This window comes from Prunus avium, chromosome 2, assembly GCF_965620075.1.
Source record: "Prunus avium chromosome 2, drPruAviu1.hap1.1, whole genome shotgun sequence".
Taxonomy (NCBI): domain Eukaryota; kingdom Viridiplantae; phylum Streptophyta; class Magnoliopsida; order Rosales; family Rosaceae; genus Prunus; species Prunus avium.
Genome location: NC_142285.1, coordinates 260,185 through 379,501, shown reverse-complemented (window position 1 = coordinate 379,501; position 119,317 = coordinate 260,185). Strand labels below are relative to the sequence as shown.

Here is a 119,317-nt window from a genome sequence, read left to right as displayed (position 1 = left end):
AAGGCTCAACCCAACAACTATGGGGCCAACCTAGAGGATCCATTTGTGAAAGTCAAGCCCCACAAGAGAAGCTCAAGGCCTAGCCCGTCGGACGGATCATGCTAGGCCTCTTAGCCCACATGTCTAGATTCAATGTACAGTAGTAGGTAGACTACGATTGGTGACAGTAGTAGGTAGATCCCGGTTGGTGACAATGTATCTTAGCCCTCTATTGTGGTGGTAGGTGGGATAAGATCTCTATACAAGGAGGATGTCTCATTGTATATCCTCACTTCACAACTTGTAAAGCATTGAGTAGCAATATGTTAAGCTCATAATTTCATACATATACATGCCCTATTTACTTACTTCTTTTGCTTAGTTTCCTATAATTCTGAGTTATTTGCCTCCCTTTGTGTGTTTTGTAGGCAAATAGAGCAAGAGAGCATAATTCATGCAATTCAACCATGTTAAGGCCTAATTTGGATGAATGGATGAAGAGCTTAAAGACAAACTCATTTTGGCTACAGCCCCTTGCCAGTCCAGTTCCGTAGGTCACATTGCAATATTTGTTTCAGCAACCTACACAGCTCGGATGAGGCCGCATTCTTCATGAAAGTTGTTCCAATGGGTGTGTACTATAACATATCCAAAATTCAGCCCCATTGGATAAATATGGAGTCTGTTACCTAGCAAACACAGAGCCATGCTCAGGATGGATTTTATCAGCGCGCAAAATGAGTTAGCAATTTGTTTTGGCCTTAACTTCCTCCTCCGACCTTGGATTGGCCCAAATGATATATGGCTGGAAAGAAGACATTCTGAACTTCAAGTTTGAGTGCTTAAAGTCTTAATTTGCTTAAGGGAAGCCCAATTCGTAAGCCCTTGAAGTTGCTGGTCATGTGATCGGTTCATAATTGTATATCATTTTGTACCCTTCTAGCTTATGATTTGGTTATGTTTTTGAGTTAAACTTGTGCTTTTAATCCTTTTTGTGTTTATCTTTCAGCTTTAGGTAACAATGATGGCTTTGGATAGGAAATGATGCAATCCATGCATGTTAAAGCCTGATTTGGATAAAGGGAAGAAGTGCTTAAAGACAAACTCATTTTGGCTACAGCCCCCTGCCAGTCCAGTTTCGTAGGTCATATTGCAAGCTTTGTTTCAGCAACCTACATAGCTAGGATGAGGCAACATTCTTCATGAAAGTTGTTCCAATGGGTGTGTACTATAACATATCCAAAATTCAGCCCCATTGGATAAATCTGGAGTCTGTTACCTAGCAAACACAGAGCGATGCTCAGGATGGATTTTATCAGCGCGCAAAATGAGTTAGCAATTTGTTTTGGCCTTAACTTCTTCCTTCGACCTTGGATTGGCCCAAATAATATATGGCTGGAAAGAAGACATTCTGAACTTCAATTTCAAGTGCTTAAAGTCCTAATTTGATTAAGAGAAGCCCAAGTTGTAAGCCCTTGAAGTTGCTGGTCATGCTGACCTCAGCATGTGCTGGTTGGATGCTTGGTCATGGTGAGCTAGGTATGAGCTATCATTTCTGGTTGGAAGCTTGGTCATGGTGACATGAAGATGAGCTAGGGCTGCTGGTGGGATCTATTGGTGAAGTGCATCAACCAATTCAAGATTTTCTAATACAAGTGCATCACCCAATTTAGATTTTCTAATACAAGTGCATCAACCATTTCAGATTTTATAAAACAAGTGTTGTATGCATTAGCCATATTGAATTCAGATTTTCACTTCCCCTAGGCCTATAAATAGAGAAGTTCTCTAAGCTTGTAATCACACCCCAAGGGGGGGAGCTCTCAAACACTTCTCTAGAGCTCCCTTCCCTTCTCTCCCTCAAATTCTCTTAGTTTCTCTTTCTAGTTTTCAATTGTTGTAATGAAATCTTTTGTGTGAAATTTTCCTTAAGTTTTTCTTAGTTCCACTTTACTTTTCATTATGTAAATTCTTTTCTTTAGTCTCAAGTTTGATTAGTTTCCAAGTTTCAATTATGGTTCATGTTCTTATTCATTATGCTTATAAGTTAATATGCTAGTTTGAATGATTGATCACCATTAAGGCTTGCATGTTAGCTATCTTGGTTTGAATTAAGAGTATACACCATGCTTTAATTCGAATTGAACTATGAATAGGAAGAGTATGTATGGACATTCGACAACAGGGATTAGATACATGCTTGGTTGTTTAAATTGTTCTTCTATGCTTAATGGGTTCCTAATGCTTAATTTTAGGTTAGACAACAAATGATCAAATTAGGGAATTAGGAACACAAGGTTATGACCACACACCATGGCTTAATCATACATTAGCTAGAATCAATCCGTTAATCTAATTGAACTTGGGAACTTATCTGCTTGAGTTAGTTATTTTCTTTCTTCCTTGTTTTATTTATTTCCTTTCTTTTTCATTTCTGTTTTGTGTAGGAAAAATGAATTGGATCATTCAATCACCAATCCTCGTGGGATCGACCTCGCACTTACATATGCTATACTACCAAACGGCTCGTGCACTTGCGAGTATCACAAGTTGAGGATGCAGCTGAATCCATTTTGGTGCAGCTGTATCGACACAACAAGTTTTTGGCGCCGTTCCGGGGATCGGTAACATTGTTTGATTCTATTTGGCTTTCCTTCTTTATTTTTTTTTCTTAACTGAACAATTTCAAGTTTTAAAGTTAATGACGTTAATGGACAAGTTGTGTTTGTAGTCCAACAGAAAAGGACAATTGCCCAACAAGCAAGAGAACTGGGTTTAAATCCCAGCTTACACAACCCATTGGTGCTTGTTGCTTTGAAGCATGGAATTGGATTTTGTGTGTTTATTTTAGCAATGTAAATAGCTCAATAAAAATGGAGAGAGATGGCAACTTCAATCATAAAGATAGGAAGTGTGGAGCAGTAGGAGAAGTCGCGACCTCCAAGTGCATCACGCTCGACCTAATCGCTTCAAGGGGAGCATTTCAATCCTTTCTCTTCTTTGAATTCTGTTTATTTCCGTAGTTGTTTTTGCCTTTTGGTCCGCGCTGAGTTCTTTGTTTTTCTATGCTGAATCCAACCATATAAAGAACGTAAAATTTGGACTTATAGTTGGAAAGTTATAGCCTAAAAACTGAACAGAGGTCGAAGCTGAAAAACATAGAAACGAATCTGTCCAAATGGTGATAAAAGGGTGATAGAAAGTGCTGTTTGTTTTTTTTTTTCTTCTTTGGTTTCTTGGTTTGTTTCTTTTAGTACAACAATTTATGTTGTTTGTTTGAATTTGTTTACAGTACTTAGTTCATTTTCGTTTACGGTTTGTTGTTTCATTTTATCTTAATTTGTTTTTATTTCTTATCTTAAAAATTTTAAAAAAAAAGATTTTTCATATGAGCCGACTTATGGTAACCCCAGTGAGCACTTCCGTTAATACAGTGTCTAGGAGTTCTTTAGGCGACACCTTCGGTGTCTAAGAAGTTTGGGTTTTAAGCGGGACCATTGTGACCCCTCCAACCTTCCCGGATCCCCTGGCTGTGTTTTCTGAGGCCCTTAACTGGTCATCCGTGAGTTGCTTGTATATTCGTGTGTTTTTAAATTAAGTTTTCTTTATTTTCTTTGTTTTCTTTTCTGTTGAGTCTTTGTTTTTGTTTTGTTTCTGTTTTTATTTTTTTATGTTAGTTTATTTATTTATTTACGTGGTATGGTTAGTTAGTTTATTTCTGAGTGTTAAAACACTTTTTTTATTTTATTTCAAACATTGCATAAAAACAAAAAAACAAAAAAAAACAAAAAAAAAACAAAACAAAAATAAAAACAATAAAAATAAAAAAACAACATCATCATCATCTTCTTCATCTCCATCATCATCATGGCTTGCCTCTATTTTCTCGCACTTGTAGAATCTGCAGCAGCTCCACATGGTCCTCATTTTTTCTCTGCAGTGCTTCCACGTGCTGATTGGCACAGTAGAGCCGCTTCTGCAAGTCCGCCACCATAGCCTTCAAGGAAGCTATTTCCTCGCTCATCGCGGCACACTCCCTTGTCCTCGCCAGTAATCGCATGCCCAAATTGGTAGCGGAGACCGCGTGGAGCACAGTTAAATTGTGGGACTCCTCTACCGCTGCCTTATCAGACCTCTGTGCCACATGCAGATGATCTGTCGGAGTGAGCTTGCTGCTAATCATGCCTCCTACCAGCACTGCTCTGTTCGACAGTGCCTCAGAAAAGTTCGGTATTGCCTCAGCAAAGTTTGAGGCCGTGCCGTGATGATATGAAGAGTTTGGAAAGACAGTGTTTGGAGGAGCCCTTGTCTGGGCATTCGGTGGTGCAAGTGAGAGCTCAAGGTTGAGATCATCAAGGTGAGTGCATGAGGATGCCATTTGTTTTGCTTCTGAATTTTTTGATGTTTTTCCTTGAGTTTGCAGGAAGAAATGCTGGGTATCATCCGCTTGCAGAGGTGTGGTTTAAATAGACATATGCTGATGAGAGAGAGCCAACACCATTTCGGATTTCCCGGGCATGCTCGACCTAATCGCTTCAAGGGGGAGCACCTTTACTTTTACTTTACTTTTCTTTTTTCCGTGTTTTCTGGTGTTTAATGTTTTTGCCCGTTACTTTCATTTTCTAGAGCTTTGTGTTTTTGCTTTTCCCTTTCGGCTATCATCTTTATCTTATTTTAGTTAGGGAAATGTGTTTTCTTTTCCGTTTGTCGTCTTTGTTTTCTTTTTCTTTTTCGTTTTCTTTCTGCAACCTTACTCTTTTATTTCCGAAACAAAATAACGAAAATACAAAAACAACAAAATAAAATAAAAACAACAATAATGCAGTAGGAAATCATTTCTTCTCGGTGCTTGGTGTCTCGACCATTGGAACTTTGAGTTTGGCTCTCTGGCTGTCCTCTTCCGGGGCTTCACGCACAGCTTCTTGGGGCTCATCACTTGAGCTCCCAAAGATCGCAATCTTAGCTTGAGCGTAACTACTCTCGCGATCTGCTTGTTTGCGTTTACCCGGTCTGTCTAGGTCTTCCAGCTGTTTTCGCATGTCGCGAGAGTACAACTCTACCATCTTTGATAGGTTTCTATTCTCGTCCCGCAATACTTCTAGCTGGTGTCGATTCACCTCCACTATCCTTGACCTCTCCCTTTTCAAGCTTTTTATAGCAGTCTGACACTCCTCAACCATACTTCGCTCCGCCGCCAACTGACCTTTCAGCACCTCTACCTCATGGGACTTCGCAAGTAGGCGATGACCCAAACTTGCGACTATTGCTGTACTCTGCACGCTCAGTGCCAGGGCATCGCTCACGACCCGGTTGTCATCCCTTGTCCCCAGAACACGTATATCTTTAGGAGTCACTAAATTTCTAGCCACTCCAATGGCAACATCGTTGTCCAGGAGTATTGAGTCAGTTACTGTCACAGGCCCCCGTGCGGAAGCAAAGTAGGGCATCCATACTGGTGCCGCTGCTTGGCCTCGTGTCTGAGTCGGTGGAGCTAGGTTGAGATCCAACGAAAATGGGTAGTTAGAGGCCATTTGATTTCTCACTCTCTTTTCTTCTTTCTTTCTTTCCTCTTTTGTGTGTTTCTGAGTTTGCGTTTTTTTCACCCTTTCTTATAGACTTAGTCTTTGACATACCCTAGCCATTACAGCATCTGAGCATTTTCTGAATCTCCAGCATTCCTTGAGTCCCACAACCTTCTCGCCTTCCAACCATACCCAACTCATTTATCACGACGTGTCTTTTCTGAACGAACGCGTTCAGTAAAGTCTTCACGCCTTTCCATGAGCCCGTAATTTTTGCTTGTGGAGTCTGCGGCGCCTCTATGCGTCGACACGTGTCTCGCCCTGTCTGTTGGTCCCTTACACTGAACCGAGACATCATGACCCATGTTAAAATCCCGCTCTTTGTGTTGCTAATCACGGTTCGATAGTTTGTTTTTACAAAATTAAATAATAATAAAAAGCCGAAAATGAAAACAAATTGTGGGTCGGGTTTCACTTTAGTTTTGGTTTCAAAGTGGGTTAAATTCACCGTGGTTTGTGTTTCGAAATTGTGGGCTTTGGGCTTCAAATTTTTTTTGGGTTTCAGAATTGTGTGATTAGGGTTTACTGTTTCATTTTTGTTTGTTTGTTTGTTTGTGTTGTAATTTTTATTTTATAATTATTTTGTTTTTGTTTTCTTTTGTGATTTTGTGATTTTTTTATTATTTATTTGCTTTAATACCTTTCATTTGTTGTTATGACATTGTTTGTGGCTAATTTTTAAACATTGAGGACAATACTCATTTCTAGGTTTGGGGGTATTGGAGTTTAGCAAGTAAACTTGGTTTTTCTTAAAATTTAAAAAAAAAAAAAAAAATTAAATTTCTTTCTTGTTTTGAATCTTGTTTTGTTTAGTCACTTTCCGAACACATTTGATGAGATTGTGATAAATGTTTGCATGACTTAAATAAAAAATTGAATTTTTTTTTTTTTTTATTTTTTTTCCTTGTAAATTTTTATTGTAAAAAAATAATAATTAATTAATTAATTAATTTGGCATCGTTTTAGCATGACATGTTTGAAACCTTCTTTGCACTTGCCATTTGTTTCATAATTTTCCAATTAAAGGATTTGCATGATCTAAAGAATTGTATGAATCATAAATTAGACTTATTTAACCAACTATATAAAGTGAGCTTTTGAGCCTTGTACTTCAATTCATGAGTGTTATATACATACTCTTATTTTCTTGTCATCAAAGTTGTTGTTTGATCTCATTATTCATTGATTTGGTTGAACACTTAAAAGTCATTCATTCTTATGCAATTTGATTTCATGACATTAAGAAGTGATATTAAGGCCCTCTTTGGATCGTTTGTGCCTTTCAAGCTAACCTTATGCATGCTTAAGCATGATTTTCCATTGTTAACCATTTTGAGCCTACATGTAAACCTTTTCTTTCATTTTACCAATTATATTTCCTCGCCTTAGCCCGAAAAACAAGAATTTACCTTTCTAAGGAACTCATGAGCTCTAATTCGGATGTGTTTTTCATGCTAAGTTTGGGAAGGGATATTACATAAAAAAATTTTAAAAAAAAAAAAATTCACTCAATTGGTGAAAGAAAAGAAAAGAAAAGAGAAAAATTGTGATTAAGTGGTGGTTGAATGAAATTTCATTTTTGGGTTTCATTTTTGGGCCTTCTAAATAAATTGGTGTTTGTTCAATTCAAGGAAAGGAGTATGAATAATTGTAAATGAAGGTATAAGGAGTTTTGATCGTGTAAAAGAAAAAAATCTAATCGTGATGATTCGAAGTCTTGTAAACAATTGTTTTATGCTCTTATATTTTGAGTTTCTTGGACTTTGTTTTATCCATACCCTTCATTTCTTACTCACCTTACACCCTTGGCCCCATTACAACCTATGCTAAAGACCTAAATTGATCTTAAATGTCATGTGGTTGAATTGCATTTATTTTTCTACTTTAAGTGTTTGGCATCCTTCTTGAGATCATATTAATGCAAGTTCTTCATCTTTCTATTGCGAGTTAAGTCCCTTATGGTTTAACTCTAATCTCATGTTTATAACTGAGTGTTGCATTGTAGCCCTCTTCCGAGTGATTCATTTGTGAGAGGACAATTTTGGTGAGATTTGAAGTTGAATTTGTGCTTTGTATGATTTTTGAAATTGTGTGAAAACTAAGATTGGGGAATTTGTTGCATTTGGCTATCACACTACCACACTTTGAGCATATTATGTTTTGAACTTTGCCGCTTTGTGAATAATGTCCAAAATTGAGCTTTTATTGTTAAAACTTTTGAGTCATGTGCATGAGTCATTTCTCTTCAGAAAATGTTCGGAAAGATTGTTTTGAGTTCTTTTTATTTTTGTAATTTTTTTTGTTTTGTTTTGTTTTGTTTTGTTTTGTTTTTGTTAATGTAATTTTTTTTGTTTTTTTTTGTTTTTTATTTTGCTTAAGGACTAACAATCTTTTAAGTTTTCTAATTACCTTGTTTTACAGAGTCAGTAAAACGTTTGTGGGTATCGTATCTGTTAAACCCTCAGGAGACACAACTCCTCCTACTAGGGATGCCTACAGGTTTAAAGGCTTGTTGCATACGCTCAATGCAATCGAGTTACCTACGAAAGTGGTCTAGTTAACTTATTGTTTTGTTTTTAACTTTGTTTTGTGTTGTTTTGCTTGAGGACTAGCAAAATCTAGGTTTGGGGGTATTTGATCGGTTCATAATTGTATATCATTTTGTACCCTTCTAGCTTATGATTTGGTTATGTTTTTGAGTTAAACTTGTGCTTTTAATCCTTTTTGTGTTTATCTTTCAGCTTTAGGTAACAATGATGGCTTTGGATAGGAAATGATGCAATCCATGCATGTTAAAGCCTGATTTGGATAAAGGGAAGAAGTGCTTAAAGACAAACTCATTTTGGCTACAGCCCCCTGCCAGTCCAGTTTCGTAAGTCATATTGCAAGCTTTGTTTCAGCAACCTACATAGCTAGGATGAGGCAACATTCTTCATGAAAGTTGTTCCAATGGGTGTGTACTATAACATATCCAAAATTCAGCCCCATTGGATAAATCTGGAGTCTGTTACCTAGCAAACACAGAGCCATGCTCAGGATGGATTTTATCAGCGCGCAAAATGAGTTAGCAATTTGTTTTGGCCTTAACTTCTTCCTTCGACCTTGGATTGGCCCAAATAATATATGGCTGGAAAGAAGACATTCTGAACTTCAATTTCAAGTGCTTAAAGTCCTAATTTGATTAAGAGAAGCCCAAGTTGTAAGCCCTTGAAGTTGCTGGTCATGCTGACCTCAGCATGTGCTGGTTGGATGCTTGGTCATGGTGAGCTAGGTATGAGCTATCATTTCTGGTTGGAAGCTTGGTCATGGTGACATGAAGATGAGCTAGGGCTGCTGGTGGGATCTATTGGTGAAGTGCATCAACCAATTCAAGATTTTCTAATACAAGTGCATCACCCAATTTAGATTTTCTAATACAAGTGCATCAACCATTTCAGATTTTATAAAACAAGTGTTGTATGCATTAGCCATATTGAATTCAGATTTTCACTTCCCCTAGGCCTATAAATAGAGAAGTTCTCTAAGCTTGTAATCACACCCCAAGGGGGGGAGCTCTCAAACACTTCTCTAGAGCTCCCTTCCCTTCTCTCCCTCAAATTCTCTTAGTTTCTCTTTCTAGTTTTCAATTGTTGTAATGAAATCTTTTGTGTGAAATTTTCCTTAAGTTTTTCTTAGTTCCACTTTACTTTTCATTATGTAAATTCTTTTCTTTAGTCTCAAGTTTGATTAGTTTCCAAGTTTCAATTATGGTTCATGTTCTTATTCATTATGCTTATAAGTTAATATGCTAGTTTGAATGATTGATCACCATTAAGGCTTGCATGTTAGCTATCTTGGTTTGAATTAAGAGTATACACCATGCTTTAATTCGAATTGAACTATGAATAGGAAGAGTATGTATGGACATTCGACAACAGGGATTAGATACATGCTTGGTTGTTTAAATTGTTCTTCTATGCTTAATGGGTTCCTAATGCTTAATTTTAGGTTAGACAACAAATGATCAAATTAGGGAATTAGGAACACAAGGTTATGACCACACACCATGGCTTAATCATACATTAGCTAGAATCAATCCGTTAATCTAATTGAACTTGGGAACTTATCTGCTTGAGTTAGTTATTTTCTTTCTTCCTTGTTTTATTTATTTCCTTTCTTTTTCATTTCTGTTTTGTGTAGGAAAAATGAATTGGATCATTCAATCACCAATCCTCGTGGGATCGACCTCGCACTTACATATGCTATACTACCAAACAGCTCGTGCACTTGCGAGTATCACAAGTTGAGGATGCAGCTGAATCCATTTTGGTGCAGCTGTATCGACACAACATCATGCTGACCTCAGGATGAGCTATTGTTTCTGGTTGGAAGCTTGGTCATGGTGAGCTAGGCATGAGCTATTGAGCTGGTTGGAAGCTTGGTCATGGTGACATGAAGATGAGCTAGGGCTGCTGGTGGGATTTATTGGTGAAGTGCATCAACCAATTCAAATTTTCTAATACAAGTGCATCAACCATTTCAGATTTTATAAAACAAGTGTTGTATGCATTAGCCATATTGAATTCAGATTTTCATCTTCCTTAGGCCTATAAATAGTGAGGTTTCCCAAGCTTGTAAACACACCCCAAGGGGGGGAGCTCTCAAACACTTCTCTAGAGCTCCCTTCCCTTCTCTCCCTCAAATTCTCTTAGTTTCTCTTTCTAGTTTTCAATTGTTGTAATGAAATCTTTGTGCTGAAATTCTCCTTAAGTTTTTCTTAGTTCCACTTTACTTTTCATTATGTAAATTCTTTTCTTTAGTTTCAAGTTGAATTAGTTTCCAAGTTTCAATTATGGTTTTTGTTCTTATTCATTATGCTTATAAGTTAATATGCTAGTTTGAATGATTGATCACCATTTAGGCTTGCATGTTAGCTATCTTGGTTTGAATTAAGAGTATACACCATGCTTTAATTCGAATTGAACTATGAATAGGAAGAGTATGTATGGACATTCGACAACAGGGATTAGATACATGCTTGGTTGTTTAAATTGTTCTTCTATGCTTAATGGGTTCCTAATGCTTAATTTTAGGTTAGACAACAAATGATCAAATTAGGGAATTAGGAACACAAGGTTATGACCACACACCATGGCTTAATCATACTTTAGCTAGAATCAACCCATTAATCTAATTGAACTTGGGAACTTATTTGCTTGAGGTATTTCCTTTTTCTTGTTTTATTTATTTTCTTTTTTCATTTCTGTTTTGTGTAGGAGAAATGAATTGGATCATTCAATCACCAATCCTCGTGGGATCGACCTCGCACTTACATATGCTATACTACCAAACGGCTCGTGCACTTGCGAGTATCACAAGTTGAGGATGCAATTGAATCCATTTTGGTGAAGCTGTATCTACACAACACAATACAAGCATATATTCTCCCAAACACTCTTGTACGTTCTTATCGTTCTTGCTCTTGCTTTTGTATTCTTGCTTGGTTCGATCTTATTTTGTAGGAAGGAGGCTGACTTAGCTTGTTCGAGAGGCGATCAAGCCTAAAGCCCCACGGAAGGAAGACTCTGAAAAAGTCATCCTGTGACATTAGGCTCAAATGGCTATCGGTGTTTGATGCGCATTACTCAAATCAAACCAGTCATGTTAAATATGGGTTCAGACTCATAAAGATGATATTGTGCCTGTTTTATTAATCCCAACAAGGAGATGACATTCCTCTTGCCACGAATTTCAAAGTGAAAATTAATCAACTAGAATATCAACCTGTAATGAAAAATAATTTATAATGAATATATCAGGTTTTACGTTACATCTCCATTCACTCGTCTCTACAAAAGGAGGGAAAAAAGGTAAGGAAACAAAAATTTGTGATCCAATACTCATGTTCATTGTTCATAAATATAGAGATGAGTACATGCTTCTTTAACATAAACAGCAAAATTGATGAAAATATTTTCTTATTTAGGAGGAGGAAATCTAACAACTAGACCAATCAACCACATTAGAATTGACCCCAAAATCCAAAATAAGAGAAAAAATACAACAAATCCAGTCACAATGGTAAGCAAAGGAGGGCCTTGTGCAGCATAATTGGTTTTAACCCCACCTGATTTATCTTCAACGGAATCTCCACTTGAAGGGTTAGAGTTTGATGCAGACACAGCGTGCCAGCTTTCCCTTATTTTCAATCTCAAAACATTCCTCTCCAACCTGATTAAAAGAAAGAAACTAAATTTAGGATATTTCACATCGTCTTGACATTAACTTAACTTGCAGTAAAGCAAGCATTACAATATACAATGAACAACCATCGTATTTTCTACTTGTTCAGCCAACTAATCAAGAAAACAAGTAACGGAAATAGACAGAATGAAGTTCCCACAAAGATTCTCATATCTATTGTTCAGATAGGACAAATAAAGCTAGTTGTCGACGGAGTATAAGCTTAGAACTTGCAATAATGACCGGAAAAGTTAGGGAACATTTTCCTTCAACCTTGAAGGGCCTTAACCATATTGATATATTAATTTAGCGATTGTTCATTAATAAGATCAAAACAGTCCATCCGCATTGGATGTGACCCTCCAAATACATAACTAAGAAAATGACTAATCCATATTCGTAGAAATACACTCTAGTAGAGTCTAGACATGGGCTTAGGGATATATGAGAATTCGAAGCTTAATGTGGGTAAGGTGCTAGCTTAGTTAACTAAAACATGAACGTTTACAATTAGTATATCAACACAACGAAGAACGAGAGATGGAGATTTCAGCCACAGAAAAATACATTAAATTCAGAAGTGAGAAGAAGATGGTAAAAAATTGGCTCCAAGGCTATGAGTTTCATCATATTCCACCATGTACCTTCTTCTTTTTATTCTTTTATCTATATTTGTGACAACAAAATTTGGATAATAAATTTGGATTTTTTTGGTTAGAGAGGAAGGAAAAGAACCCTTGACCTATCTTAATCCTAACCCATTACCCCAACCTAGCTCAACCTACCTCACCGCTAGATAAATAGCCAAAATTTTGAATTATACGAGGAGCTTTTCTGAGTCATATTAATTCTGCGTTTAAAGTTGGGGTTTTAGAGGCAAAGGAACTGCATTTTCTTCTTTAGGACAAAAGCGTATCTCACCCAACTCCATAATAGCAAATTTCTCTTCCACAAGGTTCACTCACAGCAGACTAATGCTAGACGACCATTTTCAGAGAGGAAACACTCAACTAATTAAATTGCTCAAAGTTTCGCAAAGGAATAAGCACCAAATAATGCAATTACTCCAACGGTAATTGGCTTAAGGGTTTGGAAACCCATTCGAAATAAGAAACGAACATCAAATCGTTACAATAGAAATGAAATGGGTATGAAGACTGAGGAGGTAAGAAGAAACTGAAAGTACCTGAAATCGACAGGCGCTGCTTTAACGGCGCTGCGTTTGAGGGAGTGAGTGATGGGAATCTGATTCCGAGGTATTGGACGAAGCAGCTGGGATGAAACTCGTGCTTGTGCTGCAGCCAAGACGGATGCCATTTTCATCCAATTTCAATCAATTTGTGAGTGAGACGCAAACAAATGTAATGTAAGCGGCTCTAACATTTTAAGACTTTTTTCATATAAAAATAGAAACATTTGTTTTGGATTCATTCCAATTTTCTCATACACACGTGCGGTTTCATATGGATTTGTTTAGCAGAAATTATTTTAATTATTTTCATAAATCCGCAATTCATACGGAATGGAGCTCCTTTTTCTTCTAAATTTTTTAAAGATCAAATTTAGAAAATTAAGTCAGAGTCGCTGGCTTCCACGTTTATATTATATGGTTCATTGTGGAGCATACAAGAAAAGAGAGGTAAAAGTAAAAACACCCATTTTACTGTTTACCAGTTAACTTCCCAAGTATCCTCAGAAAAATATGACAAGAAGAAAAAGAAAAACCAAGCATAGCAGAAGAAAATACATTGTGCAAAATGAATATTTTGTAACTTTTTCTACACTCACAAACATATTAGTGCACAAGGCGAAAAAAATGTGTGTTAAAATTATTGCCCAATGCATTTACAAATGTGACTACATCGGCTTTACAGTAAACATCTCCAAATCAGAAAGAAAAGCCTAAAATGCAAGGGCCATCTTCGACTATACTTTTTATTCCAAATATCTTCTTCTGTGTGTTTATTAAAATCAAACAGAGCAGTAAAACACCCTGCGCCTAATTAACTTCAAAATTTCTTCGAAGTACGTAAAAATGCTCTAGTGTTGAGGTTTTCCTGTAACAACTCAACTAAAAACAGTAGAACCTGAAATTTTTACACCCCTCAGTAAATCCTTCACAATGCCATGAATTCATCAGAGCAATTATTAGTGAAAGAGAATGATGCAGCCCTCCAGTTCTCAGGACGAAGCTGCTTTCTTGCAGTAATTTTCAAGTGATTCCATCGTAACACTTTTTGGCCTTTCAAGAGGCAAACCAAGAGCCCGGTCCCATATCAGCTGAACCAAACAAAGAAACAACGAAAAGTTAACAATTAGCATTAAATTAGAGAAACGTTGGTGGACAGGTAGAGAGAGAGAGAGAGAGAGAACCTGAGAACCAATCCCTATACTCCTTGATACGCCAAAAAGAACAGTAAAAAATCTGCCCACAATTGAATTTGAAGAACATTATCATCTCAAAACGGTTAACAGCTTCAGAATATCAAGGAACAACATAATAAATATCATGAAATATCATACCTTGCCTCGGTCAAACCAAAATGGTTCAACAGAACTCCACTGTGAGCATCTACATTGGGCCAGGGGTTTTTAACCTACAAGCATGGCAGATTTTCAGGTAAGTCCAGCATCAGATTGCTCCTTTGGTTGATAAGAAAAGGCAGATATAATAATTGATTGAAAATCATCAATTTCTCACTCAGCTTTAGTGTCAAAGATCCTAATTCCAGCCACCATAAAAAGATTTTACATGCGTTGTAAATGAAACTATTAATTTTTCAATGCAATATAAAAGATAGAAGCATATTTCAGTGGGGAAAAGATAAAGATTAGGTAATTCACAGAAATGACAACTCTAGTGAAATATTTTACATTCATAAAATAAAGTTATTAAATTACCTTGCCTAGTTCGGTAAGAATGGGAGGCACGACTTCATAAAGCTTGGAGACCTGTTAAGGTAATGACTAAGTCAGCTCATAAAGGATGCACTTACAATTATGATTCAAGTGTGCATGAAAAAGGCACACCCTCATGTGATCAGGGTTATTCATACCAGCTGAAACAGTGGATCATCAGGCAAGTGCTTTAATGCAAACTCCCTTTGACATGAGTATCGTGGATCTGTTTTACGCAAGACTCCATGTCCAAAACCAGGAACAACCTGCAATATGAGCAAAAGAGGGGATAATTAAAGACAAGACTATTAGCAGCTCATCAGTCTAGAGCATAGAATCTAGTTTTGAAAATAATTTGAAATAGCCAAGATTCAATAAAATGAAAGCCCATTTTTCTTAGGGAATAATACACAAGCTAAATGAATAAATCAAGTCCCATGAGGTAACTTCCTTGGCAAGTTTAGGACTTCTACAAGAATCATAGGGCAAAATACTCAGACTACCTATTAGTTGTGAACACCTATTTTATTTATTTATTCAATGACAGGACGGAGTTCAGTAGACAAGTTCTGACAGGATTGTGCAATTTAGCCATTTTCTGCTAGAACATGGCAACGAGCAAAGAAGCCTATTGCCCAATGGATAATAAATCCAGACAGAAATGAACAATCAAATTCATGAGCAAAGAGTCAACCGTGCATGTTAAATTCAATAACAAGAGAATTAACAGTTATCAAGAATAAACTAATCATAGCACAAATTTAAGTTGATTATTTAGGTAAAACTGATGGCATTACCTTCCCACTGTTTAATGTTTTCCAGACATAATCTTTCAACTGCTCTGTAGTTACGTTCTCTCCAACTTCATCTACCACAGATTTTATCCAGAGCAAAACTTCCTGCAATCAAAGTAGTGTGGCCTTAGAAAGGAGAAAGCTATGAAGACATCATTAAGCCAACGAAGTTAGGGAAAACACAACTTTGAACTCCGAAGTTCCTAAATTAACAGTCTACCTAATGTCAAATAGAAATTTGAACAACCAAAACTAGCAGAAGAGGGATGAATCTTTTTTATTTTAAAGTAGGTCATGTAAATCGTAGATTTGTGATAACGATAGCAAGAGAACTACAAGATGATTGATTAACCAAAAAAAGTCCATCAGCACAAGATTCATTAACAAAACTCCAGTGATTATTCACATTGGCTGCTAATCAATCAATATATCATACAAAGTCCACCCTTAAACTGAAAATGCATCTATTCTGACATTCGCCAACTAGCTGTATGGTAAAACAGAAAACAGACAAAATGCCATTCTTCCGGACATTTAAAGAAGGCTTATTATCACAAAACATCCCTGACGTTTGCGAAATTATCACATTGCATCCCTAATGTTTTTTTGTATCATTAATGGTCCCTAACGTTAATACATGTACTCTTAAATAGTCCCTCTGTCAAAAAAACCGTTAAATTCAAGGGTATAATCGTCAAATCAATCCAAAACTATATAATAAAAAATTTCTTCCCTTCTCTCTTCTTTTCTTTCTTCTTTCTTCTTTCTCTCCGCCTGGCCCTGCTCACTCTTCTTCTTTCTTTCTTTTTTCCTTCCCTTCTCTCTCTCTCTCTCTCTCTCTTTTTGTCTCCTCTAGCCACCCAAACCACCACCCCGACCACTCTAGCCACCCAAACCACCACCCCGACCACCAAAGCCACCACTCTATCTGCAACTCTCTCCCTGCCCCCTCCCACAGCCCACCAACCCATCCACTCTAGCCACCCAAACCACCACCTCGACCTCCATAACCACCCCCTCTATGTACTTTCTCTGCAACTCTCTCCCTGCCCCATTCCATAGCCCACCAACCCAGCACTCTAGCCACCCAAATCACCACCCCGAGAGAAGGAAAGAGGAAGAAAAAAGAGAAAAAAGAAAAGAAAAAAAAAAGAGAATGAAGGAAAGAAGAAAAATGAGGAACAAAGAAGGAAAGAAGAAAAAAAAAGGGAGAGAAAAGAAGAAACAGCGAAGGAAAAGAAGAAGAAAAGAGGAGGAAAGAGAGGAGAAAAAAAAAAGAGAAACAGAGAGAGAGAAGGGAAGAAAAAAAAAAAAGAGAAAGAAGTAAAGAAGAAAAATGAGGAACAAAGAAGGAAAGAAGAAAAAAAAAAAGGGAGAGAAAAGAAGAAGAAAAGAGGAGGAAAGAGAGGAGAAAAAAAAAGAGAAACAGAGAGAGAGAAGGGAAGAAATTTTTTTTTTATAATTTTGGATTGATTTGACGATTATACCCCTAGATTTAACGGTTCTTTTGACAGAAGGACTATTTAAGAGTACATGTATTAACGTTAGGGACCATTAATGATACAAAAAAACATTAGGGATGCAATGTGATAATTTCGCAAACGTCAGGGACGTTTTATGATAATAAGCCTTTAAAGAATATGCATCGCACAACTTCAAGTCACATCCAAATCCAATACTACTGCAAGTGAATATTCCACGCATTTTTTTAAGAGATCCAAATATTATTGATCTCCTCTAAAAGGTACAATAGTCGTGGACAAGAAGTTCACATTAGAACTACAAAAACAGCTCTACAGTCAAAAGATTCAACATCCCCGGCCAAAGCTAAAACAAAAATGTAACTCTCCAGCCGCTGCCTTCCAATCTATTTAGGCATGATGCGTAAACATACACGTGCAGTTCTTTTACAATTATCACTGCCGCACCAAGCTGAGTGCAATGCAAAATCCAAACAAGTGCGCCTCACATAACAACAGGCGAGGTTTGGTAAAGCTTACAGTTTACATCAATACCAACAGTGACTAAAAGCACAAAAAATATTTTGGATACCATACTGTGAATGAAATCTTCCTCAGTATTGAATGATGTTTTTTTTTTCAAAAAAAAAATTATGAGAAGTATTGAATGCTGTAATTTTAACCTTTAGAAGCATGCATCATTTCTTTACATCAATCAAATTTTTTAGATAAACAAATAATCGCTAATGCTTTCAAAAGAATAGACAGATGGAAACAACAGGACAACAACAAATGTAATACCTGATTAGCCAAACCATGGAGTGGGCCAGCCAACCCATTTAATGCAGCTGCAAATGAAAGATAAGGATCTGAAAGTGCACTAGCAACCTGTATTCAGAAGTTAATCAATTAGTGAACATAGACATCAACATTTAAAGGTAAGAAATATCAAGTTATGGATCAAATAATCACATCTTTCAAGATTAAATGAGGGTTAACAGAGTTCTCATAATCGAAGTTTAAATTAATTATATGAGATTTAAATCTTAGAACAAAAATAGGGTAGCTTACAAGGTGGCCGGTGTGAGCACTGACATTCCCACCTTCATGATCACTGTAATGAATAATTACTTAAAAGTCATATAGCTTCGATTTGTAGTAACATATCATGCATGGTCCTAGGAAGAGAAATTTATACAAACCTATGAATGGTGACATAAAGCCTCATAAGCTCGTGCATCTTGGGATCGTCAAAGCCCAGCAAGTGTGAAAAATTTGCACCATAATCCAGGGAGTCATCAACAGGTATTACTTTTCCATCCTTAAAAATTCTTCAGGAAAAAAAAAGCAATGAATTAATTCCAATGCTATTTAAGACAAATCAAATATAAATATTACAAAGGGACCAGAAAAGACAGATATAATATCCATTGGTGTCAAAAGACTGGTGTCTGCAGATCACATGGAGAAAAGCATGCCATCACTCATCAGTCAGTGGACAATGTTGTACATAAGAAACAACTTTTTAACACTTTTAGAAAAAGTTTTACACGTTAAGATTAAGTGCTGTTCTTAAACATGTATAAATCAGTCGGTTAAACATTATTTTTCGTGGAAAGAACACAAGGTCAAACATTTAACTATTAGTAAAGTGAAATATGCTTTACCAACCTCCGGTAAACATAAGAAGCTACTACTGGCAGTTGTGCAATCAAGCTAAGTGAATCCTCAAAAGTTGGCTCCCAGTACCTAAAAATAACTCATGTTAGGAAGCTTTAAGGAACCTAAAAACTAATGGAAGACTGAGTATCAAGATCACAAAAGTACAAACATATTTACTTTGATTTATGTATCCCCTCATCGTATGCCTTCTGGAATTCACTCCGAACCTGAAAACAGAATTAAATGATTAGAAACTGTTAGTTGCATTGCATCTACTGGATATACCCAGAAAAGCTGGTAAATGAGTCCAGCCACCCTTTTAATGCACTATTCAGGTATGTTATTTATGTGGACTAGATTTCATTTTCCTAGAGAGAAATATAATTAATAAAAGTTTTATTATAAAACCCAAAAGAAACACTGAATCTGACTAATGCTCCAACAAAGAATATTCAATTGAAAAATTTAGCCTCCTTAACTCTAGATCAACAAGAATGAAACTGAATGACGATACACGTCTTTGTACCACATAAGAAGTGGCGTGTATCAACCTTTGCCTTTCTGGTAATTTATTGTGCTAGAAAAACTTACAAAGTATACTCAGGTCAATTAAGTCTTTATCTAAAAAATAAATTGGGAAAAACTTACAACTTAAACAAACTCACATTAAACATATTAGGGATGCTGATAATCATAATTTGTAATATAAAATAAGACAGGCTAAAGAGGGTAATAATAAGAAACATATGTCTACATGATAACCAATGATGTATTATGGATAAAAATATCATTCAAGTTATTCTCTTGTATAAATGCATCCTTAGCTATGGATAATGTTAAAAGATTATGTCCCACTGTCTTCCATTGCATATTTACCGTGAAGCCTAAGAGTTCTGGTAAAGAAAATTTGGGTAGCCAACCAAAAAGTGCAAATCTAAATGCATAAACACAACACACCAAATGATTTCGACCAGACAATGATTATGCCAAAAAGAAAATGTAAAATAACTAATATATGAGTATGAAAAGCAATGATAAGCAGCCCATTTACCAACCTGGAGGGCCATAACACCGGTGGTAAACTGAGTCATTGGATGTGCTGTGATAGGCAGAGCATCAATGGCCTTATACACATAATCTGCAACCATGAATGACAGCTATTTGATGAGCAATCTTGTATTAATGACCATAAGAGTGTAAAACTTGAGTGACTGCTAACAGAAGCACTTCAATCAAACCTTATGCGCTTAAAAACTTTCTAGATACAAATGTTTAAGTGAAACAAACATCTGCAGTTGGTAGCATTCTCACATATGACAACTTTTTAAGTACCCGGTTTAAGCCATCATAACTATTTAGTCTTTCTTAACAAAAATATATAATATAATCCTGACTATTATTCAGTTAATCAAATACGGGCAGTGAAATTGATAAATAAAAGCTACAGCACCTGGAACTATGGCACGGCTCCTCAATTCCTCCGATAATGCATCAACTTGCTCTTTGCTTGGTACCTATTGCGCATAGGCAAGGCAAAAGGTGTGTTTAATATTAGAATAAACCAAAAACACCGCATACAAAGCCAAAAAAAAAGAATAGATAAATAAATACAAGTAATATGTTGGTCAAAAGATCTTGTAATGAAATATGACTAAAGAGCCATACCTTTCCTGTTAAAAGTAGCCACAGAAGACCCTCAGGCAAAGGTTCCCCACCAGGCTTTGCACCTGGTAATACTTTCTGGCATTCTGGAATTGACAAACCCCTGAAGCGAATCCCCTGCAAAAAAAGAGCCAAGATATCATATTATATGACTGTATGTTTGTCAACTAATTGTTAGAATTATGAAAGAAACTAGTTCATAATAATTCACAAAGTTTCAAGACTGCATAATTAAAATGTATACCTCATCTGGGTCAAGTAAGGAAGTTTCCCACAGCAACCCTGTCATTCCTCTCATTCCACCAAGAACCTATGCAGTAAAAAGTGAATCCAAAATGAATTACGCACTATGATCACATATTTAGTTCAAAGTTGCAGTTTCACTCTTTCTAGAAAGATGAAGAACAAATATCAGATGAAGGTTTGCTATTTTTCCAGTACTACAAACATTAACTTCTTCCATTGATAACAAAGAGGCACATCTTACAAGAATAACTTATAAAGAGAAAAGAGAAAGATACTTTACCATATCAACAGTGATATTGCCCAGTTGAACTTTTCCATATTCTGCCTTGATTTTCTTCAGACGTTCCTGTAACCAAAAAATATAGGTGTGATAATACACTAAACAAACTTATTAACATATTCAATGTTTAAATATAAGACTTCTTTATACACAAAACGAACTGATTCACCCATCCATTATACCCAGTCATCTCAACAAACAAAGAATGCACTAAAAGGAAGTAGCTCAACTTATATAGACATGGTTGAATTATGTTGCACTACTAATAGAACACCAAAGCAACACTCAATATCAAGAATACAACCTATCGATCTTCGAGCATGAGTAACAAAATATGAAAAAATTAAGTTAATGGTGTAAGTGAATGCTATCATGACTAATAGAAGAAACCTGTTTTTCTGGAATCAATTCCTTCAACTGAGAACGAAGGTCCTGCATGGCAACAATGATGGTCATGAGGAAGCATTACTGTAGAGTAAACTGTAATTTACATAAAATGACCCTCATAATATGAGAATTTACTGGCCCCGACTTGCACGTAGTAATAAAATTGCATTGATCAATAAAATAATTCTTGATTTGTATGCCAAAACGACTCTTGTCATTTCCCCAAGGGCATAACAAATTTAATCAGAAATAATGGTATGAACTATGAACTATGAGGAGAGGGAGAGAGAGAAGAAGAAGAAGAAGAAGAAGAAGACGAACTCACAAGATCTGTGGAGGTCTGCGTTTGAAGCCATCTGACGGAATCTCTAAGATTCGACTGTTGGCCCTGCAGAAAATAATGAATCGAAATAATCAGAGTCGGTTCCAAAGAAAGAAAGAAGCAATTTTCCGGTGAATCTGAGAATAATATAAAAGCAAAACGATATCAATCTCTTTCGCTCTGGGTTTCGGAAAAACAACTTACAAGACGAGAACGGAGCTTGGAAAGCGCAGTGACACTCCTGAATAACACCATCGGTGACAGCAGCCGCTATCAGATATCTGCACCGCACCGCACCCACCCAATTTACGTATGAAAATTATTACACAAAATACAAAGAAAGCAATTTAAATGGCAGAAAAGCCAAAGGCAAGGAGGTGTTGGGTGAGAATGAAGAAGATGGATTCACAGTTCCAATTAAATGGGGGGGCAGAAAAGGAACTTACAGAGTCAAAGTCAGAGAAATGGGCCGTGAATAAGTGTTTGGAATTTTCGAGTGCCAAACGTGATTTGGCTCCAACCACCACCAAAATCAAACCGAACAATAAAAATATAAAAACGCAAAGGGCGCAGTCAGTCAGTCGTTTACCTTTCAAAGCCGATTTTATTTCATCCTATTTTACATATCTATTTTATTTATTTATATTTTATACTTAAATTTATTCATACCTATAGCATGAGAGAGATTCAGTTGAGGGCAATCGCACATTGTATTTCAATGATCGAAACTGTTTAATTTTTAGATATTTTCTCTAATATTATTTTTGCAAAAAATCACTTGAATGAGAAGCTATTTGACTACTTAATTAGATGATTGTTATTGTAGTCTTTTATTCAAGCACCGTATTTGTTTATTTTATTAAACCCAACTAGATGCCTTAATGTTTTTCGATTTGCTTAATTTTAGCAATAATGATTTATGAATGAAGACTTAAAAAATCAAACGGTTTGGATTGTTGAAAATAAAATAAAATTATAAAGGACCTTAAAGAGTGAGGGATCCCCCGCAAAACCTAACTTGACATTTTTGGGTTTGGTTACCTTTCGCACTAAATAAAGTTGTAATGGCATTTGTATAAAAATAGAATGGAGGGCTGGCTTCCGCTTACTTTTCATTTTTCAATCTTCCAACCCAACTACTGAAAACATGCATGGCATTTTGGCAATGCCATTTCGAGTGCTTATCTATCTATCAACATCACCACTTCCACCTTCCAACCGTATCTGATGCCGCCTGCTGCTGTTCTTGTTGGCACCATTCAAACCCATCAGCCACCCTATGTGATTTTATACTTCCAATTGTTTTATGATAAATACTTTTAAATACCTCTTCTATTCTTATTGACCGTCAAAAGCTTAAGCCCATATTGATCCCTGTGATTTTTATTGTCTTTTTTTTTTCTTTGCTAAAATTCCCCACATGTTCTTGTCTGTTTGGAAGAAAATTAAACAAGGGGAGCTTTAGATTCAGGCCCAATAGAGGGGCTGAAATAGTAGAAAACCCAACCCTATAGATTCAAGCCCATTTGCTGCAATGAAGTTCCTTCAAGCTGCTTCAGTTAAGAGTTCCGTTGTAGTACGAGTACTACTGCACTGCACGTCAAAATCAAATTTGTACTACGACTCAGAAGATGTGTACTTATGTACTCTGCATCAGAAATATATATTTTATATTATGTATATACTGTGTATATAAAACACAACAGAAATGAGGTTGCAGCAGCACTCTACCTCCCTCTACTGCTAAACTAGTTAGTTTTAGTTTAATGGTGTTATTGAACTGTCAAACACAGCCTCCTCTGTCTCTCTATCTATGTTATATGTTAAGAGTAAGCTTTGCAGTCTCTGTGTGTTTGTTATATGATATCTTTCATATGTTACTTTAATCTGTTTTTCCTTTGTTAATTTATAAGTAGGGCCTATGCATATACAAAAATGGGGTGGCCATTTTTCATATCTTGGCACCAAAGTCACCACCCGACTGTTGTTACCACCTTCAATTCGTCCTCCAACAAGTCCGTTATCTTTATATGCAGGCTATAACTCTAAGAACATGTGACAAAATGAACTACAATAAGATATAGTGCATATAGAGATAACAGACTTGTTTGGGGACGAGTTGAAGATGTCAATAGTCTGGTGCTGACTTTGGTGCCAAGGTATAAACAATGCTCACCTGAATTTTGTTTTCTTTGTGTATAGACTGCATATAATTAACAAAAGAAAGCAGATTATTAGACGTTGAATTCCAATCCAAAAGTGGCAGACTGGTTTGCAATCTGAGATGAGATGGTATATAATCCAATCCAACTGCATTTTGGAGTCGGTAGAAATTAAATCAAAAGCTCTGATGTGACACAGCAGATGATGTTGTTGATTGTGATCCACACCGGATGTCGAACTGGTCAATTGCTATATGTGGTGGTGTTGGTGCTCTCGGCAATCCACGTGTGTTCTTCTAATTAGCATTCATTTTCCAATTGTAACTTTGTTCCTCCTGTGTATTGGGAAAATAATAATAATAAATCTTTTTAGTGAAAAAGTAAATTCCAATCACAAAAACAACTCTCTTCGAATATTTTTTTGGTCGAACAACTCTGTTCTAATTAGCAGCGCAATATTGTAGAAACATTAACTTAATACACTCAAAAATGATTTAGGCATTTTACCTCTCACGCTCCTCTAAGCACCGACTTACAAACAGGCAAGAGTCCGATGATCAGGGACTACAAGCAAAGCAAAGCAATAAAACACTAAGCATAGATTTGATACAGATTGGAAAGCAAACAAAGACACTGCTGCTTCAACAAACCAAGATACGTCACAGCCAACCCAAATCTGTCAAGAGACACGCTGCGGAGGGCAAGAGAGACCATCCTTGTTTAGAATGCCAATCAAAGAGGATGGGGGCCTGTCGACCCAAACAAAAGAGCGTGATTATAACATTGGACACACTTTATCTTCTTCTGTGTCTGTTTTTGTTTTGTTGGGGTTTTCAGACTTTGAGAGAGGAGAAAGTTATGTGGGATTTCCAAGGATGCATGGGTAAGTCTCTCTCTTGGAATTATTTCATATACTTCTTAATTGGATAAGAGCATGTCTAATGCAAGGGAAGGGGGAACTAGGGTTAAAACTCAAAACTTGTTATTTTAATTTATTATTATTTTATTGATGATAAAAATCAAAGCCTAAGTAAAGCAACACATTAATTTATTTTTGGAAATGTAAACAACTAGAGAAGAGGAATGAACCAATCATAGAGTTATGAGGAAAAAAATAAAGGGACAGCAACTAAGAGCATGTCCACCCCAAAAGGCTAAGGCAAGGCAAGGGCTGCCACTATTCATGTGAATAGTGGCAACCTTGCTTTTTTTGGCTCCACCCCAAAAGGCTAGGGCAAGGGCAAAAAAAAAAAAGATTATGCAACAAAATAAAAAAAAAAAATTGGTATTTCTTTAAAAAAAGAATCCACCCCAATTTGGAATTTTTTTTCGATTTTTTAATAATTTTTTTCACTCACTGACGTCAATGTGACATCAGCGCTAACGTCAGCGCCTTCAGGCTAGAGCCTAGGCAGAAATTGCCGTGGGCTTGCCTAAGTTGGTGGGACCCAAGGCTTGCCCGGGCTTCTTTTCTCGCGCTGGAGTCGTGCTGGGCTTGACTGGGCGGCCTCCTGCCCGGTTTGATGCAAGCGCTGGACATGCTCTAACTGTTAGACTGTTGCATTTGATAGCACCACATAGCAGCTCCTCAATGGTTGCTGAAGTCAGCTTTTGCTGCTCCTTTTTTTTATATATAAAAAAGACAGTTGGACCCTTATCTTGCCTGAGTTAGCAAGTGGGCAAAACCAGCCCCTCATCTTCCCTTAGGTCAAACACATGCATTAGAAAGTGTTTTTTTTCCCATTTGAGGCCAAATTTGGACCTAGCCCAGGCCAGATAAATCCCATTAGACATGCTCTAATGTTCCATCTTTTTCGTTAACAGAATTAGGGATTTATTGCATCAACATTTTAAGGGATTTTTGTAGAAATGTCACCTGAACTTATACATCAATTTCAATTTGTCACCTTAAAGAAAAATTTAAGAGAAATGTCATCTTAATTTTTCAAAATCCATGATTTTTCGTCTGACTTTAACACCATCCAATTTTCCATCCATTTTTAAGGGCATTTTAGTTTTTCCATTCTCAGGGGAAAAAAAAAAATAGAGAAAAAAGAGACCTCTCTCTCCCTTTCTCCCCCACCCCAATCCCACCTGCCCCTAAAACACATTGTGCAAGACCCCCTCCCCCTCTTCTCTGAGCATGATAAGGTACCCATACTCCCACAGATATTAGCCCACCCGTTGCAAATTTTATAAGCTACGTAACCCATATACTCCTAAAAATAAAGTTGCAGCAATTGATTGTATTTTAGTCAACAAAGCCAAGGATGAACTTGTTTGGTTTCTAATTTCTCTAGACGAATTGAAGAATCTATTATAATATAAAGGAAGTTAGAGAAAAAAAAAAATTAGCCAATTCCAATATAAATTCCAAGTTCCGCTCTTGTTTGGTTGGGCTGAGGGGATTTGTGTGTGGAGGGTAGGTATTTCATGGTAGAGAGAGAAAGAGGAAGGGGTTGTGAAGAGGAAAGGGGGAATGTATTTATTGAGGCCCAAAGAGCCACGAGAAGCCCAAAGACATTTAAAGCCCAATATAACATATAATGTTGGTCATGCGTTAATCCAAGTTGTATTTTGAGAATTAATTCATTAAATAAATATACAAATAGTGTGCATGCCATGCCGAGCCAATAATACATTTTTCATATGTCAATCACCTACCAAGCTCACATGAACCCAAATTATGTGGTTTACGGGGCTTGCACAATGGATTGTGGTGTGGAAGGTTACAGAGGTCCACAAGGCCCACGGAAGCTCTTGGATAATGGAGACTTTGGGCTAGCTACTTGGGAGCACCAAAGTCCAAGCCCATTGCTTGGAGTTCTCCAATGTAAGTGAGCAAATGAGATATCCTTCAAGCACTCCCTATTACCCTATGGAAACAAGCTAATTTCGACACTTCACTTTATCCATAGGAAATAGTCATTTTCCAATGCCTTGCTTTGCCTATTAGAAATAATAATGTCCCAATGCTTCCTTTTACACGTTGAAAATAGAATGGTTTCATCACCTCCTTTTACCCATTGGAAATAAAGGAAAGCCATTGCCTTCTATAAATTAGAAGCCATGACACAAGTAGAGAACAACATCTCTTGGTTGCTCAAGCACCACAGCAACCATCAAACCACCTTCCTTCCTCCCTTCGGCTGCTGCAAGCATTCCAGCAGCCATTTCAGCCGTTCCTCAGCTATCACAACCATTTCTTCTACTTTCTTAGCTTTGAAATCCTCCATCTTCCCTATAAAGCCTCACTAAGCATAACTTCAAGCTTTTCCTTCCGCCTCATACCGTTCCAAGCTATAAACACCATAGCCTTCAAGCCTTAAGCTTTTCCTTCCATCATCCTTCTCTTAAAACTCTTAAATCACCATAGCCAAAGCCACCAACAACAAGTTCTCAACAACCAAACTCAAGCCTATCCACATCAAGCCACATGCATTCTCATTTGCTAAACTTGCGGGTCCTTAACTCCCACACTCCAAGCTCTCATGCCAAGCTCACACAATCTCTCATGCCAAGCTCACACAATCTCAGTTCAACATCATCAAGTCATCTTCAACTATGCAAAAGCATGACTAAGCAATCGTCAAGCTGCTAGAAATCTACTCAAGCCACCCATCCTTTATCTCTCTCTCTCTCTCTCTCTCTCTCAAAAAGCTCCATCCCAAATCTGAAACACCCATCCTCTCAAGCTAAGTTGAAACCATAGTCATTACCTTTTTTGTAAGAAAACACAGACATCACAAGCTCTTCGTCTAGCTACCGAAAACACCCAAAATCTCAAGCCTTAATCCTTTCTTCATGCTCATTTTCTCTTAGCTCCAACGCCACAAGCCTCTCATGCCAATCCTAGTAGTATCTTGATTCACCAAAGCAAACTCTCATGCCAAGCCTGTGCAACATCAATGCACCATCTCCAACTCTTCATCTAGTTGCTGGAAACATCAACACAAAACACGCAGCCACTGGAAGAAGAACAAAGTACTCCCTTGAGACTTGCTTTTCCCTCGGGATGCTTTGAGCATAATTCTCCCTAACTCAGAAAAAAGGGCAACAAAGGCTTGATTCACCACTCTATGGTGTCCAAGAATCAACAAGCCCGGACGAGCCCTCCGACAGAAAAAGGCCCCAACAGTATTTCAAGGTGGGCGGGGTTGGTTGGAGCCGTCGGTGGTGCGTAGGGGATGGGGGAAGGTAATAATTTTTTTTTTTCAATTTTAATTGTTTAAAAGATATAATTTTTTTTTGAATAATGATTCTTTCCATTTTTAAAATACCCTTGAAAATGGAAAGACTAAAATACCTTTAAAAATGGATGGAAAATTGGATGGTGTTAAAGTCAGATGACAAATCATGGAATTTGAAAAATTAAGGTAACATTTTTCTTAAATTTTTTTTTTTAAGATGACAAATTGAAACTGAGGTATAAGTTCATGTGGCATTTTTACAAAAATCTCACACTTTTACTTTGGCTTTTAGACATAGAAAATAGTTGTCTTCAGTGTCTGTCCAAGGACATAGAAAAATTTGTGGGAAACATGAAACAAAGAGTTTAAACCAAGGAATATGCCCATGCCCTTGCATCCGAATTCAAATTTCCCTCCAAGTATATATTAGGGATATCTTGTGTTAGCTTGCACTATAGTACGAGTATTGCCTTGCACTGTAAATCAATTTGTACTACATCTTAAAATATGTGTGTACTAATTATGTACTATGTTGATATCAAATATCAATTAGGCCCTCCCAGAAGAGCCCAAGAGACTCAGGCCCATACCGTACTTGAGGAAGTGACTGGACCCAAATGATTGGTAGGACATAATCAACCTTCCCTTAGAGCATGTCCAGCGCATGCCACTAACCCGAGCAAAAGGCCCCCTGCCAGCCCAAAAGACCCTCCAGCGCGCCACATGCAGCCCGGGCAAGCCCTAGGTCCCACCAACCTGGGCAAGCCCACGGGCAATTTTTGCTTGGGCTCAAGCAGCGCTGATGTCACGCTGACGTCAGCGAGCGAAAAAAATCCAAAAAAAAATCGAAAAAATTATGGATGTTTTCCCTATAAATACATAACAATTTTATTCACTTTCCACACCAAGTCCTCATACAAACTCTTCTCCTTCCAATATTTGTAAATTGTAATCTTTTTTTTTTCTTGCATTTGTAAATTTTTTATATTTTCTTCCATATTTATTTTTTTCTTGCATAATCATTTTATTTCTTACATTTCTAAATTGTTTATATTTTGTTGCATAATCTTTTTTTTTTCTTGCCCTTACCCTAGCCTTTTGGGGCGGAACCGAAAAAGGCAAGGCTACCACTATTCATGTGAATAGTGGCAGCCCTTGCCTTGCCTTTGCCTTGCCTTAGCCTTTTGGGGTGGACTTGCTCTTAAACCGCCCAAGTCTGAACAAAGAGAAGGAAGGTCACAAACAAAATAAAGAAAGGATTGTGGCCTAGTACGCCATCCCAGGCGTCTCACCCTCGGAGACCCCAAAAGCGTCAAAAGCAAGGCCCACAATTCAGGGAGCACATTTGCTCTAACCAACTTGGCTAAGTTCATGTTTGCAAAACTTAAACGATGTTCTCAAGTTTGAAACAAATATTCTTCTTATTGGATTAGAATTAAAACTAAGGAGGACCCTCCCCAAAAATCTCAATTTACCCTCCAGTTTTAAAAGAAATTAAAAAATGTAATTCCCAATTTACCCCATCCTAGTTCCTCCACAGGGGAAAAAAACCTACACGCAAATATACATGGGAACAATATAATCACATGATCATCGCATTGGTCTTGAAATGGAGCTGATCTAAAGAAAAATAAACTAGAAGAATACATGCAGAAAGTTTGCAAATTAAGTACTATATATAATTAATTGCAATTGCCCAACACAAAAAAGAAAGTAAGAAATAAACAATGAGCATATAGCTACATAGTCTCCTTGCTTATCTAACATGAAGCAGGCAACTAAAAGAGAGATTTTCTCAGAAAAAGAAAAAAAGAAGAGAGAGAGAGAGAGATCCTGAGCAAGAATATTCTTAACCAGAATATATGAATAGTTTTTTATGGAGATAATTAAATTTGTACTACTACTTAATCATTCGTAAATTAAGAAAACTCTCTAGAGATATAGCACTACTGATCATGCATGTCCAAATACATCCAAGGGGATGGAGCGGAAGACCTTGATGAATGAAGAGAAGGAGATTCAGTACTTAAATCTTCAATAAAGCCATCCAAATCTGAGAAACCATCCAAGAAACTATTTATCTTCTCTGGCTGATGATCACCTGATGATGATGATCTCCACGTGTAGTTTTGTATTTCCTCCTTTACTCTCTGATCTCCATCATTTTGCAATTCCAATATTTTCTTGCTTGGTGATGAATAAGTAGAACATCTTATTGTTTTCTTCCTACTACCATTTACCACTTCCGGTGCTGTCGCAGGTTTTCCAGTGAGATTCTGCACCAGTTCCCGAAAGTTGGCCACATCTGTCTTTATGATTTCAGGTGCAAATACGTGGATTATGCGAATCTTTGGCTTGGACGCCGTCTTCCACATTTTATGTGATTCTTTGTGCATGCCCAGTTTAGAAGAAGCTGAACTTGGATTACATGATGAGTACTGTGGCTTCTTCATCATCTTCTCCATGGAGTCAACTATAAGAGATCTGATGTTTACGTTTGTGTGGGGAAGTGGTTAGCTAGATAGCTATTTTGTGTGGGAACAAAGCCAGATAGTATGGGGGTTTTGTAGATAGAAGAAATATATTGATACGAGGGAAGGGAAGTACTGTTCAAGAAAATGCAGGTTTAATTGAAGGCAAACCATAGCAAAGTTGTCCTTTGGAAGCAAAGATTAAATATAAGCTAAATATTTCCCAAGTCAATGGACTACCATAAGACCAATTTATTAGGCCCTGCCAGCATATATAATCACTTTTTAAATTTTTTTCAACATTACACGCATACATTCAAGCATATATAATTACTTTTTAATTAGCTTAGTCTATTGGTTACTTATTTTTCTAATGTTAAAAGATATCCAAATTTCAAATTCCGCCTGTACTTCATTGATAAAAAAAATAAAAAAGTTCATTGGGCCTTCATTTGGTTATTATGTCAACATAATGGCCAAACTAAGCCGATCCTTGATTTCCACACATATATATATATATATATATATATATATATATATATATATATATATTATGTATATTTGATTTTGTACAAGAAGTCACGTCTTTCTTAAAGATAAAACCCGTTTAGAAAACCTCATTTTTACTCAATTTCCTTCAATTTTGATCCAATCTATTGTAGCATGGTTAATTGTTTTAGGGTGTAGAATCATCATTAGTTTAGAGCTTATACTTAAGGTTTCTAGTCTCGGATTAAAATTCAAAATTTCAAAGTTCTTTATCCATTGCCCATCCCTCCTCAATGCCATTTGATTTAAAGGCTTTGTTCATGACAGGAGAAAATAAAAGGGCATGCAGTGTACCAGATGCAGGGTACAATGATGGTCTGGCGTGCAAAATTGTTGATATGCATAATGCACGTGACCTGAGTGCAAACGTTCAAATTGTTGCAGATTGCAGTTGGGTGAACTTATTACAACTGTGTTGTATTACTACTACTACTACTACTACGTACTAGTTCTGCTGCAACAATATTCAACTTTGTGCAGTGCAGTGCAGCAACTTGGAGTTGGTGATCACGTGGTCATGGCATTGGCAAGATGGCCCCCTCCCCGTGAAAGATATGTAGCCGATCATCATTTGCCTCAACTTCACTTGCGGTTTTGTTTGTCCCCACCACCACCACCACCAGTGCCCAAAATGTGCTTCCAAACCAATTTATCTTGGGTGTACTACCTCCTTGTCTAGTTCATTGTGGTTAATCAATTGTCATCATACACATAGACTCGAGCGAACAAATGTGGCCTCATCAAAATCTTGGCTCAGAAAACCCAATGGAAAAAATATGAGACGAAGAAAAGAGAGTGTCACACGCTCCATAAAGGCTACAAATAAAACTCAAAACAAAACCAAAATAACAAGTCAACTAGTAGAGACACGTTAACCGCTAAACCCTGAAAGATATTATTAAATAGCCACTCTTAAATTTCTTACATTTGAAAAATATGAAGTATTTACAATATCAGGATATGTATGATTATGTATCAATTAGAATCATTATTATGTGTGTGTATTGATGTGTAATAAAAATAAATATAGATAATACAGAGTGTTACAATTATTGGAATACATTCTCTATATACTATACAGGAAAAGTATTATTGGACCGCCTTATATAGGAAAGTGTTACATTATTCGAATCACCTAGCTATATATATATATAGGGGGGGAGCAGTTGTCGCGCACCAACCCAGAATAATTGGATTAATCCAGTTAGCAAATAGAACGTCTATTCTTCTTTTCTTTTCTTTTTTAAATCTGACCTTTGGAAGAGAAAAAAAAAATACATCTTTAATGACACAATATTTTAATCTTTTTTTTCTTCTTCTAAAATTGCTCAATCAATTTATCACTTAAACAAGGCCTATGCTTTTCAATTTTGTTGAAACTGATATGTATTTGTTAAACAAATCAGATGCACGCTTGGCAGAAATTGACATTCCATTTTAAAATTGATTTTTTCATTCGGGCTAGTTTTGGATCACCATATTCTTTAAGTCGATAACATCAACTACCTTATGTTGAAGAATATAAGTCCCACATCGGAAACTTGACTAAATAAAATATAATATATAATAAATGATTCCACTATTAATATCACCGAGGCCTTTTGTGATAAAACCCCACGCCTACTGGGTTTGTGTAGGTTGTTAAATTGGGGACAATATCGGTGTTGTTAGTAGTGCGCCGCTGACCTGTCTCTCTGAATTTAACATCTTAACCTTATGAGGTTTGACATTCTTTTAAAATTAATGTCCAAAAATTGATGATCCTAGCTTGGCCTGGGTTAGATGATTTTAAGTTGTATGAAACAACAATATTGTGTTTGTTTGAGATAAAAAGCCAAAGCTGAGCAAGCAAAATATAGGGCTGCCTGCCTTGTGTCAATCAGAATACACTTTTGGCAAACAGAGGTGGCGTCAATCCATTACTGTTAGAATACACTTTCTGCATCATGTTGATTTTTTTTTTCACTCCATTATTGCTTTTAGTAAAAACTCACCAAATTACTCTCTACCTTACTTTCGTATTGCATTTTAAGACCCTTGACTATTTCCTGCAGATAAATCCCAGCCATACACGTAGCAAGCTCACGGGATTTCTGAGACGTCCGATCCCTATCAAGCCTTTGACTATTTCCTGCAGATAATTCCCAGCCATATACTCCTTGTTGGCATAACACGTGTGATGATCAAACAGAGGGCCTCTTTGTCAGCAATTCCTTGGAAACTAGCTACTGCTGCTCAAGGAGTGTACTTTGCCTCCCTAAACATCTCCTCCAATTGAAGATCCTATAATTTTTTAATTAAAGATAGTTTACATTGTTAACCATGAAAATTTGTTTGGTCATTTGGAAATTGGAACATATATATGTAATCAAACTGGTTTACTGGGGCTACAACTAGAAGCCTTTGACTATTGCCTGCAGATAAATCCCAGCCATACACTGTGAGGAAGAAGGTTGTAGAAAGATCTGGAATTTAAATGTGAAACAGGGATGGCACTATCTTCAACCAATCACAACATGTTATGTGTGACAACTTTTTCATGTGGTAGTTTGTGATTGGTTGAGGATAGCAAAATAATGTTATCCCCATTTCACACAAGTTTTTCTGTGATTTTAGGATCATGAACGCCTGCTAGAAGATGTTTGTAATGCAGTTTGAGTTTAACGATATTCGTTTTTGTTAATTAAAAAAATAATAATAATCTCAAGCCTCTTCACTTCACTTATTTCCAATTGTTTTTGAGTTGGATGTTGACTTCACATGATATCAGAATCAAGTTATTCATATATTGATCCTATCCTAACAGAGAACTCTCCGCATTGTGAGCCCAAACCTAAAAAGCGGTAAGAAGTTGAAGAGAGTGAAAAATTACTAAGGTAAGGTATTTTCTGAATCAATTTCGAGAGTTTTTGTTTTCGGGCAGGTGATTTTCAAAGTATTGCTTTTGGGGCTATTAGGTAGGTCTCACACGTCAAGGAGGTTGTTACAACTTTTGGATTAAACAATCCTCAAGCCTAATTTATTTTGTATAAAAATATCAATTTCGTTCACCCCACAACCACTAAGCAAACTGTTAACAGTTTAGAAGAGGAAGCTTAAGAATTGAGAAAGCTAAGAAAGAAGAAGAAGAATCAAGAAAATGATATGCTCTGTATATTGATTTCACAGAATGTTTACAATCGTTGTGTCATCAGTGTTATATATCTCAACACTGAATACATATTTAATCAAAGAACAAATGAATCTCTCAAACTCACAAACATATTTAAGCAAACATATTAACAATCTTGTACAAAAATCCAAATGGAATATGCATGCTGATCAGTAGTATTTAGGCGATGCATTTTCCGGGCTACGAGGAGACTGCGAATTATCCCTTGAGTAATTTGTTGAAGGAGAGAGCTCACCGCCGGCGGGTAAGTCGGCAAGAACAGCAAGCATCCGACGGATGCTTACAGAGCGAGCTGGTTTAAAGCTATGTGATCTCCTGGTGGTTTTGGAGAAGATGTTTGATGAGTTGGAAAGGATGAGATATACCAAACCCTGAATCAGTATGAACATGGCTACCTTCACCAACACATCTGCTATGCTGCTTTCCATAATCATCATCATCATCCTGAATTATTTGTGTCCTTGCTAACCTGTTATCTGTTTCAGACAACCTTGTTTTGATTTGGCTGGTGGAGGAATTTGGCAAGTGATGAATGAATTTGGATTTAAAACTATGTACGACAGATGGTATTTATAGAATTTCCATGAGAAGAGAAGCATGCGAATTTGATTATGGAGCATGTAAAATATGAAAGACGCCAACCTCTTTGACTTGCCCTTACAGTCTAGAACTTGTGCTGACGTGGTTATTATCATGTTGACCATGTTGGAGTAGTTGAAAAGTAAAGCAGCAAATCTCGACGGTCAAAGAAGGAGCAGAGAGACTGGATCAGTTTTTGCATCATCCTAATCTAGATGACGTGTCACGATAAATAAAATAAATCACATAACAGACAGAATAAGTTACGTGATAAGTGATGTAGATACAGTGAATGAAAGACAAGCGAAAGTAACCATGAGATGTGGTGTGGTGGTAGCTCACTTCATTCCTTAACCATGTGGTTGGGGGTTCGATCCCCGCCCATGGGAATGGAGCGCATTTTGTGGCCAGCTGTTTACCTCTTTTGGAGAGCTCCCGGGACGAAAGGGATTAGTCACTACTGTCGGCGGTGGACACCCTTGGATCTCATCCAGAAAGACAAGCGAAAGTAGCTAAGAAGGTAGATAGTGCTTGATTTGATTATCCAATAGTTTGCATGTTAGACGAAGCAAGCACTCAATCATCACCTAATTCGCGTCAATAAAATAACACTTGAATGGATTGTCTGCGAGTGTTTGTTAGTTTGATTAGGATGTGTTTGTTTGATAATAGTTATAATAAGAGGTCAAAAGCAGCACGTGATTAAAGAATCTGTATATATTATTACTTTACGCGTCTTTTGATGATTTGTTTTCTACCATCTACCATGATATGAGAACAGACGTATGGCGGTGATGGAGATGATGATGACCCTCCACCTGCTATTGCCTGTTTCCAGAATAATAATTGAAGTGTGGAGAATTGGCTAATTGCTTCCACGGCTCTCAGAAAGTCGTAACTCACAAGTTAGAGACAGCTTAGCAGCAGTTCTCTCTTTCACGCACTTGACAAGTTCACATTTCGCATTGCAAACGGTTCTTCTCAACAAATGGTCAATCCGAATATTCATGTTAAACTTTTCAACAATCCTTTTATTGACCTAAAACATACTAGGACAGGCTGCCTCACTTTGTTCAAACGCCATCCCTTCCCACCCCAAAAATACAGATTTACAAAGAAAAAATAATAAAAGAGCTGAGAGCGTGATCAGTTACAGTACATAACGGTCGATGCGATAATCTTTCAATTAAAACCTAATCATGGCAGAACTGGCACAAAACCTGTTATTTGGATTACAAAACGAAGCTGCGTTCCTGGGTGGATAAGCCGGTGGGGAATGTGAACTGCTACTTTTCAGATCCAGAACACACATACATCACCACAGGTAACAAACTCCCCTTGTTAAAAGAGATAATGATGGAAAGAAGCGACATCACAGAACAGTAGTCAGATCAAAGGTTGACCGATTCAAGGAACAAACGAGGTTAAAACAACTTTGCGGCATCACAAACCAAAGAGGCAGACAAGCCTTCCATTTATTAACTGAAATTGAAGACGAAAAAGGTATACACATACTTTAACCCCAGCTCTGTAAAGGAGAGAAGGGAGGGGATAATGCACGATTATCACATATGATCAGGGTGCTGACTAGTTGACCTAGACCAAGGAAAAGGTAAGCAGGAAAAAGTGGCATAACCATCCTCTGCAGATTTACACTTCAATTTTATGGTGACACTCAAGTTTCCTCAAAACAGATCTAACTACAAATTTCCTGCAATCAAATATTGAAAGAGATATATTAGTAAAATCTATAAAGCCTTGCTCTTGGATATTTGGCATTTAAAAATTGATTACAAGGTAAGAATTAGCCAGGTGACATGACATTGTGAACTTCACTCTGGCCATCATGGTTTAAGCATAGGCCATGCAGAAGCTAGAACAGACATTTTGCAACTTTGGCCCCAAAGATTGCCTAGGAAGATGATTTCATTGTCATGTTTTAGTCTTAAGTAACTACTACAAAAAACAAAGAAAACAAAGAGAAGAGTTTGCCCCAACTTAAGGCTGCAGTGCTAGGAACCTTCAAATTGGTACACAAGGCAATTTATGTTATCTCGAATAATCCCTGTATGTCCAGTTAGAAAATACTAATCCCAGTACAACTTCAATATAAATAAACCCATGAACCATAATGATGGGTATGAAATTGTTGGATGCAAAGAGAATAGCTAGATGAGTTAGAGGAAAAATGGAAAAGACAGGCATATTTTAAAGTGAAATAAGATTTAGCTATCCAGCACTTATGGTTTGAATTTATACCATAACATGGATTTAGTAAACCCTTGAAGCAAGACCTTTATAAATGCCAAATGGATAAGTGCCAACTTCTTAGTTGATCAAGCCTCCTAGCAAAGTAATAGGAGCCTTTAACTAATGTTCGGCCTCAGCAAGAATTGAGAGGTGTATGAAGTGGGGGATGCTACAAGCCACTTATGGCCGACAGGCACAGGACAGGCCCTGAGTGAGGAACCAGCAGGCCCTGGGCCTCCACATTGATGAACCATTTAAGCTAATGCTCGCAGGTTTGAACCATGATCAATTGGGTATGAAATTGCTGTCAAAGATAAAGATGGGGCATCTGGGAAACACCTAGAAGGAGAAACAACCTCCAAGCCACCCCCATTAAACACTGACAATGCACAAAAATGGGAACTCGCAAAAAGTTGATATCACTGAAGCATAATCTCTGGTATGATTTAAAGGACAGAACCCGTAAAAATGTTATCCATACCACAGCAAAATTGAAGTAGGCTACCTATACTCTCATGTAGAAAGAGGATCATGGACTTCTTTCAACCCACATATGTAACTGTTTACTGTTGGACTTTAAGCTACAACTCGGTAGATCCAGCATCAAAATCAACTCTTGTCTAGTTTGACTCATAGCTTTACATACACCAGTGAATGTTAATTATTTAAAGGCCAGAGTTTCTTGCTAATTTTATGCAAGAGTTTCAAAATTGTATAGAAAATTTTGGAGGAAACTCTTTGAAACTACCTAAAACATGAATAATGTTTGTAACTAAAATTTCTTCATTTGGGATATCATTCCTAGTGAAAACCAGGAAGAGTTCTATTTAAACAGGATAGCATACAGCATATAGCTGTAGAAGACACAAATCAAGTTTTATTGTGAAAACCAAGAAGAAAATAACAGGAATTCCTGTTTATTTTGGATAAAAAAAAACGCAAAACTCCGGAGGCTAAGACTTCTCTGAAGTGTTAATTACAACTACAAGATAAGCTCATGTTTGGCAAAAGCTTCAATACCAAAGATTTGTTTGGTTAGTGAACTCCTAATAGCATTCAAATAAACACAGAATTTCAACCTAACTAAGAAGACATGCGAGGGGTTGTTAATATGAGCAGCACACAAAAATGCAATCCAAACAAGGCAATGCAATTGATAGAAATTACGACAATGGGAATGAAAAGAAAACGAACCGTTGAAAGATGAGTCGGCATTGGCATTGGTATTGACATTGGGGGAGGCAGCGGGAGCCATTTCTCCTGGGTTGGCCATTTGCCTTCCACTGGCAGCAATGTAGCTGAGGCGGAGACTGCCCCCATGGGATCCATATTCCATGAACCAATCGTACTGATCATCGTCGTCGTCGTCGAAGGGCAAGGGGGTGTTTTGGTTTTGGTGTCGTAGGTGTGGTTGGTGAGTGTCGGTGGGGAGCTGGAAACGGCAGAGGGGGCAAGAGCTGTGGGAAGAGAGCCAGGGGAGAATGCAGTGGGGATGGTAGAGATGGTTGCAAGGGAGCTGCTTGGCGTCGACGGAGTGAAGGAATGGGTCCTTACAAACGGCGCAGAGGAGAAGGGGGTCGAGATCGAGCATGGAGGAGGTGATCTTGAGAGTGGGGATGGCGTCGACGGAGGCCTTGGAGGCAGGCAGAGAAGAAGGGGGGACGGCGGCGGTGGGTGAAGGGAGGCGGTCGTCGTGGTTGATGGGGTGGGTGGAGAGGTGGTGGATGAGGCGGTGGAGGAATGGGCTGTTGAGCAAGAAGTTGTCTTGTGAGTTGTGCTGATGGTCAGAAAAAGAAGAAGAAGAAGAAGACGAAGAATCCATGAGCTCCAAGAGATCGCTGAAGCAGTGAGGGCAGAGCAGAGTCTCCTGGGCAGAACAAGGCACCAGGCTCACGCTCATGTCGCATTCGTGGCACCAGAACGTCTGATGATCACCCATTTCTTTATTTTTTTTTAATTTAGGAGATTATTGATGGCAGTGCAGAGGGGAAGGGGAAAGGGAGAAGGAGAGGCGGCCAGTCCCAGTCACCAGTAGGACTACTCAGGAGGAGGGAAGACTGGCATCTTGTTTTGGATTTGGGGATTAATGCCATCGAGGGCATTCTGGTCATTCTGCTTTTTCAATCTCTGTCTCTATCTGAGATGAGATGAGATGAGATGAGCAAGCAGCAATGAGACTCATGACTGAGTTGGTGGATGATGGGTAAATAGTGTGAGTGATCCTCCCACCCCACTCTCTCTCTCTCTCTGTTTCTCTGTTTCTCTGTCCTTGAAGTGAAGGAGGCCTCAAGTTCAACCACAAGTACTTTCTGGAAACACGTTGATGTGTTGTCACTCGCACCTCTGGCAAGTCAGATCTCCCCCTTTCACTCCTTACTTGCCTTCCATTGCATATTTCTTAATTATTAAGCTATTACAATATACAAATATTTGTTTACTTCTTTTTGGAGGTTACATCTCATGTTGGTGGACGACGTGTTCTGTACCCCATCATCAAACTACCCAAACTACTCATTTCTACTTGGGCTAATGTCTACATTTTTACTTTTTACCAAAAAAAAACAAAGTCTACATTTTTACATTTTAAATACATATAGTCAATTAGTTATGGACTTAAAAAGCATTCAATATTGACTTATGGCAGACATTTCGGAAATTTGTCCTTTAAAAAAAATTTAATTCCTAAAAAAAATAAAATATGAGAATGGTTATTAGCAATCATCTAATTCACAAACATGATTTGATGGGAAATAATTTTCCTTGTATTTTCTTTTTCTTAAGGGACGAGAATGCTTATTTGCTAGGGTATATGCTGTTAAACACTTGAACTACAAGTCTCTTGTGTTTTCTCATATTTGGTAAAGCAAATAAAGTAACCAGAAAATACCACTTTATTTCATTTCTCATGTTTTAATTGTGTAGAAATAAAGTTTTCCAATTGTACCATGTTAGACATATGAAAAAAAAAAAAATACCAACAATCTTTGTTGTTGGATAACATTGTAATCTATATGATAATAGGGACAAATTGGTCATAAAAAATGCATTTAATGTTGGCCTTGGTTTCCCATGGGAAGGAAAGTGCGTTTATCCCTTCTCTCTCTCTCTCTCTCTCTCTCTCTCTCTCTCTCGTTCCTCTTTTTTTTTTTTTTTCCTTTCTTTCTCTGCGCTATAAGCGGAGCGATCGAAATGCTTGGGATATTGACAAAGAGAGAAGCAACTTGGAGTTCCTCCCAATGTAGTTGATCGGAATTCAGAGGCTTTCTCTCATAACTCGAAGGCCATGTACCACTAAGAAAATTGGTGCATAGAAAGAAGAAGAAGATAAAAAAGGAAAGAGAGAGAGGAGAAAAATCCAAGAAAGAAAAACCAAGAGAGGAGATAAGGAAATAAAGAGGAAGAAAAAAAAAAAGGGAAGAGAGATATTAGAAATTATTTATGTTATTTGTAATTCAATAATGGTTGGTTCCTATGTTTTAGGAAATTAGTTGGGTTTTACCTATTCAATAGGTGTGTACTAGTTGTGGGAGAAGTCTGTTAGTATTGGTAGTAGTGAGATGTTTAGTTGTTCCTTAACTTTATTATGTGTTATTTAAGTTGTGTTTCAGTCAATTAAAATTCGCTTCAGTTCAACATAGCTTTTTATCTCTTATTATTTGAGTTCTCTAAATTTTCCAACATCTGGTATCAGAGGCCCCACTGGGCCTGACTTAAATTCACCAAAAAGAGCAGCTTTCTTGACTTGCAGCAGCAAGGACTGATGGCATTCGACAAGTTTCAAGAGAACTACGTGCAGCTAGCCATACCTCATTTTGATGGTCATTATGATCATTAGAGCATGTGAATGGAGAATTTTCTAAGATCCAAAGAGTATTGGAGTCTCATTGAAACTGGAATTGCAAAACCAGCAATGGGAGCATTGTTGACGAAAGTGCATGGTCGAGGTAGAGGTCGAGCAAGAGGAAGAGGGAGAGGTCCTCATGATTCTGGCGGCAAAGGAAATCTTGATTCCGACAGCAGAGGAAATTCTGATTCTAGAGGTAGAGACAGAGGTCAATACAAACAACAAAGACATCATGAGTCAAAACTCGACAAATCACAGATTGAGTGCTATAGGTGTGGTAGGTACTGTCACTATCGTTCTAAATGCTACGCTAACATGTCTAAAGAAAGGGGTGAGACATCAAAATTTGAACAAAGAGATGAAGAAATTCTTCTTATGGCTTGCGATACAAAGGAGGAATCCCATTCCAATTGGCGGTATATTGACTCAGGATGTAGCAATCGTATGTATGGGAGTAAGTTTGATTTTCATCATTTAGATGAATCCTTGCATACTACTGTGAAGTTTGGTGATGATTCTGTGATTTCAGTGATGGGAAAAGTGATATCCAAATCAAAGCAAAGGATAACTCCCTTCAAACAATTTCTAATGTGTATTATGCTCTTGCCTTAAAAACCAATTTGCTTCGCATTGGCCAGCTGCAAAAGAAGGGCTATGTGATCACCATCAAAGAAGGCACTTGTGAGATCAGTGATCCAAGAAGAGGAACGATTGCTCAAGTGAAGATGACAAAGAATCGATTGTTTCCTTTGTAAATCCAAAAATATGTTCAAACTTGCCTTATTACCAAGGTTGAAAATATGACGTGGCTTTGGCATATTTTTGATATGTTCATCTCAATTTCAATGGTTTGAAGACGTTGCACAAGAAGAATATGGTGATTGGTCTCCCAGAAATTGATTCTCCTTCTCAAATTTTGTGAAGAATGTATGATCGGAAAGCAGCATCGTCAGTCCTTTCCAAAAGGAAAAGCTTGGAGAGCTCATCAACCTTTAGAGCTGGTTCATTCCGACATATGTGGACCCATAAATCCTACATCGAATGGAAAAAAAGAGGTATTTCATAACATTTGTTAATGACTATAGGTGAAAGACGTGGGTATATTTCTTGCAAGAAAAATCAGAAACATTTTCAACATTCAAAAGCTTCAAAGCTCTTGTTGAGCATGATGTGGGCAAACTTATTAAAATGCTTCGAACAGATGGTGGTGGAGAGTTCAGCTCACAAGAGTTTGCTGACTTTTGTGATATCAATGGCATTCAAAGATAGCTCACAAAATGGTATATGTGAGAGAAAGAACACAAAAGTCCATTGGTGTCAAGTGGGTCTACAAAACAAAGTTCAATGAAAATGGAGAAGTTGATAAGTACAAAGCACGCCTAGTTGCATAAGGCTACAAGTAAGAATATGGTGTTGACTATAAGGAAGTCTTTGCTCCAGTTGTGAAACTTGAAACCATTCGTTTGGTCTTTTCACTTGCTACACAAAATGCTTGGCCTATCTTTCAGTTAGATGTGAAGTCTGCCTTTCTACTTGGAGATTTGCAGGAGCAGGTATATGTAGACCAACCCCTTGGTTATGTGAAGCAAGGGCATGTGAAAATAAGGTATATAAGTTTAAAAAGGTATTGTATGGACTGAAACAAGCACTCGAGAATTTTTTGAGAAAAGGCTTTCAAAAATGCCCATATGAGCATACACTATTTATAAAGATTGGAGATAGGGGAAGATACTTATTGTATGCTTATATGTAGATGATTTGATATACACAGGAAACCATGAGGCCATGTTTGATGATTTTAAACATTCTATGATGAGTGAATTTGACATGTCACATTTAGGACCGATGCACTACTTTCTTGGCATTAAAGTGGTACAATTTACTAGTGGAATTTTTATTTCACAGAAAAAATATGTCCTGGGTGTTTTAGACAGGTTTGAAATGCAGAATTGCAACTCTGTTGGTACTCCAACTGAGCTGGGATTAAAGCTGACTAAGAATCCTAGAGGAAAGAAAGTTGATGGTACGTTTTTCAAGCAAATTGTTGGCAGCCTCATGTATCTTATATCAAACAGACCTAACATAATGCATGTTGTAAGTCTTATTAGTCGGTATATGGAAAATCCAATCGAGTCTCACCTTATGGCTGCAAAAAGGATATTCAAATATTTACAAGGGACTAAGGAGTATGGTGTTTTTTTACAAAAAAGGGAAGAGTTGTAATTTTTTGGGTTACATTGATAGTAATTATGCAGGTGATCCAAATGACAGTAAAAGTACATCATGCTATGTGTTTATGATGGGGACATGAGCAGTGTCATGGTCTTCCAAGAAGCAGCAAATTGTTAGTTTAGCAATAAAGTTGGGAAGAATCTTGTTCTACATGGAAGAACTAAGCATATCCATGTGAGATTTCATTTTTTGCGTGATCTTTGCAAAGATTGAATCATTGACTTGAATTATTGCAAGAGTGAAGATCAGATTGCATACATTATGACCAAGCCTCTCAAGTTACCTGTGTTTGAGAAGTTGAGGAAATTGTTAGGAGTGTGTTCCAGGCTGGATCTTCCTTAATGGTGAAGCAGCAGCAACCAAGTTACTTGGAGACTCTTTCTAAACTGAAGTTTGAAGAACATTCAGTTTAAGGGAGAGTGCTAATTAGAAATTATTTATGTTATTTGTTATTCAATAATTGTTGGTTCCTATGTTTTAGGAAATCAGTTAGGTTTTACCTATTCAATAGGGTTGTTCTAGTTGTGGGAGAACTCTGTTAATTTTGGTAGTAGTGGGATGTTTAGTTGTTCCTTTATTATATGAGTCAATTGCTTTGTATGTGTTATTTAAGCTGTGTTTCAGTCAATGAAAATTCACTTCAGTTCAACATAGCTTTCTATCTCTTGTTATTCGACTTCTCTAAATTTTCCAACAAGAGAGAAGGCATAAATGCACAAAAAAAAAAAAAAAAAAAAGAGAGAGAAGAAAGAAGGAAATGAAAGAAAGAGTAGAGAGAGAGAGAGAAAAAGGGAGAATAGTGAACTCGGAGAGAGTAAGAAAGAAAGTTTAATTACTTTTTAATAACTAGTACCAAGTTTTTGAGTGTTTTTATTTTTTTTAAGATTCAACCCATTGGATGAATCCAACGACTACAATAAATTTGTGTCTTAGGGGTCCTCAAAAAGAGGACCTCAGGTGAGTAGCACTGCCCAAAAGGGGATGCTGGGTTTCATTTTCCCCTTATGTTCCTTTGTGCCAGTAAAAATTATGTTTAATTATTTGGAGGTTATTTTTATTTATTGGAATTGTTATAAAAAAAAATATTTAGAAGGGTGTGGGGGTCTTTTTCTGCCGGAAGGCTTAGCTGGGCCGGATGGTCGCTAGTCTTGAATGAAGCCTTCAAGTCCCCGTTTCTGAGTTAGCGAGAACTAGGCCCAAAGCATCCCGAAGGGAAGGCAAGCCCTAGGGGGTACTCTGTTATTCTTACAGCTAGCTCCATATTTTGACTGGCTTCTGATGCTAATACGTGGAATAGATGGACGGCAGCTCTAGACGGTGTACACTGCTGCTGGATGGTGTATGGTACTGCTGGATAATGTATGGCACTGTTGGATGGTGTGTCTAGATGGTCTTGTAAAATGGGGTCACATCGCGTGTGGCATTTCTGGAGATAGTTGAGAATGATGTGTTTTGGTTGTACAGAGATAGGCTTGGCATGAGAGTTTCCTCTGATGAGTAAGGTAATGAGCTTGGCATGAGAGGCATGTGGTGTGGGAGCTAAGAATCCATAAGTTTAGCAGGAGAGAGCAACTTGCTTGAGAAATGAATGATTACTGCAGTATATTGTGGAATGATTGGATGGTGTTCAAGGCTTAAGGTGATATTATAGAAGAAAATGAGAACGGGGAGGTTAAGGCCTTGGTTTTATCTAGAGCATGACAATGCATGGTTTGTTGGGTTGTTTACTGTGGCTAGAGCACGGCAGCGAAAGAAAGGTTACGGCAGCAAAGTGAAGGTTACGGTAGCAAAAGAATGGTTTGCTAATTTGCTAGAGTACGGCAGCAAAATGCCCATACAGCAGAACAAAGGCCCTGCGGCAAAACAAGGGTCCTGCAGCAAACCAAAGGTCCTGCAGCAAAACAAAGGTCCTGCGGCAAAAGGGTCCTGCAGCAAAACAAGAGGTCCTGCAGCAAACCAAAGGTCCTGCAGCAAAACAAGAGGTCCTGCAGCAAACCAAAGGTCCTGCAGCAAAACAAGGGTCCTGCAGCAAAATGAAAGCATAGTTTGCTAGAGTACGGCAGCAAAATGGTTATTGTTTCTGGGTTTGGAATGGCTAAAGCTTGAAGTGTTTTTGGGTGAGCACGCAGCAAGAGTATGGCAGCAAGAATGGTTGTTGTTTCTGGGTTTGGAATGGCTGAAGCTTGAAGTGTTTTTGGGTGTTCCCCTGTTGTGTCCTCCGCTGTGGATCCCCCCCCCCCCCCCACCTCCGGTTGTGTTTCCTCTCCCTTTTATAGGCTTTGGGAGTTCACTTCTCTATGCACGCATGCTACTCCGACATCGAGGTGGTCGCGCATGCTATTCCGGCTATGCACCCTTGTCTCCCAATTGAGACGACAAGGCTTCTTTATTCTATGTAGGTGCCGGGTGGTTGGTTTTTGGTGTCGTATGGGAGAGGTGCTGCACATATGGGTAGGTGTTGGGGGAAGCGACCGGTCGCAAGGGATGAGCGACCGGTCGTTTTGAAGCAGATTAGAAGAAGCTGGAAATCGAGACCAGCGACCGGTCGCTGCAGCTGTGTTGTTTTGGAATTTCGATTATGTGCAAAAGCGACCGGTCGCCAAATCCTAGAGACCGGTCGCACAGAACGTGCTGGTGCTGGGCTTTTCTTTCTCTTTGCTTACCCATTTAGTGGGCTCAAGAAAATGTGCTTGGATTTTGGGGCTCCCAAGCAGCCCAAAACCTACATTCTTTTGAACCTTTAATGGGCCTCATGGATCCTTGTAACCATCCACACCACAACCCGCTCAGCAAGCCCCAGGCACGTATGTGGCTTGGGCCCACTTAAGTTTGTTGTGTAATTTTGACACTAAAAGGGCATCGCGTGTTATTGCGTGCTTATGCTTGGGCTGTGTTGTATTGCAGTGGCTTGGGCTTTGCATTTAGATAATGCTTGACAGTGCAGTGGGCTAAGTGGGCTTGGGCCTACGAAACCTTGTAGTTCTTACAAGTTTGCATGTGAAAGTGGTAGACTCACACCACTGCCTCCCCACGTGCCAAATTGTAGCCTTGCTTGGCATGGCATGTGTGCATCAGCTAGGCCATTTTTATAGCATGATAGCGATTGGGCTTTAAAATATGCATGGGCCTGTCCTATGATTTTTTGGGCCTCAACAAAGGGTCATTTGGAGAAGATGATGTGATAGAAAAATAGTAGAGGTAAAACAAGTTCGTAGAATTTTTCATGTTGACAAAGCACCAAAATGGCATTATATTGACACCTAAAGCTCACACTACAAGACTCGCTCTTGGACCCCGGATGCACGCGTCAACCCACGAAGTTGTCTAACCCTACACATTACCCTTATGCCCTCATCTGTTGATTTGACGCTATCAACAAATTTGGACTAGCAACCCTACATGACATTTCGTTTTTCACCAAAGAGCAGGGCATTCTTCAAAAAATTTCTCCGACATTTGATGCAATTTTTTATTTTATAGAGAAAGGCATTGGATTGCATTAATAATTCAGACAAAAAGGCTGTCAACCACAAAGACCAATACAAATACAAATAACTAAAGTAATTAACTTCTAATTACTCTATCAAGTTAGCGAGTTGAATATTACATGATGCACGAGAGGTAAGTAAACAATCTCATTAGTCCACGTTTAAATATGAATATAGATAAGCTAATAGTAATTTTTGGTCAGAAGGAAAATCTATTAAAAGATGAAAAATACACTACGTCAATTACACAAAAAACTCAAAACATGAGCTTAGTCAAGTTAGCTAGAGCGCATGTGCTCCCCATTCCGCACCCGAGTCCGGATCCCTCTCCTTATAGTTTAGATTATATTAAAGTAGAATATCGCTTATTTAAAATAAATATATAAAAAAAACCTCAAAACAAGAAGCCCAACAAAGCAACACAAATAGGCCAAAGGCCCACCCCAAAGCCAATTAAATGCCCCAAGCAAACATGAAGTCCAATCCAAACCTAAAGCATGGATTTTCTCAAACTCTTGCATAAGTCAGAGTCATTCTATAATGAGGGCTTATATATGGCCCTTATATGAGGTCTTATATTTTAACCGTTAAATTAGGTTAATCAATTTGATCCAACACAATTTGATCCTACGCCTAATTACTTTGTCTATATTAGTTACAATGACCCACATAAACAAGAAATTATAGAACACTACGATTGGACAGGTTGACACAGTTAGTATTACCATTCATCGAGATATATAGCAGAGCAGTGGAGGAACCAGGATTATGTGTGTAGGGGTTTTTTCGTTTCGGCAGCTACTACGGGCCTAGGCTGCCGTAAGGAGAAAACTAAAGAAAATATCCCCCTTGTGTCTGAGTTCGAAGATCAGACCCCAAAATATTTCGAAAGGGTTGTAAAGCCTTAGGAAACACCTTGGTTACCTTCACCAACGAAAATAATGGCTGCTTACAGATAAATTCTTGGCTTGGCATGAGAAGCTTGTGGCATGGGAGCAAAATCGACATGAGTTTAGCACCGAAGAGAAAATTATGCGTACTTGGGGGAAAAGGGGAGTGTTAAGGTGAGAAATGGAAAGTTTGCAAGAAGATTTGGCTGAGAAAGGAGGGAGAGAAAGGGATGGGTGGCTTGATTGTTTCTTCCGGCAGTTTGATAGAGACTCTGTCAAGTGTTGGAACAATCTGCCAGAAGAAGAAAAATGGGGGAGATGGGCAAGCAAAGCACGAAATTACTGAGTTTTGCATGTGAGAGAGGAAGCTTGCTCTCCAGATGTGTGTTGTGATGATGGGTAGGAAATGCCTCTTTTTATAGGCGTTGGAAGGTACCCTTTTCAAGAAACCCTAATGGCTTCTATCCAATTTGGCCAAGTCTTTCCCTTCCTTTCTCCCCTCATCCCTTCAATCATCCTATTTTAGTGAAATCCACTCTGCCCATTTGCACAAAATCAGGGATTTTTGGGAGCTCAAGACCCTTTCCCGCAGCTGCCTCAGAACTCCCATTTTCAACAATCTCCTTCCTTTCCTTTCTTCCTTTTTTTATGGCCAAGTCTGATGAGGGAAAGAGAATGGGTATGCATGCTGGTTCAAATGGTGATCTGCGCTCCAATATCCCTTGGTCCTTTGGAAGTTTTTACTTGAAACTTGTTCCTCCCATGTGCTGGAACTTCCCAGCAACTCTGCATAGTGAACCTCCAGACTTTCCTTCGTGGCTTTGTTCTTCAGCCAGGTGTTGGAGCTTTGCAGCTCTTCCATTGTAATTGTATAGGCCAAGTTGGTTTATTGAGTAAGTGGGCTATCTTTATCAAGCATTGGGCTTTTTTGGTTGAGTCAATAGGCTATTTTGGTTTGGATATTTTGGTTAGGATATTTTCTCTTTTGTGCTCACCCACATGTTTGGGCCTAAGAAATGGGCCTGAGTTCCGAGGCTCCCAAGCAACCCCGGGACTTCCATTTCTTAGCCCATCAATGGGTCTCGTCAACTTATTACCATCCATACCACAACCCACTCAAGCAAGCCCCATGCATCTTGCGTGGCTTGGGCCCACTTAAGCTTGTAGCGTGGCGTGTTGCTTATTTGCTTGGCGTGGCACGTGTGCAAGCGCATATGACGAACTTTCTCGTGCCCAAATCGAGTTTCTTCTCGGTAAGGTATTGCATTGGGCCGAGAATTTATTTGGGCCGAACTGTGGATTTTTTGGGCCTCAACAATGTGCCTAAGGGGTCATAATGTAAAAATTTTGCTAAGCTCCCTCTCTCTAAATTTTGCTTACTTGAAGTTGTAGTTGAAAAAAAGGGCAGCGGACGGCGACACAAGGTGGTGGTGGTCGACACCGGCGAAGAGTTGTAATGGAGGTGGTTGGAGGTTGGGAGGTTAGGGTTTAAGAGGGTGGGAAGATATGTGAAATTGGGAATGAAAAGGGTTTGGAGTTGCTGTGCACAGTTGGGAAGTGCTGAAGGTTTTTTTTTATTTTATATATATATATATATATATATATATATATATATATATATATATATTTTAAATACAAAATTTTTAAAACCTAGCCCAAAACGACGTCTTTTGAGGCCAAGTCAATTAAAAAAAATTAGGCTGAGCCTTGAACCAAACGACGTCGTTCGGCAAGGCTCGTTTTAAAAAAAAATGAAGGGCAGCGCAGCTGCGCAGCAGAGAAAGCAAATGAGTTGGGACTTTCGTCGAGCACTTAGTGTGCACACAATGGGTCGTTCAACAGCTGTCCAAGGGGGTCATTCATGGAGTCCACAACTGATTTTCCAGCATTCCAAGGGCTCATGTCACCCCTCTTGTCCCAACGTGCTTCCGTCCCTGACTGCATGGAATGGATGAATGCAGAAGACTCTGATGGATGTGGGCCAACCAAAAAGAACAAGGTAAGTACGAGGTATATTTGTTGGACGTCAGTCCATCAAAATATGTGGATGCAAAAATTTCTCCTGGCCTGAACTCTTGTAACGGGCTTGGCCGCTTGGGAGCTTCTATAATATGCGGGGGTTGAAATTACAGCAGCTCTCTCATTCTCTTTCTCTCTCCCGTCATCTCTTGGAAGCTTCTAGTCGCAGATATGGAGGAGAAGAGTCCTTGATTGAATTTGAAAGCACTACTGGAGCAAAAGAATGGGCTAGCTGAGATCGCCCGTCATATTGGGTCTTTCTTTTTATTTGAATATGGGCCTAAACCCATTAACCTAACCCAAACCCAAATTAATTCGAAATTTATTGGTGGTTTGTGTTGGCTTGATTATATGGTTGGTTGGATTTGGGTGGATTTGGGTTTTGTTGAAAATTGATACCAAAACAAATTGGATCCACCATCACCACGGTCCTCTTAACCTTTTTTGTTGTTGTCTAAGATCTGGTTTCGAAGAAACCAGAAAGGAGAGATTGCAAACTGAGCCAGAATTTCAGGAACCAGGTAGAAGCTGCTAGACCTCAGTTCAAGGCTATTCCCAAGCTTCTCACCCCTCAAGTTTAATTTGGCCTCTCAAATAAACGACAATTTGGTTTTACTTTATGTACAGAAAATATTGAACTTTAGCTGTAGTTGTTCAAATATATCAATCAAACACGCATATCAAAGAAAAGAAATAAATTGTTCCTGATACATACTCAGCCCCACCCCACTAGCGAGCATATGGTTCAGTAAAATTTGAATTGTTATTTACTGACACATGCATAGAGTTTTTGGATCCATCGGACCCTGTTTTGTCTGATCCACTGTTATATTGCAAATAAGATGCCGGTCGTGAGGGTAATGAGAGTGTGACAGAATGGCTGTTAAGCATAGAGACAACTGAAGCCATGGATGGTCTGCTTGCCACATTTTCTTGGACGCATAGCAAACCAATGTGGATGCATCTCATCATTTCAGTTCCTAAACCTGTCGTCAGCTTTGGGTCCATGATATTTGCCACTGTATCATCCCTCCAATTCCTCCAGGCCTATCAAGTTTATAAACACATTAATTAAAGAAGAAATTATGCCGCTTTCTCTTGTTATGTTTTTTTGGTAGCAAAAGAGTTTGGTAATGTAAAACCTTATATTCATACTCACATAGCTTATAAGATCCTCCTCATTCTCGCCGTTTCGAAAACTGCTAATCCTTTTACCACTTAAGATTTCAAGAACTAACACGCCAAAACTAAAGACGTCCGACTTGACTGAAAAACGTCCATGAATTGCGTACTCTGGAGCCATATATCCACTGCATTATTATATTCATCAAATTAAAAATTTAGTTATGTTGTGAACAAGCACAACAATGTAATTTAGCTTTGAAATTTGAAGATACTTACTAGGTTCCCACAATTGTCTGAGTATCTTCTTGAGTTTGATCCATCATAAACAATCTTGCCATGCCAAAATCCGCAATTTTAGGATTCATATCTTCATCCAACAGAATGTTGCTAGGTTTAAGATCACGGTGAATAATTCGAAGTCGGGAATCTTCGTGAAGGTAAAGAAGCCCTCGAGCAATGCCTCCTATGATTTTGTAACGTGTGTCCCAATCCAAATGTGCGTGATCAGTTGGATCTAAATACAATTCCATCAAAATGAAACATGATTTTGTTAATATGCTTTTCTCTAATATAAATCGAGGCAGAAATGATTATGAATTATGACAAAAAGTAGAGCAAACATACCAAAAATGAAGTGATTAAGGCTTGTGTTAGGCACATATTCATAAATGAGGATTCTTTCCCCTGCTTTCAAGCAAAAACCCAGCAGCCTCACTAGGTTCCGGTGCTGAAGTTGAGCAACTAACGTGACTTCCGTTTTGAATTCACGATCACCTTGTTCAGAATTCTTAGAGAGCCTTTTCACAGCTATATATCTTCCATTCGCTAGCCTACCCTGAATGTTTATAAGAAAATTAGAAAAGTTAATTACGCAAAACAATTCATTCATGATGAATCTTTTTCCTTGTGATAGTGTTTCGTTACCTTGTAAACCGCTCCAAATCCACCCTGTCCAAGCTTATTTGCATCAGAGAAGTCATCCGTTGCAGATCTTATAGTGTCGAAGTCATATTGCAAAGATTCAACCAAACTAATTTCATCCGAATTATTATCATCTGAAACAGGAGGACATGTTCCAAAACATGTAATAAGAATAAGATGCATGCATCAAACACAAATCAAATGTGTCTTTATGTCAATCAACTTACTTTCAAGTTTTAGTTTTGCCCTTTGTCTCCTCACTCTTATGAAAATCAATACGCCAATAAGAAGTGTAACGACAGAAACAATCACAACCACAACGATGACGATGATGACAGTTTTTGATATGGTGCTCTTCTTTCCTGCAAGAAAAATTAATCAATTGTAAATTGTAAATTGTAATTAAGGCATTGATTAAGTTTAAACATATCTGCAGGGGTACCATACCTTTTACAGGTGGAAGAGTTACAAGCGAATCTGCTGTAGACTCATAGAACAGAGTGGACTCAAACCTCAAATTGCAACTGGGTTTAAGAACTCTGCCTCCTTGCTTTCCGCCACAACAGTCCGGAATTTTTGAGGCGGCCCCTTTAAGGCAATCGCTGCAGTTTTGCTTGTCCATGTCTGGAGTGCACTGCACAAGTGCATATATTGATTGATTTTGTGTGCTTCCTTGGATGATCACATGTCCAGCTGCGAACTTCTTAAGAGAATTCCCTGATGAAGCGTTCTCAGTCAAAGTATCCAAGAAGAGATTAAGCACCGAATTGAACTGGACGGCGTCAATTACGTTAGTTATGCCAGGGACATACTTAATAGGTTCATCTTCCTCAACACCAAATATTAATTTGCTTGAGTATCGTACCATGCAACGCTCCGCCCAAATGATCGCTTCATCTTGGTTCGAACAATTCTTGAAGAGGATGAGACTGGAGTCGTTGACACAAGTGTGACAGTCGTTGAGGGACACATCTCCTCTGCATAATGCAATTGCATTCACTTTGTTGGGGTCTTGTCCCTTTGATGAATTGTAAAAGCCATAATTGATTTGTGTATTGTTGGAGAAGGAGGGGAGGAGGCTGTTGAGGTTTTGTTGGTAGATGCTGCCATCAGTGTAGGTGCCAATATTGGAACATCTCCAGCAGAAGTCGGCTGTGAAGGTGCACACACCATCGTTGATTTGAGCTACGGCAGGAGGAGCAACAAGGTCCAAGATAATAGGAATTGCAATGAAGAAGATGAGCAATCTTGAAGAATCCATTTCTTGTTGCTGAAGTCAAAAGTAGTGTTGTATACAAACTAGTAACAACTTTTTTTGTTTTTTGTTTTTGGTTTAATAGACTAGTAGCATTATGTATTTGCTTTGATAGTTATCAATTCACTTATTGCGCCCCAGATGGTTGATGTGAACACTCGACTTTATCTTCAAACAATTAAATTATATTTTTGGGTTTATAGTACAATATTGACCAATTCACTTATTGCGCCCCAGATGACACGAGAGAAGAAAACTGACGGAGAGAAAGAAGAAAAAAAGAACGACAGAAGGAAAGGGAGAGAGAAGAGAGAAGGAAAGGAAAGAAAAAGAAGACTAAAAGAGTAAGGTTGCAGGAAGAACCTTGTTGTTTCGGAAATAAAATAGTATTTTCCTTGTTGTTCTTGTTTTGTTTAGTCACTTTCCGAACACATTTGATGAGATTGTGATAAATGTTGCATGACTTAAATAAAAAATTGAATTTTATTTATTATTTATTTTTTTTTCCTTGTAAATTTTTATTGTAAAAAATAATAATTAATTAATTAATTAATTTGGCATCGTTCTAGCATGACATGTTCGAAACCTTCTTTGCACTTGCCATTTGTTTCATAATTTTCCAATTAAAGGATTTGCATGATCTAAAGAATTGTATGAATCATAAATTAGACTTATTTAACCAACTATATAAAGTGAGCTTTTGAGCCTTGTACTTCAATTCATGAGTGTTATATACATACTCTTATTTTCTTGTCATCAAAGTTGTTGTTTGATCTCATTATTCATTGATTTGGTTGAACACTTAAAAGTCATTCATTCTTATACAATTTGATTTCATGACATTTAAGAAGTGATATTAAGGCCCTCTTTGGATCGTTTGTGCCTTTCAAGCTAACCTTATGCATGCTTAAGCATGATTTTCCATTGTTTACCATTTTGAGCCTACATGTAAACCTTTTCTTTCATTTTACCAATTATATTTCCTCGCCTTAGCCCGAAAAACAAATATTTACCTTTCTAAGGAATTCATGAGTTCTAATTCGGATGTGTTTTTCAAGCTAAGTTTGGGAAGGGATATTACTAAAAAAAAAATAATTAAAAAATAAAAAATAAAAAATCATCACACAATTGGTGAAAGAAAAGAGAAAGTTGTGATTAAGTGGCGGTTGTTTGAAAATTCATTTTTGGGCCTTCAAAATAATTTGGTGTTTGGAAAGGAGTTTGAATCAATGTAAATGAAGGTATAAGGAGTTTTGATCATGTAAAAGAAAAAAATCTAATCATGATGATTCGAAGTCTTGTAAACAATTATTTTATGCTCTTACATTTTGAGTTCCTTGGACTTTGTATTATCCATACCTTTCATTTCTCACTCACCTTACACCCTTGGCCCCATTACAACCTATAATAAAGACCTAAATTGATCTTAAATGTCATGTGGTTGAATTACATTCATTTTTCTACTTTTAAGTGTTTGACATCCTTCTTGAGATCATATTAATGCAAATTCTTCATCTTTCTATCTCGAGTTAAGTCTTTATGGTTTAACTCTAATATCATGTTTATAACTGAGTGTTGCATTATAGCCCTCTTATGAGTGATTCATTTGTGAGAGGACAACTTTGGTGAGATTTGAAGTTGAATTTGTGCTTTGTATGATTTTTGAAATTGTGTGAAAACTAAGATTGGGGAATTTGTTGCATTTGGCTATCACACTATACACTTTGAGCATGTTGTGTTTTGAACTTTGCCACCTTGTAAATAATGTCTAAAACTGAGTTTTTATTGTTAAAACTTTTGAGTCATGTGCATGAGTCATTTCTCTTCAGAAAATGTTCGGAATGATGGTTTTGAGTTTTTATTTATTTATTTATATTTTTATTTTTGTTTTGTTTTTGTAATTATTTTTGTTTTGGTTTTTGTGTTTCTTTTATTTTGCTTAAAGACTAACAAATCTAATAAGTTTTCTAACCACTTGGTTTTGTAGAGTTAGTAAAACGTTTGTGGGTATCGTTTCTGTTAAACCCTCAGGAGACACAACTCCTCCTACTAGGGATGCCTAGAGGTTTAAAGGCTTGTTGCATACGCTCAATGCAATCGAGTTACCTACGAAAGTGGTCTAGTTAACTTCTTGTTTTGTTTTTAACTTTGTTTTGTGTTGTTTTGCTCGAGGACTAGCAAAATCTAGGGTTGGGGGTATTTGATCGGTTCATAATTGTATATCATTTTGTACCCTTCTAGCTTATGATTTGGTTATGTTTTTGAGTTAAACTTGTGTTTTTAATCCTTTTTGTGTTTATCTTTAAGCTTTAGGTAACAATGATGGCTTTGGATAGGAAATGATGCAATCCATGCATGTTAAAGCCTGATTTGGATAAAGGGAAGAAGTGCTTAAAGACAAACTCATTTTGGCTACAGCCCCCTGCCAGTCCAGTTCCGTAGGTCATATTGCAAGCTTTGTTTGAGCAACCTACACAACTCGGATGAGGCCGCATTCTTCATGAAAGTTGTTCCAATGGGTGTGTACTATAACATATCCAAAATTCAGCCCCATTGGATACATCTGGAGTCCGTAACCTAGCAAACACTGAACCATGCTCAGGATGGATTTTTGTCAGCAAGCAAAACGAGTTAGCAATTTGTTTCGGCCTTAACTTCCTCCTCCGAGCTTGGATTGGGCCAATACTTGTGTGGTTGGATCATACACATTCTGAACTTCACAATGGACATCTTAAAGTCTTCATTTGATTCAGCCTAGCCCAATTTGTAAGCCCTTGAAGTTGCTGGTCATGCTGACCTCAGGATGAGCTATTGTTTCTGGTTGGAAGCTTGGTCATGGTGACATGAAGATGAGCTAGGGCTGCTGGTGGGATTTATTGGTGAAGTGCATCAACCAATTCAGATTTTATAATACAAGTGTTGTATGCATTAGTCATATTGAATTCAGATTTTCACTTCCCCTAGGCCTATAAATAGAGAAGTTCTCTAAGCTTGTAAACACACCCCAAGGGGGGGAGCTCTCAAACACTTCTCTAGAGCTCCCTTCCCTTCTCTCCCTCAAATTCTCTTAGTTTTCCTTTCTAGTTCTCAATTGATTGTAACAAAAATCCTTTTACTAAATTTTCCTTTAAGTCTTTCCAAGTTCTACTTTAATTTTCATTGTTATGTAAATTCTTTTCTTTAGTTTCAAGTTTGATTAGTTTCCAAGTTTCAATTATGGTTTTTGTTCTTATTCATTATGCTTATAAGTTAATATGCTTGTTTGAATGATTGATCACCATTTAGGCTTGCATGTTAGCTATCTTGGTTTGAATTAAGAGTATACACCATGCTTTAATTCGAATTGAACTATGAATAAGAAGAGTATGTATGGACATTCGACAACAGGGATTAGATACATGCTTGGTTGTTTAAATTGTTCTTCTATGCTTAATGGGTTCCTAATGCTTAATTTTAGGTTAGACAACAAATGATCAAATTAGGGAATTAGGAACACAAGGTTATGACCAAACACCATGGCTTAATCATACATTAGCTAGAATCAATCCGTTAATCTAATTGAACTTGAGAACTTATCTACTTGAGTTAGTTATTTTCTTTCTTTCTTGTTTTATTTATTTCCTTTCTTTTTCATTTTTGTGTAGGGAAATGAATTGGATCATTCAATCACCAATCCTCGGGGGATCGACCTCGCACTTACATATGCTATACTACCAAACGGCTCGTGCACTTGCGTGTATCACAAGTTGAGGATGCAGCTGAATCCATTTTGGTGCAGCTGTATCTACGCAACAGCAGCCAAAAAAACAACAACAACAACAACAAAACAAAATTACTTTTTTACTCTTTTAAAAGTTTTCTATTCCGAGTCAAGCTATTCCTAAACACTAAACCAACCATTTCCTAAACCTCTTCTCCCATAAACTCACAATTATAGTGGCCAGCTACTTGGTCACATACACTATTTGGTCACTAAATGCAAACATTGCTTTTCTGAATATATAATTAACCAATTAGACCAACTACATGAGCTAGGCCTGCTGCTATTAATTAATTTTACCTTGAGACCTTGTAACTGAAGCTGGTGGAGTAGGAAGAATCAGTGGCGGAGGAGGAGGACGAAGCAGTGGCTGAGGAGTGGCAGAAACAACTGTATAAAATCGATACAATTCATATCTAACATTACAACTAGGATACAAAACTCTTCCTCCTTGCTTCCCATTTCAACAAGCAAGAAGAAATTAAATAGCTCTCGAAGACACCGATCACAAGCGGTGCTTGACAGGTCCAGTGTGCACTGCATAAGGGTGTACAACTCCTGAGACGCTGTAAAGTTTACGACAAAAGAATTTGGAATTGTCACTACAAAAGACGAGGGTAGTTTGGAATTGTCACACGCAGAGAATTTTATGAATTTTTAATGAATTTTTAAAACATTTGGATTGAATTTGGAGGTATTTTAGGCCCTGTTATTAACCTGGATCGTGGGAAAGAGATACAATAGCCCAAAGGCAAAGACATACAATGCTACAAAGGCAAACGAATACAGGGCCCTATGGAGGAGAGACTAACTAAACTAATAAGAAACAGAACAGCTAGAGCAACCATGAAAACCAGAGAGAAATGAAACAAAATCACACTACTTCCAAAGTACAGTCCTGAAAGATTGATCACGCTTTGTTCGATATTACATCCATATACTTGATACATAAAGACAGGCTCCACTCATCATACTCAAGGCTGTTTTTTGCACTTACATAAAAGAAAAAGAAAAAGAGTACAAGATAACAAACATGGTCTGCAGAAACAAACTAGAAGCTAGCTAGCTAGCGGAGGACGAGGAAAGTGAGAGTGATTCAGATTCAGTGGGAGGTCTTGGAGGCCTCGAGATCGGCAGCCTTCTTGAGAAAGTTTTGGTCGTCGTCCTCAAGAACCATCTGAATAGGGGATGAGCCGAGCCCGTCGGCGATGGCCAGCATAATCTTCTTCATCTCCTCCCTGAACTCCTCGAGATCCACCGTCCCGCTCTGGTCGGTGTCGAACTTGTCGAATATGGAGTCGTAGAGCTGAGTCAGCTGCTCCGGTGGGGTGGCCACGTCGATGCCGAAGTGGGCCTCAATCAGCCTCAGCGACTCGAACGCTTTGCGCAGCTCCGCCCGCGACAGAACGCCGTCGTTGTTGAGGTCCAGAGCCACAAACTGCTCGTCTACGCTCTTCTTGAACTGCGCCTCCTCCCTCACGAAGTCCCTCACCGTACTTCCGTCGATTATCACCACGCCCATCCTCCTTTTACTTAATTAATTCCACTATCTAGAGCTTCAACAACAATACTAATTTCACTGAATGAATGAACCACCTCTCCCTGTCTCTGTCTGTCTGAAGATTGATTGTTGGTTGGTGGTGGTATTTGTTTATTTATGTTGTTGAGGCTGATGAAGGAGAACATCAAGAGGTGACTTGCAGGTTGGCACGTGCAATGAGTGCACAAAAAAGCATGGATTGGATTAGATTGTGTCGGTATCCTTTTCTTATATTCTTATCCAATATTATATGCCATAAAATTTATTATTAAAAGAAGAAAAAAAAAACCAAGTAAATATAAATAAAATATATTCTAATTCGATCGGTTTAATTAAATTAATAATAATATGTATGCTTCGCTAGTTTTTAGATGAAGCGGTGTCTGGGTGGGGCAACTGCCACAATTTGATGATGTATATATATAGGATTTCTAACTTCAATTCAACTATTATTTAAAACAAATATTATAAAAGAATGAGAGAAAGAGCGATGAATGTCTTTCCAGGAATATTGCAGGAATGGCTTTTACAATTGCTATCTTTTATCTCTCTCGCTATGATACGCGTGATAATTTTTCTACTTGAGATAACTTGATTGATCGAGATAACAAATGTGTGTTACTCCCATTTCATACAAATTTTTCTGGTTTAACTAACAGCAGCTCAGTACTCACTTGTAAAACGAAACGGCTGATTTCTGAGCTTCGGAAACCAATTAAATTGAAAATTATTAAAAGTTGCTAGTTAGAAAGAGTACTTCAACTACAACATACACCCAAACACACAAAATTAGATCCCCCTACTTACCTATGAATTAGTAACATCACTAATTAACCAAACTAATTCTATTAATTTCAAAATAAATAAAAATAATTCATTAAGACACCCAAAATTTCTCCATTAATTTACCAAGGAGCTAGGAATGAGGACAGGTCAGACAGACCCCCCTTCTTCCGGAGTCAGACTTGGTCAAAGACCTCAACCTCACTAAGAACTTCATCTTCATCCTCTGGCCCTGATCCCCTTCGGCGGCCTTCTTCTTCCTCCCACTCCCCGGTGGCGATGACGAAACCCAATTCTCCGGTGACCCACCACCCACACCCACCAGCACGCTCTCCGGAGACGACGTTGCCCTCATCATCACCGTCTGATCATCGCATGATGAGTATAACTCCGCTAACTGATCTTGACCGCCCCCACCACCGCCATCCAAATTAATTCTCGCCTGCATCGCCAACAACACATCCTTCATTGCCACGTCGGCATCCCCACGGTTCCTGAGCAGAATCTCCCCCACCTGGGCCGGCGTGAGGGCCCCACCCGATCTCACGCACCGGTCCACCGCCTCAAACAGCGGGTGCGAGTCCAATCCCAGGTAGTTCTTCGCCATTGCCCGGAAGGCGTGGGGTCCGCAGTTGCCGAGGTTGACGTGGACGTCCATGCGGCCACAGCGGAGCAGCGCCGGGTCCACATTGTCCCTGTGGTTGGTGGTGAAGATTATGATCCGCTCCTCTCCGCAACACGACCACAGCCCGTCCGTGAAGTTGAGCAGCCCCGACAGCGTCACTCGCCCCGCGTTTTGCTCATCGCAATCCTCGTCCTCCTGCTTCTGCTGCCGCGATCTTACTCTAGCCTTTGATCTAGTACTCTTGGTATTCATGGACAGTCTGAGCTGCTGCCTGTTCGCCGTCAGATCGAGGGAGCAGTCTATGTCTTCTATGACTACGATGGAGCGGTTGGTGGTCTGTATGAGCAGAGCTCGTAGCTCAGAGTTGTCGGAAACCTTGGTGAGCTCGAGGTCGTAAACGTCGTAGCAGAGGTAGTTGGCCATGGCAGCGATCAGGCTGGACTTGCCAGACCCCGGAGGGCCGTACAAAAAGTAACCCCGCTTCCAGGCACGTCCCACCCTATGGTAGAAGTCTTTGCCGTTGGCAAACGCCTTGAGGTCTCCGGTTAGCTGACTCTTGAGTTGGGGCTCGAGAGCGAGGGTGTCGAAGGTGGAGGGGTGGCGGAAGGGGACGGAGACCCAGCCGGAGTCGTAGGAGCCGTGCCCGTTGTTGGTGAAGAGCCTCCTCTCGCGCGAGACACGCTCGAATTCCTCGGCGCGGGTAGTGAGGTGGTGGAGGTAGGGGTTGAGAAGGGCGTGGCGGTGGCGCTTGGGGAGCTTGAGGACAAAGGAGCGCTTCTCGTCGAGGGAGTCTTGGACGGTGTCGACGTGGTGGGTCCAGGAGAGGATGTGGCCGCCGAAGGAGTCGCTGACGGAGTGGTTGGGTGCGACGGTGAAAGAGATGCGGTTGGAGGAGTTGGAGCGGGAGAGGGTGAGGCGTGCATTGAATGAGGATGAGGAGGGGTTGGCGGCGACATTAACGTTAACGTTGACAAGGGAGTTGAGGTAGAGGTTGACGTGGCGGTAGAGATCGTTGAGGTGGACGCCGCAATAGCCGTTGAATTCTGGGACGTCAAAATATGAGTAGGGGCAGAGCATGTCTTGGAGAGACTGGTACAAGGAGTGGAGGAGGGACAGCAGCTGCGAAGGCAGCACATTCTGGAGGACTGTCAGCAGCCCTAGCAACGACCACAACTGTGACAACATCTCCATAATCGTTATCTCTCTCGCACACTCTCTCAGTCTGAGATTCTAATCAATTATGATTTTGTCTGTGTCCACCAAGTCTTGTACTAGCTAGTACGTGCGAGATCCAGTTTGAAGACTTGCCATTCATGCATCAAAAAGCATTATATATATGGGGTGAGGGAGGTAAAGACAAATTAAGCAAGGAACATTTGGGCGAGTTAAGTATAAAGAGAGAGTGTTAATTTAGAGGTAGCTGAAAAAGCGGCAGCAGCAGCAGCAAAGCAAAAGATGAGTAATAAAGATGATGCATGAAGCCGACTGATCTTCTTTTGCTTTTCTATATCCCCATTCCCAAGAGTCTTTCATGTTCTACCCCTCACTCTCTCAGCTGTTAAAGCCTTAGCTTTATTTATTTTTTTATACTCTTTTACATCTTCAATATTCCTTCATAAGGATTAGTTAAAGGAAATGCCCTTCTTCCAAATTAATCAGCTGGTCCAGTTAGAGTCTTAGAGACATACAGACATGGCTGGCGGACGTCTTTTGCTTTTGCATGTTTCCTTCTTTTACGAAATTTGAGTTCTTCACAGGTCAGAGAATGTTCTAAGAATAATGTTTATGCTTCCTCTCAAACAAAAATTAAGAAATTAAGAAATTAAGAAATATTCACCTCTACTCATTAGTAAATTATGTCCATAAATGATACAAGTGATTTAGAATACCACGATAGTACGATCATGTGGTACATCTTATACATGTATTATAATATAAGTGGATATTTATATTTCATGAAAGGGGGGGAAAATAAACATTGTCGTCCACCTATATTATAACACGTATACAAGATGTATCACGCGGTCTCATTATAGTCATAGCATTAGCATATTAATACTGGGTCTTCTGCAGTTAGAAACTAGTAGGTGGTGGATAATTAAATGAAGTTTAGAATGATAAATTAGGATGAATTGAGCACCACCGCAAAGGCCAAAGAGCATATATCTTTCCATAGCAACAAAAGAGAGCATATATGATCTTTTTCTGGTGCACGATAAACCATTAAAGTTGAATGAAAATTAGATGGACCTTTCATGCATGCATTATGCATATATAGCCGATGATGCCTCAAAGTTGAAGCAGTTCATCCAATTTATTATACGTGTCTTTCTTTTGCTCCGGAGAGGAGGGTAGGTATAGGAAAGTGATGGTAATATTCTGTTTTTTTCTTGGCCACTAGCAATTCTCCTCTTTACAGTTTACTTTTATATAAAGTCCATTTGCTCTTCTTTTTTCAAAAATTTAATTTGTAAATTCTTTTAAAGAAAAAGTGAGGCCTTGAGCACCATCAGATTTTGATCTAGCGGTGCTTGGCGGTCTCGTATGCATTTTGGCGTGCCTTTTGAAATTAGATAAAGGAAAGAAAAAAGGGAAAGTGAAAAGAGAAAAAGAAAATAAAGAGGTGTTGGGTTGACATAAATACCCATACACCAGAAGGTGGGTAAGGTTAGAGTGTTGATCAGCCTTGCTAGAATCAAGAATAAAGCCAAAATATCCTTATCCAGAAGACAAAAGATAAAATAAAAAAACAAAATAAAGCCAAAATCAAATGCGCTACAAAGCTCCACCAGAATGTCAAAGCGAAAGAGTGCCTTTGGTTTCATTAAAAAATAAAAAAAGGAGTGCCTTTAGTTCAATCCATGCAGTTATGTTGAGCACCCACGTGAATTAAAATAAATGAGTCGTGTCGGATCGACTCGTTTAACAAATGTTTTCAAGTATTTGGGTGTTTTTGAGATTAAGTTTTCAAAACTAGGTCTACTAAACATATTTTTTCAGTTTTGGACTCAAATTCTGTTCAACTTCAGTTCTAAAGATTTACAATAGTTCTCATGGTCAAGCTAAAAATAATACCCATTTCCAGTTTCTTTTAATTAAAAAACGTGCTTTTCAAAAATATGCCAAATCTAACATGACTTTTTTAAAAAAAATATTTCGAGTTCAATACTTAAAAAAACTTCATGCTGTACTTTCAAGTAAAAAAATGATAACACACTAAGAACCAAAGAAAATGACAAATGGATAATAAAGTGTTTTTTTTTCTCCAAATAGGCTCTCTAAGTGTTTTTGTATAAATGTCATGTTAGAATAGGCATAATTGTGAAAAGGTATAATAATAAAAAAGAAAAGGAACCCCTAGAAATACTAATCTAACAGTGTTTAGAACCCCTAAGTTTTTGTACTTGAAAGAGCTGTTTCTTCAACATACCTGCCACATACCTCAAACCACAGAAAAAGAAGGATAACCAGCTTCAGAACTTTTTTTTTTGGTCGAAACCAGCATCAGAACATAATTGAAGGATTTATATACACAATTTCAGTACTCATTTGATAAGTTCTATGAATATTCCAACTCTTCAGCTTATAAAAGAAATTCTATTGTGCCCCAAAAAGATTGTCAATACAACTGAACTGATGTTGGAAAGTTGCTGAACATAAGGAACAAGGCAAGTTAAAAATTAATAAAACAAAAAGAAGTACAAAAGAGAAACAAGTGAATCAGTAAGAGAATACATCCATCAGTCATTTTTCTTTTCTTTCCAACCTCAGCAGTAGTAAGAGCCAGTGTGGTGGCGGGTTAATGCTGAATGGAATTTTTGAATTCCAGGATATCAAATTTATATCGAAGAAGCATCATTAGTGAATCCTGAAACACACCATATGCAGAATAACTTCCTGAAGAAAAAGACCACCAAGCAATATCATTTGGAGGCTGTATAGGCAAAGGCTTGACAGTATGCAATTTTTTGGCCTCCTTATTAAAAGCTAGGAACATAATCTGTGTCCATCTGTGTGAAACAAGAACCATATTAGTGGTCATAGACAAGAGTAGTTAAAAGAAGATCCTGCTTAAAACTTACAGATTTGGAAAGCTCTTTAGTTTTCTCGTCATCAAAACCTAGGGATGCCAAGATCTTGTGACCTGCTGACTCTTTTTCAGACCAAATCCCAAGAAGCAGATGAGTTACTGTTATTTCCCCATTTTCTCCTGCATTATAGAAGACAATCTCAATAACAAGTAACGATTAACATAAAACCCCACATCCAACCACAGAATTATGCAGGTACAGCATATATGTCTAGATGGAAAGGTGGACGCTTATCCTATGGGATATGCTAATGGCGATCTTACCAAGAAATAACTGTATGTAACAATATAGTTTTAAGTAGTAATAGAAGATTATGACATTCCTAGATTTCAAAGAACCACAAAATCACCATCTCTAGAGTTTCTGAACATAAATTTACACAACCTGATTTTAGCTTCTGATCAACAGCCCAGTCAAGGGCCCTCTGAGCTGGTTCAGTCAATGGAGGATGCTCAGGGCTGAAAAAGTACAGGTCTGATTTTCCAAGTAAATTTACAGTTTCATCTCGAACCTTGAAAAGTGTAATTCCATTAGCTCTAAGAAACTTTGCAGCTAGGCTTGTTCCTGAAGTAAAAAACAATGCATTCAAATAACATGAACTCAAAACAGAGAACACAAAACAAACACTGACAGAGCAGCAAAGTACATAGAAGCCATTGAATGAGCTGCCAGGTGAGTTTCTAGCATGAAATAACTCTTGAAGTAACCAATTTACGACCCTGTGAACCAAAGCTCATCCAGATAAGTTCTAAATGGCAACAACATCTCACAGTAGAAATATGACTTCAAACAGTATGAAAATAAGTCTGTTAGTCCATGATAAAGACTTTAAACATAACATTTTAAAAAATTATAGCTTTTCCTCTGGTTTTTTCCATTAATCCAAGATACAGCATCATCAATTCAGGAACCATTAATTGCAAGTTTCTCAAACACACTTTTACTCTTAGCAGTCGAATTACTCAGACAGGAGCCACTTCTACAAGGACCAAGAAATACGTATTTGCTATCGTTTATGAAGGAGAGCTACTACCATCGCTTTTAACATTTCATAGAAGAAAGAATAAACATGAAAGCACAAACACAAATTAAAATGAGCTTGAAACAAGGTTACTAACCCTCAACCAAAATCCCCATTAGAAGTGCTTCGGTCCCAGTATTGGGATATTTAAGCTTCCGCGCTTCCAATTCAGCCATAGCAAACGACTTTATGGCTCTGGCCGACCATCTAAACAACAAAATACAATTAATAACTCACTCAAAAGAAAACACATAGCCCCACACACAACACACGAAATGCAACGAAACTAAAAACTCACTTCGGGCTTTTCCCAGTAGAACTCCTATCGGGTTTCCTGGAAAATAAAAGTGATCCAAAGCAACTATCATCAGCGAAACCCTTAGATGGACATTAATTAGATACAAAACCAAGAGTTGCATACAATTAGAAACCTTACGCTGTTGGGAGGCTGAACAGGACCGTGGCCACCGCCGTCCGATGCTTTGAAGCCAAGTGATTTAAATTCGGAATTCGAATTGAGAGCTTTTTGCCCATAAAAGTGGTGGATAGGTTGTAGGGGGGGAGATGGCAAGGAAGGGACGGAGAAGGAGCGCTAGGGTTTCTGTGGGGTTGAGAGGTAGAGGGTGAGATTGAGAGGGCTGAGAGCGTGATGGAGGTGGAAGCCATGTTTTGCGCCCAATTATGAAAAACCCTAGCGGGGTTTTGGTGGTTGGCTTAGAGTTGTTGTGAGTCTCTCTCTCTTCAGAGTGCTTGAGCTTCAGCCTTCAGGGGAAACTGGGAAAAATGAAACGATTGGTTGGATCGATCTTAACGGCTCAGAACAATTCGAAGGTCGCGTTTTATTACTAAAATGCCCTTCGTATAAATAGAACCTTATTGACCGACTCTATTCCTGAAAATTTTCATTTTCTGAAAGCAACTTTTCTAATGTTTTCTCGCGCCCTGGAATTCTCCCCCGCTTTTCCTCCCTCCCCCTCCCTCTCCTCCGACCACGTCACTGCAACCCCTCCTCCTCCTCCTCTTTTTTTATTCTCTTTCCATCTTTCTCTCTCACTTAGACGTCGGCGTGACGGGAGATGGATAACTTTCAGGTTCCCAAATGCTGCGACACACACGCCTCCATCTGCACCTATGGCGACACAAATCGCATCCCTGCTTCTACTCAATGCGAGCTCTCCAGCAGCGGTATCTCCCTCAACCACGCCCTCGCTGGTATTTTTTTTCTTTTTAATTGTTATTATTAATATTTTTTTTTCATTTTTTGTGATTGATCTTCGTCGGGCCATAAATTGAAGCCCTAATAAACATACGGCCCCAAATGTTTTTTTTTTTGGGTTATGGTTGTGCTCGGCATGCTGTTTTAAATGTTGCAATTCCTTAGTATGAAGGGTTGATTTTCTGTTTTTTTTTTCCTTCAATTTTTAATACGATGAGTCAAATTGATTGTGTTTGAGTTTAATTTAAAGCTAGTGTAATGATCGGTTCACTAGGTTGTATATATTATAAACATGTTTAGGTGCATTAGATTTTTCAAGTTTTAAAGCAACTACTTCTTTGGCCAAATTATCATACTTTACTTAATAATTTTCTTCCTCTCCTTTACTAGCAAAAAAGAGATGAGAAAGCCTGAGTTTATTTACATTTGAATTTTGGTTTTATTTGATCTTCATGTTTTCTTGTTTGTTTTTTCTGTAAAGTTTTTAATTTTATTTTTTGAGTTGAATTTCTATTTTTTTAATAAACATTTTAAAACAATTTTACTTTATTTTAATGTTTTTTTTGCCCCACATGGTGCAATTTTTGAGTGTTCTAAAGATTTGGTGATGGAGGTCTGACATTATAACTGAAAGATAACTTTGAGTGTTCTAGAAATGAGATAACAAATTGACATTGAGTGCAAACTTAGAGGAGGGGCTAAAACAAAATTTGCCCTAAATGTTAAAATATTAAAACACAACATGCTAACATGCCATTTGAGTCAAACTAAAATTGACCCCAAAAAAAAGATAATCCTTTTCAGTGTTTTCTTCTCCTTGCTCTTCCCATTCCTATCCTCCTTACTGACTTATCCCTCGCCAGTGGCTATTGACGACTGATGCGGGGCCCGGGCCACTGAAGGTGACAGTGTTGATCTCGATTTCTCCTTGCCCAGTTGGCTGGAAAGGAGTTTTTTAGAACAATTTTACTGTTGCTTCTGGTTACCCTTATTTTCGTACTGATTAAGTTTGATGTTTTTTCCTTTCATGCTTTCTCTGTGTTTCAATTTTGGCTTATTGCTTCTGGTTGCTGTTGACTTGCTGTACATCATTTGTTTTATCAGTTGGAGTGTTAAATTTGGCATTTCTATTGTCATGTTTCAGTTCAAGTAAAATTAAAAATGTCGTTTGGTGGTTTCTGCAACATACAGAAGAATAATATGGAATCTTAGAAAAAATTAGTGTTTGGTTTTGATGGAGTGACTTTTTTCTTGACTTGGTGTGATTTGCATGAAGCATTTTTACTCATAGGATTCTCTTCTTAAAAATATGGATGACTTAGATTAAAAAGTAATGAGGCCCATAATAAGTAGTGCCAAAGAGAGAATCTGAGTCCTAAATTTCAATTGTAGGCTACTGTGTGGATAGTTGCTTTTTTTTAATTTTTGTATGAGTTGTTTCTGATATGGGCTTTGATGATTAGGTTTGACATTCACAGTGATGTCTTTGCCTCTGATTAGGATGCTTCCCTCCCCTCGGTTCATCACCATCAGGACCTTTGTAAACGCCAAGGTAAAATGGGTTGGAGACCCATACTTGGACTACGCAGTTTAAAGACAGAAATACCTTAAACGATCCATTTCCTTCAAGAACCAAATCATTTCCAACCCTTCCAAGTCCCTCCCTCTCTCTGCGGCCTCTACTCAAGCCCCACCTCAACCTCCCTACCACATCCTCCAAATTCTTTGAAAAATACCCCTCATTCTTCTCCATATTTCAGCCCTGCCCTGGTCTCCCACCTCATGTTAATCTTACCCCACAAACCCTCTCACTCCACAAAGTGGAGTCAACCATTCATACCTCAATGTCTAACAAATACAGTGCCATTGAACGACATGCTAAGCTTTTGATGCTAGCCGGAGTGACTAAATTGCCCATGCACCTGATTAACAGGTTGAAATGGGATCTGGGTCCTCCTCATGATATTGTGGGTACCCTTGTTGATGATTTTTCTGATTATTCTGGGGCTTTTGAAGTTGAGGATGTGGTAACTGGTAAAGTAGAGATTGGTTTTGGGGTCTTGTTTGTTGGAGAAAGGAGCTTGCTTTCTCTCAATTGGAAAGAAAGGCAATAATGGGTTATGATCAGTGCAAAAATATTGAAAGCACACTTGGATTTTAATGAATTTGCCCAAAGGGTTTGATTTGGAGAAGAGGGTGAAGGATCAGGTTAAGGAATGGCAAGGATTGCCATACATTTCGCCATATGAAAATGCAACCCATCTTTTACCAAATAGCGACCAGGCTGAGAACTAGATGGTGGCAGTGGTTCATGAGGTTCTTTGTCTTATCTTATGGTTTCAATGAAGACAGAGAGGGAAAATTTGTTTGTTTTGGGAGAGTATTTGGGGTTCGAAAGGTCGAGGCATATAGGAAGGATTTCTTGATTGAGAAGCACCCATTAAGAGTGATATGGAAGAACTAGTAGAGCAGACAATGAGAATGGCTCTTCGGATGCTGCGTTTTAAGATTATAATATGTGATGACGATATGGAAATATGAGGAGATTGATGTGATCTGTATAATTCTTAGGAGGCTTGGCAAATGAGAATTTTGATTGAGAAGTTGAGTTAGTCTATTTGGAGCTAAATCCCTGCCTAAAATGAATTTAGGTGTTATCTGGTTTGGAATTCGATGATTGTATTAATTAGTGGTTTCTGCTATTTGACATGATTTTGTTAAATGCTTTATCACCTTGATAATTTGAACTGTGCTTGATATTTGACATGATTTGAACTGTGCCTAAAATGTCTGTGTATGCTAAGGTTTGGATTTTATTATAATGAAAAATATTTCAGTTACCTCTTTTCGTATCTTCTGTGGTGGGTACTGGCTACAAATATTAGACGTGAGATTCTTGAAGTATAACTATCCTAACTGTGTTGTCTTTTGAGAATGAAATACGAATTAATTTACGTGTGACATATACATTATTCTAATATATAACACAATTCGCTTTTCACGTCAAGATACTGTATATATTCCCACAAATACAAACTCTATAATTATGTAATAGAATTTACTTGTTCTCGTAGTCATAATAGTTTTTTTTTTTGGATCAAGGAAGAAAACTTCATTAAACCTTCAAAAACAATCAAGATACACCCATAAAAGGTGGAGAACGGAGGTGCAACTAGGGTGGCCTGATTAAAACCTAGTGGAGGAAAAGTCTGTCATGTAAAGAGTACCACACACCTCCAACAAATTAACACTTCATCTTCTCTATCCGCCAGTAATGTCGATGATAACCAATGTGGAGCCAAACCAGCCCAATACAAAAGTCGCTGTTATCGTAAGCCAAAATGAACCAAAGAGTGCACCTCTGCATTCCCTTTGCGAGGTTGGTAAAACACTTGTTCACCCACCTGCAAGTGCACCAATAAATTCCTCACATCTTCAACTAAACTGCAAAGATTGCTCCAATATTCGCCAAATCTTGTCGCCCTTGAGAATCAGAAGCCAAAATAATGTTACGGTGACCCCATCATAAAGCCATTAACAATCCTTCTTGCATTGCAACGAGTTCGGTACCCCGAACATCAAGCTCAACAGGTCACATGCAAACTTGCAATAAAACTCTACTTTTTTTTTTTGGTCAAGGAGCTATATTCATTAATAGTGGGAAACATTACAAATTGAGAAAACTCAATTCAAAAGGCAGCCCAACACCAACAAATAAAGACCCAAAGATACAAAACCAAATAAATAACATAAGCCCATAAACTATTAAAAGAAGAAACCCTAGATCTAGAACACATGAGCAGCCGCACAGAGCATTCCAACAGCTTTGGTGGTGCTGTTGGAATGCTCTGTGCAATAAAACTCTACTTTCCTCCAACAGTGAGAAGAATAACAATTCAAATTTCACAAATTTACAATTCCACACATGTATATTGTACTCATTAAATTGTCAAAAGAGCATTATACCTACGGCGTTGAACGTGTCCTGGATATGTCATATTTTTTGCTGTAGAAATCAAAGTCTTAGTGATTTGTGGGACCCCTTATTCATTGTTTCTGGATGTATTAATAATCTTTTTTCCTTTTCTTTTTGCGGGGTTTCTTGATGTAATGATTGAAACAGGCTTTGTCATCCTCAAAGGATGCATGATACTTAAACGTTAAGATTTTCAATCATTTACCTAATATTGTTCTTTATGACTGAGTCGTCTCTCTTTGGATCTAAACAGATGTTGATTCGAACAAGGAAGCCTATACATGTTGCCACCAATAAACTTGTGCAGGTAAACAGTGGAAAGCACCTAGACATTTGTGGGTTATGCATACGTGCGTGAGAGGGAAAATAGACAAATAGGCCTGACCACTAAATAATAGTAATTAGTGGGATGCAGCTCTAAAGAGTAAAAGAAAGACATAGCAACTAGAAAAAGAGTATTCTTCCAGTAGGCAAAGAAAAGTAGTTGGTGGGAACCCACTTTCTGTGGACGAACATTAGTTGGGAAATAATACTCACCAAATCCAAAGTTGAAAGGAGGGAAGTATTGTCCTTAATTTCTTGTTTTAAAGAACTGTTTTGCGTCTTTGTTGATAATTATGAATTTACGAGACTCTTATGGTCCCTTCTATTTTATTTTTATGAAACATAATAACCTGATCTTGATCTAATCCATAGTTATTTGAACTTTCAATTACCAATATTTTTATAATTATAACCAAACAATCAAATTTAGAAAGAAAAAAAAAAACATTCTAGCTGAAAGCTGAACTTTACTTTATAATTTGTATCATGAATTATGACCTCAATTTGTGGTCCATGGTCCGTGGTACGTGGCAGCTGCTTATTTAGTCAGCTTTCAAGAACTTAAATCTGCTCCATATTTATATAATATTCTCACCGTCCTTTAGATTGGAAGTATCCTCCTACTACACCTGGATTACCAAAAGGAAAATCTTTATGTAAATCTAGCTCCTCTAAGCATCTCTGTGTCAAAATGGACAACGACGTTGATATTACAATTTAAATATACTAAACACTAGCTCTATATAAATCATCTTCGATCACCAGCTCCCATAGCGAAGCTCCATAATTAGAAAAACCTTTTGAAATTAAGTTCACAAGTTTCATCCAAGTGTGTCTGCAGTGCAGAAAGCTAGCTACAAATTAAACATGAATGGAGGTCATCATCACCCTACTTTCCCTCTGCACTTATGTTTCTTCCTTGGTGTATTGCTCACGTTTGTTGGGTTTTCATGGTACATTAACTACGAGTCTGTGCTGGAGAGCATGTTTGATCAGGTGAAACTGGTGCTCATGGTGTCTCCCTTGCTGTTGTTACTAGTGGTGCACTGGCTTTCCAACGATGACCGGAGGCGGTTGCCCTCTCTCATACCCTTACCTGAAAAAGACTCCCTGCATAGGGCTGGAGGAACTCCATGGGGAGTTGGATTTCTGCTTGTTTTCCTGTTTTTTATGATTTCTTACCAGTCTTACTTTCAAGAACGTTGGTTTCCTCTTCTAAGCAGATAGCACCAGTTTTACGTAATCTACTTTTCTGTTGTTATTATATGTGTAAACCAGGTTTCTGCAGCAGCAGGAGAGTTCTGGAACTTCTGAAATGGCATCTTTCTTTTCCCATATTGTAGTGAAGTTGAATTATATACAAACGGAGTTGTTACAGTTTTATTAATTTGCTATCTTATATTGTGCAATATTATATGTAAAAATATTCAAATTAAAGGTTGCAACACATAACTATATACACAAGTAATAATAGGAGAGACCCTGATGGCAACTCCTCATAACTAAATAATTGGTTGGCCGCAAGAAAATCAAAGTTGGATTTAGGCTCTAAATCGCATACCAGACCAATATATCATTACAGTCTAGTTTTTTTTTTTGTAAATACCATGAGGTGTCCGGGCCAGTTTGCGTGTACCAAGACTAATCCCCACTCGCGAAACTGAACCTGGCGCTGATCACTAGGTGTTGCAATTGCCAGGACTCGAACTGGGGAGCAAACCCAACCGAACCCCAGTCTTACCCAAATGGCGGACAAACCCAAGAGTCTTACCCAATATAATATAACATTACAGTGTGTAGTTTAGGCCCCAAATTAGTTAGCATAACCGAGTCAAACCAACCTTTGAAGCATGTCCGTGGCCAATATCACTACAGTGCAACTACAACACATTATGTTTGCATTATTGTACCAAAATATATCCCTAATAACAACTCTAAATCCCAAATGAACACATAAAACTTCTTAAAACATATTAATTAAGCTATTATTAACCCCAAAAATATATTTTATAAAGAAACAAGTATGTGGAGTTTGAACTACAATTACACCATTTATAATTGCAAATTAATCGACACTCTACGGTTATCGGTTGAGAACCTTGTGGAAGTAAAAGTACATGGATGCACACGATTGAAAACGTGAATTATACATATATATATTTTTGAGAACCTCGGCACTACGAGGGGAACGTGAATTATATTTTAAAACTTATAGAATGGTAATTTTAGCATCCTTCAAAAAGCAACGCCTAATACATTTCATTGTTCCAAAAAGTTGCCATGGATTACAACATATAGTTACACCATTTACTGTCATAATACTATAATTGGAAATCAATGGACAATCTACGATAATCGGTGGAGAGCCTTGTAGAAATCTAGAATCAAAATTACCTAGAACAAATCCGAACAGCAATGCTTGTAGGGAAAGGCCTATAAAAGAAATCTAGGATGTTCAAAACAAGAAACTTGATAAATTCTAAAACAAGTTGCGAGAAACGTAACATTATTAAGATTTCAGAGGGACGGATCCTTGGACCACCACTAGCAACATCAATATTGTCCCTAACTTAACCACCTATTTAGTAGGTGTGGGGTTTTATACAAAACACCTCGATGTTAGTAGGTGGAGCCATTCATTATATGAGACTTTCTATTTTGTTAAGTTTCTGATGTGAGATTGTGTGTATTCTTCAATAGACATTTGGTCAAGGCTTTAATTGTTCATGGAGGACACGACGTTATGTTGATGGGGTCCGCGCAAAGGGATTTTACCAAAGGTGATATCTCATTAATCTTATACAAATCAAATAGCCAAATCGGTTTTTGTAGCAACCAAAGTGGCCCCGATGAGGGTAACTCAAGAGAAAGAAGATCTGCCATGAATGACATTTTGTTTTTACTTTTTCTGACGGAGAGAAATGGTATAGATAGAGGAGCAAGAGTTTATTTTATGTATTCTTCTTCCTTTAAAATAGGTGATTTCGATTATATGATGACATGCCAAACTATGCGCCATTATGTCAGGGGGAAAAATTTAGCAATGCCCTTCAACCCCAATTTTGGACTTTGGGCATCTTGTTGAACAGTTGAGGCTAGGGAAATTAGAGTAAGGGATAGGACTTTGAACTTCATTTATGAAATTAGCTTTGGAATTGATTTGAACTTGCTAAAATTAGAAATGTTCGGATTGGAATCGGCTGGAATCGGAATTTCCAATATGCCGGAAATTATAATAATTTTTCAAAATTTTTTTGGTATGAGTTTTCAATTTTCAACAAATTTTAACCTTTCAAATGGACATGGACATAATATTAGCCAAGTTGGCTAGAGTGGATATGCTCCCCACTCTGCACCCGCATAGTTCAGATGTTGCTTCGATTCAGCTGCATCAAAATGGATTCAGCTGCATCCTCAACTTGTGATACTCGCAAGTGCACGAGCCGTTTGGTAGTATAGCATATGTAAGTGCGAGGTCGATTCCACAGGGATTGGTGATTGAATAATCCAATTCAGTTTTCCTATACAAAACAGAAGAACAAGAAAGAAAATAAATAAAACAAGAAAGAAAGAAAAGAAAATAACTCAAGTAGATAAGTTCCCAAGTTCAATTAGATTAACGGATTGATTCTAGCTAAAGTATGATTAAGCCATGGTGTTTGGTCAAAACCTTGTGTTCCTAATTCCCTAATTTGATCATTTGTTGTCTAACCTAAAACTAAGCATTAGGAACCCATTAAGCATAGAAGAACATTTTAAACAACCAAGTATGTATCTAATCCCTGTTGTCGAATGTCCATACATACTCTTCCTATCCATAGTTCAATTCGAATTAAAGCATGGTGTCTACTCTTAATTCAAACCAAGATAGCTAACATGCAAGCCTAAATGGTGATCAATCATTCAAACTAGCATATTAACTTATAAACATAATGAATAAGAACAAAAACCATAATTGAAACTTGGAAACTAATTAAACTTGAATACTTAAGAAAGAATGTACATTACAAATAAAAGTAAAGTGGAACTAAGAAAACTTGAAGGAAAATTTAGTAAACTCATTTTGTTACAACAATTTACAACTTGAAAGGAAACTAAGAGAATTTGAGGGAGAGAAGGGAAGGGAGCTCTAGAGAAGTGTTTGAGAGCTCCCCCCCTTGGGGTGTGATTTGAAGCTTGAAGGCTTCTCTATTTATAGGGCTAAGAGGGAGGAACATCATGATGGATTCCCACACCATCCTTCATCTTTTGCTGCACCTCAAGCATCTTCACATGGGTTCAAAGGTGATCAGTTGTGGCTGCCTTTGCTGCCAACCCATGTGGTTGCCTTTTGGTTGCCAACCCATGTGGTTGCCTTTTGGTTGCTGAAAAACGAGTTTTCTGAACCAGTCTTGGTGTAGGAAGGCCAGAGGTTTCAAAACGTATCCAATGGTGCTCAAATTTGGATATGTTATACTAGACACCCATTGGAACAACTTCTATGAAGAAAGTATTCCCATCGGAGGAGTAGAAGTGTGCGTTTTGGGCCTTGCAAGTTGGCAGCCGAACAGAGACTGGAATTGACTTCATTTCATTTCTTTGCTTTACATGCATGCACATGCTTTCTCTATAATAACTCCAGCATGTACCAACTTGATCCTTTAGAATTTCATAGCTGGAATGCCTCCCCACTTCACTCATTATGTTGGATCCAAAGTCAGTTGCAGCATGGGTGAGGCACATGGCTTAAAGGAGGAGACAAGGCTCAAAGCTGGCAGCTGCAAATCCTCCTCAGCATGGTTCAGTGTTGGACGGGCTGAGCACTCCACAAATGTCCAATTGGGCTGAAATTTGGATATGTTGTAGTAGACACCCATTGGAACAAGTTTCATGAAGATTTTCACCTCATTCGAGCCCCATAGCATGCTGATCCAAGGCCAAGAAGTTGACCTACGAAATTGGGCTGGAAAGGGGTTGTAGCCAAAATGTGTTTGTCTTTAAGCTCATATTCCTCATATGCCAATCAGCCCTTAACATGCATGGATTGCATCAAATTTTATCTCTTGCTATCTTAACCTACAAAACACACAAACATAGGTAAGTGACTCAAAATAAAGAGAAACTAAGCAAAATCACTAAGTAAAGAAGGCATGCAAGTGTATGAAATTATGGACTTATCAAAATAGAAAATGAATTAAAAGCACAAGTTTAACTCAATAACATAACCAAATCATAAGCTAGAAGGGTACAAAATGATATACAATTATGAACCGATCATCAGATTAGTTTAAAATAGAACATCGCATGTATAAAAATAAAAAATTGACATGTTTAAAATTTTGAACTATTATCCGATCAAAATATTCCAAATATTCAGAGTTTTCCGAATTGGAATAAATGTTGAAATTCTAAATTTTTTTGGAACGAAATTGGAAGAGAATTTTCATTCTGAAATTTTTTAGATTAGAATTTGAATCCCTTGATTCCGATTCGTTCCATCTGAAAATCAAGCCTAGATAGAATGAATTAGTGGGGTTCAAAAGCAAATTGAAAATTCATAGGAAAAAATGGAGCACGGCCTATAATTCATGAGATATTGCTAAATTTTTCCCTTTTTGTCCATTATTCTATTTTATCTCTCTTTTTTATATTATGAATGAAATGTGTTGTGGTGATTTCAGGAAAATGGTGGAACCATGTCATGATGGCATCAGTTCAGTGCTGAAAATAATCTGAAAAGAAAAATAAAAGTCTCATCCAACATCAACGTTATCCTTCTCGGCCTTAGTGGGTTGGTGTTGGTGAAGTGACGCACTTAATTCATCATCGTCCACCTTCATTTGATTTATGATTTCTAAGTTCAGACTCACAACACTTGGAACCTGTTGTTTCTGTACACATCATCACCATCCCTTGAACTTTGGCCCGCATGATTTTGTCGAAGAAGCTACTCCCCTCATCATCAACTGCACTTCACTGCAAAAGCTACTCTATCGATTATGTAATAATCAATAGAAGAAAAGACCTTTCAAAATTAGCATGCGGTGTAATGTAATCAATGGCGACTCTAATCGCTAGTTAATCATAAAAGAAGTGACTACTAACAATTAACTAAGGGCATATATCTATATATATATATATAGATAAGTATGGATGCACCCAAAGGCCACCACACCACCACCAGTCTACTACCTCAATTTCTCTTGCATATAAATAGCCGAAGCATCTAGTGGATTTGGAACTCCTCCATTCTTGTGATCTAACATCTTGGGTTTGCATTGATTTGCTGCACAAAATGGCTTTGGTGAGACTACCAGTCGTCCTGGTCCTGCTGCTAATTATATCAATAAGCTTGGGAATGGCAGCAGCAGATTCAGCAAAAGATAGAGACGAATGTACGCAGCAGTTAGCAGGGATGGCCACGTGTCTGCCTTACGTTGAAGGCCAAGCTAAGACCCCAACACCAGACTGTTGCAGTGGTCTCAAGGAAGTCCTCAACAGCAATAAGAAGTGCCTTTGCGTTATCATTAAAGATCGCAATGATCCAGAACTAGGTCTGCAAATCAATGTCACCCTTGCTTTGGGCCTGCCTTCCATTTGCCATGTCCCTGCTAATATCTCCAAGTGTCCCGGTATATATGTTCTACACGCTACACTATTAAAATGTAGTCCATGATTTCTAGTTGCCTATGTTGCTGTGGGATGGAATGAACCAGTTTTTACTAAAGTAATTTTGACACTTTTCTTTTGGTTGATGATATTGATATATATCTGTATGTATGTATGCAGAACTTCTGCATTTGGATCCTAAATCACCAGAAGCTCAAGTTTTTTATCAATTGGAAGGGAACTCTACTCAAACTGCCAACACTAGTGTTGCTCCAAGTCCTAGTGGTACTACATTCTTTTCATATTTTCATATTCAGATTTCACAATCGTGAACCGTGATGTTGAAGAATTATTAGACTCTTATTTTCTTCTTAAATAATGAACTAAATATGACAATTTTGGGTTCTTTTCCTACGTAGCAGTTGAGGCTCCCGCCAGTGCCAAAAGTGTGGGGTCAAGTTCTAGCAGCCGAAACAAAGTCGGTGTGTTGCAGTGGAAAGAAAGAGACTCGTCTTGGTGTTTCGCCTTAATGGTTTTCTACTCGTTCATCTAGATACTTGTAGTCGGATTAAACTTTTTTATCAGAACCTCAGATTTTGAGACAGGTTGACATAGCAGCCGCCTTGCCTTCATTGTATGACTTATGATTTCCGTTCCAAGAATAAAAAAAACATAACTCAGCTCTTTCTTCAAAGGCTTCTATATATATGTACTCGTGCAAATTACAATTTATATATGAAGAAAAAAATAGTACGAGCAAAGAATACACAAGCTCTCCCTCCGACTTTCTTTTCAACAATTGTAATCGTTACCTTTTAGGTTATCTTTCAAACAATATCTTAAAATAAAAAATCAATTAAATCGAAAGGCTAGAAGGCAGTAGCACCTCTTTGGGACAAACCATCGAACAGGTGGTGGGCTCCTGGACTAGCGACTAGCAGGGGTCAATTTTTTTTCCCGGGAAGTGGTTTCCGGCTTGTGGGGGTCCACCCTTGCCCCACTATAGGTCCGCCCCGACTGTGCTGGCTATATGGATTCAAAACTTAAATTTACATCCATATGAGAACCAAGTAGGGAGCACGCATGTGAAGAGAGAATTGAGATCGGGGCAACTTTTCGAAGGCAAACAACCACAATCCGACCTATGGTTGGGCATTTCCATCGAGAAACTGGTCAAACCGGCTGAACTGCATCAGTCAAGCTGATTAGCTTAGGGCCGTTTGATAATCATTTCAATTTTAATTTTTAGTTTTTATTTTTTGTGTTAGAGTATAGAGGTCAAATATGGAGAATGGAAGTGAGAATAAAAGTTGTTTGTATCATACCTGACCGGCCTCTTATGCCATGACACGTGGAAAGGGTCTGACACCAAGCAGGGCCAGAGCCCATGCTGGCAAGCCCAGCCTTATGAATTGGTAGGTGCCCTTAGCACCCAAAACAGATTCTATGCCCAGCATGGCCTTGTAGCCAATGTTGGCAAGTCCAATCCTACAATCGGCAGGTGTCCCCAACACCAACTACCGATTGCTAACTGACCGGTCCACATTCGGCACTCCTTGCTTAGGGCTATTTGATAACCATTTCAATTTTAGTTTTTAGTTTTCATTTTGTGTATTAGAGTACATAGGAACAAGAGGGAGAATGGAAGTAAGAATGAGAGTGGAGATGAGATTGAGATGGAAGATGATGGGAGAGGATGGGAAGGAGAAATAACAAAAGTGAAAACAAAACTAAAAACTAAAATATATTTCAAATTGTTTTCAATTTCAAGATTGTGGTTTCACTTTTTTTACTCCTCCCTCTAATCCTCTCTCTCTCAATCTCAACCTCACTCACATTCTCACTCTCATTTTCCTCTACAAAAAATGAAAACTAAAAATGAAAATTGAAATGGTTATCAAATGGGCCTTTAGGGTTTTTGTTTTGGAAAATGGTTTAAAATCGAATCGGGCCCCGCAATTTGAACTTTCATTTTCTCCAATTTAATCGAATTGAATCGTACAATTAAATTTAATTTTTCCAGATCCCTGCACATGTCCCCACTTCCTTCTTTCTGACTCTACATGTTCTCTCTTAAGGATGGAATTTTTGATCGAAAATCCGATCTGAATTGGAAAACCGACCAAACCGGACCGACTAGTTCGATGTTATTTTTAAAAGTTCGACGTTGACACATAAACTGGACCGAATCGCCCTTAACTGATTCGGCACCTAATTTGGTTTTTACAAGCTGTCGGTCCTACCGAATAGAACTGACAGTGGCTAAAAAAGTTAAATATGTTAAAGTTGGAGTAAGAAGGTTTCAAACCCCTAACCTCCATCTCACATAACCGTTTACAACTGCACCACAAATGCTTCTTTGTTCAAATTACGTATTCCTAACATATTTAATGGTATCATTCGGATAAAATTTTAAAAAAAATTATTTATTGGAAAACCCTAATATCACCCTTACACTATTATAGCCCCTAAGCCGTCGTTGGTTCAATCGTCGGTTTGTGCCTCTCACGGGAAGCCCAAAGACGTTTAAAGCCCAATATAACATATAATGTTGGTCATGCATTAATCCAAGCTGTATTTTGGGAATTAATTTATTAAATAAAAATAGAAATAGTGTGCATGTCATGCCAAGCCAATAATACATTTTTCATATGTCAATCACCTATCAAGCTCACATAAACCCAATTCATATGGTTTACGGGGCTTGCATGAGGGATTGTGGTGTGGAAGGTTACGGAGGTCCACAAGGCCCACGGAAGCTCTTGGATAATGGAGGCTTTGGGCTAACTACTTGGGAGCACCAAAGTCCAAGCCCATTACTTAGAGTTCTCCAATATGGATGAGCAAATGAGATATTTTTCAAGCACTTCCTTTTACCCATAGGAAATAGTTATTTTTCAAATGCCTAGCTTTACCCATTGAAAACAAGCCATTTCCAGCACTTCCTTTTACCCATAGGATTTAATCAGTTTATGGTATCTAGCTTCACCTACTGGAAAATAGCATGCCCCAGTGCTCCCTTTTAACCATTGGAAATAGGTTGGTTCTAGCACATCCCTTTATAAATTGGGAGGCATTTGCTGGGCAAAATCAACCTCTCTTGGTTGCTGCAAGCTTCTCAGCAACCATGAGAACTCATCTTCCTTCCTCCTTTCGCCTGTTGCAAGCATCCCAGCAGCCATCGACCAACATCTATTGGTTGCTTAAGCACCCCAGCAACCATCAAGCCACTTTCCTTCTTCCCTTTAACTGCTGCAAGCATTCCAGCGGCCATCCCAGCCATTCCTCAACCATCATAGCCATGCCTCCTACTTTCTCACCCTTGAAATCCATCTCCTCTATAAAGCCTCACCAAGCATAACTCCAAGCTTTTCCTTCCTTCCAAGCTATAAACACCATAGCCTTCAAATCTCAAGCTTTTCCTCCCATCCTCCTTCTCTTGAAACTCGTGAATCTATAAAGCCTCACCAAGCATAATTCTAAGCTTTTCCTTCCTTCCAAGCTAGCCTTCAAATCTCAAGCTTTTCCTCCCATCCTTCTTCTCTTGAAACTCTTGAATCTATAAAGCCTCACCAAGCATAATTCTAAGCTTTTCCTTCCTTCCAAGCTATAAACACCATAGCCTTCAAATATCAAACTTTTCCTCTCATCCTCCTTCTCTTGAAACTCTTAAATCTATAAAGCCTCACCAAGCATAATTCTAAGCTTTTCCTTCCTTTCAAGCTATAAACACCATAGCCTTCAAATCTCAAGCTTTTCCTCTCTTAAAATTCTTAAATCCCCATAGCCATAGCCACAAACAACAAATTATCAACACCCAAACTCAAGCATATCCAACACCAAGCCAAGCATATGCATTCTCATTTGCTAAACTTGTGGGTCTTTAGCTCCCACACTCCAAGCTCTCATGCCAAGCTCACACAATCTTAGTCCAACATCATGTTCAACTCTTCGTCAAGCTGCCGGAAACATTAGTGCAAAACACGCAGCCGCTGGAAGAAAAACAAAGTACTCCCCTGGAACTTGCTTCTCCCTCGGGATACTTTGGGCCTAGTCTTCGCTAACTCAGAAAAAAGGGGCAACGAAGGCTTGATCCACCACTCTATGGCGGTCCAAGAATCAACAAGCCCGGACGGGCCTTCCGACGGAAAAAGACCCCAACACATAGCAAAGCAATGAGTTTGACTTGTGACCCCGTTTTCTTCGAATCGACTAGTCATGGGCCTAAATCAGAGCTTGGCACCCAAACCTACAGTTTACTCGATTTGCCCCTACGCGCGTATCGCTCTAACTCCCTCAATCGCCTCCGTTAGCCGTTATCTATCTATCTACCTCTCTCTCTCTCTCTCTCTCTCTCTCTCTCTCTCCAACTTTTCCCTTCATCTCTCTTCCGCCAATGCATGGTCAACTCTGCCTCGTCGTCGCACCACCTTGCCACCCTTCTTCTCTCTCTGTTTCTCACCATCATTGGTCAGATCTCACCGAGAAATCGAGTTGATTTCTCGACAACCGACCAATCAATGGAACCATCAGTGTTTGAAAAAGACGAACAGAAGAGCTTGATCCAATGGGTGATTTCCAGCCAATGACATGGGTGGGTTCGGTTGCCTAGGCCTAACCCCACTCCTAACCCCAACAACCCCTTCGCACATAAGAATTTTCAACTGAAATGGGTATGAACATAAAATCACAACAAATTTATTTTGTTATAAACCTAGTATCTCGTATTTGCATAGATGCCCTTCATTTAAAAACGCCACCACATACTAATAGTGTCTTAGTAGTGATCACTTGTTTATTTAATCTCTTTCTCTCTCTCTCGACAACCCCTCCTCACTATGCAAATAAATCTATCATTTTTAATGATTTACTTGATTACTTTTCTTTAATTTGTGGTCTTTCTATGGTCACGTCACATCATGGGTTAACAGTAGACGTGTCAAATAAATCTATAAGCTTTACAATAATCCCTTTAATATCTTTCGTGGGAGGTTTAGAGCCTTGTAACACTTTGATTAAAATTTGTGATATGCGACACTTGGTTGCGCCCCTCTATTTCCATTAGGTATTTACTTTCTGAAGACTTATGTAGTGTAGGTTTTAGTTGGGTAGTCTTGTTGGGCTTCAGCCAATCCCTAATTTGAAAGCATTTTATAATTTAGAAAGAAGAAAAATAATAATATAAAGAGAAAAACAAACCCACCGGTCATGGTTGGACCATGACTATCTTTGTTTGAGGGTGATGCCTAGCAGTTGCAATACATTCTGTCCTTCAAACTTTTATGGGAAGGAAGAAGGACTAGTTGTTGGGAACTCGTGATGGTTGAAACTTGATGAACAAAGTGGGACCCTTTCGACAGTAGATTAGGCATATACGAGATGTGAGGCATTCAACACATCCACTTCACTTTTTTTCCATTTTTCTTATCTTGTGCTCGCTTCAATAAGTCCAACTCTTTTGTTTATAGGCATTTGTCAGAGGGGACAATACTGTCTTTTAAAACTTTTCAATTCTAGCGCTTTAAATTTCTAAGATCAGTTATGGGCTTGATGACGGAACACTCTGAAGACAATGACAAAGAGAGAGAGCTTCGTTAAGAAAAGAAAAAAAAGACCAAAATAGAGAACCTTATTCTGTCTACAAAGATAACACAAGAAGACTATAAATTTGTACCCACCGGGAATTGCCTTTTGCCATATGTTTTGATCAGTTTTTTCTTTTTGTTTTTTGGCGGGTCTCCTATGCTCTTTCCTGTTCCTGAGCAGTAACCACCCGTGTCAGCAACCACACTTGATAGGTATCCATCGTTCCCTTCCATTTATTACAAGTATCTTTCTGATATTTTAAGCTTTGGTTTTCCATGCCCGCAGCATTTGTCGTCGGTTTTCTACTTGCGTGTTCTTCTTTCTGCATATGCAATTGCAATTGCAATTTCTTTTTTCTTCTTCTTTTACTTGCTTGCTCTGTCTTTAGTATCTGCTCCACTTTTTCTTTTCTGATCCAACACTTTTACTTTACCTTTTATAGAGCCTATTAATTCATAAGATGATGAAGCTCCTGGTTCATTAGTTATTCAATTGTTGGCTTAGTAACATAATTTTCTTTCAATTGTTTTTATTGTTCGATGTCATGTTTATTTATCTTCATGTTATTTGTTCCTCAGAGTTCCTTCTATCTCTCTTTTTCTTTCGAGGCCAATGGGGAAATATATCAGATCAATTTACCAAAATTTTAATTTCTTGTGCTGGTAAAACAAGGACCAATTCAATGAATTTGTTGAGAGATTTTTAAGACCATATTTTGCCGAGAAGTGAACAATTAAAGAAAGCTAGTTACAGTATGGTTTACTTAACCTGGATAAAAAGATGAGAACGCAAAATTTCAATAGAATGCAGTTTTGCAATTCCAACTAGAGTTTCCTCTCAGAAGCTTAATAAAACATGCTTTGCAGGTTTCCTTTAGTTTGAAACTGCCCTTATGGCTGATTCCACTGAAGATGATGATTCATTCACCAAGCCTCTTGGAAGATGTACTGTCACTTATTATGGCGTGGGGCATATGCTCAATGACATTACTGCTTCCTGTTGGTTTACATATCTCTTATTGTTTCTGACAGATATTGGACTGTCCCCAAGGTAAATATCAGTGATCTCACTTAGTTTGTATGTATGTGTTTGTGCACACACATTGACATGAGCACTCTTGCTTACGTTGTAATACATACATACAGACAGATTATGGTGAATGAGCTTGGATGTCAGTGAAACTTTCAAGTACTAGAAACACATTATGCTACAGATAGCCCATTTTAATGCAGAGTACGAAGAAAATTTTATTCACTGTACACCAAATGTTGGTTTCTGTGGTAGGAAAAGTAGGACTAGATTTGTATGTATGAAAAAATATATATAATCAGGTCGCAGAAATGAAGGTGATTAGCCCCTGTTGAGGGTTTGTCTACAATTGTCAGATAGAAGAGAATACAGATAAGCTTGTCAGGATGATTTAGGCTAACTTTTTCCGGGAACACTATCTCATTATCACACAAAGACCATCTAAATTTGGATGCAAGACTTAAAATTCCCCAACACGGGACTTTATATTCTCAACATGCCCGCTCACGTGTGGCTGAAAATAACTAAGCACATGGATCAATTATATAGGGTGACGTGAAGCACGTGTTATAGTTAGAGCATCCAAACCAAAAACCAATTGACAAATGGGACTATGATGCAAGGCTTAGAACTCCCATTGTGGGATTTGCTATTCTCAACATTATTGTATTATCATCTTATAGTTTCAGCATTTTGTATCATCGAGCTCTACAGATATGTCTCTTTAAGTTGCATTTTCTGTTTCTATTGTATAACTGTTATATATTTTTCTAATTTCTATCTAGGGATGCTGCTACGGTTATGCTATCTGGTCAAATAGCTGATGGATTTGCAACCATATTTGCTGGCGAACTGGTATCTTGTTTATAAATTATATCCTACATGCATGATGAGTTATTGTGCAGCGTACAAACTGATATTTCTTATCTGGCCCATTGCTTCTTTGCATACATTCTGACACTCGTTCCTATCCATTTTTCACTATTCTTCAATAAAGCACTTAGTTTTACCATTACTTGTAAAATGTTGTTCTCTCTGTGCATTTTTTTTTTTGCCCAAATTTAGGAAGGGGGAGGGGGAGGGGGGGAAACTCACACACATACAAGTACCATGGGATCTTGAACCCAAGACCACTTGGGAGCACACCAAAGGCCTTGACCAGTCCAACTAACACCCCATTGGTCTCTGTACATTTAACTTCTACTCTTCTGTAATTTTTGGCTGCACTTCACATGGATTTTTTCTTGGCCAGTCATTTTACATGGCCTAAATTTTGTGCTTTTGCTTCTATCATGATAATGGAATAGGAAATTATAGCATCGAGCAGCTTTTTTATTTGTTGTTCGAGTCCATATGTATTTCTGGGCAAGCTGGGGGTATTAGAAATGGTTATTATATGTTCAAGGATCATGTCCTTTTTGATTGGGGGAGATATAGAGACTATTGAATCGAGATGATTTTTGGACAGTGTTATATAACCACATGAGAAGACAGGAAAATTTGTTCAGAATCTAGTCAAGACTTCATTGATCTCTGTTCTTGCTGCAGATGCAAGAGTAGAATGACAAGGCCTTTGTGATCCGATCCACCCATTCTATTTCCCAAATTATTGAAATCATACCAGGCCAGAAGAAAAAAAAACATACCAATTAATTATTGTGAAATTTGTTTATTTCCTTTTCAGTTTTGGCAATTGCAACCACCTCTTTTTCTGGGCAATAATATTCTGTTTCTATTTTTAACTTGATAGATAGACAGGTTTGGACATTTCAAATTGTGGCATGGTGCAGGCTCTGTTTTGGTTGCTATTTCTTTTTCTTCCGTTTTTGGTGGTTGCATGCCTTGTAAAATTTTTGGTACCTCTTCATCAACATTGCGAACTGTTGGTTACAGTATGTTTGCTGCTATATTTAATGTGGGTTGGGCAGCTACTCAGGTTTCACACATGTAAGTACTTCCTCAAAGTTTACAGTAAAAGTTTATAAGTGTACCACCATTTGATAAGATGGTGAACCTAGTGTTGTTGAAGAACAAAACATCTTCATCCTCTGTTATAATTGAAATGACCTACACAGATCCTGTTTTTGTTTTTCTAACAAATTGGAACTTGAAATGGCAGCGTTGCCATTTTCAGTTTGCTATGTAGTTCTGTATTTTTTATCTCGATTCATGTTTGTCGTTCATTCGTTTTAAGACTGATTATTACATTGAGTGAACAGAGCTATTTTGTGAAATGCAATAAGCTTGGAGCATTAGTGAGCCTGCTCCCCCCACCCCCTCATTTTAAGGGAAAAAAAAATGAAAAGGCATGTTATTTTGGGCTTTGGAATATCTAAACACTTATGAAAAATAACTGTTCTATTGCAGGTCTATGTTGAATTGCATTACACTGAATTCAACAAGCAGAGTGATCTTAGCTAGCTGTAGAAATGCTTTTACTATGGTTAGTTTCCCTTTGAATTTTTGAATTGATTAATCAGCTCCATGTTTTTTTTTTGTGTTTGTGTTTATTGAAAAATTTTAAATCTTTTGAAGGTTGCCAACCTCAGCCTGTATGCAGTTGCTTTTATAGTCTTTGGTGTCACTATAGCAAGCACACATGCGGACATTGAAAATCAGGTATTATCATTTTCTAAGCATTTGTGATCTACCTATTAAGGGCTTCTCTTCAAGCATGTCCATCACGTCACTATCACAAATGAGCAGTACCGGTGGATTGCATATTTGTCAATCTTCATAGGATGCTGCTTTGTGGGTATATTTCATCTCGGAACCAAAGAGCCAAGGTTTGCTGATTTTTCTTTTTCACTTTTGATTCATAATGTTCACCAAATACAGATTTTTATTTATCATTATCATATTTTAAGAAGCATTTTTCATGCGGGCTGCAAGAAGAATATTTGTATTTATTTTACAAAAAGCACATTTCTATCAGCCCCCCTGCCCCCTGCACCCGTGTGGGGATTTGAGCAAATGCTCTTCTGTCAACACCTATTTCTTCCTGATTTGAGCATTATCGGCTTACCTGTTTCTGATTCCCAGGCCCCCTGTTGTTGAGACCCAACAAAATAGCACTAGATTGCTCCCTGATTTTCACTCTCACTGAGTTCTCAAAAAACCATTCTAGCGTCTTACAGGTCACAGGTCCAGAAGCAGCAAGACTTTCTTCCTATTCTTGGTTTAAGTGTTGGCTGTTGCTGATTCATCAACTGCTTTGCTCTCTATTTACTCAATTTTCTCCTCTGTTCTTTCCCTATCTTTATCAGAAAGTCCGTCATTAGTATTCTTTATGTTGTTAGCCTTTAGGCATGCATCCACATGAGTGGTTTGTTCTCAGATTTCAAATGTTACTGTGTCTGTTTCTAAAAAGTGAAGCATATTTTTTCTGTAATAATCCTTAAAATCTTGTAAGTTGTAACTATCCAACTGCTGATAGTTGATTGTACTAATCAAGTTTATTACACGTTCAGATTAAAAGTAAGCTTACAAGGAAATAATCATTTAAGGATTTCATGGACATACTGGTTCAGGAGAGTTCTGTATTATCAGGTTGCTCTTGTTTATGTGCTTACCAGACTAGTGGTCAATGTTTCACAGGTCAGGACTTTTTTTTCCTCCCTCTTTGTGATGCTTGTTTTTCTTCATGAAAAGAAATAACTCAATTTTTACTGTATCTAGTAAGAAAGGGACAGCTGATAGTCCCTACTGAGCATCCAAGTTGAGAACTCCCTTATGATAGTGACTTCCCTAGGAAACCATTTTTGCAATATTATCCCCGCATAATAGAAGTTATTGCCAGGTTTTGGTCTCAACCTTTGCAGTTCTTATATCTAGATGGCTTTATTTTGTTCAGGCATATCTTGCATTCTATGTTATAGATGATCTGCAGATGGCACAATCAGCTAAAGCTCTGGTACTATCACAAAACTATTGTCATTATATTTCTTCTGATGTTAGAGATTATTTAATTTTTGAAGAATGCAAGACTGATTTATCTTTTGTTATTGATGGGAATAGGTTCCTGCAATGATCTACATTAGCAGCTTCCTCGTATCTATAATACTACAGGTCCCCATGAAACTCAGTTTTTTTGTTGAAATTCTTATTCATAAGTACTTTGTTGTGTTGATATCTAACCATTAAGTATTCATATTATAGGAGATCTCGTGGACTGGCCAATGCTTGAAGGCCTGCTATTCTGCTGGAGCCATTGTTTGGATATTTTGTGGGGCAGGGATCCTGTTTTTACCTGGAAGCATGAGTGCTTTCATGTACATTATATCCGTATCTATTGGCATAGCAAACGCACTAATGATGGTATAATGTCAAATTTGGTGCTTTCATCTTCGCTTCATGAAATTTTGAAGTGCATTTTGTATTGGTTGCATTTTGGAAGGAAGATAATGAAGCATTGTCATGATTTTGAACTCAATTGAATTTAAGTGGTTTGGTTCTTTGGGATTAGGGTTTCAATTGGTTCAAGACAAGAAATATGAAGTATGTTAACATTAATACTTGAAACAAATATTAAAGGACAGGAGCACACTGCCCTTAGAAAGCTGGACCATATCATATGCCTGCCAGCTGATATTTTGTCAACAATGTAAAAGATGATAGATGTTTACTCCGTTGATTTAAGTGGTACTACGGATTTGAAAACATGAGACAGCTCAGAACTCTGTAAGAACACTGTAGATTGCTTTGAAATGACCTTTAGGGATTGAAATTTCTCACTCTACGTTTAGCTATTTCCGAGTATGAAGCTCGAGATTAGAGAAAACTAGAGCTTTTATTGATGGAACTCCTAGTGGTTTGAAAACATACTGCCATTTTTAATCCATTAATGTAGTAGTTGCTTATAAATTCAGATGTAACAGGTGACTGGAGTAAGTATGCAAAGTGTTCTAATCGACAGAGATCTCAATGGCTGCGCATTTGTATGTGGATCATTAAGCTTCATGGACAAAATCTCTTGTGGGCTTGCCTTATTTGTGCTTCAGTCATATCAAAGTAAGTTACAGTTTTGTGGATCATTAGCTATATTAAATATGTATTTATGCTCATCTGTTTCTATTGAATAATATATGTGTGCATTTAGGAAGATACATGATTGGTTATTTGCCTTTTTTCTTACTTTTGTTGAACTGGATCTATAAAATTGTTATGCGGTTCTTAGTTCATCAGGTTTAAAGAGTTTGGGTAGTGGGATCTCCCTTTCAGATAAAAAATTGCATTTTGAAGTCTATGTTTCGGATGGTTAAGCTTTAAATCAACGTAGGGGTACATGGAAATAGATCCAATCATTACTTAATGGGGTGCACATTGTTGAAGAATGTGAAGTCCCAAATCGAAACTTGACAAAATTAAATTTAACATATATAATGAGTGATTTCATTACTAGTCGAATAGCATTGAGGCGCACATATGCGGGGTCTTTAGGCCTAATTAAGTTAGACATTGTAGAGTTGTTTTATGTACTTCTTAAATCATGGTTGCCAAAACTCGGGAATGAAAAGTGATGACTTCTAGTATGCCAATAGTTTAATTTTTTTACATGCAGGTACACGAGTCATACAGGAAAACCATTCAAATGATGTCTACTTCTCAGTCACAAGATTCGGTTTGGGTTTTGTTCCGGCATTTTGTTCACTCATCTCTGTGATAGTTACTTACACCATGGAACTCCAACCTGCTCGCCGTAAACCTTTAATGGAGCCTCTATTGGTATAGCGTCTATGAGAAAGCAAATTTGACACAAAGTTCTATGATGTGTTCAAAAAGATGCTTGACCGAAATTAGCTTTGCAGTGCTTTAGGAGAAGCTGAATTTTTCAGCAATTGATCATGTGCACAAAGCCGTGCTATTCTTCACTTGGTTGTATTCTTTTATTGAATACACTGCTGGCATGACTGCAGGAAGTTCTGTATATAATTATTTCACCAAACATTCATTTGTTTGTGTTATTGCAAGGAACGTTCAGAGATGGCCTTATATCACCTACAGCCTACGGTTTTGCCGATTATTTAGGCATGTGAATCGATTAATACTAAGTATTTCTGACTACACAAAACTGAAAAGAATAACCTCTTAATTGCGCAACATTACATATATAGAACACATGTAGAAGAGAAGACAAAGCATTTCAGTAAAGATTTGAAAGAGGACTCAAATATGTAGGTCTTGACCACGGTCAAAACTAATGTTGCATTTGTAATCAGAAGATGACCAGCCTCCGGAAAATATTTCAGCTGACAGCAACTAAAGATTATTGCTTTACATAGTTAAGCGAAGAACAGCCTGCCTGGGTTCTCTTAGGGTTGGATCGCTCTCGGCTTTGACCAAATGTCTAAAAACTTTGGCGCAACGACTCACCAATTTTTTCAGCTTCACTCCTTGTAAACCCACTGCTTTTTGCTGCTTCTTGACCAGTTGAAGGTGCTTCTCTTCGTCAGTGAAGTGTTGGCCTAGTGAACTTCTTGCTCTGCTCCCTTGGTCACCCGACTTGATGATCAGCTTTGTTTTTTCATCCCCATCGATCAGCTGCTTAAAGCTTTTATGATTATCATTGTCTTGATCACCATCTTCAACTCTCGATTTTGAGGGAGAACTCTGATCTCCTCCATTGCCATCCAGAAAGCTCTCAAGAGCAGGGATGATTTCTCCACTAGTAGTTCGATTGGCATCTGGGACTGGGACACTATAATGAAATGACTTTCTAGTCCTCTTTGACATGCTAATATCATAACAGCGTTTGTTGATGTTGCATTCACTCCCCATCAATTAATCCCTGCTTTGTTTTAATTAAGGGGAGTGCACCGCAGTGTTCCGTTCTCTGCGGGGAATATATGACATGATATCATAAATTCTAAGAAACATGTGGTGGTTCTAACTTCTAGGAGATTGCTTAGCGATGGAGCAATTGATGAGTAGTTTACAGGCATCTCTTCTCAGAAGGTGAAATGTCTCCTGTCCTGTCTGCAGGTCTCTTCTCTTGTAACTGGTGGAATAAACCTTACATTCCCCCTTTAAAAGTAAACTCATGCTAAATATTTCAGCGGGGAATTGATTCTTGAGAAAATTTGATGCGAAGTCGCACCAAATGCATTCATTATTTATTTGTTTATATCCTTCATTTGAGCTAGAGGGCACCTTTCTAGATTTGATCAGTCAGTCTCTCTGCTTGTATTTTTCTTAGCCACCTTTTTCTTTTCTCAGGTTAGGTAGGTGACTTTCATGCTTTCAGGTCATCCGTTTGAGAAGAACGAGATGCCATTTAGATTTAGGACGCAAGCAGGATACAATCACCAAAACACAAGTAGAATACAATCACCAGAACACAAGTAGAGGATCTTACATTCAATTTTCAGTTGCAGCACAGATAACATGACAACTGATAAATACTGATATCTGGTGATATAGATGGCTGTATTTAATATTTTAATGGAAAATTCCCATTATATATGCAACAACGTTTCAATTTTCTTTAAGAAAAAAAGAAGGTAAACGGTTGTTTTATCCCCTTAATTCACAAGCACTGTAAATATATTCTTACTCAAATATTTCATCGGATATGTCAACTCCGCATTCATTAACTTTTGGCAACTTTAACTTTTAGATGAGATTGTTGCATCATAATCTAATAACATCTGTTTTGCCTTCCTCATTATCGTATTGAAGGAAGAAAATGTAGAAAATAGTATGAAGGAAGGATAAGAATAAAGAAGATAATTGTGTTGCTTTGGGTTATGGGGTAGCAATTACTCCAAACCACTACACTATGAGTTCATATCGTCTCCCTTTTTCTCTCTATGCCTTCGCTGTCCATTTCTTAAATTTTTGACACGTGTCATATAATTTATGAGTAATGCTATTTAGACACTCAAAATTGATCACATTTGCTGACAACTTTATGTGGCAGCTAATGTGATCATGTCATGTCAATTAATAAATATTGCCATGTAGATTTTATTTTTATTTATTTCCTCTTTTTAATAATTATTAAAAACAGAAATCAAAAGTGAAATTTTAAAACTTTTTAAAAAAAGGTCCCTAGAATTGTCTCCACTGCTCCCTTCTTCCTCCATCAAATCTACCCACCCCTTTCCTCCATTGTTGCTGAGATTTGGAGTTTTCTCAATAAAAAAGAAATTAAAAAACCCTGCGTCTCTATATTTCTTCTCCTGCACTCCATTCCTCCATCAAATCGACCCATTCCCATCCTCAATTATTGTTCCATTGTGAAAAGAATTAACTACACTAAAAATTGAATATGTACCTCAACCTTCAACCTCTTTGTGAGAGGTTTTGGAGATTAATTGACAAGAAAACCTCTCCATTCTTCAAGTTGTTTTTCCTAATGGAGGATGAGGATGGATAGATTTGGAGGAGGAAGGGAGGGCATGAGAGAGACAGAGTAGAGAATGACGTGAGGCTACAAACGTTAGGGTTCTTTTATTTCATTTTTATTGAAAAAAATTCAAAACTCAACAACAATTGAGGATGAGGATGGGTAGATTTGATGGAGGAAGAAGAAAGCATTGGAGACGAAGAGTCCAGGGACGCTTAGGGTTTTTTAATTTTTCATTTCACTCTTAATTTCTGTTTTTAATAATTATTAAAAAAAGAAAGAAAGAAAAATAAAATCTACAAGGCAATATTCATTAAATGACATGGCATGACCACGTCAGCTGCCATATAAGGTAGTTAGCAAATGTGATCAATCTTGTGCATCATAATTTAAAACCAATTAACTAAAACTTGACAGTGTTAACCTTTAAATAACAATGTCATCTCCAATTTTTTTTTTTTTTTTAAAACTAAATATTATAACATGTTTCTTCTTCCATCACTGTTATGTCCCTTCATCTATATATATAAATCAAAAGGCACTGAATGGTAAAACATTCAAAATATCAGAAAATGCAATTGGTTAATTCAAACATTAAGAATTGAAATTATTAATTAAATAAGGATAATATGGTTTCACACTTTTTCATATTAAAAAAATTAAAATTAAAATTAAAAGAAAAATCATACAATGGATTCTATTTTTATGGAACACAACTACCCATTATCTTTTTTAATTATAAAATAAATTTAAATTTTTAAAGAAAAAGCCCCTCGCAAGCGTGGAAGAGCGTACGGAGAGGCTAGTCCTCATTAGATATTATTGAATTCTTCTTCTTCACCCACTGTAGCTTCTTCTTCACACCTCACCAGCCAATGCTTCACCCATGGATTCTTTGATTTGTAAGAAACAGATTAATGCAATGGCTTTCTTTGTTTATATATATGTTTTTGTATTTTGAGGCTATTTGGAAATACCAAAGTAGTAATTTTATTATGTGGCTTGGTTAAATTAAATAAAGAACTGTTGCATTAGATTAGAGCACTTTCACCCATTGTGCCATGGAAAAGGGCAAGGGCAAGGGTAGACACTATTTACATGAATAGTGACTGCCCTACCCTTTTTAATTTTGCTTTCCCAACTATTGCCATGGCAAGTAAAGGCAAGCACTATTCATATGAGATACGAGGAGAGGAATTTGTATGAATTTTTGGTGTGGGAAATGAAGAACACATCTAGGTATTTATAGAAAAAAAATATGGTTTTTATTTATTTATTTATATTATTTATTCTTGGTATTTAAATTAGTTGTAGACGTCAACTGTCACGACCCGATTCGAAAATAAAGAATATTACCGAATCATGGCGTGAGTCATACCATAGTCATAAGAATAAAATCCTACAACCATGATATGATGAGAAATAGAGCCACAAAAATACAAATTCACTTAACATTACAAAATTAGAGTCGCAGTAGCTTGTAATTAACTACACACTAAGATCTTGAACAAACGGTTGACTACTTACAAAGATTAATTACACAAATCAACAACAAAATCCTAGCAGCTTGGTTGAAACCCGCTTCCTCAAACTTCGTCTTGAATTCTTTGAATCCTGCACAATCTATTAGGGTATGAGCATTCTAATGCCCAGTAGAGTACCCTCAAACCCCTCAAAGTCAGCTATCACTGTTAATCAAAGTGTCATGCATCAAACAACACAAGATATACCAATTATGCAATCATACCAGATAAATAAGTTTGCATATGCGGTGATGCTATGAACTCACTCCCTTCTAATCCCACTAATTCATATCCTAGGGCAGCAAGCCTGCATGTCCCATACCATACGTTTTACCACTGTGGCTCCGAATACCCTAAAATATGAACTAGCTCCCATCCGTCCCTTAACCCATTTTTCTTTTGTTTACGAATTTCTCAACTTTCACTTATCATTAGAGGCCCTGCTCCCATCACCCCAATATATTCAAGCTCTGCTTCCGTCACTTGAATATACTCCACATTTTATTAAGATATATCTAAAGCCTTCTCCCACCCCTTAGATATATCTCAAACAACACACACACACTCCAAACACCACTGTCTTTATGATGCATATGTAATGCAGCACAAACATCATTTATTGCTGCTGAATAATGCCACAGATAATAACAATAATATATCAGGCTTAATCACATGAATAATAATATTCACAAAACATCAAATAATATCCATGGAAAAACATCAATAATACTATTTACATAACATTAAATAATATTCACGGAAAAACATCAATAATAATGTTCACATAACATCAAATAATATTCATCGAGCAAAGCAACAATAATATTCATATTTATAATACTATATATAAGCACCAAGATTAAAAGTGATATAGCCCAATCATCGGGAAATCAGGAAACCCTACCTCAAGTCCAGCTAGCTTAACCTTGTGCAGTTTCGTCCTCGAAAGTACGCAGAGTAGAACACCTAGTTAAGATAATTTACTGATTAAAATTCATTGGAAATAAGGAAACAAAGTTGAGTGTCCTACTAGCGCACGTAGACCTAAAACCCCAAAATACACTTAACAAGTTGTTTGACCCGATTGTTACTCCCTTAACCTCACATCCAAGCAAGCATAGAACCAAGCGTTAAGGAAAAACTAATCTATTCCCCTCCTATAATAGTTCTACTCTTTGGGATGTTTAAAATCAGGTGGTTCGGCTCTAGACTCATAAAGAAAGTTTAAAAACATCAATTTAAAACTAAAATTTCAGTTTTGCTAAACATTTGGGTTGGAACATGTTAACTTTGAAAATTCACTAAATATTGAGTTTAAATCAAAATAATGTAAAACTTTCCAGATCACAACTAGACATAGAGACATTAAAGATGTCAAAATTTGATAAAAATTAGGGGTAAGGAAGCATGTCAAAATAGAAACCAAAACAGACTAGGCTGCATAATGTTTTTTTTTTTTTTTTTTTTTTTCAGGTTTGTACACTTTATTTTGGAAAATCACCAAAATTACAATTTACAACCAAACTAGATAAAACTTTCCAGATCTGAAGAAAATACGAGAAAGTAAAACATACTAAAATTTCATGAAAATCCAAGTTTAGGAAGTCTTCAAACACTTACTTCAAAACAAGGTATGCAGCAGAATCAAAACAATTCCAGCAGGATAGTCTCTACTTTGAAATTTCACAAAAAATCAATTTAAATTCAAATGGCACAAAACCAACTTTGAAATAACCCTTGAGATATTCATTTTGATGTACCAAAATCCCAAAATGAAATTGGAACAAAAATCACATCGAAATAATCTAGTACTTCACAAAAACACCCTTTGAAAGATATATATATATATACTTGAGGCATTCCAACCAAAAACTTGGGTTAAAAATTAGTACTCAAGGAGACAATAAAAAGAAGAGCTTCAAGCTTTCAAAGAATCATTTACTTGAGATGCTAGTGGCTAATTGGAGCAATTGAATGATAAGGAACAAGCCATTTGAGAGAGAGAAAGTACACATCTATAACAAGAGATTCAACATAATCAATTGAACAAGTTTTGTTCATACCAATTTTTAGAGAGTTATAATGGTTACTTTTGGATGATCTTTGGATATGTTATAAAGGGGATAATTTGGAGTAACTATCATGAAGAAACCATAGTGGTTTGAGCTTTTGATATGAGTGTTTTGGACTGAAAACGAGGAAAGGAACCAAGGTTGAAGATGATAAACAAGTTCCACTCTAAACGTTCCCAAGGTGGCTATAGAAGCCCAATCAATCTGAAATTTTGATATGTTATAATAGACAGCATTTCAAACAACTTTGAGGAAGGAACCAAAGTCATTTGAGTACAGGAAATCACAGAAACCAACTGAAACCGAGCATACTGCTGTGAAATCAGGAAATGGTAAACTTATTGTGATCATACCAACGTTTCAGAGCCTATACTAGTCGGATTGAGCTGAAATTTGAGTATGTTATAGGAATCATGGAAATGAACAACTTTTATGAAGGAAGTTTTCTCATTTGAGCTTCCGAAATATGAGTTCTCAGCAGCTTCAAGAAAGTGACGAATTTTGGATTTTGAAGAGGAACAAAAGAAAAATGAGAATGAAGATAAGTGAATGAGGAAGAAAGGATGATACAATGAATGATGAAGATAAGAGTGAATTTATGATTGAAAAGCCTTAATTAGAATAGGTGAGTCATCCATTTAGAAGTGTGGGTGATAATACAATGAATGGGAAGAAGAGGATGAGAAAGAATCTTAGGCTAGACTAGGTGACTCACTCACTATAGGTTTACAACTCATCCCAAAATCAGATTTTTGAAGACAAAGTAAGTGGGAAGGGGGGAAGAATGAAGGAGAGAAGAATTGCTTGGCCTACACGTTGCCTCCTTCTCTTTTTTTCTTTTCTTTGCCTACAAGGGTATTTTGGTAATCTATCACACATAGGGGTGTTTTGGTCATTTTTGTCCAACTTCAAATTAAACATACTTAATTTAATAATCTCAATCCAAAATCTCTTGATAAAATACCCATAATCATCCTCCACCATTATAACATTTTCACTAAAATATGAAAATCCACCTTAAATTTTTCGGGGTATTACATCAACGCCCCCATGCAGTAGCCTAGGTCATTCTTGCCTTTGGACTGGCCTGGATAAGTGAGTCCATTCCTGCCCAGTGTCACGACCCACATGTTGGAGGTTCAACCCACCAACTATTGGGCCAACCTAGAAGATCCATTTGTGAAAGTCAAGCCCAACAAGAGAAGCTCAAGGCCCTGCCCATCGGATGGATCATTCTAGATCCCTTAACTTAGTCCACATGTATAGATTCAATGTATATCTGTAGTAGATAGCAATGATTCCGAACCGTTAGATTGTTTTGATCCTAGCCCTCAATTTTGGGTAGCAGGTGAGCTAGGATTTCTATATAATGAGGGTGCCTTATTTGGTATCCTCACCCCTCAACTTGTAAAGCATTGAGTAGCAATATAAGCAAATATTCTTCTGAACTCTCTTGAGGTTTCTTATCGTTCTAGCTCTTGTTCTTGTGTTCTTGCTTGGTTCGATCTTATTTTACATGAAGGAAAGCTTACTTAGCTTGTTCGATATCGTAAAGCTCTGATACCAACTGTCACAAGATGACTGATTGAAGTCTTCCTTTTGTGAGGCCTTAGACTTGATCGCCTCTCGAACAAGCTAAGTTAGCCTTCCTTCTTGAAAAATAAAATCGAACCAGGAAAGAACACAAGAACAAGAGCTAGAATGATAAGAACACTCAAGAGAGTTTTGGAGAATATTTGCTTGTATTACTACTCAATGCTTTACAAGTTGAGCATGGGGGCAAATCAAAGAATGATCGATTTAGAGATGTAGTAGTAGCAATGGAGAAATGGCCTTCAAGGATGGAGACTATTGTTTGTGACTTCGATCAAAGACTCGATAAGGATGTCCTCACGAAAGCAACCTTTGAAGGCATGGTTGAAGAACTTCAAGGCCAATTTTAGGGAGCCCTAAACTCCATGCTGGACACTAATAAGTTGGATGTCCAAACCAAACTGGACCACTTCATGGCGGAACTCACTGCACTCGGCAATGAAGTGAAAGATGTGAAGGGAGATTGGGCTTTATGACGAGAAGCTATCTTGAACAAGGCTCATTGCCGAGTGCAGGAACCCAAGGTGTTATATACTTTCAAGTCCAAATCCTTTAATAGGAAGAGGGAGGCGAAGGAGCTAGACACTTTCCTATGGAATATCGAAAGGTATTTCATAAGAGGGAAGATGACGAGTCCAAAATCTCTACAACGACGTTGTTTCTCACCGACAATGCTCTCATGTGGTGGCGTCATCGATCCATGAAGATTGACCAAGGTACATTTAAACTTGAGACTTGGGATGAATTTAAGAAGCACATTATGTTGAATTTCTATCCAAAGAATGCCAAGTATGAGGCAGGAGAAGTTGAGATGGCTGAAGCAAACGGGGAGCGTGAAAGACTATGTCAACCTTGTTAGAGGCAATTGCTGCAGCTGAGTCTCTTGTCGAGTTTAAGAAGAACGATCAAAGCGACTCCAAGTTCAAAGGAAAGAAAGGCAACAATGAATTTGGTGGGGGAGACAACAAGCTAAAGGAGAGTGGCAAGTCAAGTGACAAGTCCGACAGTCACAAGTCATCCGGAAAGAAGAATGACAAAGGTGACAAGTATGCATAGAAGTGGAGTTCCTTTTACTCTTATCCATTCCGATGTTCGAGGTCTTGCTAAAGTTCCTACTCATGTTGGGGCTTTATAGTTTGTTACATTTATAGATGATTGCACCATTATGACTTGCATTTCCCTCCTTAAATCTTAATGGGAGGTGTGTTTAGTATTTCAACAGTTCAAAAACAGATTGGTGGAGACCCAATTTACTGCCAAAATGTTTGATTCTCCATTCTGACAATGGCGATGAATATGTCAACCGTAATCTACAACATTTTTCATGGCCCATGTCATTGAACAGCAACGGTCATGTCCTTATACACCTCAGCAAAATGGGGTGGTTGAGCACAATAATCGTTATTTGCTAGGGTTCTCCAACTCAAATATTGGCTTTGGTAATACTCAACTTCACTTTCTCTCTCACAGTTGATCATTTCGTTATAATCTGTCATATTTCTCGTCAAATCAAAGGGTAAAATGATCATTTGGGTGCTGACGAAGGTGGAATTGAAGAACTACAACAACCAATTTCGAATTCAAAAGAGCAAAAACCGGACACAAGTTCAAGAGCTATTACTCCTAGAAATCCGTTGGTCTAACAAGTAAAGCAGTAGAGTGCTTGCTCTCATCTCCCGTGACAACGAGTACGAGACACCTAAAACAATCTCAATTTTCAAATATATTAGTTATGCGGGATAAACCTAAAAAGCTGCGTGCGAGAGTACAAATCTCTAGCAAAGTAGACGTCCGTTTGACACGTGTCAGAAATGTTGCAGAAAACGAAGAAAAAGCAGCCTCCCCAATGGCTTCATTGAGATTCGACAGACAGAGAGCGACTTGTCCAATACTCTACTTTCTAGTCTAGTCTAGTATCAACCTATTATCAGACTATGAAGCATATCTATCAGCCTGTCACTGTCAGGTCTGTTTTGCACAACACCAGTCATAGTGACTCTGGACTTTGGACTCAGCAAGGTTGAACTTGAAGTAGAGCAGGAGGCCAGGTACGTACTAGTTCTATTCTACTGAAACACTGATCCATCAAAGTGGCAGAGGAGCAATGGCATCCCTAACGCCTGGCGTGCTATCGAAGCTCCTGGACAATGTGGGCAACAAGGACGTTAAGGTGACCGGAGAGCACCGGTCGGCGGTGCTGCAAGTCATCGAGATCGTGCCCTGGCCGGGAGACGAAGACAATGCCTGGAACTGGAAGAGTAGACCCAGAGGCTTCTTCTTGAAGCTGTCTGACTCACTGCATTCGGCCTACGTGTCCATCACAGACAACGACGACGACGACCTGGATTTAATATACAGCGACAAGATTCAGCTGGGGCAGTTGGTGTACGTGACTCAGCTGGATTCGGCCTCCCCTGTGCCGGTCCTTCGCGGGTTGAAGCCCATCCCCAAGAGCAAGAGGGCTCTCTCGCCCTCACCCCCTCTCTGCCTTGGCAATCCCAATCCCATTCATTTGCTCTCCACCGCGAGACCACCTGTTGCAGCGACTTGTACAAAAACAAAACCCTCTAATGCTAACACGAGAGAGGGCAATAACAAGGCCAAGCCAAAGCCCAAGTCCAAGTCCACACTCAGTCCACAGACCACTGATAATGAAAAGGCAAGCAGCAATAGGTTGGCGGTGGTGGACTCATCAAGGAGGCTGAGTTTGGATTCGGCCAGGAAGGCGTGGGATGCACGGACTACTACTTCTACGTCGCATTTCAAATCTCAGTCTAAGCAGCTTTCTTCCATTCCTGCACTACTCTCTCCCGCTGTTTGTTCTCTCTCTCTCTCTCTCTCTCTCTATATATATATATATATATATATATATATATATATATATTATATACTATATGAATGCTTCCCTTCATTGCTGACTCACAACTTTTTCTGCATTTTTCTAATTGTTTCATCTGCATGGTTTTTCTGTTTTCAACAAATCTCCACTTGAGTCATGCGCTAAAATTCTCTTACTCTGTCTCAGTACACTTTGTATTTATGAATGCCTTCTACGGCTTGCTTTTAAATTTCAATGTGTGCCCCCTTTTGTGGCTAAACCAAGTTTTTTTCTTCTTCTTTTAATTTCCTTTCTTTGCCTTGCCCTGCGCTAGTTATGTTCAACCTGTATCCGATGTAAAATTATATTAATTATATCACCTAAGCCCATCTTTACTCATTTTAGATTCAACCACCATCCCATCTCTTGAGAAATACTGTTTCTCCTCTGCACCCTGCTTTCGAACCACCGTTCTTGGAGTTTGATTACTGAATGGTGGCTGTCTCCACATTTGCACCAAAATATTCATGTTAATCGGTAAAAAGATGAAAATTTCAAAAGAAGGAAGGCACAAATATGAATCTTAAGACTTCGAGGTCGAATTCCTTTTGTATGTTAATGCATATGCCAGGGGTTCACATCCCTTCCAGGATAAATGGGATATGAACCCCTGGCATATGCTGTTAGAGCCTGAACTATATGCTAATTTCTACCTGAACTTGAAAGATCTATGCCATCTTTGGATTGGTGATTTGAAAGAACCCCTTCAATTTGAATTTGTAGTGTACTAAATTGTCTTATGCAACTTTACAAGTGTCAATTTTCTCTTTAATTGATGAAATGCATAACTGAATTTAATTATTTGAAGCATAACGAATTTTAAATGCTTATGAAATTTTATTTTTAGTCACTTTCTAGATCACTTCAATAAATAGTTTTCTTCTTGTTTTGCTCTTTTTCTCATTTCATGAAGCTGAGGACCAGATGTTGTTGCAGGTGGTTTCTGATAAGAAGCTTTTTACTAAGAACGATTCACATCTTAAGTATCCAAGTATGAGCGTTTCACCACTGAAAAATAAAAATGAGACCATTTCACCAAAACCAACGAATAAGTCTTCCAAGAAAGAATTGAAGTCCTTGCCTGAGGGAGCTCTTTCGAACCATCTTATTAGGGTGCCCCTAAGTTTCAAAACTTGGTCCGATCAAAAAATTTCTTGGAATGCTCTCCCATCTATCATTAGTGATCTTGGAAAGGTTTGCAATCAATTCCAAGTTCATATTGTTTTAGGCTTCTGTTATAATGTGATGCTTTTCATTATTTTCTGTGCTTATTGTTCTTAACCATTTCAGGGAGCTATTTGTCATAGGAACGTTGCATTTTCTGGTGCTGTACGTGCACTAGAAGAAGCATCAGCTGCTGAGGGTGTCATTCATTGCATGTGGTATGCATTTTATGTTCTACAGACCTATGCTTGCTGTGGTTAAATTTTTTTATGGTTGGTGCAAATATTAATGTTAGAAGTGCTAATCAACACAGTTCTTTTACTCTTATGTGGATTTAGTATGGGAGTAAATGGTATTGCAAATTGTTTTCTTCATATGATTTGAACATCAGAATAGAAATATAGATACGCAGGATGGGAACCGATCACGTTCATAGACCTTATTCTGGATTAGTGAAATGCATAATTAAGAAAAAAAACAGAAATTTGAAAATACTAAGTGCTGTGGTGACTGTTTGGGTCGGGGTAAACTTATGCTGTTGTAGAATGTAGGCAGTTTGGAGTAGGACAGTTGTGATGCTACAGTGGGTTGCACACAAGATTCCACTTGTGTATGCAGTTGCTGAGCCTTCCACTGCGGTGCAATTTCATCTTACAGCAAAAACTTGAGCTTAGTTTCAATTTTTTTTTTCACTCAGTATGTCCAAGTTAGCAACTGTTTAATGACAAAATGTATTGGCATGAAACAGGAAACTTCTAAATGTTTGATTGGGTTTTCTTAGCCTGCTCTAAATTAATTCGAGCAACAGTATGTATTCCCTTACTCTTGCATGTGAAGAAATGATGATTAAGTTTCCTTTTCCAGCATGTTTGCAGAACTCAGTGAGTCCTCTCACAAAGTTTCTGCAGGACCACTGGTTGATAAATTTTTGGAGCTCCATCAGAATATGGTGAGAGCAGCAGAGGTTGTAGACTCCTTGCTCAACACAGGCCACCCAGATGTGAAATCAAGCAGTTCTGGTGGCCTACAGGGTTGGGTGTCACATGCGTGTAAAAGTTCCACTGGTAAGAATGCCACTTCATGGGTGGAAGCTGCGTTAGGAGCAAATCTTTCCAAATTCAGTTTGTTCAGAGCACAAGGCAATGGTGAAATTCCAAATTGTGAGAAATATCATTACATTGTCATAGAGAATACTGCAGTGGAATTTAACTTGGAAAATTGCTCACCCCAAAATAAACAAAATCCTCCACGACGTATTCCAGCTGTGAAGAAAAGGAGCACTGGGATGGAAGATTGCCCCAAGGAAAGGAGATTAAAAGAGACAGCAAGTTTAATAGAAAAACTACTCTTAGTTTCTTGTCAATGGTTCTTAAAGTACTTGGAGGATTCCTTAAATGTGGGGTTCAGATTGAACAAAGAGGAAGGAAGCTCTGAGATTACATGTTTGCTGGGGCAGCTTAAAAAGGTGAATCTATGGTTGGATGACTTAGTCAAGGGTGGGATTCCAGTAGATAAGAGAATAACGGACTTGAGGAAGAAGTTATATCAGTTTGTACTGGAACATGTTGAATCCGTTTTCTCAAGTAACTAGATAGATATGTGCCTCTAGGATGAACAGAAATGTCACTTCCAAATACATTCTTTATTACCACTACTCATTCAAGTTCAGGTAGAAATTAGTATATAGTTCAGGGTGTAACAGCATATGGCAGGGGTTCACATCCCTCCCAGGATACAATGTGTTTCTCTGTTTTATATTGACAATCTCATTCTTAACTTCAACAAGTTCAGGGATGGTGAACAGAAAACAATATTAGAGGGTCTCTCTCTCTCTCTCTCTCTCTCTCTCCCTCTCTCGCAACACACTTCTGGACCAGTCTGCCTTGTGATGGTGCACAGAAAACAATATTATCCTGGATTGTTCCCTTAACTTGGAAGAATGTTAAACAAAGTTGGAATGGGAAAAATGTAAGTAATATTTTCCTTTTGCCTTTATCAGCCAGTGCAAATGTGCTACGGTATTTCAATTTACATAAGAGAAAAAAAAAGTAAAAGAAGAAAAGAAAAGAAAGAAAAGCCCCTTCCTTTCATCCTGGCTGAGGAACCGTATGTTTGAAAACAAGTGATCAGTCCGTACTGTGCATATTGAGCTGGTCAAGAAAATAGGCGGCAGACGATTGCTCAGAAGTTGAAGTCGCTGATCCCATTTGAGGTATCTTGTCCACAGAAGCTGCAGCAGTCTTGTTTAGAGCTTTCTTTCCTCTGCACGATTTCATGTGTGAGTGCAATTTCTCTGGCTTAAACTGTTTCCTGCACTGCCTGCATTAAGTCATTCAAATTTTAGCCAATTTGATCGGTTTTGCAGTTCTAGCTTTATGAATGCAATGCTAACGGTCATTGTTTTTTTTCTTTATCTTTTGCGAGTTTGATATGGTCACACATGCTGCTTATACTTTATAAATTTGTGCATTTGACTTGAGGATTGTCTCAGGGGAACCTGTATATAGTTATACAACAGGAAAAAAAAAAGAGAGAGAAAAAGGTGTACTTTATAATAAGCCAATTAGACTAGACCGAACTGAATCTTGCGAGACCTGAGAGATTCCGAGTGGGTTAGAAGCAAAACTCTAATTGACAAGTGTCACACTTTGCACTGAGCCGGTCCACCATTACTTAGGATCTCTCTCTCTCTCTCTCTCTCTCTCTCACACACACACACACACACAACACATTACACTTTAGTTGATCATGAAAATGTCAAGGGGTTTAGTACACAAACAATTGTCATTTCGTTTCCTATCTGGTGAGGTGAGGTTGTAAGACCTAGCCAGATTTAATATCTGGTACTAAATTCAGTTTGGTCGAGCAACCCATCCAGCCCGTCCAATTTACAACCACGGGCGACATGCCTATAATTGGATGGTCATTAGTCAAAGAACGCAATACCCTTTGGTTATGATATCAACCTACCTACGGAAATAGCAATAGGCACATCTCTCTCTCTTCCTCTCTCTCTCTCTTAAATAAAAGTATCAAAAAGTGAGTCAAGAAGAAGAGGGAAAAGTTACCATAGTCACTTACGAGCAATGCGGCCCACCGACAGGCCTGTAAGCTGCGGAAGCCACTTTTTGGCTACTAAACTCGGGCTCCTTTTGCCGCTTGTTTGAACCCTTTTCTCCATCGAAGCTATTCCTGCAGCATCAAATCCAAACACAAGCAAGCCTTAGCCAATACATGCATACATGCATATGTATTAATAATCTTCAGTCATCATTATCAAATATATTGTAATGTAGAAAGAACCCTATATATACTTACCCTTTGTGTTGTGCACGTATTGATTAATTTTGAAATGATTCTTCTTTTATCAAGAATTTAATTGACATACACGTACGCACCTAGTAGCAGTACTAGTATGCTTTTGGGCTTGCTGCGGCTGCTCCTGCGAATTCCAACAAGTCCCAAAAACTCCAGCAGACCCACCCCTGCTCTTGTGATCTGCTTTACAAATACGATCAGCCTTGATAATGTCTTGGCTGCTCCATCTGGTAGACTTGTCGGAAGTTGTTGTTTTATTGGCCCGATTCAACATGACTAATATGGCGTCATTTGTGTCCACAGCACCACAAGTGATCAAATTGCGGAACATGCCTTTTGAATTGCTCTTACAACCATGTGCGGCTGGTGATTGATGAGACGATGAATGCGAACAAGAGGAGGAAGAAGAAAATGAAGATGGAGCCATTTCTTTGTCCTTGTACTTGTTGTTCTTCTTCTTCTTCAATAAAAACTTGGAATAGAAAGAAGAGTTTTCTGACTTGTTGCTCTGTTGATAGTTGGAGTTGGGGTTGAGTGTGTCAGCTGAGTATTTCTCATCTCCTTGGGGTTTCATTGCATCAAATTCATTGGTCAAATTAGACCTCTCTGAGCCCACATGAGGTGATTCGTCGCTGATTTCAGAGGATACTTTTGTTTGGATATCTATATCATTCTTGGACTGTTTGTGTAAATGAAAGGCCTCTTGTTTAGAAAGAGTAGGTGGCTGAACCTCATCCTTAACGGGCTGCTCTTTGAACAAGCAACTTCCCGTTTCGGCATATGATTTCGGAGGACTATCTGTTACAGTCAGTGGTCATCATAAGTTGACCAAAAATGATTCCGAATATGAATATATACGAAATTAGTGGAAATTAACAATTTAACCTTATATACAGGGTCGATATAAATGGTTTTGATAATTAATGGAAATCAATCAAATTGATTACCAAAAGCGGAATTGATGATCTCGGATCCCTTGAGGACATATTCATTGTCAGAGATTGGTGTGATGAGGTCGTCGTCAAGCAAGTCTTGCCAAACATAACCCGTCTTGTACCTCCTGCCATTCCATATTCACTTATTTTAATGGCTTACCATGAAAATGAAAATTAAATCATTGTAACTAACTAGCTCATGGCGGTCTCATCAAAATGGCATGTATTTCTCTTTTTCAAGGTTGGAAAATGTCCCAAGTTCGATGAAGCAATACCTCTTGTAAGACCAAGCGAAGGCCTCTGGCATGTCCTTTCCTCGCAAATCCGAAAGCCACCTCTTAACGTCTTTTTAATCATAATTAGAGACAAACAACAACAATACTAACCATCATCATGAATTGATTGAGTAATTCATTAATCATCAGGCATACATCATCTCAAATATTACAAAGTACAGTATCAAATACTTGAACAAAGGAAGAGGCATATATATACGACAGATGTTGATCGCTACCTCGCAGATAGACGCCGTTGCGGGTAAGATGGAGGACTCGAATGAGATGGGGATGATCTACGCGACCCATTCGATGACTGAGGAAGTAGATAATTTGAAGTCGCCTCACTTCACCTCCTAATCCAAATGCACCTTTCACTTCCATTGAAGATATCACTCTTCTTTCTTTTCTTCTACTACTATTTGTGCTGCCAAAAGCAACAACATTAATTATTAATATGCCAACAAACATACATACATAGTACATAAATATACATACAGACATCAACAAGGGAAGAAATAGAACAAGACACTTCTCTTCTTTTAAAAATAAAAAATAAAAAAAAATAAAGCTATTACTAGCTATAGTTGTCTCAGGAAACCCCAAGAGAGATCTTTGTCTCTCGGCCGGCCTGCGCTACTAAAAGAAGAAAAAGACAAGTTTGCTTTCATGTACTTGTTTGATCCCTATATTAATATTAATATTCAAATTTCAATTTTAATATGCAGGCCTAGCATGCATGTTGCTACACAACTATATATATAAAAACAATTTATCTGGAAAATTAAAGCTACACTTTCTCGCTGAAACGAAAAGGATTCATCGGTAGTCGAGAGATTACCAGTTTGTTTTTTTTGGTCAAAAAGATTACCCAGTTTTTGCTTCTCCCTATTTGGTGCTGTTTTCTTTCCTCTTTCTGTCTCTGGTACGTACGTTTGGAGAGAGAGAGAGACACAAAATTGGTATTGAGCTTAGTATTACTATACCTGTTTGCAGGATATCTGGAAGATAACCAGAAGATTTGGTCGCACGCAGCTAGCTAGCTACACGTGCCCGATCGAGCTTTAACAGATTTCCACCCAGCTTTTGACCAGAATAATTCATCAAAACAATTCTTCTTTCCCTTTATGAGGTTGATGATTATTACCTATGATAATCCAATCAGTGTGATTTATTCCTTTTTAAGGTAACTACTATTTTGAAATTTTCCCTTCTTTGGTAAAATATAAAGTATTGATATATACCCTACTTTGTCACGTTTAATGATGATGTCAAAGACTCCTAAATGGTGAAGATTCTGTTATGTGTCTTAAGAAAGATTTCTGACATGATAAGACTTGAATGACATTGACATCTACAAACCATTTGGTTAGGGTCCGGGTGGTGAGCTATGTTTCTAGGGCATATTTTTGCTCACCACTTTAACCCAAGGTGTATATCACCACATTTCTCAACACTTGACACGTGTTCCTTGACATAATCATAGTTAACTCTTTACTTTGTATTTATACAACCTTGGTTATGTTAATAGACACGTGTCAAATGTTGAGAAGGGTGGTGAGGGTACACCTTGAGTTAAAGTTGTGAGCAAAAATGCTCCCATGTTTCTAAACCATGATGTATACGGATATACAAGTAAGGGTCTTTTAATATAGACCCATTCCATGTCAAAAATGTTGAAAAAATCCTAAAGAAACAAGAAACCAAACCTCCCCCCTTCTAGCATCCGCGTTGTCACACCTCCACCAATCTAGCCAACTCTTATGTGCTCCTAAGACTCCCTTTGCCATATTTGCTATGGATGTCTCGCTCAAAAGTAATTAGGGAAATATATACAAAATCTCATAATTCTACTCAAATTAAATAATTACAATAAAATACAAATTCTCCTAATAGGAAAGTTGACTTTGACTCACGCCAATACTCTCCCCATCAAGTTGGTGCATAGATATTGGTAATGCCCAACTTGTCAAATGAGTCTTCAAATCGGCGTTTTGACACGGTATAGGTCAACATATCTGTAAGTTGCTTTGAATAAGGCACAAAAGGTATAGAAATTAACTTATGCTCCAGCTTCTCCTTAATGAAATGTTGATCAACTTCTACACGCTTAGTTCGATCATATTGCGCTGGATTGTTAGCAATTCAAATGCAAACTGACTATCACCGTGGAGCTTTGTAGCAGCATCTGGTCTAAACCCAATTGCAGCAAGTAACCACCTCAACCATAGTATTTCACAAATCCCTTCGGCAATCCCTCTGTACTCAGACTCTGTAGAGGACCGAGATACAACATTTTGCTTCATGCTACGACACGTAACTAGGTTACCATCAACAAAGGTGAAGTAACATGATGTAGAAAGTCTATGTGTAATATTCCTTGCAGAATCTGTGTTAGTGTAACCTTCTAGATCCAAGTGACCATTTTTCTTAAATAATAAACCCTACCCAGGAGCAGATTTTAAGTAACTTAGAATACGCATCACAGCAGCCATATAATCCTCACTGGGTGAATGCATAAATTGGCTAGCAACGCTTACTGCATAGGCAATATCATGGTGTGTCAGTGATAAATAGATCAATCTCCCAACCAACCTTTGGTATCTTTCTTCGTTAGTTGGGACCTAATCCACATAAACCTCAAGTTTATGATTCTCAATAATAGGTGTATCAGCTGGTTTACATTCAAGAATCCCAGTATCTGCTAGCAGGTCAATGACATACTTCCTTTGTGAAAGAAATATGCCATGTTTAGATCGAGTGACTTCCACTCCTAGAAAATATTGGTTTGTGAATGTACTTGTTTCATTTGTGACGAAGGTTCGCGATCGAAGCTAGGTAATGCGCATAAATGGTTTTATTTTTAACTTGTTCTTTTTTTGTTCTGTAACCAAAAATAATAATATTATATGTTGGCACTAAAAACTGAATAGATGGAGATGAGTGCAACTTACAAGAGATGGATGATCGAGAGATCGATTGAATGTTGAATGCCGATTCTTCCTGTCCTTGGATGCTGATCCTGAATAGAAAGAAGTCGAGACTCGTAAGGTCTATGGAACCGGTGTGGAACCAACCTAAGACCCTTCGATGCCGAAGTAAGTTTGTTGTTTTAAGAGCTCTTGCTGTTGACCATATAGAAGTATAAAAGTCAAGCTGAAAAGTCTTACCCCTGTATTGTAGTGGAGGGGCCTATTTATAGAGGGCATTTAGTATGCTCTTAGTGCTCATTTTCGATGTGGGACTCGTGGGAGGGCCTCCTGAGGTCGACACGAGTCTTTAGATATTTTGGGCGGGTACTTCGAGGTTGATTCTCTACAATCGGTAAGGGATGCCGATTGTAGACGAGTTGGGCTCGTAATGGCTGTTCGCAGCTTTGAGACAATGCCATCGGTGGCCGATGCCGATTGTCCGAGGCCTTGGGTACTTGGGCGAGTTTATAAGATCCACGTGTCGTTGTACGAGTGGAGGGTCAGATATGGTACAAACATTATACTATTTGAACTCTCATATAGGCCTTTAGATAGCAAGTTATTTCTTTTTTTTCCTTTTTCTTTTAAGTCTTGGGATTTCTTTTTCTTTCTTAAAATGATTATTTAGAGAAGTGATTCTCCATAAAAGTGCTTGTTGGCCTATCCAGAATCACTCTCAAACAAGCCCTTAGTCGCCTAGCAAACTTCTTTTCTTCATTTGTTGTATATATGAATAATCTAACAAAAGGAGAGAGGGGACTTGTGAAATATTTGTACAAAATTGTTACAGCAAATCCCATTGTAAAGGTGATCCCCAATATGTGTTGTGTGTTGTGTTTGTTTACTTCAATTTTATACTCGTTAGGGCAAGTTCAATAGTTGGTTCTAAATGCTCTAAAAACGGTGGATATTGCCTCATTTAGAGCTCTAGTGGAATATTTCTCACAATGAAGGTTCTATATTTTTCATGCTATAATTTACGTGTTAAATTTTTTTATTGTGAAATTTTTTTTTTTTTTGGTTAATGTATATTTATGTTATATTAGTTTTTTTTTATTATAAACATTTCAAGTAAAAAAAATTAAAATTTGGATGAGATTATGAAAACAACAATTTATTTCATAAAAGTAGCCGTTGCTTTTTATAAAAACTTGCCGTTGCTTAACATAAAAGTAGCCATTGCTTTGCTACTTATTAAACCAATAATCGAACGATTGAAAAAAAGGAAAAAAAAAAAAAAAATAGCATTGATATTGTTTGTGACTGTTGCAGCTTTTTATTGCATTCAAATTGAACCGTTGATAAGCAATGGTAGCAACAAGATGCGGTGGGATGCGGAGAGTAAGAATTACCAGTGCACTTGGCAAGTGGCTTACAGGAAATTAATATAATTAAATTAAGTGACAAACAATTACACATCCAAATATCACATTATTAATAATGCATGAATGCTCTTCATCTAGTCCTGTTAATTCATATAACTGGACAAGCAGACATGCACGTCCCATACCATGCTTATACCACTTGGTCCCAAATGCCCATTTATATGAACTAACACCCATCTCAATCATCCCATAATTCCCATTTTGTTAGTCATCTTGTCTAACTCCCTGTCGCCAGTCCCGAATCACCCAATAAAAACCATGTGCACTGTGGGATCCCTGAGACCTGGTACCTGCCAAGAGTTAGACTCAACTACACAAAAGACTATTTCCATTACTCTCTTTTCCACCATTATTTCTCAATCCAACAACTCCAACCAATTTCGAGGACATGATATAATTATGCCTTTCACATATCTCATGTATCTCACAACAATGTAAATATTCAAAATATCACCAATGTAACAACATTGTTCAACCAGTCAAGAACACATAAACATTCCAAGAAAAACATTCAATTGTAACAAGAATATTAATCAAATAATCATATCACAAATAATATATTGTTCACAAAATTTAATTAAATCAATCTTTGCAAAAGGCCCCCAAGAAACCCCTACCTCGTTTCCAAAGCTAGCTCCAAGTTAAGAAAACACACAAGCTACGACCCCTAACTCCTCTTGAGAATTTGATCACCACTTGCTTTCTCTTATTTTCTTTCTTCTTCTTCTTCTTCTTCTTCTTCTTCTCTCTCTCTCTCTCTCTCTCTCTCTGTGTGTTTATTTTTCTCTTCTCTTTGCATGCACTACTATGCAACGTCTTGTGTTTTCAAAATCAAAGGCAATGACCCCTATTTATAGTAAACACTAAGGCAGCATGCCAAAAGATAACTTCAATGCTTTTAGGATCACCTCCTGAAGTAACTTTTCCTTCACTCCAAATCAATAGAAGGATAAGAAGATATATAGTGAAGACACGCAGTGATGACTTCAACTATCTAATTCAATGACACATAATTAGTTTGCAAGTGAATAAGCAAGTAAACCATAATTGTTTGACACATGTTGACTACGTGGGGTTTTAAAAAGAACTCTCATGCATGAATTTTTAATAGCTATGCATGAGATGTTACTAACATTAACTAATCTTAATATTAAAAGCCAAATTTGAGAAAATCATCAAAATCCTTTAAAAAGAATGAATTTGCACTAGGTGAAGCAATAAAACATAGACTTCCACAAAATGACTATAATAATTTTTTTTTAAGTACAATAATTATAATTATAATTTAATACCTACCAAAGTAATAAAATATTAACATTTTTAAGAATAAGGATTCTCACACTTTTCCTCGAGTGGGGCCCAATTGAGTTTCAATGGCTTCAACCATGTCCCTATATTTATGTATGTGGTTGCATCCCTCCGACTAGGCTGAGGGATTTACAGCCTAAAAAGTCGACCATTAGGGATGGATTTTTGCTTAGGTTACTGCATCTTGGAGCCCCATGGTGGTTCAGCCTGCTTTAAAGCCTCCATGGAACTTGCTCTTAGCCATACTTTTCCACATACTTGCTTGTAATGGATAAGAAAGAGCCTTATACTAGTAGAATAGTGTACATTTTAATTGGCTAATTCAACAGTTTGTGTTGGCGAGATCCTAATTATATTAGGATTTTATGTATTTCTATTTTGTGGAAATCTTGTGTTATTAGGAGTTTATTTGTTTCTTTGTATAACCTACTATGGTTTACACATTTGTATTATAAATACCTTCTTTTGGAGAATGAAAATATATCCGAAAATATTCTACCCCATATTGTTGGACTTGGCATCAGAGTCGACTTTTTGGTGACGTGGGTGTTGTGTCCACCTGTTTTATAGCTTCATTTTTTTTTCTACCTGTGTCGTGTGTGCCTTCCTGGGTTTGTGTATTGTGTTGTACTATTCGTGACGTTCCTGTCTTCGTGCATCTGCCGTATTTGTGCCTCTACTGTGTTCCACTGTGTACTCTGTATTGTTCGTGCCTCTACTATGTTTGTGCCTGTCTTTGTGCATCTGTAGTATTTGTGCCTCTACTGTGTTCTGCTATGTACTTTACCATGATCTGTTGAGTTTCTGCTACAATCATGGGTGATAACTCCGTTGTTGGTGTTGTTGATGCTGCTTCTACAAATTTGTATGCTTTTGACTCTATTCCAGGTATTGGCTCCAATACTTGGATAATTGGCACTGGTGCTTCTGATCATATAACTTATTATGCTAAATTTTTTGATGAGTTGTCTAGTAACACCCGTGACCTATACATAACTAGTGCTAATGGCTTGCCCTTTCCAATTATTGGCAATGGCACAACCTCTCTCACTCCTACTCTGTCTTTGTCTCGTGCGTTACTAGTTCCCACTATCCATTGTAACTTGTTATATGTTGGTTAATTATTTAATACACTTAATGTTTCTGCTACTTTCTATCCTACACCTTACTCTTTTCAGGATCTCAAGACTCACTAGACGATTGGGCATGGTAAACGGATAGGGGGTTATATTATTTGACATTGCCTGCTACATCAGTTCGTGATTGTGTCGTTAATATTGTTCAAAGTTGCAGTGTCAAAGATAAACAACAAATTTGGTTATGGCATTATTGCTTGGGACACCTATAGTAGAGCTACAAAGCCTTTTGATTTAATGCATTCTAATGTGTGGGGTTCAACTCGCGTTACTTAGAACATATTATGTTGATTTGTTACATTTATTGATGATTGTACTCAACTCACTTGGGTTTTCTTGCTAAAAAATAAATATGATGTTGCTTCCATCCTTCTATAGTTTTGTACTATGGTGTCTATTCAGTTTCAGGCTTGGTTCAAAGTATTCCGGACTGATAACGGAAGAGAATATGTGAATTATATTTTAGCGTATTTCTTCCGTGCTCAAGGTATTATTCACCAAATGACAACCCCTTTTACCGCTCAACAAAATGGTGTATCTGAAAGGAAGAACCGACAATTGCTTGAAGTTGCTTGCTCACTCATATTGGATATGTTTGTTCCCCATCATCTTTGGGGGCATGTTGTTCTGTCTGCTGCCTATTTGATTAATCGTACTCCTAGCGAGGTTCTTGATTTTAAGACTTCTCATGATTTGTTTGGTGACAATATTTCCCCTATCTCCGTCTCCAAGTTTCCCTCTAAAATTTTGGGGTGTGTTGCCTATGTTCGTATCCACTCTCGTCAACGAAGTAAACTTGATCATTGTGCTCTGCGCTGTGTATTTATTAGTTACCCTTCTACTCATAAGGGTTATAAGTGCTATCATCCACCTACCCAGAAGGTTCATGTTACTATAGAAGTGCCTTTCCATGAAGAAGTGCCCTATTCTGTCTCTCCCTCATCTCCAATTCAGGGGGAGAAGGGGAGTGAATTGAAGAGTCTTGGATTAGAGAGTCTTGGACTTGAATTATAGAATGATATATTTGAAGATGTTACTATCGGGAAGAAAACGACCGGTCGCATTGGAGAAAACGACCGGTTGCCACAGCCTAGAGCTGAAGATGGTTCTCTCTGTGAAGAAACGACCAGTCGACATTTGGAACTCGACCGGTCGACTGAGTCTGGCAATGACGAAATCGCTCTCTGTGAAGAAACGACCGGTCGACAGCTAGGATGCAACTAGTCGACAGCTAGGATGTGACCAGTCGATTGTGCCTGAAAATTGTGATAGTTGTTGGGGCCTTTTTCCTTCGGAAGGCTCATATGGGCTTGTTGATACTTGGACCGCCATAGAATGGTGAATCAAGCATTCGTTGCTCCTTTTTCTGAGTTAGTAAGAACTAGGTCCAAAGCATCCTGAGGGAGAAGCAAGTCCTAGAGGAGTATTTTGTTCTTATTCTAGCGGCTGCGTAGTTTGAGCTGATGTTTCCGGGAGCTAGACGAAGAGTTGGTGATGGTGTATTGATGTTGCACAGGCTTGGCATGAGAGTTTGCTTTGGTGAATCAAGATACTACTAGACTTGGCATGAGAGGCTTATGGCGTGGGAGCTAAGAGAAAATGAGCATAAAGAAAGGATTAAAGCGTGAGATTTTGGGTGTTTTCGGCAGTTTGACAAAGAGCTTGCGATGTCTGCATTTTCTTACCAAAAAGGTAATGACTGTGGTTCCAACTTAGCTTGAGAGGATAGGTGTTTCAGATTTGGGATGGAGCTTTTTGAGAGAGAGAAAGAGAGAGAGAGATAAAGGATGGGTGGGTTGAGTAGATTTCCAGCAGCTTAACGATTGCTTGGTCATGCTCTGGATGGTTGAAGATGACTTCCTGATGTTGATATGAGATTATATGAGCTTGGCATGAGAGCTTAGAGTGTGGGTGTGGGAGCTAAAGACCCACAAGTTTAGCAAATGAGAATGCTTGTGCTTGGCTTGGTGTTTGATATGCTTGAGTTTGGGTGTTGAGAATTTATTGTTTGAAGTTATGGCTATGGTGGTTTGATTATTTGGCTGTGATGGTTGTTGGGATACTTACAACAATCAAATGAATGGGGTTTCAAAGAGCACGGCTGAGGAAAGAAAAGCTTAAGACTTTGAAGGCTTTGTTGTTTGTGACTATGATTCTATAGAGATTTATGAGTTCTTGAGGTGGGAGGATGGAAGGAAAAGCTTGAGGATTGAAGGCTATGGTGTTTATAACTTGGAAAGGTATGAGGAGAAAGGAAAAACTTGGAGTTATGCTTGGTGAGGCTTGATAGGGAAAATAGAGGATTTCAAGTCTAAGAAAGTAGAAGAAATGGTTGTGATAGCTGATGAATGGCTGGGATGGCTGCTAGAATGCTTGCAGCAATTAAAGGGAGGAAGCAAGGTGGTCTGATGGTTGCTGGGGTACTTGAACAACCAAGAGATGGAGGTTGATGGCTCATGAATGACTTTGATGGCTGCTGGAATGCTTGCAGCAGCTGAAGAAAGGATAAGTTCTCATGGTTGCTAAGAGGCTTGCAGCAACCAAGAGGAGTTGGTTTTGCCTATGAAATGCCTCCCAATTTATAGAAGGTGAAAGCTCTCTTTGGTTTCCAATAGGTAAAAGGAAGTCTTGGAGCTAGTTTATTTCCAACGGGTAAAGGGGAGCATTGAGACATTCTTATTTCCAACATGTAAAGGTAGACATTAGAAAATGACTATTTCCTATGGGTAAAAGAAAGTGTCAGAATTGGCTTGTTTCCAGTGGGTAATAGAGAGTGCTTGAAGAATATCTCATTTGCTTACCCACATTGGAGAACTCCAAGTAATGGGCTTGGACTTTGGTGCTCCCAAGTAGCTAGCCTAAAGTCTCCATTATCTAAGAGCTTCCGTGGGCTTTGTGGACCTCCGTAACCTTCCACACCACAATATCTCGTGCAAGCCCCGTAAACCACATGACTTGGGTTCATGTGAGCTTAGTAGGTGATTGACATATGAAAAATGTATTATTGGCTTGGCATGACATGCACACTATTTCTATATTTATTTAATGAATTAATTCGCAAAATACAATTTGGATTAACGCATGACCAATATTATATGTTATATTGGGCTTTAAATGTCTTTGGGCTTCTCATGACTTTTTGGGCCTCAACAATAGTGATCCTTGTGACCTGTGTGCAGTTGAGTTTGATGCAATACCCCCTTCTGCCCTGCCAGTGCCCCAATCTACTCGTGATAGTGAATCAAGTGAGGTAATTTCTAATGATCTATCTGTGTCAACTTATCAGTTACCCCCACAAACTACTCATGGGAAACATAAAGTAAAATATTCTCCTGATATACATGCTAAGTCTAAATATCGCATTAGCCATTATGTGTCAACTCATCGCTTATCTAAATCATATCCCTCATATTTGTGTCAATTATCTAGTGTATGTATGCCAATTAAGTTGCATGCACTACTATAAAATAGTTAAACAACGACACAAAATAGACGACGTTGCATCTATAAACCGTCGTCATGTTTTAAAAGACGACAGTTTTATAAAACTGTCGTTGTATATTATCTTACACATTGCTGAAATGAGTTTGATTTTAAAAACACGACACTTGTCAATTAACAAGCGTCGTCTTTCAAAACGCGCGAAATGAAAAGACCCACTTAAGTGAATTCGCGATCTTAAATTTTTAGATTTCTCCCCATCGCTCGAAAAAATCTCTCCCTTCTTTTGAAACCCTCAACAACTCTTTGGATCTCCTTCAACCCTCTTAAACACTCCCTCTCACCTCTGAAGCACTCATCTCTATAATGTTCACTACCATCGTCACCAAGCTTGCTGGCATAGGAGTCAGAGTTTGTGATTTAATGTTCTAGGCCCACTTAAGCCCCTTGGATGCCGTCAACACCGAGCTCGCTGGCATAGGAGGTCACAATCTCTTCCTCTTCTTCTTCTCTCTAGCTATGGTTTCATTGTATGCATCAATTTAGGGTTCTTCAAGTTGGACTAGTTTTTATCAATTAATTTTGGGGGATTAGGGTTTTCGATGTCTGATTTTTGGTTTAATAATTTGTGTCCAATGCGATTAGTATCAGATCTAGTCGGATCATCGACATGCCTTTGCTCCGGCTGAGGAAGAGAAGCCGGACAAATATGAAATTCCACCATCCCCTGCTCCCCCTCCCCACCAATACAAGGCTAAGCCTGATGAGTCCAAAGCTTTTGCTGTTATTGAGAGTAAATTTCTCCAAATCTCCCTCACTTTATTGAACTTTGTTTTTGTTAAAGCTATAACTTCTATATGCTTGGTTGTAAGAATCTGATTTTCTTATTCTTGATGTCTTGGGACTTGTTTGAAATATATGTTATGTTTGTAAATGGAAGATCCTATACACAAACATGAGAGACTTTGTTCTCAGCTCTTCCTTGTCCATGGTTCTGCTGCCCAAGTACATTGGTGGCCTGGGGATCAAGCTTTTACTCCTTCTAGACGTCACTTGTGCAGACAACGACAGACTTTGGGGTAAGCTATGTGTATGTTTCACTCTTTTCTTTTATTCTTGGAATTTTCTTTTTCACCCTCTTTCACAATTTGTGACAAGGCAGAACAATTGCCTTCCAATTTGCAGAGCTTGGTTTTGATATTTATTCCCTTTTCAGGAAATTGATTTGAAGCAGTGGGTCTCATATTCGTGGTGGCTTCTTTGTCTAACTCATCAGGTACAAACCAAAGAGTTATTTGTATTTCTTTGAGTTTGGCAGTACTAACTTCATAGCTGAACTTGTTTTTTTATTTATTTTTAATCTCGACATTTATTGGTGTGCATAAAAAATACAACAGCCACAAATTTGGATTTTACCCATCCTCACTGAGGAATTAAAACCATCTTCACTTTGGGTCTAAAGACCAAATTTTGGTTTGTCATAAGGAAGAGTCACTAGCAAAAGGTTGAAGGCTTTACATCTATTTTGACTTGGATTGTTCTTATTCTTGTTTTGCATTTTTCCTTTCTTGAACTGTTCTTTAATACTCATCATGTTTTGCATTGTTCCTTTCTCTCTGCTTGAAAATGTTCGATCTTTGCACATAAACTTCAGCTTCAACTGTACATTCAAATTCTTCATTACTGTCTTAATTTTGTTGGTTTGTTTGGTGAGGACAAAAAAAACAAGGAGAAGTGAGATTCTTACTTTGTTGGATCACAAGAAATGGATAACACTATACAACTAAGCTTATGGTAGTATTAGTTTTCAATATAGCTATGGGGTTGGTTTCTTGGGTTCTTGAATTGATAAGTCATTTTCCAATGCATTTCTAATCAACCAAACATAAAGAGTAATTGCTAGGAAAGAATTTCCGCTAATGTTGTTTATCCTAGTAGAGCTGAAATTTTCTCCTTTTTGTGACTTGCAACTTGAAAATAGTACATCAACTGACTAGATATTAGGGTACTTTTTACACACTTTAGTAGTTGATTTTTCAAATTTGCACATTTTAGTTCTTAAATGTGGTCATTTGTGTTAATGTAACTGTGTATTTAATGTGTGTAGCTAATTATGTTTAGATATCTTAATTTGGTTTTAATGGAATTTTTAGTGCAGGTTGCTCAAGTGCTTCTCACACTACCATATTCATTTTCCCAATTGGGTTTGCTATATGGGATTCTATTTCAGCTTTTTTATGGGTTGGTGGGAAGCTGGACTGCTTATTTCATCAGTCTGCTATATGTTGAGTACAAAACTAGAAGGGAAAGAGAAAGGGTTGATTTTAGGAACCATGTAATTTAGTATACTCCATTATTTAGGAAGTATGTATGTGATAGGAATAAAGATTGATTAACTATGTAATAATATTGAAAATCTTCAAGTTTTATGAAATAAACAATTTTTGAGTGTATGTATTCATTAATAAAACAATATAGTTGGAATTCTAGTTAAAATTGTTGTAGACGACGAATTTACAATACAACAGTCGTCTTCATAGCTAATCAACGGCGATTTTTAGGCATTAATTCAAATTCAAACATAATGGGAACTTCTTAGACGACGATTTTAATGTAAATCCCATCATCTATGCATATAATCAATGACCGTTTTTAACACAATACCGTCATCTTTATGTACAATTAATGACGCTTTTTAATAAAATACCGACATCTTTATCCTTAAATGACGATGATTTTAACAAAGTACCGTCATTTTTACCCATAAATAATGACGGTTATTTATAAACCGTTGGCTTTACCCATAAACAACGATAGTTTTTAACAAAAGACTATCGTCTTTACATCTAATAGACGACAGTTTTGAGTAAAAGCATTGTCTTTAGAAATAATAGACGACGGGGATTTACCGTCGTGGTTTTATGCATCAAAAGATGTCAGTCGATTTCAACCGTATACACGACGGTGGATTACCGTCGTCTATTATGATTTTTGTAGTAGTCATGATGCTCTTTTTGACCCTAGATGGGTGGATGCCATGAATGTTGAAATGGAAGCTTTGAACAAGAATGAAACTTGAGATTTAGTCTCTTTACCAAAAGAGAAGAAAGTTGTTGGGTGCAGATGGGTGTTTACTTTGAAGCATAAGGCGGATGGTTCCATTGATCGTTATAAGACTAGATTGTAGCAAAGAGGTATACTCAGACCTATGGAGTGGATTAGTTGGAGACCTTTGCTTCAGTAGCAAAGCTCAATACTGTGCATGTACTCTTGTTCCTGGCTGCTAATTGTGATTGGCCCTTGTTGCAGTTTGTTGTCAAAAATGTGTTCCTACATGGTGACCTCAAGGAAGAAATATACATGGAACTTCCTCCTAGTATTCCTGTGACCTTCAAGGATTGTGTTGTGTGTATGCTGCAGAAATCCTTATATGCATTAAAGCAGTCTCCAAGAGCATGGTTTGAGAGGTTTGCTATGTCTATGAAGAAATTTGGGTATGTAGAGAGTAACTCGGACTATACTTTGTTTCTAAAGCGTCATAAAGGTAAATTGACAGCTTTAATTATTCATGTTAATGATATAATTGTGACTGGAGATGATTAGGCAGAAATGCAAAATCTTCAGAAGTATCTAGCTTTCGAGTTTGAGATGAAGTCATTGGATGACTTGAAGTATTTTCTTGGGATTGAAGTTGTTAGATCTAAGCATGGTATCTTTCTATCCCAAAGGAAGTATGTTTTAGATTTACTTGCAAAGACTAAAATGTTGGATTGTAAACCAATTGATACTC

The 119,317-nt window shown here is 38.0% G+C and overlaps 14 protein-coding genes, 1 long non-coding RNA gene and 2 pseudogenes across 18 annotated transcripts; 5 read left to right on the top strand and 12 right to left on the bottom strand.

Moving 5' to 3' along the window:
- Window positions 1–11,425: 11,425 nt before the first annotated feature.
- Window positions 11,426–13,428, bottom strand: LOC110772126 (uncharacterized). The gene is made up of 2 exons (XM_021976530.2): window positions 12,970–13,428; window positions 11,426–11,771 (listed from the first exon to the last, which is right to left on the bottom strand). The coding sequence occupies exons 1-2, from the start codon at window positions 13,104–13,106 to the stop codon at window positions 11,519–11,521; spliced, it is 390 nt and encodes a 129-aa protein (XP_021832222.1). The 5' UTR covers window positions 13,107–13,428; the 3' UTR covers window positions 11,426–11,518.
- A 150-nt stretch (window positions 13,429–13,578) lies between these two features.
- ATCS (Citrate synthase family protein) lies at window positions 13,579–22,056 on the bottom strand. 2 transcript variants are annotated; one of them, XM_021976527.2, is made up of 20 exons: window positions 21,941–22,056; window positions 21,699–21,775; window positions 21,498–21,560; window positions 21,176–21,217; window positions 20,786–20,851; window positions 20,504–20,569; window positions 20,263–20,376; window positions 20,048–20,111; window positions 19,653–19,735; window positions 18,775–18,824; window positions 18,607–18,684; window positions 18,138–18,266; window positions 18,007–18,049; window positions 17,737–17,823; window positions 15,479–15,580; window positions 14,840–14,947; window positions 14,685–14,735; window positions 14,307–14,380; window positions 14,157–14,208; window positions 13,579–14,063 (listed from the first exon to the last, which is right to left on the bottom strand). In XM_021976527.2, exons 2-20 carry the CDS (start codon window positions 21,747–21,749, stop codon window positions 13,965–13,967), a joined length of 1,422 nt encoding a protein of 473 aa, XP_021832219.1. In that variant the 5' UTR covers window positions 21,750–21,775; window positions 21,941–22,056; the 3' UTR covers window positions 13,579–13,964. The 2 variants fall into 2 exon arrangements, with proteins under 2 accessions (XP_021832219.1, XP_021832218.1); XM_021976526.2 differs by lacking the exon at window positions 21,941–22,056 and having other exon boundaries at window positions 21,699–21,903.
- Window positions 22,057–29,792: 7,736 nt separating this feature from the next.
- Window positions 29,793–30,311, bottom strand: LOC110758858 (VQ motif-containing protein 18-like). The gene has a single exon (XM_021960788.2). It carries the CDS (start codon window positions 30,309–30,311, stop codon window positions 29,793–29,795), a length of 519 nt encoding a protein of 172 aa, XP_021816480.2.
- Window positions 30,312–33,997: 3,686 nt separating this feature from the next.
- On the bottom strand, window positions 33,998–34,635 carry LOC110758856 (uncharacterized). The gene has a single exon (XM_021960785.2). It carries the CDS (start codon window positions 34,479–34,481, stop codon window positions 34,188–34,190), a length of 294 nt encoding a protein of 97 aa, XP_021816477.1. The 5' UTR covers window positions 34,482–34,635; the 3' UTR covers window positions 33,998–34,187.
- A 947-nt stretch (window positions 34,636–35,582) lies between these two features.
- LOC110758852 (uncharacterized) lies at window positions 35,583–39,239 on the bottom strand. The gene is made up of 2 exons (XM_021960783.2): window positions 38,062–39,239; window positions 35,583–36,328 (listed from the first exon to the last, which is right to left on the bottom strand). Exons 1-2 carry the CDS (start codon window positions 38,804–38,806, stop codon window positions 36,318–36,320), a joined length of 756 nt encoding a protein of 251 aa, XP_021816475.1. The 5' UTR covers window positions 38,807–39,239; the 3' UTR covers window positions 35,583–36,317.
- A 10,696-nt stretch (window positions 39,240–49,935) lies between these two features.
- On the bottom strand, window positions 49,936–52,955 carry LOC110758850 (cysteine-rich receptor-like protein kinase 29). The gene is made up of 7 exons (XM_021960781.2): window positions 51,834–52,955; window positions 51,614–51,748; window positions 51,390–51,520; window positions 51,090–51,300; window positions 50,742–50,979; window positions 50,500–50,650; window positions 49,936–50,387 (listed from the first exon to the last, which is right to left on the bottom strand). The coding sequence occupies exons 1-7, from the start codon at window positions 52,645–52,647 to the stop codon at window positions 50,070–50,072; spliced, it is 1,998 nt and encodes a 665-aa protein (XP_021816473.1). The 5' UTR covers window positions 52,648–52,955; the 3' UTR covers window positions 49,936–50,069.
- A 4,306-nt stretch (window positions 52,956–57,261) lies between these two features.
- Window positions 57,262–58,104, bottom strand: LOC110758851 (Calcium-binding EF-hand family protein). The gene has a single exon (XM_021960782.2). It carries the CDS (start codon window positions 57,921–57,923, stop codon window positions 57,504–57,506), a length of 420 nt encoding a protein of 139 aa, XP_021816474.1. The 5' UTR covers window positions 57,924–58,104; the 3' UTR covers window positions 57,262–57,503.
- A 557-nt stretch (window positions 58,105–58,661) lies between these two features.
- On the bottom strand, window positions 58,662–60,866 carry LOC110758857 (AAA-ATPase At4g25835 pseudogene; annotated as a pseudogene).
- A 1,989-nt stretch (window positions 60,867–62,855) lies between these two features.
- Window positions 62,856–65,258, bottom strand: LOC110758855 (Double Clp-N motif protein). Its single transcript, XM_021960784.2, has 6 exons — window positions 64,898–65,258; window positions 64,760–64,795; window positions 64,559–64,668; window positions 63,825–64,004; window positions 63,432–63,559; window positions 62,856–63,359 (listed from the first exon to the last, which is right to left on the bottom strand). Exons 1-6 carry the CDS (start codon window positions 65,125–65,127, stop codon window positions 63,330–63,332), a joined length of 714 nt encoding a protein of 237 aa, XP_021816476.1. The 5' UTR covers window positions 65,128–65,258; the 3' UTR covers window positions 62,856–63,329.
- Window positions 65,259–67,141: 1,883 nt separating this feature from the next.
- On the top strand, window positions 67,142–68,446 carry LOC110758853 (protein WHAT'S THIS FACTOR 9, mitochondrial-like; annotated as a pseudogene).
- Window positions 68,447–70,619: 2,173 nt separating this feature from the next.
- On the top strand, window positions 70,620–71,360 carry LOC110758849 (oxidoreductase/transition metal ion-binding protein). Its single transcript, XM_021960780.2, has one exon. It carries the CDS (start codon window positions 70,845–70,847, stop codon window positions 71,202–71,204), a length of 360 nt encoding a protein of 119 aa, XP_021816472.1. The 5' UTR covers window positions 70,620–70,844; the 3' UTR covers window positions 71,205–71,360.
- Window positions 71,361–75,967: 4,607 nt separating this feature from the next.
- Window positions 75,968–77,267, top strand: LOC110758848 (non-specific lipid transfer protein GPI-anchored 14-like). 2 transcript variants are annotated; one of them, XM_021960778.2, is made up of 3 exons: window positions 75,968–76,588; window positions 76,746–76,850; window positions 76,985–77,267. In XM_021960778.2, exons 1-3 carry the CDS (start codon window positions 76,252–76,254, stop codon window positions 77,116–77,118), a joined length of 576 nt encoding a protein of 191 aa, XP_021816470.2. In that variant the 5' UTR covers window positions 75,968–76,251; the 3' UTR covers window positions 77,119–77,267. The 2 variants fall into 2 exon arrangements, with proteins under 2 accessions (XP_021816470.2, XP_021816471.2); XM_021960779.2 differs by having other exon boundaries at window positions 75,974–76,588; window positions 76,988–77,267.
- Window positions 77,268–82,071: 4,804 nt separating this feature from the next.
- Window positions 82,072–89,176, top strand: LOC110760732 (uncharacterized). Of its 2 annotated transcripts, XM_088249472.1 has the most exons (13): window positions 82,072–82,363; window positions 83,018–83,201; window positions 83,966–84,035; window positions 84,931–85,127; window positions 85,548–85,623; window positions 85,716–85,799; window positions 85,887–85,966; window positions 86,651–86,777; window positions 87,034–87,093; window positions 87,198–87,248; window positions 87,339–87,497; window positions 88,058–88,190; window positions 88,741–89,176. In XM_088249472.1, exons 2-13 carry the CDS (start codon window positions 83,044–83,046, stop codon window positions 88,908–88,910), a joined length of 1,365 nt encoding a protein of 454 aa, XP_088105598.1. In that variant the 5' UTR covers window positions 82,072–82,363; window positions 83,018–83,043; the 3' UTR covers window positions 88,911–89,176. The 2 variants fall into 2 exon arrangements, with proteins under 2 accessions (XP_088105598.1, XP_021818735.1); XM_021963043.2 differs by lacking the exon at window positions 82,072–82,363 and having other exon boundaries at window positions 82,415–83,201.
- A 75-nt stretch (window positions 89,177–89,251) lies between these two features.
- LOC110760733 (uncharacterized) lies at window positions 89,252–90,157 on the bottom strand. The gene has a single exon (XM_021963044.2). It carries the CDS (start codon window positions 89,955–89,957, stop codon window positions 89,454–89,456), a length of 504 nt encoding a protein of 167 aa, XP_021818736.1. The 5' UTR covers window positions 89,958–90,157; the 3' UTR covers window positions 89,252–89,453.
- Window positions 90,158–92,824: 2,667 nt separating this feature from the next.
- On the bottom strand, window positions 92,825–95,728 carry LOC148296176 (uncharacterized). The gene is made up of 3 exons (XR_015833597.1): window positions 95,114–95,728; window positions 93,955–94,016; window positions 92,825–93,150 (listed from the first exon to the last, which is right to left on the bottom strand). It is a non-coding gene; the product is annotated as an uncharacterized LOC148296176 (long non-coding RNA).
- Window positions 95,729–98,662: 2,934 nt separating this feature from the next.
- LOC110760724 (elongation factor 1-delta, putative (DUF936)) lies at window positions 98,663–102,514 on the top strand. Its single transcript, XM_088247923.1, has 4 exons — window positions 98,663–99,530; window positions 100,530–100,787; window positions 100,884–100,975; window positions 101,622–102,514. Exons 1-4 carry the CDS (start codon window positions 98,820–98,822, stop codon window positions 102,346–102,348), a joined length of 1,788 nt encoding a protein of 595 aa, XP_088104049.1. The 5' UTR covers window positions 98,663–98,819; the 3' UTR covers window positions 102,349–102,514.
- Window positions 102,515–102,878: 364 nt separating this feature from the next.
- Window positions 102,879–105,783, bottom strand: LOC110760725 (UPSTREAM OF FLC protein (DUF966)). Its single transcript, XM_021963037.2, has 6 exons — window positions 105,525–105,783; window positions 105,286–105,355; window positions 105,023–105,135; window positions 104,156–104,873; window positions 103,839–103,949; window positions 102,879–103,076 (listed from the first exon to the last, which is right to left on the bottom strand). The coding sequence occupies exons 1-6, from the start codon at window positions 105,769–105,771 to the stop codon at window positions 102,884–102,886; spliced, it is 1,452 nt and encodes a 483-aa protein (XP_021818729.2). The 5' UTR covers window positions 105,772–105,783; the 3' UTR covers window positions 102,879–102,883.
- Between the last annotated feature and the right edge of the window lie 13,534 nt (window positions 105,784–119,317).

Excerpts from the sequence above, each read along its gene's own strand:
- LOC110772126 (XM_021976530.2), bottom strand. The coding sequence starts at position 13,106 with ATGAAAATGGCATCCGTCTTGGCTGCAGCACAAGCACGAGTTTCATCC. Across the intron at positions 11,772-12,969 it reads GCAGCGCCTGTCGATTTCAG|GTTGGAGAGGAATGTTTTGA; the intron begins GTACTTTCAGTT and ends TCTTTTAATCAG.
- ATCS (XM_021976527.2), bottom strand. The coding sequence starts at position 21,749 with ATGGTGTTATTCAGGAGTGTCACTGCGCTTTCCAAGCTCCGTTCTCGT. Across the intron at positions 20,570-20,785 it reads GCAATATCACTGTTGATATG|GTTCTTGGTGGAATGAGAGG; the intron begins GTAAAGTATCTT and ends TTTACTGCATAG. Across the intron at positions 14,064-14,156 it reads GTATAGGGATTGGTTCTCAG|CTGATATGGGACCGGGCTCT; the intron begins GTTCTCTCTCTC and ends TGTTTGGTTCAG.
- LOC110758858 (XM_021960788.2), bottom strand. The coding sequence starts at position 30,311 with ATGGAGAAGATGATGAAGAAGCCACAGTACTCATCATGTAATCCAAGT.
- LOC110758856 (XM_021960785.2), bottom strand. The coding sequence starts at position 34,481 with ATGATGATGATGATTATGGAAAGCAGCATAGCAGATGTGTTGGTGAAG.
- LOC110758852 (XM_021960783.2), bottom strand. The coding sequence starts at position 38,806 with ATGGGTGATCATCAGACGTTCTGGTGCCACGAATGCGACATGAGCGTG.
- LOC110758850 (XM_021960781.2), bottom strand. The coding sequence starts at position 52,647 with ATGGATTCTTCAAGATTGCTCATCTTCTTCATTGCAATTCCTATTATC. Across the intron at positions 51,301-51,389 it reads GATTTGGAGCGGTTTACAAG|GGTAGGCTAGCGAATGGAAG; the intron begins GTAACGAAACAC and ends ATAAACATTCAG. Across the intron at positions 50,388-50,499 it reads AGGAGGATCTTATAAGCTAT|GCCTGGAGGAATTGGAGGGA; the intron begins GTGAGTATGAAT and ends TAAACTTGATAG.
- LOC110758851 (XM_021960782.2), bottom strand. The coding sequence starts at position 57,923 with ATGGGCGTGGTGATAATCGACGGAAGTACGGTGAGGGACTTCGTGAGG.
- LOC110758855 (XM_021960784.2), bottom strand. The coding sequence starts at position 65,127 with ATGGCTTCCACCTCCATCACGCTCTCAGCCCTCTCAATCTCACCCTCT. Across the intron at positions 64,669-64,759 it reads TCTACTGGGAAAAGCCCGAA|ATGGTCGGCCAGAGCCATAA; the intron begins GTGAGTTTTTAG and ends TTTGTTGTTTAG. Across the intron at positions 63,360-63,431 it reads CTAAAGAGCTTTCCAAATCT|ATGGACACAGATTATGTTCC; the intron begins GTAAGTTTTAAG and ends TGTTTCACACAG.
- LOC110758849 (XM_021960780.2), top strand. The coding sequence starts at position 70,845 with ATGAATGGAGGTCATCATCACCCTACTTTCCCTCTGCACTTATGTTTC.
- LOC110758848 (XM_021960778.2), top strand. The coding sequence starts at position 76,252 with ATGGCTTTGGTGAGACTACCAGTCGTCCTGGTCCTGCTGCTAATTATA. Across the intron at positions 76,589-76,745 it reads TAATATCTCCAAGTGTCCCG|AACTTCTGCATTTGGATCCT; the intron begins GTATATATGTTC and ends GTATGTATGCAG. Across the intron at positions 76,851-76,984 it reads TGTTGCTCCAAGTCCTAGTG|CAGTTGAGGCTCCCGCCAGT; the intron begins GTACTACATTCT and ends TTTCCTACGTAG.
- LOC110760732 (XM_088249472.1), top strand. The coding sequence starts at position 83,044 with ATGGCTGATTCCACTGAAGATGATGATTCATTCACCAAGCCTCTTGGA. Across the intron at positions 84,036-84,930 it reads CCATATTTGCTGGCGAACTG|ATAGACAGGTTTGGACATTT; the intron begins GTATCTTGTTTA and ends TTAACTTGATAG. Across the intron at positions 88,191-88,740 it reads TGTGCTTCAGTCATATCAAA|GTACACGAGTCATACAGGAA; the intron begins GTAAGTTACAGT and ends TTTTACATGCAG.
- LOC110760733 (XM_021963044.2), bottom strand. The coding sequence starts at position 89,957 with ATGGGGAGTGAATGCAACATCAACAAACGCTGTTATGATATTAGCATG.
- LOC110760724 (XM_088247923.1), top strand. The coding sequence starts at position 98,820 with ATGGCATCCCTAACGCCTGGCGTGCTATCGAAGCTCCTGGACAATGTG. Across the intron at positions 99,531-100,529 it reads CTGCACTACTCTCTCCCGCT|GTGGTTTCTGATAAGAAGCT; the intron begins GTTTGTTCTCTC and ends ATGTTGTTGCAG. Across the intron at positions 100,788-100,883 it reads TCATTAGTGATCTTGGAAAG|GGAGCTATTTGTCATAGGAA; the intron begins GTTTGCAATCAA and ends TAACCATTTCAG.
- LOC110760725 (XM_021963037.2), bottom strand. The coding sequence starts at position 105,771 with ATGTACTATGTATGTATGTTTGTTGGCATATTAATAATTAATGTTGTT. Across the intron at positions 105,356-105,524 it reads CAACGGCGTCTATCTGCGAG|ACGTTAAGAGGTGGCTTTCG; the intron begins GTAGCGATCAAC and ends ATGATTAAAAAG. Across the intron at positions 105,136-105,285 it reads TTCGCTTGGTCTTACAAGAG|GAGGTACAAGACGGGTTATG; the intron begins GTATTGCTTCAT and ends ATGGAATGGCAG.